The 114,971-nt window shown below is 37.7% G+C and overlaps 5 protein-coding genes, 2 long non-coding RNA genes and 2 pseudogenes across 12 annotated transcripts; 5 read left to right on the top strand and 4 right to left on the bottom strand.

Annotated features, from left to right (window-relative positions):
- Positions 1–6,399: 6,399 nt before the first annotated feature.
- Positions 6,400–11,023, top strand: SCPL31 (serine carboxypeptidase-like 31). Its single transcript, XM_010279995.3, has 10 exons — positions 6,400–6,805; positions 7,594–7,701; positions 7,881–7,976; positions 8,214–8,306; positions 8,418–8,500; positions 8,775–9,062; positions 9,392–9,522; positions 9,697–9,792; positions 9,887–9,992; positions 10,737–11,023. Exons 1-10 carry the CDS (start codon positions 6,520–6,522, stop codon positions 10,896–10,898), a joined length of 1,449 nt encoding a protein of 482 aa, XP_010278297.1. The 5' UTR covers positions 6,400–6,519; the 3' UTR covers positions 10,899–11,023.
- A 16,326-nt stretch (positions 11,024–27,349) lies between these two features.
- On the top strand, positions 27,350–29,667 carry LOC148803859 (S-linalool synthase-like). The gene is made up of 2 exons (XM_088898171.1): positions 27,350–27,697; positions 29,638–29,667. The coding sequence occupies exons 1-2, from the start codon at positions 27,350–27,352 to the stop codon at positions 29,665–29,667; spliced, it is 378 nt and encodes a 125-aa protein (XP_088754297.1).
- A 16,768-nt stretch (positions 29,668–46,435) lies between these two features.
- Positions 46,436–52,732, top strand: LOC104612557 (uncharacterized). Of its 2 annotated transcripts, none has more exons than XM_010279994.3 (7): positions 46,436–47,194; positions 48,004–48,144; positions 48,230–48,343; positions 48,431–48,604; positions 49,739–49,854; positions 52,285–52,366; positions 52,456–52,732. In XM_010279994.3, exons 1-7 carry the CDS (start codon positions 46,688–46,690, stop codon positions 52,459–52,461), a joined length of 1,140 nt encoding a protein of 379 aa, XP_010278296.1. In that variant the 5' UTR covers positions 46,436–46,687; the 3' UTR covers positions 52,462–52,732. The 2 variants fall into 2 exon arrangements, with proteins under 2 accessions (XP_010278296.1, XP_019055854.1); XM_019200309.2 differs by having other exon boundaries at positions 52,453–52,732.
- Positions 52,733–52,954: 222 nt separating this feature from the next.
- On the bottom strand, positions 52,955–55,348 carry LOC104612555 (pentatricopeptide repeat-containing protein At1g08070, chloroplastic pseudogene; annotated as a pseudogene). The gene has a single exon (XR_016080207.1). The product of XR_016080207.1 is annotated as a pentatricopeptide repeat-containing protein At1g08070, chloroplastic pseudogene (transcript).
- Positions 55,349–55,467: 119 nt separating this feature from the next.
- Positions 55,468–68,724, top strand: LOC104612556 (uncharacterized). The gene is made up of 3 exons (XR_737825.3): positions 55,468–55,789; positions 67,181–68,146; positions 68,234–68,724. It is a non-coding gene; the product is annotated as an uncharacterized LOC104612556 (long non-coding RNA).
- Positions 61,819–65,172, bottom strand: LOC104612613 (pentatricopeptide repeat-containing protein At5g27110 pseudogene; annotated as a pseudogene). The gene has a single exon (XR_016080208.1). The product of XR_016080208.1 is annotated as a pentatricopeptide repeat-containing protein At5g27110 pseudogene (transcript).
- Positions 68,725–79,355: 10,631 nt separating the features above from the next.
- LOC104612554 (putative protein phosphatase 2C 52) lies at positions 79,356–85,717 on the bottom strand. Of its 3 annotated transcripts, none has more exons than XM_010279992.3 (6): positions 85,395–85,717; positions 83,421–83,919; positions 82,990–83,337; positions 82,775–82,892; positions 82,469–82,692; positions 79,356–79,945 (listed from the first exon to the last, which is right to left on the bottom strand). In XM_010279992.3, exons 2-6 carry the CDS (start codon positions 83,682–83,684, stop codon positions 79,475–79,477), a joined length of 1,425 nt encoding a protein of 474 aa, XP_010278294.1. In that variant the 5' UTR covers positions 83,685–83,919; positions 85,395–85,717; the 3' UTR covers positions 79,356–79,474. The 3 variants fall into 3 exon arrangements, with proteins under 3 accessions (XP_010278294.1, XP_088750501.1, XP_088750500.1); XM_088894375.1 differs by lacking the exon at positions 85,395–85,717 and adding an exon at positions 84,283–84,808; XM_088894374.1 differs by lacking the exon at positions 85,395–85,717 and adding an exon at positions 84,532–84,801.
- A 16,792-nt stretch (positions 85,718–102,509) lies between these two features.
- Positions 102,510–104,026, top strand: LOC104612553 (uncharacterized). The gene is made up of 2 exons (XR_737824.2): positions 102,510–103,224; positions 103,548–104,026. It is a non-coding gene; the product is annotated as an uncharacterized LOC104612553 (long non-coding RNA).
- A 2,027-nt stretch (positions 104,027–106,053) lies between these two features.
- LOC104612552 (NAC transcription factor NAM-B2-like) lies at positions 106,054–108,055 on the bottom strand. Its single transcript, XM_010279991.3, has 3 exons — positions 107,670–108,055; positions 107,255–107,562; positions 106,054–107,126 (listed from the first exon to the last, which is right to left on the bottom strand). The coding sequence occupies exons 1-3, from the start codon at positions 107,866–107,868 to the stop codon at positions 106,554–106,556; spliced, it is 1,080 nt and encodes a 359-aa protein (XP_010278293.1). The 5' UTR covers positions 107,869–108,055; the 3' UTR covers positions 106,054–106,553.
- Between the last annotated feature and the right edge of the window lie 6,916 nt (positions 108,056–114,971).

Below are 114,971 nucleotides of genomic sequence, written 5' to 3'. Positions count from 1 at the left end.
TAGATTTTTTGAGAGAAAAAGTTATCTTAAGTTATGTAAAACCGCCGGCTGCCGCCATTGCAAAATCGTCGGCCACTGCTGCAAAATCGTTGATTGCCTCTGCTCCTTATTGCTCCTTATTGCTGCTGATTATAAGAGGAAGGAAATTCGCCGCTGCTCCTTGTTGCTCACCATTGTAAATGAAGCCCTTTTGAGGAAGGAAATCCAGACGACAGTCGCCGGTCGTCGTGATTTACCGTAGGTTGACGTCGGTCGTGGCTGCCACAAGTCGTCGGTCGTCGGTCGCACCGCAGGAGTATGAGAAGGAAGGCTAGAACTTGGAAGGGTTAGAACGAAAATGGAATTTCTTTTTGTTTTTTTTAAATCGAACAAAAGTGAAATTCGCTAACTGCAAACCGCTGCCCGGGTCGAATGGTTTAGCGGTTGGACCGCCCAGGTCAGCGGTTTTTCTGACTTTTTCAACGATTATTTACCAAATAACGATTTACAGTATAACCGGACCTGGGGGGCTGAACGGTTACTGGTTTTTCTAGTCCGACGGTTTTGAAAACCATGTTTAGGACAGAGTGGAATCAAGAGTTAGCGGCTGGAATAGATCCATAGTCCATACTATCCCAGGCTGGCCGAGATACCCTAATAAAAGCTACGGCTTCCTCCATTCCTTCCTACTCATCAATGGCGCATATGAAGCTTCCCAAATCCCTCTGTGAGAAGATAGATAGTCTTCCGAAATCCCTCTGTGAGAAGATAGATAGTCTGTTTGCAAACTTCTTCTTGGGGAAAAGAAAGACAAAAAGAAAATTCACTGGGTGGCTTGGAGCAAATTATGTAAGTCCAAATAAGAAGGGGGTGGGGCTTGGACTCAGAAATATTCAGAAAGATGGTGCTGTTCAATCAAGCTTTATTAGCCAAAAGCGCCTGGCGATTCATTCAAGAGGATGAAGCTCCTTGGGTTAGGATCTTGAGATCAAAGTATTGTAATTCTCTAACCCTGTCTAATGCTAAAGACAGATTTTCTTGGAGCTGGAAAAGTATCCTCCATGGTTTTGACTTTTGAGCTCCTTCAAGAAGGTATGCTACGGAGCCTGTGTGATTTTGGCTTAACTATCAGGGCGGTTTTCGGGAAGCTGTTAGTAAATTAGAGCGCTCCATAAGACTGGCTTTTGGAAAGATTGTCCTTGTCAGGTCCGTGCTTTGAGAGTATTTCAATCATGTCTGATGCCAAGGAGATAATTGAGCTTCTCCAGTGGAGAATGGAGATAGATACCTATGATCAGTTGCATACTGACCTGTCGTCCTTTCATTATTTGAGCAGAAATTACAACACTTACCAGTAGACCTGTTCATGGGCCGGGCCGGGCTTGGGCTGGGCTTTCACTTGTCACTAATGAAAATATACTAGGCCCGAGCCTAAGCCTGGCCCTGGTAAAAAGCCCGAAACCTGACCCGAGCCCAAAGTCTGACCTAATTGAAAAAAAAAAAAAAACAATTTTCCTTATTCAAATTAGAATTAAAAATTCAGATAGTATTTTTTTTTCTATTTAAATGAACAATGGGCCTACAAGATGGTATTTTTCCCTTTCTTTTATATTTTAAAACACAATTTTACATTTTTAAATCAAAAAATTTATTCAAATGGACATAATCACATAACTAATTTTAAGTTTAATATTAAGTCGGGCCGGGCCGGGCTATTTTGACAAAACCCGAACCCGACTCAAATTTATTGCGGGCCAAGCTTTTTGGCCCGAATTTAAGCCCGCAGGCCTATAAGCATGCTCAAGACCGTTTGGGAGTTGGGCCGGGCCGGGCCGGTCCATCGGGCCACCCGGCCCATGAACAGGTCTACTTACCAGGCGATCTTCCCGCCTTAATTTTGTATTGCTGAATGCTGGTATTCTGGCCTTAAGTGGCTCTGTTTTAATAAAATCCATTCTAGGTCCCTACTCCCTACCCAAAAAGAAAAAAAAAATGTCCCAAGTACCCAATTCAAAGGAACTAGTTTTGTCTTGTTGTGGGGTCATATCCCAATCTACTACATGGCCTGTCATCTAGTAATCAGATAGAAGAGATGATCATAAGCACTATTGGATGGGCCATATCCCTACTATTCAGCCCACTTCATAGCCCTAACTCTTCCTTATTGTATTGACCTCTCTCTAGTGATTGTTGGTTCATCTTTTATTTTTGGCCATCCAAATCTTACCTAGACAGTAGAAAATCCCTTTGGGTCACGGCACATCACACTCAAGTGATGGATGATGATCCACGAGTGCAAAGCAATAGATGGATGATGCCTCAACATCCCTTTGGCTTTGGAGCATTTGCGGTGGGCCATCCTTTATACCTCCATCACCATCATGAATCCGTTCATAAAAAGTCCAAGTTCAGAGACACATTAGTTTGAAGGCTGTCGGGTCAAATTGGATTTTTTTTTTTTTAATTTTTACACGTACAAAAAAAAAAAAAAAATGAAAAGGAACCTAAGGAAGGCTTTCACATAGATTTTTGGTTAGTTAGTCATACTGATGATAAAGTAAAAGAAAATAATCCAAAACCAATTTGTCATGCTTAAAAAGTCTATTTTGACCAGCCAAAAGCTTCTCTTCTCCCATTACTTGGGTATATAATAAGTATATATTCATCAATCTGTTATTTATGTGTATGCATAGTAGCATAGCATATGGTCTATGTCTTTTCTTGATTACCAATTAATTAGTATATATATCAGTCCTAGTTATCTTATCTTGACTATACCAAAAAAATATATCTACTCTGTTAAAACTAATGAAAAGTGAGCATTGTCAGATTTGGATGAGTCAGGAAAGGAGATCTGAAAATAACCCTTATAATTTTTAAAGATCATGTTTGAGGAGAAGGCAATAAGATGGTAGTGTTTCTTTCATTTTTTCCAAAAACTATGAGCATTATGCTTCTCTAAATAATGCCTTATGCTTCTAGCTAGCTGAAACTTTTCGCCCTACACTCGCTATCGTGGTGAGTGTTTTAATTGTATTTGATTTAGAGCATTGAAAATCAGAAGAAAAAAATCAGTTTGAAGAGAAGGAGATATGAAGATAACCCTTAATAATTTTTTAAGAGCATGTTTGAGGAGAAGGCAATAAGATGGCAGTGTTTATTTCATTTTCCCAAAAAAAATATGGGAAATATGATTCTCTAAGCAATGCTTTATTTTTCTAGCTGAAATTTTTCGCCCTACACTCACTATCATAGTGTTTGGTATTGTGGCCAGTGTTTTGATTGTGTTTGTACTTGATTTAAAGTATAGAAAATCAGAATAAAATCAGTTTGAGGAGATATGAAAATAATATTCCTTAATAACTTGTAGGAGCATGTTTGAGGAGAAGGCAATAAGGTGGTAGTTTTTTTACATTTTCCAAAACAAAAATGAATAATATAGGCTTCTCGATATGCTTTAATGCTTCTAGCTGAAACTTTTCACCCTTCACTCACTATCATGGTGTTTGGTATTGTGGCAAGTGTTTTGATTGTGTTTGTACTTAGGGCTGCGTTTGTTTGTAATGCAAATGCAAATAAGTACACTACATATTTGAGAAGGCATTAATTAGATGGCAGTGTTTCTTCCATTTACTCCAAAAGTATGAATAATATATGCTTCCTTAGACAATGCTTTATGCTTTTAGCTGAAACATTTTGCCCTACACTTACTATCATGGTGTTTGTTACTGTGGCGAGTGTTTTGATTGTGTTTGTACTTGATTTAGCACATTGAAAATGAGGAAAAAAAACACAGTTTATGGAGAAGAAAAATATGAAAATAACTCTTAGGGGGCATTCTTTTTTTTTGGATTTTGAGAGAGGGGAAAGTTGGTCAATGGTATTTTGGTTCCCATTGACCAAGAATCCCATGCTTTTTTTTTTCAGATTTATGTGGAGATTAGGGAAACTTTATTTTTCTGGGTACCACTTACTCGTATAATTGATACTAGACCTGTTCATGGGCCGGGCCAGGCCGGGCTCGGGCCGGGCTCGGGCCGGGCTTTTACTGTGTATTAACAAATTTTTTTAAGGCCCGAGCCTGAGCCTGGCTCGACCATCGGGCCTACAATTTGGGCCCGAGCCTGGCCCTCATAAAAAGCCCGAAGCCCGAGCCTGGGCCTGGGACCGAAATTTAGCCTATATTATTATTACTATTAATGTTGAAGCAGCTGAATAAAGAGAGAGATAGATTGAAATTATAAAGAAAAGAATAAAATATATATATTAAATTATAAATATATATATTTTATAAAATATATAATACTGAGTCGGGCTGGGCCGGGCTTGGGCCGGGCTTTTTTGACAAATCTCGAGCCCGGCCCGAAACACAGTCGGGCTTACTGTGTTAAGCCCGAGGTCAGGCCCGCGGGCCTAATTATATGACCAAGCTCGGCCGGGGTGCGGGCCGGGCCGGGCCGTCGGGCTACCCGGCCCATGAACAGGTCTAATTGATACCCATCTCCTAGGTGGCTAAATAACTTTCCCACATAGGGAGAAAGTTGCCAACACTTGAATGGGACAAAAATACCCCCTTTTAATAATTGATTTTTATGACTAAAATGATCATTGCCTTATTTACATGGGAAATGAAAGAACATCGGTAAATGCACTTGTCCAGGTAAATCTTTCCTAGGAAGCACTTACCCAGGTAAGTGCACTTACCAGGATAAATAATTTACCAAAAAGCGAACGTGCCTTAATGTATAATTTTTAAGAACATGTTTGAGTAGAAGGCAATAAGATGGCAGTGTTTCTTTCATTTTCCCCCAAAATAAGAACAATATATGCTTCTTTAAACAATGCATGCTTTATGCTTCTAGCTGAAACTTCTCACCCTACACTCACTGTCATTGTGTTTGGTACTGTAAGGAGTTTGGTTGTGTTTGTACTTGATTTAGAACATTTAAAATCAAGAAAAAAAGCACTATTAGTCACCGCATAAGATAGAGAAAGTGGAAACGCCCCTGGATGCGAAATGGCTCTGCATCGTTTGCACAATTAATGTCACAATACCAAACGCCACCTACATGATCTTTCATAGGTCCAACATTGTCTAAAGAGCAATGATCAATAGGTAATGGATGATATAGCGTTTCTTACTGGTATCTCTTAATTTGTATGTTGGTCTATGGAGGACGGCTTTACAAACTTCATACAAAAATGGCGAGAAGGAATTATCATTCACAGATCCTGGAAAGATAGGGTTTTATATAGGGAAAAGAGTCCAGTTATGAGAGGTTCATCCTTACACCTAAAAAGCATTATTTGTTTGACAACTTCAACCCCTAATGAATGTAAACAGCTTAAATGGCTGAACTGCATGACTTGTTGCTTTGTCTTTCAATGGAATAGAGAGAGGTAATTGAGCTCATTGAAAGTAGGGGTTTCATTAATGGATCTGGTTTGGGTTTGACCCGTTCGAATTAAAATTAATTTGAATAGATTGAACGGACCAGTAAGACATATCGAATTAGACCTGTACAGACTTGGCTTAATAGTCCAAAATCATTATTGGATTTGATTGAACATGTTCCATTTATAACCGATTTATATTAAACTTATAGGTCAGATTGAACCAATATATATCTGGTCCGTTAACACATAAGATATGAGTATGAGTGTCAATGGACCAGATTGGGTTGGATCCAATCTAAATTAAAACCAATCAATTTGAACAGTTTGGACGGTCCAGACATTGGATTGGACCAGTCCAGAATGGTTGAATGGTCCAAAATTAAGTATTCCATGGATTGGATTGGACCTGATCCATTTGTAATGGACTCATACTGAACATGATTGGATTAATTGGACCAATATCCGGTCCATTGACCAGCCCTACTTGGAAGGTGAAGTTGTGGATGATTAGGATACCATTGGATATTTATTTTATCATTTAATTTAGTTATTTCTCCACCAAAAGACAAAGAAAAAAGTTATTCAGTTCAGCCATTTCAGTTTCAGCCGTTACAAAACGGCCCTAGTCCTCTCAAAGTGTTCCTCTCTCTTTCTGTAAAGATGGATGGTTGTTATATTAAGCATATAATGCGTGGACCAGGAAGCTGATTGTTAACCTTTTAGGGTTTTATTCCTGTAAGTCATGAATATGGGTTCGTATGAATATGATTTCAACAACCCACACTGAAAATGGAGGTTCCACTCACGCAACCTATTTATCAAAAAATTGTGATGAAGCGACTAAAATCCTCATCAGATGCCATAATACAATTTGCCTAGCCAATAAAAGCCAAGTTGCCACGCAGGATTCTTTGACCGTTAATGATTTTAATAATCCGCCGTCTAATCTGGAAACAAATTTTTTCATACACGGAAACAAATCATTTCTTTGTATTTTTATATTTATTTCCCTTTACCTTCCTCACTCACATACGTGGGTATATATAGACATGGAGATCTTGAATTTTGTGTGAGGGTTGTATGTAATTAGAAGCTTTTGAGTTCTCTCATCTCAGAGATATTGAATTGTACATTTTCATCAAGATGACGATGAGTTCTGTCACTGGGGTTCTTCTTCTTTCTGTGTTATTTGTTTTGGAACCTGTTTCTGGTTCTAGACATGGACCATGGTGGCATTCTACCGGCCAGGATTTATTGGCTAGCCAGGATCTCGTGACCGACTTGCCCGGCCAACCTGCCGATGTAGGGTTCCGGCACTACGCTGGGTATGTGACTGTTAACGAGAAGAATGGGAGGGCCCTCTTTTACTGGTTCTACGAGGCCTCGGTTCGTCCTGATGAGAAGCCATTAGTGCTGTGGCTTAATGGAGGTAAGTAATCCTATTAGCTCTGCAACCCAGACTCGAATAATGAACTCTACCCACATCTTCACCACTTACATTGGCTAGTCAAACAACTTGATTAAATGTCTCCACTCGTTAGAGGAATTTTCTCTGCAAGTTGGGACTTGGGAGATCGATCGATGCTGATCAAATAGATTTCACTCTGATAAGTAAAGAGACCGTAGTCACGTCTAACTCTATGAGCTGCAGGTTCTGAAGCCTAGTAGTACAGTTTGTATAGGCAAATTTCGACAAACCTCATGAGTCTTGACCAACTTTTGGTAGGCGAGTTTCAACTTTCAGGTTTTGGTTGTATATACTATATATATATAGCATAAACAGTACTACAGTCAGCATCACATTGAATGGGTAGTTTAATCATTCAAAACATAAAAAGAAAAAGGGTAAAGGACACACTCTGTAGCATAGAAAGGACATCAATAAAACTTAAAGAAGCCTCAGCATGGAAAAAGGGTATATTGATTGTCTGCAAATGGTAGGCTGAGGGAGAATATATCACTTATTTCCTGTTGGCCAGTCCATGGACAACCCCCTGTATCAAGCATATGAACTTTTGATATTTAATTAATAGAAGTTGATAGAAGAAAATAATATATATTACAACTTCATTTCTTTTCTTTCTGGTGGATGATACACCCTTTTTCATTTACAACTCCTGGTCAAGTTGTTTCATGGGATTATTGCATCATCTTGAGCTGAAACTGTTGCTCTTCTGTTAGGTGACATGCATTCATTTAACTTGTTTCATGTTTCAGGTCCAGGGTGTTCTTCTGTGGGATACGGAGCAACCCAAGAAATTGGTCCTTTCATTGTGGATACAGATGGACGTGGGATTAAACTCAATCCTTATTCATGGAACAAAGGTTCTGAAATCTACTTAAACATGTACAGAGATAGCAGATGCATATATAATAAATTAATAACATATATTATATATTTCCCACATTTGTTCATCCTTCCACTATGCATGATGCATGCACACTCACCATGCATACATAAGATTGACATGTCTAATTAATACTGAAATGGGTCCATAATGCAGAAGCAAATATGTTATTCTTGGAATCTCCAGTTGGAGTTGGCTTTTCATACTCAAACACAACTACTGATTATAAAATCCTGGGGGATGACTTTACAGGTGAGTACAGAGCTGCCTGCACATGTATGTGACATATACATTTTTATGGGTTCCCAGAAACAGTTCCCATCATCCATTACATATATACATGCTTGTAATTAAATTTGTGTACACATCGATCTGTTGTACATATAGAATTGTAGCAGTCTTATTCAGCCACTTTTGATCAATATGATTATGAATCTTATTTTTCTGAATCTTGATGCTTTGCCTTTTATATGGACCCACCATTATCAGCAAAAGATACTTTTGCTTTCCTGCACGAGTGGTTCTTAAAATTTCCATCATATAGAAGAAGAAGCTTTTATATTGCTGGGGAGAGCTATGCAGGTAATTTCCACCTTCATTTCCTAGTTCACTACTGAATCCATTTTATTTGAACCATATGTCCTTAGTCATAATTACCTATATACAGTTTCTTGGTATGGCTTGAATGAACAGGAAAATATGTCCCAGAGTTGGCCGAGCTCATTTATGATATGAACAAGGATCCTCATCTGTATATTGATCTCAAGGGTTTCTTGGTACGGCTTTACTTCACAACCAGAAACAAAACAATGAAATATCAAGAGCTAATAATATATTTTGCTGCCTTTTGATTAAATCATGAAACTTATATATATATATATATATATTCAGATGGGCATACCCTTCTGTAATATTATACTACTTCCATTTTCCTAACAACGATTTCACTTAAAATTATCAGTTTATCCTTCATTTCTTCTCTGTTATCATAGAGTTTGGTGGCTATGGTTTTTCATATATACTAATTAATTAATCATGACCGAATCACAGTTGGGTAATCCTGAAACATCTGATGCTGATGACTGGCGAGGATTAGTGGATTACGCTTGGAGTCATGCTGTGGTATCTGATGAAACCCACAAAATAATCAAAGAGACCTGCGACTTTGACAGCAACAATACTTGGAGCAATGATAATTGCTCCCAGGCTGTTGATGAAGTACTCAAGCAGTACAGGGAGATTGATATTTATAGCCTCTATACCTCTGTGTGCAAAAATATTTCGACAGGTTCAGATGATAATTCAGTGCAAGTCATGTTCAAACCCATGTCTAAGATGGTTAGTAGAATTTTTTTTTTTATTAATTTGAATTTTCTTATCCTTAGCCCATACAGAATACTTTTAGCATTATTTTATACTAAAGCAATGTTAGTTACATCTGCAATCTGCTCATCAACTGCTGTCTGTTGGAGTCATGGAGAGCAGCAGATTGTAGATTCATCGCTTTACACCTCATGCTACCAATTTTTCAGACCTGTTGTGTAAAAGTGATGCCCAAGACCTTAACTCACATAATCGACAGAGGCTGGGTTTTCTCATAAAATGTGGTTAGACTGTTGGGTATTTCTAAAATTTTAACACTATGATAATGAACTTGTTTTTAACAGATGCCAAGGATCATGGGTGGTTACGACCCTTGCCTTGACAAATATGCAGAAAATTTCTACAACAGACCCGATGTTCAGAAGGCTCTCCATGTCAGTGATGGCCATATCCTCAAGAACTGGAGCATCTGCAAGTTATTCTCTCTCTCTCTCTCTCTCTCTCTCTCTCTCTCTCTCTCATTTCTTGTTTGCGATTACTTCATGCATGTATCATGGAAAGTAGAGAGGCATTGACCTTTACAGTGACCCTAGAAATGTAGGATTCTCAGGAAGTTAAGTACTGAAACTGTTTATGGGTGCTGGTGCAGCAATGATATATTCATTGGATGGTCAGACTCGAAGCCTTCTGTTCTGCCTATATACAAGAAGCTCATTGGAGCAGGACTTAGAATATGGGTCTACAGGTACATTCTTCTCTTGCCACAATAAATAATCAGCTAGCTAGCTAGCGTCGTTTCAGGACTTACTTCTTCCCTCATCATCCTTGTTTTGGCACAGTGGAGACACGGACGGAAGAGTTCCTGTATTGTCCACAAGATACAGTTTGATATCTTTGGGACTACCCATCACTAGGGCATGGAGACCTTGGTACCACGAGAAGGAGGTAATCTCATGTGACGATGATGACAATTTGCACTAAAGAAGCTAGCTAGGCAGGCATGTGTATCAATATCAATTAATTTATTTCTATGGGTAGACCCCAAATTAAAAGATACCCAGTTGGTTTGGATGCATGGTTAATTATCACACCATTCATTCAGGTCAGTTTGTGTCGATGGGGATCATATATAGTTTTGGTTGGACCGGTTCACTAACCGGTTCAAGGACTATCAATCATCTCTTATAGGTAGGTCCAGTCCAAGGTACAATTGGGTAAAAAATTTGTTTTGGGCACAAAGTAGAATGCAGTGCCCGGCAGGAAATTAATGTCTTAAGTTGAACTAGTCCAACCAAACATGATTTTAACTCGATAAAACCAAAATGTCAATGTGGTGCTTAGGTAGGTACCTTTGGAGTTTGGACTGCTCTGCAAATACCAAACACCACCTTGTATATAACCATAGAAATTAAAAGGATTAATTAGCTAAATATATATGAAACTATATGTGAGAGTGGGACTAAACATTTTGCTCCACACCAGCCATAAATAAAGTGCATAATCACTTAATCTCTCATGACTTGCATGTATATGTATGGCTAGTGTGGAGCAAAATAATTGATGGCACTAGTAAGACAGAATTCATGAGCTAATCCTTTCTCTCGTTACTATTATACTATATGGGAATGGGAAGGATTCCTGATATAATAATATATTATATAGTTTCAACTTTATAATGCATGTGAGCAGGTCAGTGGTTGGTTCCAAGAATACAAGGGGCTTACATTTGCAACATTTAGAGGAGCTGGTCACGCCGTGCCGGTTTTCAAACCCAGCAATTCCTTGTCCTTTTTTGCGTCTTTTCTCGCCGGAGGTTCTCCACCGTCTGGACAACAAGTTGACAATAACTAGCCAGCTGGCCGGAGAACGTCTTCTTTCATTTTTGCTCTGAACTGATGATCCATCTTAGGATTTTGATTGTTAGATAATAAATGTAAACATGCTTAATTAGGAAATAATTTATAATAAGGAAGAAATGCTTTTGTACGGCTGGTTTATAGTTTAATTTGCTGAGTTATCTAATTATATTTTAGAGTTTTATAGTTCAGTCCACCCTTACATTGGAGCTAAGATGTCGTATCGATGCTAGTAGCAACCTACACAGGAAATATTTGAATCTTGTGTATTCTTCTTTCTTTTTTAACTTTTGATTTTTAACACAAAACACTTTTAGAATTTAGAAAGCCCTTAATAAAACCAAAGAATAATGAGACAGGCAGATAGGTGGGTTGTGTATAAGCTGCAACCCTATTAGTACAAACTATAATTGATGCTTCCAAAGCCAACGAATTGGGACACCTCGCTCGGTCCCAGACACAACTAAAGAGAAGTCAGGGCATATATTGAGTGATTCTTGGGTGACGATAGACAGCAGAAAAGTGGTCTCAATGAATTCACGCGAGGGGCCCTACCCCTAGGCCCTAGTACATAATAAAATGATAAAAGAAGGATCGAGTGTGCTTCTTCTGCTCCCAGATGAGATGAGAGCGACAAGATGGGCCCAGCTGGGATTCCAGAACCACTTCAAATATGAGTGGTGTACTAATGTTTGACAATATTTGTACTAGCTCTTAAATTACATTAATTGGGATGCCATTGAGACTCGACAATATTCAATTTAAATAGTCTTCTCTATACTAAAATGGCAAGTGAGTCATTCACCCTTAATTAAGGGGTCATGCTGAATTGATTGGAAAATCATCATATTACCCATTTGGCAATTATGGGTAATATGATCGGTCAAGATCTAACCAGCATTTCTTCCCCCCCCCCCTTCTTTCTAGGTCATAATTTCTTTGCATTCTTTTTCTTCTCTCGCTTTTTGCTCTCTTTTTTCTTCAAACTTTTGCTTAATTTTCTCCTTTGAATTCTCTAGCCCAAAGTCATGTATATATAATATAATATGAATCAAGCTTAGACAGCAAATGAGTGTTATTGAGCCATTTGGAGAGGAACAATCCACTCTAAAAAACATTCAGAACATGTTTTTAACGACATTGAAAGCTACTAAAAGAAAAAATAGCCGTTGAGCTTTTATACAGTTGAAAATTCTTTTTTTCGTGAAGTAGTCAACTATCACAACCAAGTAGTCAATTGCTTCATCTTGTTAAAAGTAGGTAGTTGAATAATAGGACAAGTAGTCAACAACTACTTGTAGGAGGGGATCTTTCTTCTTTGGTAGTTGACTACTACCTCTTGGTAGTCGATTACTAGTTTACTACTTATAACTCGGTCTCAATTGTCTTACTTGATTACTGTCTATTGGATAACCAGTTACTAGTTAAAACTAGTGTGACACCAGGCTTGACTATCATAGGTGGGTTGTTGACTACTAAGTGACACCGGTCTCGATTGTCATAGATAATTGACTATTGAGTATGTCATAACCTTAAAACATTAAGTAGGTGACTTCTATGGTTTTGGAGTCAATTTCTTATGTTTAAATACTTAGATTTTTCGTAGTTAAGTTTAGTATTGAGTCCAGAAAGAGCTTAAGAAAATTTTCTAACTTAACAATTGGTCTCTATGATTGTGGTAAAACCGAAATAGGTTTAGGTTTAGCCCATGTACGTAGTACATCTTGTCATTTGACTTACATCAAGTCCTAATAAAATCTAAATACATTGTAGACTCTAGATCTTAATTTCCTGTCAATAAGAGTCAATTTGCATTTCTTGGATAGTCCTTTTGAGGGAATCATTTGATATAGCTGCACATTTGTATAACAAAGCATTAGTATTGTCAATAAGTTTGTTATCATCAAAAACATATTTGTACTAAACATATTTGTATTTGTAGTCCTTCCAAACTGAGCCTTAGGTTGTGTTTGGTTGTAGTGCAATTTTATTTGCACTAGTAAAAATGCTTGGGAGTGCAAATGAAAATAATGCAAATTCTGGTTTAATTTTGTTTTAGGTTTCACTTTATTCTGTTTTAGGTCTTATTTTACTTCATTTGTACTACAATTAAAAAAATAAGGTAAATTTTAAAATAAAAATAAATCATAATTTGCATTAAAATCATTTGCACCATCATAGCTTTGCATCAGTGCAAATAAATTTGCTTTGCAACCAAACATAATCTTAGGAAATTGACCATTTGATGTCCATAGATCCATTATGGGCGTTGTGGGTATTGCAAAGTGGCGGTGCCTACTAGCTTGTTTGTTGGTAAGGTCTCTTGCTAGTTGTAGCAAGAACTTCGGGTTGAATCCCGCCTTTACCCCTGGTTGGGGGGTCTTGGGGGGGGGGGGGGGGGGTCAATTTCCTAAGTTAAGACTTGAGCTAGGATTGGGCCTCATCACAAAACGTAGACTCAAAGCCCTAGAGAGAGAGAGAGAGAGTTAATGCTAGAATGATGAGAAGAGATAATAAAAGGAGTTAATGAGAAAGAGAAGAGAGAGGTAATGGTGAATTAACGAGGAGAGATGAAAGTCTTAAGGATGATTGTCTACTTAAGTTATTTTGTTTAATTTTAAAAATTAAAATTAAAAAAAAAATTAAAATACACAAAATAGAAAAGATGCGGGGGAGAAAGGAGAGGCATGCTGACATGGCATGCCTTGTTTTAGTGAGGTGCTCTGAAATCCTCTCTCTGGCCTGCTCTAAAATGCATGTCAATTCAGACTCTACTCTCAAATTCAGACTCCAAGATTTATAGCCAAATCATCTATGGAGAAATTTCATAGTAGAATGGGTGCTTTTTTTTTATATTTTTTATTTTAGTTGTATTGGATTGGATCTAATCTGATCCGGTATTTATATTAAAGTGGATTGGATTGGATTTTTATTTTGTTATATTTGAGTCAGATTGGATCTGGATTGTTCATATAGATCGGACCGGCCGATTGGGTCAAAATTTTGACAGCCCTGTCTCTTGAAAATCAAATTCCAATCCAATGTGATGTACACACTATGGCGTCTTCCTTTTCCTCCTCCCAAGGATGCCTTATTGCTTAAATTGAAAATTTCCAGAAAGGTGTAACCATCTCACCTTGTGTTATTTTAGCACAAGGTTGTTCATATTAGGTTCTATTTGTTTGTAGTCCATTTTTTTTTCTTCGACTTTCACTTTATTTTTTTGAGGTTTTGTTTTATTTTATTTATACAACAAACAAACGAGATAAGATAAGAGTTAAAACAAGGAGAAATTAGAATTTTCTCTCAAATCATGTGCATTCACATATTTTTGCACCGATGCAAATTAATGAAATTACACCGCAAACAAGGTGCAAGGAACATTATCGAGATATTCGGTTATGGTAATAACCACCATTCATGAGTTAATGCCCGAGACAACATTGGAAACTTGATTTCATGTGATCATTTAAAGCCATATCTTTGTATTGATCATTCTATTGATGAAAGAGACTTTTTGTTTAAGAGGCATCTTAACATAGTTATATTTATGTTAAGATGACCTAGTTCCTTATGGACCTAAAGCATCTCAACCAACGGTAAGCATTGGAGAATCACTTATATGATTGATATATAGATGAAAAATGGTGTAGTGATATTTTAGCCACTATAGTAAGATTCCAAACTACCATGTAGGTGTGTAATAGAATGTACATTGATTTGATGCAAGTGAGTTGATTCATAAAACTCTATTTGGTTTGAAAATCCTATCTTTTCCTTCCTTTCTCTACCTTTTGTTTCAAAGTAAACACAGCCTAAAGGATTTATATCATCAGTGGGAGTGACTTTGTGACTCTGTGGAAGTTTAATAAGAAATTTAGGTGGTGTTTAAAACTGTGTCATCTTGTGGATGGTTCATTTCAGTCCACACCACGGGATGGCCACAGTGTTCGGTTGATTGTGGACAGAACTGGTCCACAATATATCATGGACTGTCCCCCTCTTCAACCCAAAATCTTGACAATGCATATATCTCATGGATAGGGGTGTTCATGGTCTGATTTAGTGCAATTTGGAGAAGATCTCAGGCCAAACCAATAAATACGGTTTGAGAAATTTTTAAACCAAACCAAACCATTTTGGTATAGAAAACAAACCAAACCAAACCAAAACGTTTTATTATGGTTTGGTGCGGTTTCTAATACGGTTTGAAGACTTTGGACCATTCTATGATTCTTTTGGGCTTAACCAATTAGAAAGCCCAAATATCTCCCCTAAAAATTAAAACTTAAAACTTTTATTTATTATTTTGTTATAAAATAAAGAGTTCATTATATATTTATAATTTTACAAATTCCATTTAGATATATTATATATAACATTTATATATCATGTATTCATATTATATATATAATTTCGATTTACGGTTTATGGTTTGGTTTGGTTTATAAAATTCAATAAACCAAACCGAAACTATAAACCATATTTTAGAAAATTCTCAAACCGAACCAAACCATTTATAGTTATAAACCAAACCAAACCGCAATTTCGGTTTGGTTTTGCGGTTTGAACCATATAATGAACACCCCTACTCGTGGATGTGGTCGGTCCACAACATTTTCACACTCTATTTTGATACAATACATTTCTTTTACATACTTTTCTTTCTTTTTAATTTTTAAATTTTAAAATAATAAATTTTAATGTTAATTTTAATGTTAGTTCTAGCACAAGCCCGGCGGTGCTCCTTCTCCACTTTTTTTTTCATTTATTTAAATATTATTTTTAATGTTTTTATCAATAAAATATTTTTTTTTATTTCTTAATTATTTTACTATTTTTTATTAAAATTAATATTTATTGATTAATATTAATTTATCGATGTCTTTTTCAATTTATTTATCATATAAAATGCCAAAATTAGACATTTATGATCTATTGTGTAGATCACTTTATAAATTGTATATGGGATATATGGAATCAAAGGGTATGGTGTGGAATATAGAACACTACTATTGGTCCCTGCCATAGTGGTTTGGTGTGGACTAGTCCACACCACCCGATTTCTCATCCACACTATAGAACACCCCCTTATGCTTTTAAAGAGGAGAATGTGTCATTGCAAGGAAGTTGGAGTTGAAGTAGGACACTTGTTAAGAAATCTAATTGAATTAGAACTCTAATAATGGAATCCTAATAAAACTAGGACTACTTATGCTTGGGTAACACTAAGATAAGTACCAGAAGATATTTTAACAAATTGGGACTTCTGGTGAAGAATCCTAGTTGCACTAGGACTCTTAATGTTCTGGTTCTATATGACTTAAGAATAGTGTAATTCTCAAAAAAGTATTTCTAGGATTTGTCCAGAGTGTTGAATAAACAAGGACTCTTAGGGTCCATTTGGTTCACATTCGGAACTGGAATCGAAAGCAAAATCCCTTGGAATTGGAATAGTCTATCCCATGGCTAGTTTGGTTCAGATGGGAAACATAATCAGAATCAGCTGGAATGAGATCTCATTCCAAAGGGAGAAGGAGACAATTACCATCCTCTCAGATGGAGGAATGCCATTCCACCAAGAATGGGAACATATATATAACCTTAGTTGGTCGAATTTGGTTGGTTGGGTTAGTTTGGTTCGATTTTGGTTGTTTTATAAATGTCCAAAGCAAAATTGATCCAATTTGGTCGAGTTGGGAAGTTATTGAACTAAAGCCGACTGAAAAAACTAGAAAACCGAGTTGGGCGGGTTGGTTGGTTTCATCAGTTTGATGACCAACCCTAGTTGAAATTAATTATTGTTATTTGTATTATAAAAAAATTATTAAAAGTAATATGGAATATAAATAATTATTAATTATTTAAAAAATAAAAAATATAAAACAATATACTTTTATGTATTTCTTTCTTAACAATCTCGTACATCACATTGAGTCCCCGCTAATAGGATTCTAATTCCGTCCAACCAAATGGTTAGAATGGAAATAGGTGATTCCAGACCCCTATTCCCACGAATCAAATGGTCCCTTAATTTCACTAGATGGGAAAGGCTTTGCTTGAGCATGAGTTGTTAGACTCCTAATATACATTGATCCAACAAATTCTAACAATATCTATCCCTTTTCCTCCTTTAGGCTATGTTTGGTTTGGAGGAAAAAGTAGGGAAAGGAAGGGAAAGGTAGAAAAACCTTTACAAATCTTGTATAAGTTTCCCTACCTTTCCCTACATTTTCCTTCAAACCAAACATAGCCTTAATTCCTTCATTTTCTCTATTTATTTTTTTTCTTTGATTTTTCTTTATCTATCATTTCACGGGTCCTACTTTGTCTATAAAATGGAGAAATTCAAAATTTAGCATTCTAAACCATTAAATTGTGTTTATCATGTATTATTTAAATACCAGGTGATCTGGTTCTCGAATAAGTCAACTTGAACCCAGCATTGCTGCAATCCTACCAAAGATCCAAACACAAGAATGGTAAATTGTTTCTCTTTATTTATAATTTAAATCATTATAATAAGATAGTCAGAATTCTAATTCAAATGACATTAATATATTGTGTTGTTAAGACTGAAACCTTGAACCAAAAACCTCATATTTCAGATGGAGTAATGAAACGATGGAAGTCTATCATGACGGATTAGATGTAAATCAGTCCTCTAATATCAAGTTTAAACTTAGTGATTAGCAGAATAAAACAGGTCTGAATAACTGTACAAGAGAAGAAAATGGCGAAGAGAAGAGATAAGAGAAGGAGTCGAATGATTCTCCATTCTCCTCTAACCCTATTTTATTAAGATCTAAAATTTAATGATGACAATAATGCCCTTAAGTGGGCGACTAGCTTGGCAGTTACATAAAGAAAATAAACAAGAATAAATAACAGGCCCATTAAGTGTGGCCCATCATAAAATAAAAGATATTACAAGAGAGGCTGTTAGGGCCCATTCGGCCCAGTCTCTTTACACTCCCCCTCAAGCTGAGCATAGATGTCAATCATGCCCAGCTTGCTTATATAGTGTGTCAATTTCCCCCTTGGAACTCCCTTGGTCAAGATATTAGTCCGTTGCTCTTCTGATGTGATGAATGGTAGCCAAACTTCTCCCGAAGAGACTCTTTCTCTTATGAAATGCCTATCAACCTCAATGTGCTTAGTTCTGTCATGTTGAACAGGATTATGTGCAATGTTGATAGCAGATTGGTTGTCACAATAGAGCATCATTGGTTTCTCATAGTCCACCCCCAATTCCTCTAGAAGGGATCATAGCCATAATAATTCTGACACACCATGAGCCATTGCCCTGTATTCTGCTTCAGCTAAGGATCTAGCAACTACTGATTGTTTCTTACTTCTCCAAGACACAATAGTCTCAGCAACCAAAGCACAATAACTAGAGGAGGACCTTCTATCATCAATACATCCTGTCCAATTTGCATCAATAAAGGCTTCCAACTTCATGTGACCATGCTTAGCAAACAGAATACTTTTTCCTAGAATACCTTTCAAGTAGCACATAACCCTTTCTGTAGCAGCTAGATGAGTATCTCTAGGAGAATGCATAAACTGACTAATAACACTTACTGCATAGGAAACATTTGGCCGAGTCATGCAAAGGTATAACAACTTCCCAAACAGTCTCTGAAACACTCCCTTATCAGACAAAGGTTCACCATCTGTGGCAGAAAGCTTATGATTAGGATCAATGGGAGTGGAGATGGGTTTAGCTCCAAGTTTACCAGTTTCAGCAAGAAGATCAATGACATATTTGCACTGAGATATGAAGATACCATCCTTAGATTGAGAAACTTCAATGCCCAAGAAATACCGAAGATCTCCTAAGTCTTTGATTTCAAATTCAGAGTTGAGAAATCCTTTTAGTTTGCTAGCCTCTTCAATGTCATTACCCATGACCACAATGTCATCAACATAAACAATCAAGAAGGTCACCAGAGAGTCATTTTTCTTCAAGAATAGTGTATGATCAGATTGCGTTTGAATGTAGCCAAAGGAGACAAGAGCAGCCCGAAATCTCTTAAACCAAGCCCAAGGAGATTGTTTGAGACCATAAATAGATTTGTGTACTTTACACACTTTGCCTTTCATTTCTTTCCCATACACTCCTGGAGGTAGAGACATATAGACCTCTTCATGCAGGTCTCCATTCAGGAAGGCATTTTTAACATTAAACTAGTGTAGGGGCCAGTCAAAAGTAGCTGTTAGAGAAAGTAAAACCCTGACTGAAGTCATCTTAGCAACAGGAGAGGCTGTTAGACCCTTAAGTGGGCGGCCAGCTTGGCAGTTACATAAAGAAAATAAACAAGAATAAATAACAGACCCATTAAGTGTGGCCCATCAACATAAAATAAAAGATATTACAAGAAAGGCTATTAGGGCCCATTCGGTCCAGTCTCTTTACAGGATTGAACCTTAACCATGGAAGTCTATTTCATTTATCTCCATAATTAGACGAAGTACACCTTAACTCAGTAGACCAAAGAAACTAATTAATTTCAGGACTTTATTATTTTTCACATGTTCTATTATTATTTTTTGTCTTGATTTGGTCAATTGTATTCAGTCCATTTGACAAGTGGGTTGCCATCATCTTGATGTTAAATCTAAACTAATCATAATTGAACTCTCACGGAGATTAAACCTAGCTCAGTGAATAAATTTACAAGAGATTGAACTCCATGGATTTAGAAATTGAAACCACAACTCCCATTTCTCAAATATTTCCAATTTTTTTATATTTTTCTACATAATAATTATAGTTTTATAATTCTAGTTAAGTGCTAAGTTGGGTCAGCCGAGTGACTTGATCAACTAAGCTTTCCGCTTTCCCAGTTTTAAAGGCTAAAGTCCATAGTTAAGGCACACTGGCTAAGATATCAGGCTTAAGCATGAAAATCTAAAAAAGAAACAAATATATAAATAAATAAGTTATATACTAGAACAAAAGGATAATTTCAACAGGCATACTCGGGGTGCAATTTGGGACAGGTTAGCCCAAACCGTGGGTTAGGTTGAATAGAATTGAGGCTTTTGGCAAACCCGGTTCAAGCCAGACATGAATGCCTTCATATTTGTGTGTATATATCGAATGCCTGGTCCTGGACCTAGACCAAGAGAAAGGAAGACTTTTTAAGTGGACAGATATTTTGGAATCAATCATGCATTTCGGTTAGTTATATTCTTGAAAGGCAACCGACATTTAGACAGAGAGAGAGACGTTACCCTATTGTTATTTGTCATTTCTTTTAATGTTCGGAATCCCACCTTTTTTTAATAAAAAAAAAACTTATTTTTAGTTTTCCAAAAAACCAAAATTTGAAAAAAAAAAACTAAAAAAAAAGAATTTGTGTGTTTCTAAGTACTAATACGATATTGTTGATATACGTATCGTATCGATACTTTGAACCTTGAATTTTGGTGAAAATTTTGAAAATTATTTTTCAAAGTACATGTATAAATGTGCTTAACCATTTAATTAATTAATCAAATACCCACGAAATTTAATCTATAATGATATATCCAATTAAACCTGAGCAAAGTGAGCCTGTAATTTTCTTTAATTTCTACAAGATGTTCTTCTGCAATCCTATGAGATCTTAAATCAGCATTGATTGGTAAGTGTATTTATAGAATTCTAGGGTTGTTGAAGTCTTGAAGATTAAAGATTTCCTAATGATGAAGTCATCCACCCTTATAAAGATGATATTTGGGAAACATCATTGTACTCTATACATGTTTTAAATAGAATGTCGTTTGGCAAGCTTAGATGGCAAAAAGATGTAATGAACTTTTGGGGTCTTGTTTTTAAAAATCTAGACCATTTAGTAAAAATTGCCGCGTTTTTCTACCGAAAAAGGACTAGGTATATAGACATACCTTGTTTCATAGACCACGGCCATCTCATTTCTAGTTCTATCTACAAAATATGTATATATGAAAATAACAAAACATTTCGGCAGCTCCAAAACAGAGATGCATAATCCAATGATAAAGAGATGCATTTCATTTGCTTTTTTTTGAATGATTATATGTTAGAATGATCTCTGTACAACTCATGTTTTCGGGGGTATTCGATAGCATAGATGAGAAATTGGGTGGTGTGTTTTCATCCACAGTGGTGAGGTGAAAACACACCACCCCCTAACAAAGTAGTTGTTCTGCACCGTGGACAAAGATGTGTGGATTGAACCACACCACACCACACCTCTGTATGCGTTCTACAAGGTTTGCTACATTTCAGTTCACACCTTGTGTTATGATTCCATGCATCTCAATTACAACATGGGTTAACACACGACATGACAGTAATAGGAAATTAGGAATGCTTCTCCCAAAATCTAGCTAATTTTATAATAGTAGGTGCATAAATTCTTACCAGTGGAGACCAAGGTTCAAAATATCGATACGCCCAAAACGCCAATAGGGGCGTATCGAGCGATATCGATACTTTTTTTTACTTTTTTTTTAATTTTTTTTCAAAACCGATTTAGGGGGTCCAGTTTAAGGCTCTTCCACCCCTTGAACCGGTCAAAACCCCGATACACCCTCTGTAGGGACGTATTGAGGAGCTCCCTGAACGATACATATCGGCCGATATGTGTCGATACTTTGAACCTTGGTGGTGACGATAGTTGTTGTAGCGATAGATAATGAGGGTAGGGTGGCAAATGGGTTGGATCATGATCCGATTTGATTCGAGATCTGATCATATTTGGTCGAATTCAGATCACCCCTGTTTGGATCTTTGAGTCGGATAATAGGATCTGATAAAAATTCGGATCGGATTCGGATCACCCCTATATGATCAAAGAAGATTCGGTCGGATATATGTTATATATTTTTTATATAAATATATAATACATATATATATGTTATTTATTTATTTATAAATATTATTTATATTGTATTTTTGTAAATTTGTTTTATTATTTATTTTTTTTTCTAAAAACATGTATATATATGATGAAAATAATTATAAAAATACTTGTATTTTTTGTTTTTCTTTATTTAAATTGGTATATTTTATTTTTCTTTTAATAATTTATTATTTTTTAAAGAAAGCAAATCGGATCGGATTAGATTCGAATATTCGACTTCCCGATCGGATTTGAATTCAAATCCTTGCCTATTAGATCCGATCGGATCGAATCTATAATGAACAATTCGGATAGGATTTGGATATACCCTGGTTTGAATTTGATTTGATCCGTTTGCATCCCTAACGGCGGGAAATGGTGAACGATGGCAAGCTTCTACCTAGCAACAAATTAGCAGCGGAAAGCCTTGTAATGACCAATGAAACCAAACGGTAAGAGGGAAATATTGCACAAAAAAATAAAAACAAAGCGACAATGGAAAACGGAGATGAATCACTTCCATTTGATGGTCCAATGATATAGTGGTGTTCCAAAAAGCAATAGTGCTCGACACGAGATAGAAAAGTAGCAAACACAAGTTTCATAGTGATGAGCCCTAAATGCAACGATAGGATATTTTGTCTTGTGGTATAGGCCAATCCACAATATAATATGATTTGATCTACCCACGGTGAAACCAAACTAATAATTTTGGGTGACGTGTTTGAAAACACAATATCTCATGGTGCATCTATACCACATAACACCACCATTTTTTTGTAAGGTTTTCTAACCGTGGTTGGTGAAAACAAATCACTTCTAAAATTGTTGTACTCTTGTTTATTCTTGTTTATTCTCATTTCATTATTTTCTATCAATTTTCATCTATTTTGGTAGAGAGAACATTGTTTGTTGTCAACAACAGAGGAAGGTGAGTTGGCATTTGGAGGCTTCCAGAGTTTCTATTAACGAGTTACCGTATTTTGGATAAACAAGAGTAACTCTGATAGAAATCCAAACATTAATGAGACGATTTTGAATAAAGAAGAAAAGAGATGGAGCACGGGCGAGGGCAGAAATCTGAACTGATCGTTGGGGCGGCAGTTGCCAGTTTGTCATGGGGGTAATTGTTGGGGCCCAGTGCGGCACTCAAAATGGGCGAGTAAGCCTACGAAACAAAGCAAACACACACAAAAAGGCAACAAGATGGCACACGAATTAGCAAAAGGCTATTTGTATTGCATTAATCAGTGGTAAGCACAAGCACACAGTACAGTGTCGAGGGGATCTCGTGCTTAACCTTTACACGCTTATGAGCTCACTCGACTACCTACCTCCCCTCAAAGAGTACGTTAAGCTTTTGGGGGAGTGACAAAAGGAAACATCAAAAGGACGGAAAAACATACTAAGTAATTACAATAACGCCATTGGCGGTCCCCCTTACAAAATACAAGCATAGCCCACCCATGATACACATGTTGACACCATGAAGGCACGCAGTTGGCACTCTGATGGCTCACTGTAGGTGCTTGATGGCGCGGCGAAGGAGTCACCTGTGACATTCTCCCCCACTCAATTCGATCTACGTCCTCGGAGATCGGCTTCGGCTGGTCCCTTAGAGTCACTGTTGCGGAAGGAGGGTTCTTCTGCTGCTCCCCGAACTGGCTGTTGTCCAAGGCCGAGGTGTATATTTTGGTGGCAGGGTTGGCTTGGCTCATTCTGTTGGGGTTTCCTATGGATAAGTCCTTTCCTGGCAGCCTCAATGTATGTTAGTGGCTGGTTCAGTTTGGCTAAGGGGTAGGTTTGGGCCAAGTAATGATCAAAATGGTGTTTTGGATTATTAAGGTGTGGATTCCCATGCATTTTCCCCCAAGGGTAACTCACAGGGCTACTACGAGAGCTAGCCTTAGGGATGATGTGAATGTGGTCCCTAGATGGCTTGGGTGGCACTCGCTCTCCCCGGTGGTTGTGGTAGTAGACGTGGGCAAGGTTTGACACGGCCTTAGGTCTTCTTCTGTTGGGCCCACCAATTGCGGGCGCTTGTGGCTTTTGCTGCGAAGTCGACTTCTGCTGATGTGGTTGGTGTTGAAGCTGATGCTGCTGCTGGTGTTGACTTGGGCGTTGGCATTGGCGTTGGCGCTGGAAATGGAATTGTCTTGGGGGTGACTTCTTCCTGGTGACAACTTCCCAACCAGTTCCAGTGTCGATGTGAGGTACTTGACAGGGGTTCTTCCTTGTTGACACAACGCTGTCTTCGTGGTTGCTGGTTTCTTGGTACAACTGCAAGGCTGAAAGCTGCTTCCCAAGTATTTGCAAGGCCAATGAGACAGGAACCATGCAAGGGGAGTGTTCGTCCAGAATAAGCAAACTGTTGATGTGTGGCATAAGTGCTGCTTCCGCCTGCTTGAGGAACTCCACTCCAAGAACAACCTGAAAATCATCCAAGGGAACCACAGATAGATTGATGGGTCCTTTCCATGGTCCAACTCGGAGTTCTACTCCACGGGCCGTGCCCTCTACTGCTTTGGCCCTGGAGTTGACAGCCTTGACCCACCCAGTTTGTTTGGTGGTGGTCAAGCCGAGTCGCTTTGCCTCCGCAAGCGAAATGAAGTTGTGGGTGGCCCCAATGTCCACCAAGGCTTGGGTCGGCCTCCCGCCGAGGGTGATGCCTACATAATTCAGCCCCTTGTGGGTTTTGGTGGGCCGCTTTGATGTGGCCTCTTTCTTGACCATGGCGTTGATGAGTTGGAGGGCGCCTACTCTTGGCGCCACTGTGGGTTTCTCCTCATCGCTCTCTTCACTATCGCTGAGTTTGGCGATGAGGGCAGTTATTTTCTTTCGGGTTGGACAGTCACTCGTCCAATGCTTCCCGTTGCAAAGGTAACAAGGCACTGGAGGAGGTCTCCTAGTGGATTGGTGGCCCTGATAGCTTGGGCCTCCTTGTGGCTTCTTCCCTTGTTGGTAATTGTAGGGCTTGTTCGCGGGCACTGGCTTCTCCCTTGTAGAGGTTGATTGTGGATCTCCCCCACTCAGACTCATGGTACCTGGGCTGGATGGTCTTTGCACATTTTCCTTAGGTGTTCTCAGATCAACAACCTGCTCAGCTACGGCCATGGTGGTGGCGAGGTCCTCAACCCCGCGTCGCTGGAGTTCGAGCTGGGCCCATGGCTTGAGACCGTCCATAAAATTGAACAGAAGATCCTTGTCTGACATGTCAGTGATCTCCAGCGTCAAGGCCGAAAACTCCTTGACATTGTCATGTAGTGATTCTTGATGTTTGAGATTCTTCATTCTTTGGCGTGCCAAGTACTCCACATTTTCTGTGTAGAACTGCTGCTTGATCTCACGCTTGAATCCAACCCAAGTGTCGATGGTGCGGGTTCCACGTTGAATGTCTTGGCAACACCTACGCCACCATAACATTGCGATATCAGTCAAATACATAGCAGTTGTACGTACCTGAGTTTGGTTTTCAATGATGCCAGTGGCGGAGAAATATTGCTCCAATTGCCACAAGAAGTTGTCATGCTCCCTAGCATCCCGAGCACCCGAGTAAGGTGTTGGCTCTCGGATCTTGATGTTCATGGAAGCTAGGGTGGAGGGAGTGCTAGGTGCGTTGGCCACTGCCCTCTTTAGGAGAGTCATCTCATCTTTCATCTCATCCAATTGTGCTTGAAATCTGTCTAGCAAGCCCTGTAGGCTGCTTTGGAAAGGCCCAGCTCCCGAATTCTATATGGTGGTGTGCATGTCTCTGAAGGCGCCATTGAAACGTCCTTCTAGTTCCACCACTGCATTCTCAACCGTCTCTAGGTTGAGGTGGAATTCATCAACCCGATTTCGGGTTTCTCCCACTGTCACCTCGCAACGTAGGAGGCGCATGTCCACGGCAGCTAGTTGGTCGACTGATTTGTCGTGCTTGCTAGCTTTAGTTGTACGCCCCTTTGGGGCTTGTGTCTTGGTAGGTTCGTCAAGTGGAGTGTCATCAGTGTCGTGGGCTTGAAGCCGGCAATGCCCCGATTGCTCTTCATTGTGTTGATGTAGGGACGAAGACAAGGTCCATAGTGTGTGTAGGAGCTCCTGCTCTGATATCAACTGTCACGGGGGTAATCGTTGGGGCCCCGTGCGGCACTCGAAATGGGCGAGTAAGCCTACGAAACAAAGCAAACACACACAAAAAGGCTATTTGTATTGCATTAATTAGTGGTAAACACAAGCACACAGTACAGTGTCGAGGGGATCTCGTGCTTAACCTTTACACGCTTATGAGCTCACTCAACTACCTACCTCTCCTCAAAGAGTACATTAAGCTTTTAGGGGAGTGACGAAAGGAAACATCAAAAGGACGGAAAAACATACTAAGTAATTACAATAACACCATTGGCGGTCTCCCTTACAAAATACAAGCAAAGCCCACCCATGACACACATGTTGACATCATGAAGGCACGCGGTTGGCACTCTAATGGCTCACTGTAGGTGCTTGATGGCACGGCGAAGGAGTCACCTATGACAAGTTGGCAATCCTCATGCAGTTGTTGTTTTTGTCCATTCAATGAATACTGTCGATGTTTGTCCAATTGTCTTTTCAAACAAAGCTAAACACTAACACCTTTCAATGCGACATGATCACGTCAAGGTTCGTCCAGTTGATGTGGTAGTTTCTGGTTCCTATAATTAATGGAACCAGATCAATCTGGGCTGATCAGTCATTCTTGTTATGATAAATTAGGGATTCTACTCATGTAGAAGACCTTCATGGTTGATAGTTTCGAATCAGTTGTTTTTACGAGGCAATTTTTTCTTTTCTTTTTGGGGTTTTTGGACTGCACTTCTTCTCAAAAATCTTAACTCCATGTACAGTTGGAGATAGGTGTCAGCTTGGAATTGATGCCAATTTACATATTGATACGAGTGTTATTCGTGAACTGTTTATAATTTTGAATCATTGTAAGTCTGCAGTTCAACTCAGATTTGTGAGGTGAAGTGCAATCTAAAAATCCCTTTCTTTTTTACATAAATTAGAAATACCCCCTTACACTATATATGCCTAGTGACAATAAATATCCCCTCGTCATTGAGAGATCATATAACAGAATGTATGAAATTATCAAAATCCCCACTTAATTTTTCTTTTTTTTTCTCTTAAATCTAAGGGATAAGTAGACTGCAATCCACCTCAGAAATCTAAAATTGCAGCCCCCTCCTAATCTACTAGTAGCCCCTCCTATAAACTGCATCCTCTCGTGAATTTGACCATTTTAGGTTTTTATTAGCTTTTTGGCTATCTTTATCCCTTCCTTCTTCATTACTAAGCTTTCTCCTGCAAAACGTCTAATACTTCCATATTTTCAGAACTCTACGAAAATCCAGAAAGAAAAAAAAAACATGATGAGTGGGTAAGAAAAGTAAGAAATCTGGACTCATCCCATAAACCGTGGGTTGCTCAAATAATATCTACACGTCATCTATGCATGATAATACATGATAATGAACCCCACCTGACGGTGAACCACAAATTATTACTATAAGTAGTCCGTTGGGGGTGGTGATTTGCATCACAAAAAGTATCCATGGAGGCGGCAAAATCAAAATCCTCGATTGAGGAACTGGTTGAGAAGATTAAGGATGAAATATTCTCTTCATCCCTTGATCTTTACACTCTCATATCCCCGTGTGCTTATGATACTGCGTGGCTAGCTATGATCCCTCATCCTGATCAACATCTCGATCGGCCCACGTTCCAACAGTGTTTGGATTGGATACTCAGTAATCAAAATGATGCTCGATTCTGGGGTGACTCCAATGGCCGTGACAATATTCCCTCCATCGATTGCTTGCCTGCAACTCTCGCTTGTATGGTTTCTCTAGTTGCTTGGAATGTTGGAGCTAATAATGTAGAGAAAGGCATAGTTATCAAGGTTTTAAAAACTGACTTAAAATGAAATCGCTGTAACTATTGGTTTTCGAGTCAGCTGTTCATTTGGGTCAAACAGTTCGGATGGTTTACATTATTAGGGCAAATGTTGGTTTTAGTCTTTTAGATTTTTAGTTTTTATGAGAAAGAGGCTGTGGTTGTGGGCTGAGAAAGAATGAAAGGAAGAAGAAGAAAAGAAGGAAAGAAAGAAAGGAAAAAGAAAAAAGAAAAAAAAAAGGAAAGTAAGGAGAGAAAGAGAAGAAAGAAAGGAAGGAAGGAAGGAGGGAAAAAAGAAGAGTAACGGTGATAATGATGGCAACTGCAGTGGCAATAGAAACGCAGAGATCCGAGATCTTTCTCTCCAGTCTCCAACCTCTGCAATATTTTTCTTCTTCTTCTCTATACTGTGTACTTGGATCTCAGATCTGATATGTTCTTCTTTTTTCTGTTGTACCCGCAAACTTCTGTTTGGGTCGAATGGGTTAATGGTTCAACTGTTCAGGTCGATGGTTCTTCGACCAAGTCAACGGAGTTTTGCCCAAGAATGGGTTAAAGGGTGAAACAAAACCGATTGCCTGAATAGTTTCTAGGCCGAATGGTCTTACTGTCTGGGTAAACAAGGGTTCAAATATACTGATAATAACCCTTCCTTTTTTTTTTCTTAGTACCATTGAGACGGCATATAGGCTAGCTGAATGCAATAGCCAAGGGCAGAGCCTGGGGACCCAGGGGAGCCATGGCCCCTCCTATAGTTCATAAAATCCCCATTGTAATACAACTTTTCATGTAAATTTTCCCCTTCTCCCACTCTCCATCTCGTTGGTTGCCCCCCCCTCCTCCCTCCTATGGGCCCACCATATATTTTATTTATGTTTTGGCACCCCTTATAACAATTTCCTGGCTCCCCGGGGCAATAGCTATTTATCAGGTTATGGTCGAGGTCAATAATAACAATCCATGCCCTTGCCCGTCATAAATTCATAAAGCCCACAACCATTCAATCTCTCACTCTTGATTCCACAATCCCCTAAACAGCCCTAAAATTCAATAAGATACACCAAGTAAATGGTTTTTGGGGATAAAACGTTTCCTCCCACCAGGGTTGCAGATAATTCAACGACCCGCCGGTGATTTTTGAACATGCCAGTATTTTAAGAGTAATTCGGATTATTGACATGGTATTTTGTTTGTTTCATCAAAACATTGTCGTGTTAAACATATCACCAAAACATGATATTTTGTTCTGCCACCCTGGTCACAGACAGGTAATAATTTGTGTGTATTAGCTAGGTGCTTTGATGCTTTAAACAGGATCGGGGAGGAAATCGTTTGGATCCGATTTTTGGGTTGAACGGTCTGATTGTCTGGTTCAAATAGACGGTCTGTTCTGATAAAAAAAAATTTAATAAAACAAGAAAAAATTAAAAACTTGTTGATCGATTATTGACGTCCTCTTGTCATTGATTTGTACTTGACTAGAGCTTAATTAGCTTCCCCTTGCCGGGTGCAGTGAGAAACTTGTTGATGACGAATTTCATCATCACCATCCTTCACTAATATCATATTTGAAAGCGTTGCCTCCAACGTATATATGAATATGATATTAAGCAAGAAGAAATAGTCAAACATTTGAGCGAGGACGGTTCCAAATTTCAATCGCCCTCTGCCACAGCACAAGCGTTTATGGCTACAGGACATGCAAAACCCTGCCCCACCCCGCCCTGTTCCCATTCCCAGTAACGATGGGCTTTAGGCTAGTGTTTTCAACATGTGGGTGAACCAGTTAGTCCATTATATATATGGTTACATTTCATCCATAAACTGTTAGTCCATCCTGTCAGTGTTTTATTTATGATGCCATGGATTCATCAATTTGACCTTATGAAATCACTACTGGAAATTAATTGTATTTATGGATGATTTTGACATTGACATTGCTTTCAGGCTCTGGCCATTACGCCAACTGAATCGTAGTTTTTCTGTACAGTTCCTCCAATGTATCCCATGGATGAAGATCTAACTTATAAAGCTTTGCGTTGTCAATCAAGTGGAACAATTGGGGTTGGCTGAACATTTCCTTGAAGAGATTGAAAATACACTGGCTCAAGTATATAGGTAATGCAATATTGATAACTTATACAAAGATGTGCCATGCTTGCTTACAAAGCCCCCTTCGGTTAATTCGATTCATTAAATTTGTGAATGAAACATTCAGGAGTTACATGGATCGACATCATCAATATGTGCAAGTACTGAAAGTTACACCAACACAAGTTTACAAGGACGCATTGGCTTTCCAACTATTTACAATGCATGGGTACCCTGTATCTCCAGGTAAGGTAATAAGGTTTCTCTCTTAATTTGTCTCTCTTCACTCTAGTTAGCTAGATAATGATTTATTGAATTAATTACACAGGGAGCTTCCTTTCGTTCTTGAGGCGTCAGGATAATATACTAGCTCATCATGTGGAAGAAAAGTAGGAGTACTTACTGGATGCAATGCGTAATGTTTACAAAGCAACAGATCTAATATTGTTTCTGGGTGAAGATGAACTTGAGGAGGCAAGATCACTCTCGAGGAAATTACTAGAGAAAGCAATATCTTTCAAGGCTACAAAGAATAATGACACCATTTTGCTCCCACCACGTTTCTGGAGACTGGTAACTCGATGATCTCCTTGCAAAATCAAACCCCCTCAAGGCTTTCCTGTTAGGCAATACTCAATAGGGCTTAATTTGGTTCAGAATGTATTATACTACTTAGCTAGGCCGGCCTGCAAGTCATTTACTTTTGTTAGTAGGATATTAACGGATCCAATCAAATGGTTCAGATGTAAATCCGACACACATCATATTGGAAGTGTGTTGGGACAGTTTTTGTTGTGACCAGATCCTAACTCGAATGGGATCTTATCCATTAATTGGATTTGAGCCGAATTTGGATTGCAATGGAATATTGAATAGTACACATATATAAATTAAACTATTAATACATTTTATTAGAAATGAATTTCATATTGTGTTTCATTAACAAAATGTATGGCAGATTACTGGATGTGTTAGAAAATTAATACAATATATATTAGAGTTTGTTGACCAAGTGATTTGGTGTTTAATCTTCGTCGCCCATTATGAATGGGCCTATATTTGACTACTCTTCAAGCTTGACAGAATTTAGGACAAGGGGGTATGTTAGACAATAAATACCTATTTAGGGGCCTCATTTAACACCTTAAGCTTTTCGGTTTTCAAGATGTAGACTTGAAAGGGATAATTGAAATGATTTGGATTGCATTGGTGTTGATTACATGCATGTGATATAATATAGGTTGAGCATGAGTTGAGGCTTCAGTGGTGTGCTCGAATGGATCATCTAGAGCATAGGATGTGCATTGAAGTAAATAAAACGACCTCTCCTTTGATGGGAAAATCTTCCTTGTACAGGTAAGAAGTAAGAACCTCATCAGTTCTTGTAATAACCTTAATTTAGATTAATTTTTCATCTACAACTTAAAGTGTCAATTAATTACACGTACTATATATCAGGCAGTCATTCCTTCATATTGATAATGTCCTACTGCAACTGGCTTGGAAGAACTACTTATTTCGGCAATCTATCTATAGAAGCGAACTAGATGAGCTGAAAAGGTACACAAAATCTAAATAGAATTGGCCCCATTTGATTCGTCGGAATAGGGTCCGAAATAGGAATTGGAATGGGCTATTTTGATTCCAATTGTTTGATTGAAGGGATTTCTGCTGGAATGATATTCCCCCATTTGAAGAAATAGCTATTCCATGCCTCTCTTTTGGAGATTGGCTTCAGTCAGTGCAAATCCCGTTCGAACAGTCTATGGCTTTGCATTGGAATATCTCCCTATGAAATAAAGTACATTGGTACAGAGATATGTTCCCAATGCAAGGCTGTTCGAACAGGCCTTACATTGACTTAAGCCAAATTCCTCCCTTGGGAATGAAATCCCATTCCTGTTGATTCTAATTCTCATTCTCGTTCCTATCTCAATCAAACAGACTATGGGAATAGATCCTTCCAATTTCAATTCGAAAGGATTTCGATTCAACCCTTACACCATTGACTGTATACCAAATTAGAGATTACTTCCGCTTAATTTGAAGGCTTATTAATTTATGGTAACCAAACAGTTGGTCCAAGGAATCAGGTCTAGCTAGCACGGGATTTGGTCGAGAGAAAACTACCTATTGTTACTATGCTATTTCCAGTTGCTCCTCCATTCCTTTAAACTCTGATGTACGAATGACAGTCGCAAAGAGTGCAATAATAGTCACAGTAGCCGATGATTTCTATGATATGGAAGGTTCTTTCATGTTTTATTTATTTACATGATGGAGGAAGGAGAGAGAGAGACCATGTTTGAGTACATTTACATGATATAAAGCAAACTTTGCTAATTTGTGGGTAGCTCCATTAGCTTCTCTCTTAATGTGAGAAACAAAGTGAGATGGAAGGTGTGGAATGATATTTTTGCAATCAGTGATTTGCATATGAATACACCAAGGAGGCTTTAGGTGCCCTTTCAATAGAAGCGAACAGACAAATTTTGAGTCACTTTTGATATAAACACGCGGTAGAAAAGCCTATATCGCTAGTGAATTTTAAGCCCTCTCACATCGCACATGGCTGTTATTCTTCTTCCAACGCCATCATTGCTTATAAGGGTCTAAAACTAGAATTGAAATGATCCAGCTATTTGATTGGATAGAATAATCAAAATTCCATTCCTATTTCTGGTGGAATGACATGCCCTCATTAGAATAGTCATTAATTCCTTCTCTTTTTCTTGAGAATGAGAACTCATTCGCATCTGAACTATACAAGCAGGAGAAATAAATCATTCTGATTCCAATTCCATTTGTGAACCAAAAAAATCCTAAGTAGAATGGCCGGAGTAAAGACAATAGATCCAACATAGTTACTGACCAGGAAGCCAGCATCAGCATATATATTGGTGTGACTTACAGCGCCATTGATATTTAGTTTGATCCCATCATCTAGAGGCTTTCCTCCATTACTGCACCTGAGCGGCATCAATGTAAGTTGCAAGGATGCCTCATACTGTGGCTCTCCTCCAAATGGAACCCAGATTTCCTACTCATTTTCTCTACCTGTAATTATCACAGTAATGCAACCAAACATCTTACAATACAAGATGGCAATGTGTGGCTGCAATTCAAGACTGGTAGAAAGTAGTGGATAGGAAATAGGATTTACTCCAAATGAGAGAGCATAAAATCATAATATGAATGTGCAGCAACCAACACTCAGCTTGGATCAAAGGTCTTATAATTAAAGTATGAGTCATTTCGATTCCTCCAAATTCTCCACAATACACATACATGAAAAGGTGATAAGCCTATATTTGTACATATTTTCATACCTCTAATTTGAGGATTTTGGGTAATAATGTTTTTGGAATTAGCATGGTATTGCATTAATTATGATGAATTTGTCTTGCAAGATGATTTGGAGCTTAATTGTGCAATTTTAAGGAGGAGTTCGATTTAATTGATCAAGATAATCATAGAGGAAGGACCATGCAGTAATGATACTCCATGATGTAGCCATGAAGGAGAGAATCCATTGAAATCGGATTTGATATGTATGCACAAAAATCGGGAAATTTTCTGTTTTGATATAGTTCCCATATTTTGGGCATAACTTTCTGACTACAACTCGGATTGAGATGATTCAAACGGATAATTAAAGCTAAGAGATAGGGCTACAATTCTTGTGTTTATAACTCAACCTAGTTCCGCCGACAACCAAGTGAAATTCGATATACAAGTTTCGGGTTTGGCAGTTGGCAGTGTAGAAGAGATAGGAATTCAACTGAGATAAAGACTAAGAGACCTAATTTGTGTTGAATTAGGAGTCTGCATTGAAAAGCAATTGAGGGGAGGCTGCACTATAAAAAGGACCATAGACTCAAGGCAAAGGGGCACATCCTTAGAGAGAATTCAGTAGAGAAGAGAAGAGGAAGTAGTCTCAGCACATCAAAAGAGAAGAAAAAGCAATTTCAGCACGCCAGAGAATGAGAGGAAGAATCCAAATTCAAGAGGGAGAAATGCTTAGTTGCTGCACTTGTCTTCTACCTTCAAAGGCTAAAGTTTTCTTGTTATTCTATTCATTCTTTGATGTATTCTTGTTGTGTTTTCCCTTTAATTTTCTTGAGTATGTTGAATTTAATGATGTCTAGCTAAATTCTCTTAGCTAGGGTTTAGATGGATTGTGATCTTAAGATTATATAGTTATTTGTTTAATTCAATTCAAGAACTTTATTATTTGCATAGAGAATTTTTATTGCTATGCTTAATGCTTTAAAAGAATTGGCCAATCTTTTAATGGTTTGATGATTCATGCATGACTGACCAAATGATTGTTATGAATTAAATCCCTAGGCAATAAAAATCGCATGCTAGACTATGATATCGAAAGATGATTAGCTAATGTGTGAGAATCAAGGAAGCTTAGTGAGTCAAATCCCCCTTCTAGGATTAGAGGTTTCCAAAGAAATTAATGCTTATTTTTCCTTTTGACAACCACTTAGAAATTTGATGGTAGAATTGAATTAATAAAGGGATTAATCAGGTCATGCTCTCTTATACAAATTGCCATTTCCGAGTCTTATTCAAATACAATATCATTAGGCATTTTTACATTATAAAAATCAGTAAGAATTTGTTTATGAGAAATACAACTTTCTAACATAGCATAGGTGGAATTCCATCTATGTTTATCATCTAATATAAAATGTTTATATTTTAAACCATAATTTTGACATAAATATTTAAATTTTTGTTTTCCTTCTCTAGAACTTTTAATATATAAAATATAATTTCTAATTTTAGAAATATGAGTAGAAATAATATTTAAAGCATCCTGAATATAAGATGTAACATGCAAAGCTTTATAAGGTTTGTAAAGGTTTCCCTACCTTTCCTTATTTTTTCCTTCAAAGCAAACAGGGGCCTAAGTTAAATTATCAAGCTAAGTGCTTCTCATCTCTCAAGTATAAATGGGTCTCATTAGGTTAGACCAGTCGCACCACACAAGGCTAATTAATATTTTGATTTTGATTCAACTAAAATCTGGGATATCTAAGTTCAATTCAAAATCCAATAGAATCTTAAAACTTATATTCGAATTTGATTCAATAAAAACTTCAATAAATCAACTGATATCCTCTTAGACAGTGTATTCCCATAGCTCCAATCAGCTTGATGTACATTATGACATTTATTGTAAATAAAAAAAGTACATATTTGATTCAGGTTATATTGGTGTGTTTTTGTATAATACCCTTAAACTAGACACTTATGAGACTTGCATTAGTTTAGAATCTTCACAGCCGTTGGATAGATCTGGGGAGATTTATCCTGCCAAGGCTGACACTGATGTGCCGCCAAGTTGGTAGGGGTGGCTTGTCTCAGCTGACAGGGTGAGACCCGAGGTACATGTAGTGTAGGTTTACTTAAAACCTTGAACCAGACCAGAATTCCAGTATTGCCCTGGACCTTGGTGATTAGTGGGCAAGACTGGAATGTTACACCTGACCCTTAGACTCGATTATGATACTGCACTAGGTGTCGGATTGGGCTGTCTTTGATATGCCAATCAATGAGATCTTTAGAGGGGGTCAAAACCTGGGTATGTTGGGACAATCAAAGAATTCATCTGAGTAGGTGATCATAGTGACAGGATCAGCCCCTTTATCGGACAAAGTGAATGATCGGGGAATGCACTATCTCTAATGGAAACCTAAACTATCGGCAGTTGATTTCAAATTGTTGAGATTTGTTTTTGCAAAATATATTTATATAGAGATATACATATATATTATGGTTTCACAAAATATTTGCAAAAGAGTTTTAATTCCCGAGATCCATGTGAGCAGAGAGTGCAACACTGTACCTTGTAGTCGAGGGAGAGGTCCTCTCTTGTCGAGTAGTGTTTGATCACTATGGGTTGAGAGGTTAAGTGTAAGACTATTTAGGGATAATAAATCTGATGGGTTAATCTCACATCTACCCACAGTCTTTGGGCCTTCATAAGATGGTTGGACCCAATGATCATTTAGTGTAATTGTTGGGCCCATTAAGAGCCCATACTGATGGACTCAGGGGTTCACTATATTCAATAGTGAATTCGGTCAGGCCTTGTAATAGAGGTTGGGCTGAACTCATGTGGCTGATGTAGAGATCAATGATGGGGTCCCATGCCTTACAAAGAAAACCAAACTATCAAGCACTTAAAGGAAAATGAGCCTGAAAGCTTAATAGGCCTAAAGCCCAATTCGAAGTAGGCTTAATATGATTAATTAAATAGGGAGCGAATCTGGGTATGGATCAACAAAAAAGGATAGGAGGATAACTCTTATCCACTTAGAGAGTCCAAATCTAAATAGATATTTGGATTAGGAAACTTCTAATTTGATTATGAGTAGCTAATCTTGATCTGTAGATAAGATAATGGATAAACCTTATGACTTAATGAGTTCAGATCCAAATAAAGATTTGGATCAAGAAACTCCTAATTAGATTAGGAGGTTAACTCTTTAAGGGTTATATAAAAGGAGGAGGGCGAACTGGAAAAATGTTACACAGTTTTACTGCTTTCTGCATTCAGTCCTCTCTCCCTCTACTCTTGCCGCCCTACCATGTTCGATCTCCACCTCTTGGAGTGATCAAGATTGGATTTTGATATTGTTTTTTGGTGGAAGGAACAATCTTGAAGCTGTGCTCACAATCCTATTCGATTATTACTAAAGAATCTAAGGTTTTTGCTGAAGAACCCTTGTTGATTCTTCCTCACCCTAAGCTATGTCATTTTCAGCGGATGAAGGATTTGGCGACCTCTTTGGGCGTGAACACTTACATTGGGAAGAGCTTTTGCATGGATTCAGTATCAGGTATATCTCACCCTAATCATGGTACAGATTTGGCATGGTTTGTTTCAAGAACGAACCTTGAAAAAGGTAGTTTTTTGAAATCAATAGGATTCTCGGAAGGGAAAATGAAATTTTTGAAAATTCGCCCAACCACCCTGCATGGTTTGGCCATCCATATGATGGATCTCCCTTCCCTTCAGGGATATCAGAGCTAGGTTCAAGTCTTGAACCAAATCTGCACCAGAGCTAAACCTGCACAAATGGACGAAAATTGTTCTACCCGATTTGCACAAGTTTACTATTTTTCTGAGAAATTTGTTCTCAGTAATGGGTGTATAGATCTGAAATTAATTCTTTAATATTCTTTAATGATTATGGAATGGTTCTGTAATTGTTTCTTAAATTCTTGGGTTGTCGTGTGGAGGTCGAATTCTTTAAAGGTGGCAAAATTTGCATACCCTACACATTTTATTCTATTCGTTTTGGTCTGTAAATATATATATTTTTAATTTTAGACAAATTATATAGGATTTAATGTGATGTAATTAATTGAAAAATAGGTTTTTCTATTTTTTTTTCACGTCTGAAGACTTATTGGATTGCTTGGAGGAAGAGCAGACCTTTTGTAGTTTGAGAAACTACAATCTGTGATTTGCAGATAACGATTTCACTATCTGCGGTTAACCCTTTGGTTTGTAGGTGCGAAATCACACGTACAACCCTCTGATTTGTTTTCTTGCTGATTCTTGATTGTCTTTAATCGGCTGTAATTAATTTTAGATCACAATCTTGAATTGGATCTTGCAATGGACACTAAACCTTAGGCAGGTTTGACCCAAGATTGGTCCAAACTAGTTGGACCGAACCTATGATTTAATAAGGGTCTATTCACAGCCCCAAATTCTGATTTGGGCCAGGGTTTTATGACCCATTACAAGATGCAATTCGGCCCACCTTGTAAAACCTAGTTTCATTAAGTTAAAACTGCATTAGCTCTAATTTAGCATAAATGCTATATGGGTCGAACTCCATTTTGCAGTTCGGCCCATATACCTAGATAATGTTATATGATAATATTATGGGCTTTAATGGGCTGATATTGATTTAACTTAATTAATTTAGGGTTTTACAGTTGATTTAATTGATTGGATTAATTATGTGATGCATGTGATGTATGTATGTGTGATGTGCTACGTACATGGGCCATATGCTTATGGCCCATGTTCATTCGTTTAGTGGCTCTTTATGCACACTATGGCTGAATTCACATCATTGCCATGGTGTCCATAAGATCATTGGATGATCTCCCTTCTTGATGGGCCCCACATCAGGAATCGTGCCATGGTGTCCACAAGAGGAATCGTGAGGAACCCTAGCCTGTTCAAGGCCCATCTGAATATGACTTTAAGAAAATCAGTGGGAGCCACTTTGGTTTGACCTAAATCAGAACTAGGGCATAATACTTGTTCCCTCCAAGAAAATATAAGTGCATGTGATAGGGAGATTCATATGATGAATTCTCTCAAGATCTTCCATCATTAGCATGAAAATGAGCTTATTAGTAATTAAGAGATGCACCATAAAATTGGGTTATCCATTTGCTGGTGAGTATATTGGATTGTTTCATAAGATGATAGGGGTGTCATAGACCGATGTGGGAAGGGCCTATTCTAAAATAAAAGACTCTCTCACGGTACCTTGGCGTTCACAAATATGATGGGTAAGCACTTACTGGACATAAAAATTTAACCTAAAATGGCAATGAACCTTGTGTGGCAGAGGCCAAAGGGAAAGCTCATAAGATGAGTGGATATGATCCTTCACAGAAGAAGGTGGGGTTATGTAGCTGAAATAGTTGGCTCCATGCACTCTATGTGATTTCCCACATTTCCAGAGACATACATCGCAATCTTCGTCATTGAGAAAAGAAGTGAAATCTCACAGATGAACAAATGGAAATGGAACATAGATTAAAAGCCATTTCTATATAGATAACATGAATCAAATCAGATTGTGGATTAATAATTTGCTTTGCCCAAACTATGCTGACTAGTTCCATAACCTTATGCTGGTTTTGACGTCCAAAAAACTGGACAAGGTTGCTAAAAACCCTATTCCAGATCGTCCGGATCATATGGCTTCTGAGGCCCATAGGAAGGAATATCAAGAATGGGAAGATAAGAATTCTCTTGCTCGGTTTTACATCATAGCCTCCCTCGACAATCAAATACAAAGACAATTCGATTAGATCGAAGTGTCCAAGGATATTCTGGATAGTCTGAAAATGATGTATGAAGAGCAGAATCGTTCTACTCGACAGAAGGTCCTAAAGTTGTTTATGACCGCTAAAATGACTGAGAGCCAAATGGTTCATGACCATTGTCTAAAGAAGATGGGCTACATCAATGAACTGGAGGCTCTCGGGTTAGAGCTTGATCATGTCACCAAGATTGATGCCGTCCTAAATGTTAGCCTTCAAGAACTCAGTAGTATGTTACAGAGGGCTGAAGAACTAATTAAGAAGGACAAATCGATAGCCATGCTTGTTGAAGGTGTCAATTCGGGTAAGAAAAAGAGGAGGGCAAAGAAGAAACCTCATAAGAAGGTTAGCAAGCCTAAAAGAAAAAAGAAGGACAAGACATCGAATGCTTGTCACTTTTGTAAGCAAATCGACCACCGGAAGAGGAATTGTCCTCAATATCTGGAGACTAAGAAGCAATGTAGTTTGAATCTTTTGTCATAGAGACCAATTTGTTAGTTACTTCTACTTTTTGGTGTATTGACTCTACGGCTTCTACTCATACATGTAGCACATTGCAGGGGTTCAAGACAAGCAGAAGACTAAGTGACGGAGAAGTTACGCTCTACTTGGGGACTTTTGCAGCAGTTGCAGCTATAGCTATAGGAATTGTAGAATTAGTTTTTAGAGAATGAATTATTATACTTAAAGATTGTCTTTATGTACCTACACTTAGAAGAAATTTGATTTCAGTTTCAAAATTATGCATGGATGGTTATTCTATTTTGTTTAGTAATGTGATTACTATTAAACAGAATAACAAATTCCTCGCATATGGAGAACATGAGAATGGTTTCTATATTCTCCATCCTTCTCTAGAAACAAACTTAATCGAAACTACGTCAGAACTAATCCCTAAGAAGAGAACTCGTGATACATTTAATCCCATATACCTGTGTCATTACCGATTTGGCCACATTAATATATATCATATCACAAGGTTGGTAAATGATGGTCCTTTGGATTTTCTAACTGTAAAAGATCTCTTAACCTATAAGCCTTGCTTTCAGGGTAAGATGACGAAATGGCCATGTACAGGTAAACTTTGAAAGATTTACACGCACGCTTGACCTTATACATACTGATCTATGTGGTCCCATGAATGTTAGGACACGTAATCAGCATGTTTATTTTATAACATTCACCGATGACTTCTCACGGTATGGTTATGTGTACCTAATGAGACACAAGTTTGAACCATTTAAAAAGTTTAAAGAGTTTAGTCAAGAGGTTGAGAAACAGTTGAGGAGAAAAACTAAGGCCCTTCGATCAGATCGATGAGGCGAATATCTCTCCTACAACACCACAATTAAACGGTGTATTGGAGAGGAGAAATCAGACTCTATTAGATATGGTCCGTTCACTACTTGTCCACTCAGAGTTGCCTATATCCTTTTAGGATTTCGCATTAGAGATTGCGATTTATGTGTTGAACTGGGTTCCAACCAAATTCATTACTAAAACTCCATATGAGCTATGGACCGGTAAGAAACCAAGTGCTAGACATTTGAAGATTTGGGGGTGTTCGGCACATGTTAAAAGAACAAGTGCTGACAAATTAGAACCCAAAACCAGTCATTGCCTATGTGTAAGTTACCCCAAAATCTTTGTAGGTTACTTATTCTATAATCCAAAAGAGCAAAAGGTGTTTTGTAGTCGAAATGCCTACTTCTTAGAGGAAGATTACATCTTAGACAATCTTCATCAGGAAGTTTTTAATGAGGAGAGCCCAGGGGTAATGGGAGATGTCCCACAAGATCTAGATAATAACCAACCTAGAAGGTCTACCTGGGTATCCGGGCCTCTAGTTCGTTACAGTTATGATCAAGAAAGTTATTTGATGGAAGCCACGATTAGTGAGGAAGATCCCATGACTTATATAGAAGCTATGTTGCACATAGATTCTTTGAAGTGGGAAGATGCCATGAGAGCTGAGATGGACTCAATGGAGTCTAGACTCTAGTAGATTCACCCCTTGGGGTGAAAGCAATTGGTTGCAAAAGGATCTATAAGAGGAAGAAGGGCCCCGATGGTAAGACTGAGACCACAAGGCTCGTCTTGTTGCAAAAGGGTACACTCAGAAAGAGGGAATCAACTATAAGGAAAAATTTTCGCTAGTGGCCATGCTTAAGTCTATTAGGATCCTACTAGCTGTATTAACATACTATGATTATGAGATTTGACAAATGGATGTCAAAACCGTATTCCTGAATTGAGATCTTACTGAAGATATCTAAATGCAACAACCGCAAGAATTCATTGCTGCAGGTCAGGAACACATGGTGTGTAAACTTAATTGATCCATATATGGACTTAAGTAAGCTTTTAGAAGCTGGAACATTTGGTTTGACTCTACCATCAAACAGTTTGACTTTGAGCAAAATCCGGATGAGCCCTGTGTTTATAGGAAGACAGTGAGAGATAAGATTACATTCTTGGTTCTGTATGTAGATAACATTATATTCATTGGGAATGATGTAGGAATATTAACTACAGTGAAAGTATGGCTTTCACAACAATTCTCTATGAAAGATCTTGGAGAAGTCTCTTACATCTTGGAACTTCGATTCTATAGAGATAGATCGAAGAGGATAATAGGATTATCCTAATCTGCTTACATTAACAAGATTGTTAAAAGATACAACATGAACAACTCCAAGAAAAAAAATGTTCCTTTCAGGCACGGAGTCACTCTCTCCAATGGTATGTCTCCAAAGACTCCCAAGGAGATTGAGAGCATGAGAGAGGTTTCCTATGCCTCAGTTGTAGGGAGCATCATGTATGTCATGTTGTGCACTCGGCCAGACATTGCTCAGGCCGTAAGTATGGTAAGCAGATACCAAGTCTAAACCGGGACAACAGCATTAGACTGTTGTATAGAACATACTCAAATACCTTTGAAGGACAAAAGAGTTTTGTCTAGTATTCGATAGTAATTCACTACAGATCCTAGGGCATACGGATGCCGATTTGCAGTCATATCCAGATGATAGAAAGTCTACATCTAGTTACATCTTTACGATTAGGGTCCTGTGCAGTTAGCTGGAGCAAACAGGGGTCTACAGTAGATTCCACAACCGAGGCCGAGTACATTGTCACAAGTGAAACTGCCAAGGAAGCCATTTGGATGAAGAAGTTTATTCAAGAATTAGGAGTAGTTCCGTTCAACACATCACCCATTCCACTGTTGTGTGACAACATTGGAGCCATGGCTCAGGCTAAGGAGCCACGAGCCCATTCGAAGTCGAAGCACTTCGAGAGGAAGTACCACGTACTACGGGAGATTGTTAGTGGAGGGGACGTTTAGATTCAAAAGGTAGCATCAGCGAAAAATGTATCAGACCCATTGACTAAGACACTAACACAGAAAGTGTTTGAGAAACACGTGGAAAGTATAGGACTCCGGCTTGTACCCGATTAGACCTAAGTACAAGTGGGAGTTGTTAGATAGTATATGCCCTTAACTCCAATCAACTTGATGTACATTATGATATTTATTGTAAATGAATAAAGTACATATTTGATTCATGTTATATTTGTGTGTTTTTGTGTAATACCCTTAAACTTGACACTTATGAGACTCATGTTAGTTTAGAATCTTCACAACCGTTAGATAGATTTGAGGAGATTTATCCTATCAAGACTAACACTGATGTGCTGCCAAGTTGGGTAGGGTGGCTTGTCTCAGTTGCTAGAATGAGACCTAAGGCACATGTAGTGTGGGTTTTTTTGAAACCCTGAATCGAACCAAATTCTAGTATCGCCCTGAACCTTGGAGATAATGGGCAAAACTGGAATGTTACACTTGACCCCTAGACTCGATTATGGTACTACATTAAGTGTTGGATTGGGTTGTCTTTGATATGCCAATCAATGAGATCCTTAGGAGGGTCAAAACCTGGGTATGTTGGGGCAGTCTGAGAATTCACCTGAGTGGGTGATTATAGTGACAGGATCAGCCCCTTTGTCAGACAAAGTGAATAATCGATGAATGCACTCTCTCTGATGGAAACCTAAACTACCGACAGTTGATTTCAAATTGTTGAGATTTGTTTTTGCAAAATATATTTGTATAAAAATATACATATATATTATGGTTTCACAAAATGTTTGCAAAAGAGTTTTAATTCCCGGGATCCATGTGAGTAGAGAGTGCAACATTGTACCTTGCAGCCGAGAGAGATATCCTCTCTTGTTGGGTAGTGTTTGATCATTATGGGCTGAGAGGTTAAGTGTAAGACCATTTAGGGATGTTTGCAATATTGTACCTTGCAGCCGAGGGAGATGTCATCTCTTGTTGGGTAGTGTTTGATCATTATGGGCTGAGAGGTTAAGTGTAAGACTATTTAGGGATAATAAACTTGATGGGCTAATCTCACATCTGCCCACAGTTCTTAGGCCTTCATAAGATGGTTGGACCCAAGGGCCATTTAGTCTAAATGTTGGGCCCATTAAGAGCCCATACTAATGGCCTTAGGGGTTCACTATATTCAATAGTGAATTCGGCTAGGCCTTGTAACAAAGGTTGGGCTGAACTCATGTGGCTGATGTGAAGATCAATGATGGGGTCCCACGCCATACAAAGAGAACCAAACTAGCAAGCACTTAAAGGGAAATGAGCCTGAAAGCTTAATGGGCCTAAAGCCCAATTCGAACTAGGCTTAATATGATTAATTAAATAGGGGGCGAACCTGGGTATGGATCAACAAAAAAGGATAGGAGGATAACTCTTATCCACTTAGAGAGTCCAGATCCGAATAGAGATTTGGATTAGGAAACTTCTAATTTGATTAGGAGTAGTTGATCTTGATATGTAGATAAGATAAGGGATAAGCCTTATCACTTAAAGAGTTCAAATCCAAATAAAGATTTGGATCAAAATCAAGAAATTCCTAATCAGATTAGGAGGTTAACTCTTTAATGGTTATATAAAAGGAGGAGGGCGAACTAGAAAATGGTTACATAGTTCTACTACTTTCTGCATTCAGTTCTCTCTCCCTCTACTCTTGCCACCCTACCTTATTCGATCTCCACCTCTTGGAGTGATCAAGATTGGATTTTGATAGTTTCTTGGTAGAAGGAACAATCTTGAAGCTGTGTTTACAACCCTATTTGATTATTGCTGAAGAATCTGAGGTTTTTGCTGAAGAACCCCTTGCTGATTCTTCCTCACCCTAAGCTATGTCATTTTCAGTGGTGGAAGGATTTGGTAACCTTTTTAGGCGTGAACACCTACATTGGGAGGAATTTTTGTGTGGATTCCATATCAGGTATACCTCTCCCTAATCTTGGTACATATTTGGTCTGATTTGTTTCAAGAATGAACCTTAAAAAAAGTAGTTTTTTTAAATCAAGGAATATGATTCCTAGAAGGGAGAAAGAAATTTTTGAAATTTCGCCCAACCACCCTGCATGGTTCGGCCATCCATATGATGGATCTCCCTTCCCTTTACAATTCAAAACCAATTCTAAGTAAAAGTGGAATTAGATGAAAACAAGGCACAAATTATTGTTTTGTTTATAATTGAAACAACAATGCCTTAAAAACGAATTTGTGGGGAAACTATTTGGAAAAGCATCAAATTATAGTTTTGGGTAGAAACAACAATTTCTTAACCTGGATTTTATTTGTTTTATAACAGAAGACATTTAAGATATCAATCAAAATAGGTTAACAGATTCGAGCCTGGATCTGTTTCTCATGACGCTGGCTGTAAAATGCTATGTAACCCATCAGTGTTTTGTTTTTGCATATTAAGTGTGGCCCCATGTGTCTTCTATGTTGAGTGTTGGTCCCATGATTGATTATGTAGAGTTTTAAGCACAACAAATTGGGATCTGCTCTCACACAATGCTCCTCACACCGATCTCACAAGCAGATCCCCTCATGTATCGGGAGCATTCTCATACTTGTGTGTTATTATATTCATGATAGATATTCCCAATGTATGGTAGGATTTTCCTGTGATGTATGCTCTGTGAGGAGTAGATTTGAACAACAGATCTCAAGGTTTCTAAAACCCATGGAACCGTTCTGAGGACCGGTTCCTGGGTCAAACAGTCTGATTGTCCGTCTGATTTGAATGGATGGCCCATTCTAACTTTAAAAAATAAAAAATAAAAAATGACAAAAAGTGGTTTGATCACCTGCATCAATATATCGCTGACCAAATCAACGATTTTTAGCCAAAAGTGGTTTTAGGATGAAATAAAACCGATTACCTGATCTGTTCCTGGTTTTTCCAGATCCAGTCCGATTTTGAAAACCATAACAGATCCTGAGTAAACTTGTAATCCCTGCCCTAGGAGGAGGGGAGGGGGGGGGGGGTGAGGTAGATTGAAGCCCATGGGCTATGGAATGTATATTAGAGCGTTCAAAGCTCGGACACAGTGGGCCTTGTGTTATGTCAGTTATGGTAACATCCTGCCTTGCTGACTCCCGCCACAGGTTTTATATTACGTGACAAAATCAATCACTACAATCCTGCAGGGAAGTTCTAGGACTTCCATTTCTGTGGTTTCAGAGCCAACCTCTAGATTCCCACAATTTGAGTGGCTCATATAATTTGAGCGGAAACATTCGTGTAGCAACTAATAAATCAAAGAAAATTTATCTGGAATCTAGAAGATGAAATATTTCTACAAAGTAGTTTTCACGGTCCAATTCACTAAGTTATGGGCCCATGACAAGTGAATATTCAATGGGCTGTGACAAACTTTTGTCAGCACAGGGATCCACGATATGTTCTCTTTAAATTTACACCCATCTGACGGACGCCATGATCCAGAATCCATGGGCTTGAATCATGGTTTTAAAAAACGATTCAGAAATGGAATTATTCTGGTCACTAGTTTCTGGGTTGATAGTTCGATCATCTGATTTGAATAAATGATTTATTTCAACAAAAAAAATTAAAAAGATAAAAATAATTAAAAATAAAAAATAGCTACAAACTGTTAAATGAGTTACAAGATCAATGGTTCAACTGCTTAAATTAATAAATCATTGATTAATTTAACGATTTTTAATAAAAGACCAAATTTAGAAACCGATTACTTAAACGATTCACAAACCAAACGGTCTGACCATTCACATCAACGACAGTTCGAAAACCATAACCTGAATCTACTCAAATCCAAATCGCTTGTGATGTGCCAGAATCAACTTCTTACTCGGATCCTATCCCAATAATAGCTTGAATGCACCCTTTAAACCTAGATGGATCCTTGCTAATAACCATAGTAAATTCGACCCTTATTTATTATTTAGGCTGCATTTTGGTAAGAATGGAAAAAAAAAAGAAAAAATGGATACAAATTGGAAACCGATCCAACCAGATCCAAGTTAGGCTTTTTCTCTTTGGTCAAAATTTCAAGATTCAAGATTTCTTCTGGTTCCCAATTTGTTGAATGGGCGGCCCACTTTAGTTTTTTTTTTTCTTTTTTTTTCCATTTTAGTTGAAGATCTCAACCACCAATAATCATTAATCACATCTCAAATGAATCTTTTCTTTTTGTGGACTACATAGCTCAGTCCTCAGTTCCTCACGTAAATTAGACCCCTCAGATAGATCCGTAAGTTAATCAACGATCAACGGTCCTAAATAACAACTTATGTTTCTAAGATGTTCCGCGTGTCATCCATTATCTCCGGTTAATCAACTACGTATTAAAGCTTCTCACTTTGTCATCTTCAACTCGGAGAGAAACCAGATCGATTGATTTCTATCTTTTTCAATCGCTTTGTTCTTCCCAACTAAATCCAGTCATGGCTTCTGTAAATAGTGTTGCAGCCCCAAGATTTTTTGCCGTCGCAAAACCCGTCAGAGAATCGAAGTCCAGATTATTTAATTTCGGTGTAAAAGGTGCCTCTGGTTCGTCTTTGCAGAGTTCTCCATCGAATTCGAGTTTCTTGAGAGTAAAGAGTAGAGGACGGGTTGTGCGATCCGTAGTAGAAGAGTTCGACGTCATTCCAGTTCGGAGTAGTGATTCGACAGACCTGCAGAACGGAGTGGTAGCTCGAATTGAAATAGAACAGGAAGGTGGGAGCTCGAATCAGGTCGGTGGGTTCGCAAACGAGGGTAGGTTATCGCTCGAGGGAGCTGGAGAGTTTCAAGGGTTCTCTTCGTCTTCTTCGTCTGTTCTTTCGGATGGGAAGGGAGAAGAGGATGATATTGATAAGTTAATCGACAGAGCAATTAACGCTGCAATCGTTCTCGTTGCTGGTACCTTCGCTATCACTAAATTGCTCACCATTGACCATGACTACTGGCATGTAAGTAATTCCATTTCGCGATTTGAATTGTAATTACCATACGGGTTTTCGTAATTATAGTTACAAGAACTTAGGCAACCAAAAATGGTTTTCTTTTAGCTCGTTTTTCCCCCAACCCCAAGAAGAAAAAAAAAAAAAACCTTTTGGTTGGGTTTGTTTCAACGTAAAATGGACGAAAAATTTATCAGGTTGAAACGTGTGAGCTATATTTTCATCCCTTTAAAGGACATCAAAAGAAATTAGAAGGGAATGAAAGCTGTAAAAGGGGTGGAAATAATAGCTGAATTTTTCAGTCTGAAAAACTTTACGTCCATTTTATGGAGAAATAAACGGAGCCATGATTCTCACATGAACAATAACAATGGAATTCAGCAATTAATTTCCTTTTTCTATTTGTGGAGCAATCTTTCTGTTTTTTCGGTCAGTTGAGGGTCTTTACTTCTTTCTTGTAATTCCTACACATTTCTATTTTTATTCATACTTTTACCTGATGTTTTACATCAAATACGTCTGAGCCTTATGTTTTTTTTTTTTTTTATTCAAGGAAACTTCATTACTGATTAACTAAAATATTTACCATGCACAATTTTCTTCTGTGCAAAAGTTTTGCAGTAAAACATGCATGGTATGCTAACTTGTGAGTATTTTTCTCAATTTGGTCTTCGTTCTACTAAAACTGTATGTGAGGAGTTTGACCTTGTTTGTTTCCACCCTTCCTGAAAACGACATAAGAATTATAACTGAAATCAGAATGAACAATTTCTTACTTGATTTTGAACATCAGAACTCATATTTTCTTTATTTCTTAGGGATGGACTCTTTATGAGATACTAAGATATGCGCCCCAACACAACTGGAGTGCTTATGAGGAAGCTCTTAAAACAAACCCCGTTTTAGCTAAAATGATGATCAGTGGGGTTGTCTACTCTCTAGGAGATTGGATTGCACAGGTAAGCCTGTATCTTACAGGAAACTCCTTTTCTTGTTCATTTGTTTATTTATTTACCTTCTGATAATGGTCTTATAAATTTGCAGTGCTATGAAGGGAAACCTCTTTTTGAGTTTGACAGAGCACGCATGTTCAGATCAGGCCTTGTTGGATTCTGTCTTCATGGCTCCCTTTCTCATTATTATTACCAGTTCTGTGAGGTGAGTACTCATAGATGTGTTTCTTAGAGCTGTTTGTTCAACTTATTAGTTGACTTTTTGCTTAAACCTAACAGAGTCTTTTTTCAGGCACTTTTTCCTTTCCAGGAATGGTGGGTGGTCCCTGCTAAAGTTGCATTTGACCAGACTGCATGGTCGGCAGTTTGGAATAGCATCTACTATGTAATATTGGGATTCTTGCGATTAGAATCACCTGCCAATATTTTTAGTGAACTCAAAGCAACATTTTGGCCCATGCTAACTGTAAGAAAATTATTTGCTATCCCTGCTTCCTTTCTCTATTGATTTGTTTTCTATGGGAAATGTTAGACGAAGAAACCTGGTTGTAAATTTTCTTTTTGCACACTTCTATTATCAAAACCATAATTTTTTGGACATTGTTTATATATATTTTTATTCTTTTCTTCATTGTTCAAAAGAATGACAGCTTTGACGCTGCAACCTACCATCACCCAAAAAGATCAAATTTTTATTAAAAGCAATGGTAACAATAATTTTGTTGTAGAATTATTACTTAGAATGGATTCCTAGCATCTGAGCCATCTAAAAATGCATTGAGCTGATAAAAAAGGATGGTCCTCAGGAGTCAGGACTGTCCCAACACTGCTCTTCTTTGTAGGCATTGGTGCTTTGTGCGGTTTCTTATCCATCACTACTTGAGTTATCAGTGCAATAGATGGAATCATGGGATAATGAGCCCAGCATTCCAGAAGTTAGTAAATATCAGATTAATGTTTAAAGGCTTCATGAATAATATAGTATTTTATACCAATCAAGCAATATATGTATATTTATGTATGTATGTATGTATGTATGTATGTATAGAAGTTTTATTTTGAGTCGATTCAATTGAATCTAGGTTTGGGTATGGTAGGTAGTTGATCTCTTATTTTACCCAAGAAATCTAAATGCATATCCTGAATACTCAGTTAAGTTGGTCAAGTACTTCGAACATGGCTATGTATCAGGATATAAGTCCCATATGCTTGACAGATGTTCAGTCAGGAACTTTCTGAATCCAAGTAGAATTTTGAACTTAAAGACTTACTATTTAGACAAGATTAAAGATGGTAAATGTGAACTTATTAGTTAGGGTAGTTTCAAGAAAAGATTCCAATAGCTTTGCCAATGTGCTGACAATAATTGCATTTGGTTCTTTAGTTTAAGAACACTAGTGCATGTATGGGAAGTTATGCAACTCAAATCTAACATATAGCTCTGATATGGTTGGTTTCCCAACTATTGTCTCTGTGAACATGGGCTAAATAATCACATAATGTTATATAAGGCATATATTGCACTTTCTATATGTGTTTCTATGTATGCAGGCATGTACTTGTACATAGTTAACATTCTTTATGGTCATTTCCTTGACAGGCTGGTTGGAAGCTTTGGCCTTTTGCTCACCTGATCACCTATGGTGTGATCCCAGTTGAACAAAGGCTTCTTTGGGTGGACTGTGTGGAGCTCATTTGGGTGACCATACTTTCAACGTAAGTATCTAACAGATTCACTAGGACTGTTGAAGATCAATCAAAAGAAATCTAACTGGGGCATCCCGATTTCTCATAAAAAGATGGTATTAAGTTAGGATAATTAGAAGCACACTTACCTATCTATTAGAAGATTCTATTTATCATTTATTGTTCTTGGTCTGATCCATTCCTGTTTATCAATGTTCATGGATTCAGAGATTATAAGCTTTCCCATCAGGTAGATACAGTCTGGTAATCTATGCCCTCATGCTTTCAATGTGGGGGCCCCACTGCGGCATATTAGTAATTTTCACTATCAGTCTAGGATATACATCACTGATTAAGAAACCATCATCATCATATTCTTTGGTGGTCAGAAGTTATATAGCATTGAGGTTGTTAAGTAGGAGATCTATCATTGCACAATCACAACCTAACTGGAAATATTCTGCTGAAGAGTGAAGAGATCCATCATTGATGGCTAGAAGATGTACAATGGGTAATCCACAAAATAATGTTTCAATTATCTGACTGCAAATTGGGAATATTCTGCTGAAGAGATCATAGTGGGAATGATTAAGGGGGTCTTCTCCAACATGAATCATTTTAGTTGTTCTCATTTCAAGAATGGGCTCTACAAATGGTTTGAATAAACAATATTTTCTTAAAACTAGAAGATATCAGATTTGTTCTTGGTTGCGTAGTGTTTTACTTTTTTTCTAATCCCAACTATATGGTTTGGCTACATAAATCCTGTTTCACCATTCCATTCTATTTAATGCCATGTCCAGTCCACTGTTAAATTATGAGCACTTAAATCATTTCTTACTATTTCGACCCATGTTCTTTTTCATCTGCTCCTACTTCTAGCCCCCTCAACTTGCAACAGATCACTTCTTATGGGTGCTTTCGATGGTCTTCTATGCATGTCACTGAACTATCTTAGTTTACTTTCTCATTTTACCACCTATTGGAGCTACTCGTAGGTTCCTTCGAATGACTTCAGTTCCAATCCTATCTTTTCTAGTTTTTCCACTAATCAATTTTAGCATAGCATTTCTGTCACACTCATTTTTTTGGATATGTTGCTTTGTGATTGCCCAACATTATGCTCCATAAAGTATATCTGGCCTTACAACTGTTAGAATTTTCCTTTTGATTTGTATGGTATTTGCCTACAACATAAGACTCTAGATGACCACCTCCATTTTACCCATCCTGCTCTAATTCTATGGGCATTATCTTCCTCAATCTCTTCCTTGTTATGAATTATTGAACCAAGACACCGGAAAAGGTCACTTGAGTTATCTCTTGGTCTCCAATCCTAAGTGTACCATGATTTTACTCCTCTTATTATTAAATTTTCATAGCATATATTCTATTTTCTCCTACTTATTTTAAAATTTATAATTCTAAGGTATCTGTGCATAAACTTAATTTTGCATTTATCCTTCATTAGTTTCATTGATTAAAACAGTCATGGAGAACAACAAGCACCATGGACCTCCTGAATATGTTTAGTCAATTCATCTATGATTAGTGCAAATTAATAAGGGTTAAGTGTTGAACCCTGGTGAAGAATCATAGTAACTGTAAAATCTGGTGTTTCTCCTACAAGTGTTCTAAAATTGGTTGTTGCATCCTTGTACATATTCTTAATTAGGTCTATGTATTTATTTGGGATTCCTTTCTTTTCCAAGACCTATCATATTGTCTCTCTAGGGACACTATCATATTTCTTTTTGTGTCCTTTGTTTATACTTCATACCCAACTCCATTCATGTGTGAATTGGAAATATCCATATGAGCTTTAAAGCAGATTTGTAAGAGGATCTATGGGAGATTTTGGTGTGTGTGCTACACACAAACAGTAAGCCGTATCAACTATGGAAATGCAAACATGTTTTCATTGCTTTCAGAAACAAGTCGTTTTTCTTAAATCAAATTGGAAATATTCACTTTATTTTGAGAAAACAAATGTCCAATAACACATTTTTGTTTTATTGGTTGATGTGGCATTTTCTAGAAAGAAGAAAAAAACATTCATGTTAGAGAATAACTCCTAAATTGTTGACCTCCTAATTATGTGACATGTTAGAACAAAATATAATTGGTTCCTTTGGCATGTGCAAGTAGGAGATATCCCCGTAAAGTTTATCAGCAGTATTTGTTGATGTCTGATAGAAATTGGTGATTTGGGTGGTCACCACTCTCAGGCTGGGGAAACCGTGGGTATTTTGGATCTCCTTGGTTGGACCTATTGCATTATGGGTGCTTTGCCCCTTCATTCCTTTATGTGCGTTATGTCAATGTCCATGCTATTTTCTATTAACTGAAGGATAAAGAAAAAGGAAATGGATATTAGTTGGATAACATCTCCGCCAACTATACTGATGCATTATCTTCTTGGATATATGCCTAATTTCATGACCTTTTTCAATTTGTTAGTTATTCAAATGAGAAATCAGAAGCAAGGAATTCCGAGGCTTCCTTAGAAACAAAATCCATTTCTCCATTACCGGGTGCTGAGGTACCGTATTGGATCTTTCTTACTCTTTCCAGGTAAAACATGTAGGACAGAAAGCTAACATGCTCATTTTTCTGGCTTTTAATTAGCAGGAATAAATAACAAGGGGAACATAGTGGATCGTAAATAGTAGCTGAAAGAGTGATCTTCAAGTCCATTTGGTAGACTCTAGCTCAAATTCAAATTCTCAGTGGTGAGGTGATGCAGCCGGAGGAATTACTATTGTTCATCCACCTATAAGACATGTCATCTGTATGTGATGTAAAGCTATATCCCATTTTTATCCCCATGTATGAAGGACAATTTTGTCCCAACTTAAGTGATCAAATGTAACAAGGTCATGATAATGGAGAGAAATTTCTTTCAGAATTATGTTTCTGCTTTGGTAAATAGAACCCTTACTTTTCTTTGCTGCATCATTACATGGTCTCTTTTCTTCAGAACGTGATACAACTTTGAAAGTATTAGTTCTCCAGCTTAAATGTATTTTGACTATTTTCTAAAGTTCTTTTCATCTTTACCCCAGCATCCAATCACTTAACTGCCAATTGGGTGAACCACCGTGCGTCTGCTCCCATGTCCTTAGGCCATTCGGTAGTATGTACAGCAAATGAATTTAATTTCCAGTAACATTTTTTACTAAAATTTGAAATAACATTCAAAAGAAAAGGATCAAATGCAATGGTATATGGTCGTTTGTTGGAAGATATCAGAGCACAAGGAAAGATTGATCACCTCATTACCAATAATCCATGCATGAACACCTTCCACTCCTAAAATGATGAAACCGGCGCTGATCTCTAACAACAATTTCACGATTATATATCTTGGATACCATTTTCATGAAAACATGACAGTCACTGCACATACGAAGGTTCTTAACCACATGAAGAGGAGTTCCATGTAAACTGTTAATAAGACCAAATGCAATGGCCAATTTTTCACTGTGGTGATAAATTGCCACTTCCTTCTCTTCATCATCCATGTCGAACAGCACCAGCTTTTTCTGGGGCACATATCCCATTGACTTCAGCTTGTCAGCAATTTCATTTAACATGTTATGGATCTCTTCCATCCTTGGATGTGATCTATCTCCTACAAGGAACTCATGAACTGTGCCCCCCAACTCAATGAAACTGAAACCAGGTTCTTTCCTTACTTTGCCATCGTTCATCATCTTCCTGATCATGACTGCATCCCTGGACCGACCTACTGCATCATATATGCTTGACATCAAGACATACGTGCTACTGTCGTTTGGGTTAATTTCGATTAGTTTGCGAGCTGCAAACTCACCAATCTCTACATGACCATGTATTTTGCAGGCTCCAAGCAGTGATTTCCAGATTACATCATCAGGTTTTATGTCCATATCACTGCATATTACCTTCTTTGCTTCTTCCAGTCGTCCAGCTCGGCCAAGAAGATCAACAATGCAACCATAGTGTTGCAGTTTTGGTGTCATCCCGTATACATCCTTCATGGCAGCATAAAAGCCAAGACCTTCATCAATTAGGCCTGAATGGCTGCAAGCGTTAAGGACAGATGCAAGTGTAATGTCATCGAACTCTAAATTTTCTGCTTGCATTTGAGAAAATAGCTTTATGGCATCCTTTCCCCGGCCATTGATAGCCAGCCCAGCTATCATGGCATTCCATAACTCAACGGTTTTATCTTCAGCCATAGTGAAAACTTGCTGAGCGAGCTCTATACATCCACATTTTGAATACATGTCTATGAGTGCGGAATTAAGGGTAGCATTCATCCCAATCTTTCTTCTTTTCGCATACGTGTGAATCCATTTTCCAAGACCAATAGCTCCCAAATCTGCGATTGCAGGAAGCACTGTCACAATAGTAACATAATCAGGTTCAACGTTCTCTGACTGCATCGTTCGAAATAAATCTAAGGCATCTTCAAATATGCTCTTTCGGACCAATCCTGCGAACAGGGGATTCCAAGAAGCCACGTTTGCTCGAGATGGGTTACTTTCAAAAACATGTACAGCTTGCTCTAAGCAATCACATTTCGAATACATATCTACGAGAGCTGAAGACAACAGACCATCCACCTCTATCCCTGCTTTGAGAATAAAGGAATGAACACATCTACCCAGTAATGCGCAACCCAAATCTGCAATTGCCGGAAGGATGCTCAGAAAAGTCACTTTGTTGGGTATTAACGCAGTTTGATTTAGTGCATCTATAAAGGTCTCGAGTGCCTTCTCAGAGAAACCATTACGTGTGTAGGAAGTAATCAAGGAATTCCAAGAGACAATATCGCGTTCAGGCATCTCATTAAACTGCCCCACTGCAGCCTCGACATCCCCTTGTTTTCCATATCCAGAAATCATAACATTCCAAGAAACTACATTTCTCATTGGCATGGAGTCAAATAACTCTTTGGCATCATGCATCTTTCCAAATTTTGCGTACCCATCAACCAAGGTGGTCCAAGAAACAACATCCCGATGAGGTGTTTCATCGAACAATTTACGTGCATCTCCTAAAGCACCGTTAATAGCATAAACATGTATAAGAGAATTGATAAAATAGATATTAGAAGAACCCAATTTAACAATGTAGCTATGCAGCTGTTTTGCTTCTTGAACTGTATACCGATTTGAACGACCCTCGACAAAAAACGAAGTGGCTGGGTGTGGTTCCTCAACCACTAACGGTGGTCTACCAGAGGCAAATGGAGGAAGATTATTTACCACTGAGCGAGTATGGAGGTTACCACCTGGACACGTCGGGCGTATGTTTGAATTTGAAACATGAGAAGGAGCGATGGTCAAATGGCGAATGTTTAGGAGGGTATTGAAGATGAGTAACATGAGATGCAGTGGCGGGAAATTACGGAGAGGATATGCAACCACAAAAGCTTTACTAAGAGGAGGACGGACAACTCTGCGACTACGAGGCTGCGATCAGTTGCTGGAAATCCATTTTGATTTATTTTGGACCGTCTGATCCCAATCAAAAGTGGGTCCCAACGAATTACAGGAAGAATCCAGGTTCTGGGCCGTCATTACTTGTCTCGTGTCGTGTGTCAAGCAGGTATAGTAAAACCACAAAAACCAGGATGAATGAGGGCCCAGATCTACGATTCTGCCGTTCTGCGTATAAAGGGTTCTGAGAAGGAAAGCCCGAATCTTCGAAAGCGCATTAGATATCTGGGATCTGAGATATAGATTTTAATGGCAAAACTAGAACTGTTAGAGGAGAGTAGGAAGAAGAAGAATCATGGATCTACAAAGTTCTTCATTTTTATTGACTATCTGTTCCTCTTCATTTTCTTCGGGTTCCTGGGTTTCTTCCTCTTTAAGATGGCCGGGTTCTGATCTCACCAGAAAAGAACACGAGATACAGGGAGAGAGTGCGAATTTTCTTTAGCATTTTCTTCTGGATCTGATGATGGAACAAGGTAATTGATTTTCTTCCTCGTTTTTCTGCTTCTGATTGTTATGTACTACAGCGAATTCATGTTTCTGACTAGTTATGACTGATTCAGTTTACCGATCCTAGAAGTTAAGGCATATATTTGCATTGTCGTAATATGCTTCTGGATATCAGCTTCTTGTTTTGTGATTGATGTATATAGACTATAGAGCTTCTTGTTATAATAGCTTTTAGAGCCGGATGTTTCATTTTCAAAGGAGCCCTTGATATTTAGATCTGCATTTGTTAACGTTCAGAACTTTTAGTCTTTACGCTGAAAGTGCTGGACCTCCAGATTGCCTTCGCTCAATGCCCACTATGCAGTCAGCTGTCCCTGTTTGTTTATTTGTGGGTGAGACTTGAGAGTAATAAGCCAAAGACTGGTTATGAACTTCGGGAGGGCTTTCACTCTGCGGCTTTTAGCTTTGCAAGGTGGGGCGCCCCCTGAAAGCCTATAAGAAATGCTTGGTAAAAGAAATTTTAAAAGCCAGTTTTGGCCATCATACAGCTATTTACACTGCTCTCCGTACAAGCCTCTCTCAGTGGCTTCTTCAAAGCAACTGATCCAAATAAGCATCTTCAACTCATAATAAGCATTATTCACCAAGAAGCCCCAATACATGACCTATTTTATTTCTGTAACATTGATGAATGATGTGGTGAATGCAACCATCCCAGTAGGGGACCCTCTGAATTAATGGCATTATTAATCCTTCAGTTTACATCATCCTTGTATGCCACCATGCGTTGGTAGTTTTTTCGAATTAAAGTTAGGCAGTTCAGTTAGCTGTTTAAACTTTTAATTTTTAATACAGGACTTGCTCTGATGAAATTGACTTGTTTTGAACACCTGGGAAGTGGGAGGGTAAGTTGAACCAAAATTTGTTTCGAACATATAGGGTGAATACAGGAGTCCTATTGGGCTCCAAAGTCCAAGCAATTTTGCCATGTAGAAGATTCCTGGCTCCAAAGTCGAAACAATTTAATTTCCACTGCTGGTGCACCCATGTTTCTTTGGGGGTTGCAATGGTTGCAGCAGATGTGAGCTCTCAAACTGGTTTCTGATCAGGTGAGGCATGAAGCTTGCCTATATGACCTACGGTCCTATGCTGTTCTATCCATGTGGAAGATTCATGCAATTAATCCAGTGCATTCATCAGACGGGATCATCTAGATTGGCCATGCATTGAATCCTTCAGTCCATGTCAGGTCTATTCCAACCTGGAATGGAGTTTTGTTTGATTAATAATAACCCTCTATTATTTTAATTTCTAATTTAAAAGTTGCCATAAAAGGCAACTTATCCAAAACACATTTGCCATGGACCTAGGATGATGAGAGGAATTCAAGAATTTCCTTTTGAGATCCAAACTAACTTTCCATGTGGAAGATTCATTAGTTATTTAGTTATGTAGGAAAATCACTAAACAATATAAAAGGCTACCTAATAAGCCTATGGTTAGAAGTATATGAGGCCATAGTTGTCAAGGTGTCGCCTAGGTGACTAGGCGCCCTTGGCTGGGCACCTTGCTCAAACACCTTGACTTATAGCAACTAGGCACCCACCTTGGCAACTAAGCACCCACCTAGGTGACAAAAATGACAAGGCAGGTGCCTTATATAATATTATTTATATTGTTGTATCTTATTAGTATGTGTGTTAATACATTTTATTATATGCTATATCTATTATTTATGCTTTGTTTTAATGTTTTACTATTGAAATTTAAAAGATAAAAGGGTTTTGAGGAGAGAAAAAGAAAGAAAAAAAGAATAGAAGTATAAAGAGGTTCTTTTTTTCTATTCTCTCTTCTCTCTAATTAAATAAAACAGAAATTCCATCCTTGTTTTGTTTTTTTTTTTTTTTTTTTTTTACTTTCCATCTTGAATATTTATCATATAGTCCCATTTCAGTAAGTTACTTACCCAGGTAATTGTTTCCCAGGAAAGATTTACCCGGGTAAGTGCATTTACCATGTTCTTTTATTTCCCATGTAAATAAGGCAATGACCATTTTATCCATAAAAATCCATTATTACAAGTGGCATTTTTGTCCCTTTCAAGTGTTGGCAACTTTCCTCCAAGGTGGAAAAGTTATTTATCCACCTAGGAAATGGGTATCACTTACCCGGGTAAGTGATACCCAAGAAAATAAACTTTCCCTGGTTCCCACATAGATCTGAAAAAAGAACATGGGATTTTTGGTCAATGGGAATCAAAATCCCATTGACCAACTTTCCCCCTCTCAAAATCCAGAAAAAAAACACCCCCATAAAGTTAAATAACCTTCTTTAGCTGCTTATTGATATGAAATTTCTCTGTTAAATACTTTTTTTTTTTGAAAAGGTACAGTAAAGTATTGTATTGATTATTTAACAGTATAAAGTTCTGTACAAGAGGCTGTACAAAATCCACATTAAAGCCCCCCAAAAAAAATTCACCCTCAAAAAAGAACCTGAACAAAACACATCTTTAAAAACATTAGAAATAGACAACCAACTCCTCAGCTCTATTAAATACTTGTTATAGTAGTATTATTTTTGAAAATAATGAAATTAATATATGTAAAAGATTTTTTATCTTTTAGATGTAATGATTTGTCAGATTTTTAGTGGAAATTTAATGTTCTTAATAAAGAGAATTGCTAATTTTCAATTAATATACATGCTGAACTAATTTAAAAGTTAGTTCTTTATATTATAACATTCTTTTTGCCTAGGCGTCTTCTAAGCGCCTCAGTGTTTCCCAGAATCACCTAAACGGCTTGAAAGGTGCCTCTGGGGCCAAGTTGGTTGACTCTTTGGTGGAATTCAGATGTGGTGCTATTCCAAGAGTCAAAGTTGGAGGTGGTTGATCGTTTGGTGGTTAGAATTGTCTAGGGCCAAGGTCAAGTGCGGTGGGTGAGTAAGCTGGTGCAAGGGAGGGTAGGGGGTTCCTGATCATGTGAGATTGCTTGAAGTGCAAGCTGTTGTCATCACACTTAAGTAAGTTTTTAGTGTTTTTGGTACTAGAGGTCGAAGGGGAGTGGTTTCCCAAGTCACAAATGTCTATGTGCCGACGGAAAATGAGCATAGAGCAAGGCTTTGGGAAGATTTAGCAAAGGCAAGAGGTTCCTGTGTTTGTCTGTGGGTGATAGGGAGTAACTTTAATGTTGTTAGATTTGTTGAAGAGAGAAGTGGGGGAAGCAGAAGGTTGAGAGCGATGAAATTGTTTGCAGTTCATCAGTCAATTTATGCTAATAGATTTACCTGAATTCAGATTAGCTGAAGTGCTGAACGCTTTAGCTGTTCAGCAGGCTGTGGAACCATAGATGAGGTTCCACGCCAATAATAAATTCATGGGCTCCACTGTAAAAGATGCGAGCCCCATGTATTTAATCCTGGCATGGAGCCTTATCATTGGTTCCACAGCCCTTTGAACAGCTAAAGTGTTCAGCTAAACCTTGCCCGATTTAACTTCAATGAGAGCTCAATTTACCTAGACAAATAATCAGGAAAATCCTATTTTGGTGAAGTTGGATATATTTTTAATTTCCCCAGGGTGGGAGGATCTCTTCCCGGATCTGAAGTAGGTGGCCCTTCCCTGGCCTGTTTCAGACCATCATCCCATCCTTTCAAATTGAAGAATGCCTGGTTTGAATAATACGACTTCCTCCCTCTTCTGGGGGGAAGTGGCTAGAGCTGCAACTGGAAGTATCAAGCTCTTTTATAATTGACTACGATGTGTTTCTTCATAAAACCATTAAAATATATTAATTTAATATATGTACACCTCATTGAGGCGTTATATTTAGTGTTATAGATGTAATTTTTATGATTTATTAAAGTATTTATTATGTTTCCATGCATATCTATGTGTATCTTAATTTTTCTCCGATACACATATGTATCCAAGGTGTATCCCGATACGTCTCTTAAAATTGCCTTTTCGATACACTTGGCGTTTCCGATGCTTTGAACCTTGGGGTGGGGGTTTGCAGATTAGTGACTTTTGTCAATAAGGATCAAAAGATAGATTAAGAATACAGGAAAGGAGCTCCAACCTCTGCTACACTGGGAAGATGTAAGATTGATTTTATTCTACTCTCCAATATGATCTGATATTTGTATGTCTAGTCTACATTCAGGTCAAGTGTAGACTTGGTGAAAGATACTCTGAATATGTATTAGTAGGAGTTAGTGTTATACGGTATGACATTGATATTTTAAGTTTTAATTTGATGCAAATTAGATTTAAATGATATTAATTTTATATTATCATATTTTTTTTTATATTGAATGAATCAAGCTGTCAAATAGGAGAGTCAGACCATTCGATCTGTTTCCCAGTGACCAACATGGTTTTGCATATGGTCTGAGTCCTAAATCACTGGTTTTTTGTCAAAGATAGTCCTTAATTTCATTATATATAGCTGATTAACTTCCCTTTCTCTTTGAATTTTTTTTTTTATTACAATTCAATAACTTTGTAAAATTTTATTGAAACCCCTTCTCTGAAAAGACAATTATACATATGATCTTAGGATCAATAATGAGGTTCACTGGTATCAGTCCTAAGAGATCCTTAATGAGGTGAGATCTATTTTGTTTGTGGCTTCCTTGTGATTGTGGCACTGTTAGGTTGCTGGCACCATCTTGCCCTGTCATTGATCTCCATTGCGATTATTGGAGGAGGGGGGAATGCAGGTCCTGTCATTGATCTCTGCCAGAGGCATTACCTAAGGCATAAGCAATGACCAATTAGAACCAAAATTTGGAAGAGCAAGTCAACTTCCACTAGCTATGTTGTTCTTTACTACTCAACTGGTGGAAGAAGTAGAAGGGCAGGTTGGTACAGAGCAATTCGTTGAAGTTGTTGTTCTCTTAAGAGCTTCCACAAGTTGTGCCATATAACAAATTATTAAAAGAACCAACCTTTCTTTCTTCCTCTTCATCACCTTTAGTTTTCTTTGGAAAACAAATCTCTGCCACAGAAGCAGGCAAAAGTCTTGGGAAAAATTTTACCACCACCCTAACAGATTATACAAAAGTGCTTCATAAGGACACATATATAAGTTATAAATTTTGATCTTGCAAAGTATATGTCCATGTAGTCAGGCAAATATCATGTCCAACACTGCCAAGCTTGGCTTGTAAGCTAAAGCAGAAATAATAATTTCCAACCGATAGAATTGATTCATGTAGAATCTAGGGATGAACCATGAAATCTAGGAAGTTAGCTACTGAACTTGTTCTTCATTGCTTAGAAACAGATCTAAAAGTGACATTTGTACTTAAATTTCCAGTTTTGAAAACAAATACAGGTCAAGTTTAAAGAAACAGATTTGAAACACATTTTTGCCAATAAAGGGAAGGAGTTTAGGAAGATCCACTAAGCACATTTTTTTTTACTGAAATTTATTTTCAGTTTAGGAACCCTAACCCAAGAATGTAACAAACTTCATTGTTTACTCCAGCAATGCTGATGTACTAGGACTAGATGAGACTAATAAATCCAAGGAGACTTGCAATCATAAAGCATGAAAGATACTGATTCTGAATCATGATGCAACCAAAATGTATGAAGGCCATTACCCAATGTTTGACCCAGCCATTGCTGGTCTTGGAAGGGGTGGACTGGATACAGACCTAACAATTGTGAAATGACTGAACTTCACTACTTAATCAAAATAGACTGCTAATAAGACAGTTGGGATGATAGGCTGACTTCATAAAGAATCCTTGGCTCCTTATTGTGAACTTGTGATATGGTTTTTGTTCACCAACCCACAAACAAATTATCCACTTCTTCTTGAGAAATGGAATTAAAAACCACAAGAGCATATGAAAAGCATGCAGACTATTAGAAACAAATCTACAAGCAATTGACTCAGTACAATTTCTATAATTATTTAGTAATTGTTTTCAGCTCTGACCTATACCTATATAGTTGGTAGGAGACTTGGAGATTTGCAACTTTAACTTGGTCAGCATTTTTCATGGGGAGATTGCAGATGAAGCAAAAAACAGTAATATAAAAAACCTCTTAACACCTAAACAAAGTGCAGATGATGGTGTGCCACCACTCAGACTTCTAATTGATCCAAGATTCAATCATGTAGAAGTGTCAGGTCTGGAGAAGTGCATCTTCATCCATGTTCCCTCAGATTCCTAATCTAATGGTATTTCATCCTTTTCATTTTCTAGACATACATAGAGCATATCTGCCCTTGGGTGTGATTTATCATCAACAAACAAAGGGTGGATTGTCTTATCAATCTCAATCCAGCTGCATCCTAGGCTTTTCTTCAATCCTAACTCTTTCATCTTTAACCTTACCTTGTGTACCTCATTCCTTTTTCCAATAAATGCATCATACATGTTGGAAAGAGTGACATAGGTTGATGGGTCATTAGGATCCTCCTCAATGAGCAATCTTGCAATTTTCTCCCCCAATTCTAGATCACCATGCATGTTGTATGCAGAAAATAATGTGCTTAACAAATCAACATTTGTTTGTATACTTGGTGTGTTTTGGATGATGCTATAAGATTCATGCAGTCTACCAGCACGTCCAAGAAGATCAATTAAGTATAAGTAATGTTCCAATGTAGGTTTAATCCCATGGCTAGCTGTCATTTGATTGAAAAAATAACACCTTTCATCAATCAGCCCTGCATGACTACAAGCAGACACTATTGCAAGGAAAGTTACTTTGTCTGGTTTTGCATTGGAATCCTGCATTCTACTATAAAGCTCCAATGCCTTGAAGGCTTGCCCATGAGACCCATAAGCTGTATTCATGGAGGTCCATGAGACAAAGTTTCTCACTGGTAGCCTATCAAAGACTTGGCATGTTTCTTCCGCAGTGCCACATTTTGCATACATGTCTAAGAGAGCACCCATGACATTCTCATCAGATTCAGAATCATTCTCCTTGACATATTTGTGGATCTCCTTTCCCTGTTCTAGAGCTGCTAGTTGTGAATATGCAGGTAAGATACTAGTGAATGTAACAGAATCTGGTTTCACACCAGCATCTCTTATGTCAAAGAAGATGCGAATGGCCTCAAAGACATGTTTAACAGAATCTGGTTTCACACCAGCATCTCTTACATATCCTGAGATCATCACATTCCAAGAGACCATATGTGTCTTTGCCATCTCCTTGAAGACATGTTTAGCTGAAATAACACTTCCACATTTGAAGTAAAGATCAACAAGTGAGATCTAAATGAATATATCAGCTTTTATCTCATTTCTTGTTATACAACCATGAATAAGGGCTCGTTTGGCATGTCTTTTTGGGAAGATCTTCTGGTATCTCTGACAGTCAAAAGACGCATTGAGCTTTTGCATGAAAATCTGAGCAGCCCGAAGCACGTTTGGCAGATGTAGTCTTTCCGTGTCTTTCCACACGAGAATAAAACCCGGAAGACGCGAAAAGCTTCATTTGGAGCTTTCCGAAATCAGCCCAAAAGGGGCTTTTTGTGTCTTTTCGGCGCTCCAGCTTTTGGCGTTTAGGTCTTCTGCGAGCCAAATGGAAATAGACCGAAAATCAGTCTGTCCGACTTGTAAACAGCCGAAAGACTGCACGGAAAGACGTGCCAAACGGGCCTTAAATTTCCCCTTGTGTAGCTTAGCTGATTTGGAACAAGCTATCAAGATGCTAGTTAAAGTAGTTGAAGTAGGTTTCACTCCTTATTCATCCTCCAGAAAAGCTCCAGGCATGAGTGATTATTACCAGTTAGACTGTATGCAGCAATCATCAAGTTCCAAGAGACCACACTCTTCGTTGGAACATGGTTGGGGGTGAGATTCATAAGAAACAGGACTACTTGGTTCTGGATCTGGACTTATCTTCTGGATTTGGAACTTGGGTCCTTGTGGTCGACTTGGGGAATTGAGGGATTCTGATCGAATATACAGTGGTGGGCATGCAGATGCACAGTTAGCATCCATTAATTCTTGGCCTGTTGATTTTGATTCAGTACTGAATATATTATGAACTGGGGAATAGGTGTGAGTCCCTCCTCTAGAAGATTCTCTGTTTTACAGTAACAATACCGGTTCATGGTATTTAAATAAGAGGCAAATAGTTATCCACTACATCAAATTTGAAAAATGAAATCTGTGAATTCGTTAGGCGACTTCTGCAATAGATGTTTTCTGAATCAGAAAAGGTATGGAAGCATAAAAAATAACTACATATAATGCCAGAATTTTAGTTCTTTTGTGGTACAATTCACAGGAATTAAGATTTCAATAACAAACATAATTTTACTTCTTTCTAAAGTCAAACACCGTGGTGAACAATAACATTCATCCATTTTTGAAATATGGATCTTCTCAAGAAGGATTCCCACTGAATTTAATATCAAAGAATAACTAAGCTGAAAATTTACTTAATAAACTAAGAGATGTATCAATTGCACTGACATTGTACAGTCTCCTTCTAATAGACACTATTTGCTTATGTTACTATGTTCTCTCAAAACTATTCTTTCTCGTATTTTTTTTTTCTTTTTGCTTTCATCGATAACACTTTACTATTTACAATAAAAATAAAAAGAATAAAAAGGAAATGAAGGCTTCACATTGAAATCAAACCTTCATATCCGTCATTTCATGGCAACAAGGATAGACAGCAAATTTGTGTATAACAAACAATGTAGACAAACAATGCATAAGATAGAATCAGTTTGCTAACTTACAGAAATATAATACGACATTTGTGTATGACAAATATTTTGGTGCTGATAAATATTTCCTAGAGTAGCAAAGCATCAATATCCAGTGGCTGCACTCTTGAATCTTCTTCTAGTTATTAACTTGTTATTGCTTTTCTTCTTCTAGTCATTAATTAGTTAATGGTTATTTCTGAAACTTTTTTAAATATTTTTCTTCTGTATGATCTTTTATCAACATTGTTTTGATGAGGTCTTAATTTATAGACCCATTTCTTCGTTTAGGACATAACCAACACTCCAGCATTTTCAAGGTCATAATCAGCATTGTTTGTGTTGAACTATTTGTTAGAAAGAAGTATTCATGTTAAGTTAATTGCATATATTAAAATATTACTTGTCATGTAGTGATCTATGTGAGTCCCACATTGATTATTTTGTATAGGTGAGTCCATGGGTGGAGCCCATAGATGATAACTGCATATGTCAATGTGTAAATAAGGGATTACATTGTTTTCTTGTATAAGGAAATGCATGAGTGAGCCCCATTTTAATATTTTGTGTAGGTAAATGTGTAAGTGGAACCCACAAGTAATATTTACATGTTTGAATGTGTTATTGGGTCCTGCACATAACACTTAACATGTATGTAAGAGGGACTAACAAGTAGGCTTGCCAAACAGCCTTTCAGACTTTCTAGCTTTTGAAAAGATCTTAAAAAAATTGCAACCAAATGGTATTTGGTCTTTGAAAATCTACCTATGAAAGATCATCAGTCTTTTGAGGTCTTGAGCTTTTGGAAGATCTTCCTAAAAAGACTTGCCAAACGCCTCTTTATTTTTTGTCTCTGTTTCCAATCCTTGTGAAGGTGGCCCAAAGACTAGAAAATATGTAGGGGATTTTCTTTGGAGGTATTAATAAAAAAAAAAAAAGGATTTTCTTTGGATGGGGTGGGAGGAGGAAAAAAAGGTTCACTTGGTAAGCTGGGATCAGGTTTTTTTTCCTCTGGAGAAAGGGGGGTCTGGGGATTAGGAGGTTAAAGGTGTGCAATCAGGCTTTAGTGCTTTACTGGCTAAATGGCTCTGGATTCTTCCCACAGCTTTCAGCTAGTCGTGGGCCAAGATGATTTAGTGGCTGATTACTATGAATGTTTGGGAAATGCCGTTGGATATGGTCTCTAGATGGGCTTTTCTTTTTTTTTTCTGTCAAATCCTTTGCTCTCAAGTTGTCTGATTGTAGTTTTTGCCCAGTCCCTGCCTCTGAGATCTGGAACCCTACCTTGCCTTCCAAGATCAGTGCTTTGGTGTGGGCTGCGGCTCTGGACAGGTGTCTTTCTAAGGCAAACCTGAAAAGAAGGGGATTGCAGATTCACGATTAGTGGTGTACTCTTTGTGGACATGTATCTAAGGGTGCTAGTCATCTATTCATACACTGTCCTTTTGTCTCTCATATCTGGTGACAGTGACGCTACCTTTCTGCAATGCGAGTGGCTTGGGTTATGCCTGGGACTGTTTTGGACCTCTTGTGAGGTTGCAATATTCAAGGCCTCTCCAAGCTAGCGAGATGTGTCTGGGATTCTGTTCCGGCTGCAGTGATAAGTACTGTTTGGGCTGAAAGAAATAGAAGGATTTTCCACCAAACCTCTAAGGAAGTGAAGGAGCTTCATTCTTTTCTTTTGGGAAGGTGGTGTCCTTGGTCTCAGCTGTTAAGGGCCTTCAGCAACATAGACAGGCAGTTTTGCTGAGATCTAGAAGCTCGTGGGACTTGTAATCTTGTTGTGTTGTTTTTTTGTCTGGCCAGGGGCTGGTGGTTCCTTGGAGGTATTCTAGTTGGTTCTGATTTAATAAATTTTAGTGTACCTCCTTTCAAAAAAAAAATATTGCAAACTCATCTATTGTTACATGCACCAAGAAAGTAGCCACTATGAGATGGCTGGTAGGTTTATCCTAGCATGACAATGGTTGGATCCCAGGTAACCCATCCAATGAAGGACATATTTGACTGAGATGAGATGCATATGATGAACTCATATGCATTTGATGAACTCATCACATAAAATTAGAATTATGTTTTTCTTCTCAATTGCATTTAAATGGTTCCACAGTGTCTAACACTGTTTATTTATTTAATTGTTAAAACTTGATTCTTTCTACCTTTAGAATAGCTCTGAACCACATGAGTTGAAAGAACTCCAGAACTTTCACATACATTACAAAGAAAAACTGATGTTTGCTTTTGTCTTTTCCCTGAAAATTCTCTGCTTATGAAATAGGTCAAAAGAGTTTAATTAGCTAATTATCTTAAAGGAAAAATCAGATTTACATTCATGTACAATATAAATTTCATGTACTTCCAGTGTATTCTTTGATCACCTGGACTGCGTCTTTTTTTTTACTTCTCCATAATTCCTTGTGGTAAAATATTATTGTTGCAGTACATATTGGAAGATATACAGCATTTACTTGTCTCTATTTATCTATAAGACTAGTGGCCTAGAAATGTTGAATGTGTATATAAGAAACTTTCTTGGTTGTATCATGAAATGTGATTTTTTGAGTAATTTTTTAAAGTTTTTTTATCTTAATTTGTTTTTCTTAGTTATTTTATTTGATAGGATTTTATTCTTTTCTATTTATAGCGTTCAATTTGGTTTTTTCAATTGCTACTTTTCTAGCTTTCCTATAAATCATCTTCATTCTTTTTCTTATACAGGCCTCCTTGATATTTTCCATGAAAAATCCTTTTGCCAGCTTTGGACTCACTCGATGCTTTTAAGGGAATTACTGGGATTCATTCGTTCTATTACTGATAATGTAATGATAAAGTCAATCAATCTTAGACATTTTTAGTAAAGATCATGTTGCATTAGGTTTCTGATGTATGATGAGTTTACCTAAAATTGAAGAATATTCCGTATCTTCATGATTACTATGGATGAACATTCATTATCAACGAATCTAAGTTTTTGATCATTGATTATTATATATTGATGAGAGCTTATTATATATTGATGAGAGCGGATTTGGCCCTTCAGTGAAATTATGACACCTGGCACCTGATGCCAATTAAGTGCAGCTTCTTGACAATTAGGCAGTTTGCCACTTAGGGGAAGCTCGGCATAAATAGTTCCCCACTTAGGGGCAGCTCGGCACTTACAAGCAGTTCGGCATAGGCAACTCGCCACTTAGGGGCAGCTCGGCATAGGTAGCTCCTCACTTAGGGGTAGCTCGGCACTTACGGGCAGTTCGGCATAGGCAGCTCGCCACTTACAGGTAGCTCGCCTCCTATTAGGCCACAAAGACCTGCTTCGGATAGAAACACCTTGGCATATTACTGGTAGCTTGGTGAAAAGTAGCTCGGTAAAAAGTAGCTCGGTGCAAGGTAGCTCATTGCAGAGTAGCTCGGCGTATCGCAGGAAGATTTCCTACCTCACAATCGTACCTGCCAGATCTGGAGACTGCACCCACGTCTCTGGCCAGGCGGCGTCATGCTTGCTAACTCTGACAACGCCTCGTGTCTGACAGGGCCGTACCCTGCAACGGTTACCTGCCCTCACCAGCTCAGCCCTGGCAAGTAACGGCTGCGGCAGAGAATGAGAGGCGGTTGCGCCAGATCTGTCAGGACACCACTATATAAAAGCTCTGAGCCCCCAGAGGGGGGAGGAGAGAAAAAATGGAGGTAATCCCTGCTCTTTAGATCTCTCATTTCTCTAATATCATCTTCAAACTCTCTACTATCGGAGTGCTAACTTAGTCATCGGAGTAGCTCCGTTGGGTAAACACCCCCGGGTCCTCTGATTCAGTTCTCGTAGGTCCCTCAGTTCCTACCGTCCACAAAGATTAGCAGATCATCTCTCGCAGGGAGGATGGGACATTCAGCTCCTGCCGTCAGCAAAGAGGAGCATATCATCTCATGCAGAGGGCAGTCGGGTTGCACTACACTAGGAGGCTCGCCACCAAGGCAGCGCACCTAGCAGCTCATCAAAGTAGCTCACCACCAGGGAGCTTGTCACCAAGTAGCTCACCACCAGGGAGCTTGCTACCAAGTAGCTCACCACCAGGCAGTTCGCTACCAGGGAGCTCCATCATCCTCTGAGTCAAGCCACCTGGGAGCAGGTCAAATGATAAAGTACTTGGCCAATAATTAGTACATCACAAAAAAAAAAAAAAAAAAAATTAGTACGTGAACAGAAACGGTTACATCATATATGATTTATATTTAGATGTTTTTGTTAATTAATCAGGGATCCTCTTCTATGTTTTTGTTTCGAGTGATTTTGGAGGCAATCCATGTCCCACTTCCACCTTATTGTGGGAGCAGTTAAACTGGGGAAGTAAATGAATTAATTTCCCTATGTGAACCAAAAATAATTTGCAACTACGTAAACTTACTGTCGCAATTTGGGTTCGAGTCGGCAGATTATCATATTTGTAAGAGAGACATTTCTAGGTTTCTAAATTAGAGGATGGTTAATGGTCAAAAAAAAAAAAAAGTATTACAGATTACAACCCTTACTCAAAACATGCTTTTATCATTTGATGAAAGGTCGGTGGTTATTTATTTTCGGAGGAAGCAAGGCCAGCCTATGGTTCAATTTACTACATTTGTTACAAATACAGATGTGCATGGATCCATCAAGGTTCAGTAATTTGGATATGCATGAATATAGTCGAAAAATACAGATAAGCTTTGATATACTTGGGGAATCTTTTATCAACCGCACAAATACATTAATAATAATAAATTTAAGGTTGAAACAATCATGAATAAGGTATAAATATATAAGAAAATGCGCATTTTTAATAGTTTATATGAAGAACTATATCACAATCAATGATATAGGGAGTCTAGAACATGTATATATCAGACAATACATTTACCAAAATTACTTCGAACAATGTTTGAATGTTTAATCTACTCAAAATTCATTACAAGATATGTCAAATTGGTGTTAGATCAATGAGTTTGATAGAGTTTTGATGGAGATATATTATAGTTCTTACCATGAAACTCATTTGGAATATATAGAACAAATTATTTTTTAATAATTTTTTTATTCTTTCTAAAAATAAGAAAAATATCATTTTTGACATAAATTACTCCTTAGATTGACCATCGGACCATTCCCCAAACCCATAACCCTCTAACCCTAGTGTAGGTAGGATTTGATAAATGACAAATTATCATTGTCACAGTTAGGGGTGTTCATTATATGGTTCAGATTGCCAAGCAAAACTGTAATTTGAATTTTAGAAACTAAACCAAACTGTAAATTGTAAACTAAAGAATACTTATATATATATAATATTTTATATAATATATTAATATTAATATTATAATATATAATAAAATAAACTCTGAAAATACTCTGGTTCTAACTGAATTAATACTTGCATAGCATACTAATTACAATGATTCAATGATTTATGGAGATTAAATGACTATTTATTATTTATGCAAGCATATATGTTGTTTGGGGCCTTTGGGCTTTCTAATTTGGATTAAGCTCAATAAAATGGCCCATTGAGACATTCAATTCAATTCACTAGAAAGCTTTTCACAATTTAAGGGTCTGTTTGGTTTGTAGTTGGAATCAAAATCAAAATCCTCCAGAAATGGAATCGGAATGGTCCATTCCCATAGTCTGTTTGTTTGAGACAGGAATGGGAATGAGAATTAAAATCAGCAGGAATGGAATTTCATTCCCAAGGGAGTGACAGGGAATGGTCATTCCCTCAAATGGAAAAATGTCATTCCAACAGAAATGGGAATGGAATTTTGATTCCGCCCAACCAAATAGTTGGAATCGGAATAGCCCATTCTGGTTCTAATTCCAGACCCCTATTCCTGCAAACCAAATGATTCCTACGAAAGTAACAACTCAATTCAGTAAAAAAGTGTAAATCTAACATGTAAGAATTCAACAAAGTTCATCAAGAACTTGCGGCCGATACATCATCAAGAAGTTTACGCTAATCATCAAGAATTTGTTATCACGAAGAATTTACCACCAATCAAAGAATTTCCTCCATTGCATCATTCTTCTCCAATTGGTTACAACTAAACCTAGAAAGAACGTCCCTAATTATATCTTTGTGAAACTTCAAAATTCTTTTCAGTTTGTAAATTGAAACCCTCTTTAGTAATGGTTTCGTCAGGGAATGGATGTTGTTGATATTCTACTAACTTATGATGGTGTTCTTCCAAAAAAATTTTCAGCCTTTGGACACATTATCCACATAAACATTAAAGATTTTTACCATCAAAGATTATACAATCGTTCCGTTAACAATGGACTGAGACATCCTCTCATTTTTTTTCTAAACACTAAGACCTCCCCTCATTTTTATCATCAAAGATTTTACATAAACTTTTCAGCCTTAAATCTCGCCTCATTTTTTTCTAAATATTAAGACCTCCCCTTTGGCGTGACATTATCGGACAAAATTCTCCCTTCCGTAAACAATCCGTCAAATTTTTGTTGTATGTGACTTCACATACTATTAAACTTTTTCAAAAAGTTCAATATTACCCCTTTACGATGGTATTTGTTTTCAACAAAAGACAATTATTCAGGGCCTTTTTGGCATGTCTTTCCTTGCAGTCTTTTGGCTGTTAATAAATCAGGAAGACCGATTTTCGGTCTATTCCTGTTTGGCTCGCAAAAGATCTAGCCGCTAAAAGACTTGAGTGCCCAAAAGAGCAAGAAGCCCATTTCGGGCTGATTTTAGAAAGCTTCAAATGAATCTTTCTGCGTCTTTCATGTTTTATTCTCATGCGGAAAGATACGGAAAGACGCACAGAAAAATGTGCTTCGGGCTGTTCAGATCTTCATACAAAAGTTCAATACGTCTTTTGCATGTCAGAATTACCAGAAGATCTTCCCAAAAAGATATGCCAAATGGGCACTCAATTTCTAAGAAAGACGGAGAAGAGAGTGCATGGACGCAGTGCCGTCGAGATCAAAGACCACCGGTAGAGAGAATCAGAAAGGCTCAAGAATTAGATCAGACATTTGGGAAGAAAGATAAGTTTCTAGAAAAGGAAACCAGATACCTAGGAACCAAGAAATGCAAATATAGAGCGTCATAAGCACTAGCTCTAACAACAGAGGCTCTAATTTTGATAAGCAACTAGAAGTTCAGCTTCATTAGAGATGGAAAAATGATAGAGAGCATCACTAGAGCAGTGGTGAGATCAAGTGTCTAGTCTGCTTCAAGGATCCGAACTGCTCACAAGGATTTTGATTGCAAAAAAGCTTTTCACTCCTGATATCAGTATCACGATTTCCCACCACAATGAAGAGGTAGCTGAAGACAACGATGAGGTGATTTTCTTTAAGAAACCTCAAATCATGGTTTTCAAAATGGGACCGGATCAGAAAAATCGGGAACAGTTTTCCCCAAAACCAGAAATTTGTCCAAAATCGTTGATTTTGGTCAGCAAACCACTGACCTAGGTGGTTAACCATTTGAATGGTTTTGACCGTTTTTTATTTTTTATTATTTTTTTAATTTTTAACTTTTTTGTCAGAATGAGTCCGTTTGGACCCAGTAACCAAACCCCTGACTGGTTCTGTCTCCAGGTTAGTTTTAAAAACCATGCCTCAAATTGTTAAGAAGGTGGTTTTGGAGTTAAGATCCACTACTTCCAAAGTGATTGATTTGCAGGGTTAGGTTGGTCACAACTGATTTATAAGAGTGATATCAAAGACTCTTGTTGGGGAATAGAGGTTCATTTTTCTCACAAAAAAGAATTAAGGCCCTGTTTGGTTCATGGGAATAGGGGTTTGGAATGGAATATTCTGATTTCAACTGTTTGGTTGGGCAGAATTGGAATTTCATTCCCATTCCTGCGGAATGGAATTCCTCCATTTGAGGGAATGATCATTCCCTGTCCCTCCCTTGGGAACGAAATTTCATTCCTGTTGATTCTAATTCCCATTCTCATTCTTGTCTGAATCAAACTGACTATGTGAATAGACCATTCCAATTCCAATTCCAAAGAATTTTGATTTCAATTCGGATTCCAACTATGAACCAAATGGACCCTAAGGATGGGGACCCAATAGGGAACCCATTCAGACAAATTTGACAAATTCTGAAATTAATTTTGTATAATTACAATAATGTCACCGATATTAAAATGAACCCAGGTCAAGGATGGGGAGTTGCTTAGAAATTGGTGACAAGGATGGGAAGTATGTTTTCTGGATCCTAAACTATGTCATGTCAATATATTAAATTAATAAAAAATTAGATATGTACCAGTAATAAAAAATTAATTATTAATAGTATACAATAGTAAACAAGTGAACAAGTATTAGTATGTATGCGTAATATTTTATTAGATGTTTTAAATTAGTCATTTAATTTGAAATTATTTGTATGGTGTATTTATATTTAAGTTCCATTTAAAATAAATGAAAATGAACAAAGTCTAATGAAAATTAGTAAAAATCAAAATGAATCTATCTAACGAAAAAAGTAATAAAAAGCAAAATTCATTTAAATTCAATTTAGAATAATAAAAATTAATACCAATTTATCTAACCATGATAAAAATTAAAATAAACGTTAATAGAAAAATTAACACAATAAGTTTATATAACGATACATAACCCAGAATTAATGATTCAGTTGGAATCAATTTCACTTTCCCCAATTGTAAAAGTCACAGGGCCCTTACTAGTTCACTTACAAAAAAGTAAATATCTATTTGTAAAACCTTGGAAAATCAAAATACACTTTAATTGAGCTATTAAATTCACTTTCTTGTGAAGCTAGTTTCAGTAGCTTCTTCAATGTGGTTCAGTGACCCTCCCAAATGGGCTCTAAGACAGATGGAAGCTTGATAGAGAAGGTTATGCCCTGAGCCTGTATAGACCATTAAGATGGATGAATTACTTTTCTTGTTGCAAGTTCCTAAAAACAAAACAAAAAAGAAAAAAAATGAATTGGTTCTTAAAATTGAAACAAAGAAAACATGTTCTTGGTTATTTTTGTTTTCAAACTAAAACCATGTCTTTTGATGTTTTTTTCTTTATTAAAGAATATGTTTACCTATGGTTATTTAATATCATGTTTCACAAGTTATATAATTTAATTTCTGTACTATAAAATTTGTTTTCTATCAGTCTTAATGGTTTCAAAAACATGTATTACTTTTTAAAAGTTAAAACAAAACCAACTTATTTTTGCTATCAAAACGAAAATACAGTTCAAGAGCATATTTATGTTCTCTACTAATGTGACAATTTCAGAAACAAATATAGACATTTTAGAATACCCCCTTATTTGCAAACTTTCTACTGTTGTGTAATTGGAGTGAGAGGGTACTTACCTTATCTACCCTGTTTGTTACCTCACCAATTTTTTATCTACGCTGGGAAGTAAACATGAATGGCTGAGAAATATACTTTGTCATAAGGTATGAATCAATAGAACCCACAACAATTATAAGATTATTATTTTCCCATAAGTGATGCTCACTTAAAAAAATATCCGGTATCATCTCTTTCCGGCATCATAGTGAACCTATTGGAAAAATCAATGATACCCAAAAGTCTTTGACCAATCAAAACCCCCCAATCCACATGATTGTTTACCATTTTCATGATGTCCATCGATTAGTTACAAGTTTTTTTGGAGAAGTAAGGATAGGCCCAATGTAGATTTTTGATTTCCATTGTAGAGTTATAAACATTCAAAAGGTCAAAAAACCTATATTTTATGTACTTATACTTGCCTGCGAATTGGTATTAATTCCAAGCTGGCACCTACCCCAAATGTACTTTGAGCCTATAAATTCTCACCCTGAGCTGAACCATCATTCTCCCTAAATTTTTCCGGTATGCAAACAATCTCATCCTTGTTTGTGAGTGCCCACACGGAGCAAGGTTCAAAATATCGACACATATTGACTAATATGTATCGTTCCAACACCCCACCAGTACGCCCCTACAGTGGGTGTATCAGTGGTCTGACCAATTCAGAGTGTAGTGAAGACCTAAATCGACTCTCCTGAATAAATTGGCGAAAAAAAAAAAACCACGAAAAGAAGCGTATCGATGTCACGGAGCATGTCAGAGGGGAAAAAAAAGAGATGGAAGCATCCATCCAAACAAGTTGCACTAAAATTCAATCTACATGAACACATGTAGAATTTGACTTTACCCAATTTTCTTCCTAGAATCCTAATACTTCCAGTCCTCCCCTATCAATCTTTCCATTTTGAAATTCACCTAAGCTATTTCCTTAAATTCCTCGGTATCCCCGTTTAACTTGTACCTCCTATCCTATTCTTTCTTTTTCTTTTATTTTGGATTTCATGTTCTACTCTTCTGTCCTTCAAAGTTCAAACACAGGGCAACAGGTTTCTGACAAGCTTAGGTAGCAAACAAAATTCCATGTCATCTTATCTTCCTTTTAGGTTGTTTTTGATCTTTTGTCCAGGTGGATAAGGAGAGAGCTGACGGTATGACGGAAAGTGTATGGTTTTGCATTTTGGTCCCTTCTGTAAGGAATTAAATGCTGCCTTCTTCTTTTTCTATTTTTCAGGTTCATATTATCTGTGGTTTGAGTTATGGACAGAAGCTACCCTCAATGCACACCCCAGATTTTTTTCCAACCATGCATTGGAAACATAACCCATGATAAGTATATGAGAGCTTACAGAATGCACGGTTTGGATTGCACTCTATGGGGGAGTCCTTGCTGTCTACACTGGCCGTTCTTCATCCAACACCCAAAATAACCACCCCATCTAAAAAAGCAAGGGAATAGGAAAGGGAAGAATGTCATGAACAACGGAACTGAGATAATTCTTTCATGGAAAATTCTTATGAGATACCTGCATCTTTTTTTTTCTAGATTTTGGTATTATGGAGTGTGGGTTTTTAATTTTTATATATATATTTTTTTTGGTAGAAGTGGTTTTCTATTTTATATTCCATTCAAATTCAGATTCAATTCCTTAAAGAGAAATCTTGGATTTATATCTATATTAGAAGAGGAAAAGTAGGTGAGGGGTCATCTCATCACAGAACTGTTAAACAGTGTATGCCATTAGCTTCAATCAAATTGATATACAAATACATTTATTCTAAATGAACAAAAGTGCATTATTGTTTCATGTTGATATTAGTATGTTTCTGTGTAATTACTCTTTTAAACTGGACACTTGTGATACTCATGTTAGTTTAGAATGTTTTCAACCAATTGATAGACTTGGAGAGTTTATTTTGCCAAGACTAACACTGATGTATTGTTAAAGAAATTATGACAACTTGTCTTAGCTTCTAGGGTTAGATCCAAAGCATATGTAGTGTGTGTTTGGATGAAACACTAAATTTGGACCATTTTTCAGTTATGCCCTAGACCTTGGAGATTGATGGGCAAAACTGAAAAGTTACACATAATCCCTAGACTTGATTATGGTACTACACTAGGTATTGGATTTGATTGTTTTTTATATACCAATCAGTGAGATCCATCAATGGTCAAAACCTAGGTATGTTGGGGCAATATGAGAATTCACCTATGTGGGTGATCATAATGATAGGATCGGTCCCTTTATCGGACAAAGTAAATGATAGAATTTACACTCTCTCTGATGGAAACCTAAACTATTGGCAGTAAATTTCAACTATGTTTGAAATTTGGTTTTACAAAAGGTTTGAATTCCCGGGATCCATCCGAGTAGAGAATGTGACACTGTACCTTACAGCCAAGGGAGAGGTCATTCATTGTTGAGCAGTGTTGTGATCATTATGGGCTGAGAGGTTAAGTGTAAGAGACCATTACAGGGCTGATTATCTGATAGGTTTTATCTTACTTAAGTTTATTAACTTTGAGTCTTCATAGGATGGGTGATTTAAAGATCATTTAAATGTAAATGTTGGGCCCATATTGAGCCCATAGTGATATGCTTAGGGATTCACTACGTTTAATAGTAAATTCGGCTAAACCTTTTCATAAAGGCTGGGTTGAACCCATGTGGACTTATGTGAGTTTATTATGGGGTCCCATGCCATACAAATCAGGCATAAGTTGGCCATGCGACATCTTGGATCGTGAGCATTTGAATGAAATGGGCCTAAGGTCCATAATTAATAAAATTAAGTAAGCTGTTACATGTAGGGGTGGCAATGAGTTACTTTTCATGAGTTACTCGAGTTTGGCTTGGCTCAGCTTCAATCGAGCTCGAGCCCAATTCATTGGCTCAATTATTAAACAAGCCGAGCTTGAGCCTACTAGAGCTTGGCTTATGAGACTCGCAAGCTGGCTCGAATATATATATATATATAATAAAAATATTATAATTCTTAATTTTTTAAATATCAAATAAAAAATATTTTATATATAGTTTTTTATTTTTATAAAATATATTTTCTCAAAATCGAGCTCGAGCCGAATTGAGCTCGAGCTTATGAATTTTTGACTCGAGTTAAGCTCAAGCTTAAGGTTCTGGCTTAAACCAAGCTCGAGCTCGAGCCTTGTAGAACAGTCTCGAGTTGAGCTCGAGCCTCGTACTATTCGGCTTCGCTCAGCTCAAATCCACCACCCCTAGTTACATGACAATTTAACTTTGGGTCAAATCTGAGTGTGGAAATGGGTATGAAGCACCCATCCTCTTAAGATGATAAGCCTTATCTCTTAATAGAGTCTAGATCCAAATTAGACTTGGATAAACTCCTAATTTGATTAGGAGAGTGCTCTGTGCTCTATAAGTAGATAAAAGAAGAAGAGGGTGAATTAGACTATAAGACTCGCTCTCTCTTGTTCTCTATTTTTCTCTTTTGTCTTCTAAGAAACACAACCTAGGCTTTCAAGGACTGATAGAGATAAGTTTTCTATTGATTTTTGCAAGAAAAATTTAAAGGAATTTTAGGCTCACCTTCCACAGTTCAATCCAAGCAATTGGATTGCAGTTTTGTTGAAAACTGTGTTGCTGAATCAGCTTTACCTAAACACTGCACCATCTTCAGTGGAGGCTGGTTTTAAGATTGGTTTGGGCGTGAACTTTCACCTTGGGATTTGCGTTTGTGGTATACGTATCAGGTATAAATCTCCCTTTTTGTTTGATTTCAAATCTGGAACGGTTCAGTGCAATACCGATCCTGAAAAATATAGTTTTTTAAAACATAGGAAATTTGATTCCTAAAAGGATTAGAAAAATTTTGAAATTTCATCCAGCCATTTAGCATGGTTCAGTCATCTATATGATGGATTCTGACCCTTCCAACAAGAGTTCATATGCACCTTATACTTCTCTCATTTTTTGAAACATGTGGTTATTTATTTTTAAATTAAATTATAAACTCCCATCCAATAATTTATATTTGTAACATCTTCCCTCTCCGTTAAATCCCTTCTTTCCTCTTAAATGATTCCTTTTAACTCTCTTAATAAAGGGGTATGAATTAAATGGGGTCATCTCACCACAAAGATCCTCCTCTCATTTTTCACCCACACGGTTATCTATTTTTAAATTGAATTATTATAAAATATAAATGGCCACAACAAAATCTATTTATGTCTTAGTTTTCTCTAATAAAATCCATCATTTATTCTTATCTAATAAGATCATTCTTAAAACTTTCTCCCCTTAGGTGCAGGTGCTATGGGCCCTTACCACTTTGGAGCCAGATTTATACTTCGTGTTTGCTCATGTTATTCCGTTAGGTCCTCTATCTCCTTTAGAGGCTGAAGCGACAGATATGTTTGAAGCTATCCACTTTAGTATGGACATGGGTCTCCCCTCAATAGTTTTTGAAGGCAATTCTCAATTGATCTGTACTCTTTCTGTTGGATGGGAATCTCTCCGCTCTTGGGCATATATACATATGCTCATTTGTAATTGCAAAAGTATACTCTCTTGCTGAAAGGGATTTCTCATACTAAAAGGGAGTCAAATGCAGCTGCTTACCCAATTTGTTTTGTCATGAACCAAAAATTCAAACTTCCATATTTCCTTCACATTTTCACAATGTAACCATGTCAACGTGGAATGATGAATGAATTTGCCTGCCTTTGGACTTTTGAAACCCCCCCCCCCCCTTTCCATTAAATCTCTTCTTTCCTCTTAAATATAAATTAGATCAAGTTAAAAACTAAGCCAAGATTAACACTAGACATGACCCTATCCTAATCTAAACTGATGTCAAAACTCAAATTTGTCAACCAAACCCAAGTAAATTACTTGTTAGTAGTTATTTATGTTTTGATTATAATCAAAGCGGTTACACGTCAGGACAAATACAATTAGAAAATTCTAGTGGATTAACTTTAATAAATGAACAATTTGGGCTCCCACACTAGAAGAACAATCTAAGAACACACTCTCCACCAGATCATTATAAAAGTAAACATGCTTAGTGCCCATGACGACACCGACCAAAATGAGAAGAGGGATCTTCACTCACCAGTCCAATTTGTTCCTCAGATTAAATCATATACACAGACCACGGCAATTGCAGTTTCTGGGCTTCAAGGTTTTATCAAATTTTGAAACGCAGATGTTCCTCAGAGCTAAATTTCAACTTATCATGGTTGGTAAGAAATCAACGGGTTTGCCTATACAGAAACACCAGAGTCTGCGACCCCTTTATCATCATTATTCACCTGGCCCCCTGGTATACGTTTAAGCGAGTTGACTCCGCCCGACTGATTCAATTTTAACCCTAAAGTCAAATCTCTATCCCTGATATGTGATTGTGGACACTAGATCTGCTAGAAACAAGATGTTGAAACCAGGCTAGGAACACCAAGCAGAAGCAAACACGTCACTGTTCCATACTGTTACCGGATGTACCATAACTGATCGTGTGCCTCCTCCCCAGACCAACGCCCCTAATAACAAATTAAGTGTAGCCACTTGTCAAAAGTTTTCGACCCAATTACAGCGCCCTGGGAAGACTTTTCTAATTTGATTGCATTTCTGAGGATCCTAAGCCATTGAATTACAAGAAATACATAACAGATGCACCATTCAGAAATGCACGAATCAAGCATTCGGCTTCTCTGTGGAGAATCTTGGAAGTTGAACAAGCGAGTTGACTCGTGTCACACCTTCCAAACCTGACCAGTTTTGGTCATCAACTATTACAGTTCCATCCTCTCCCTCAACTTCAACAGGTATTCTGTCGTTTTGGTTGCTCTCTTCTGCTGTTCTCACTGTAAAATTCCTCTGTAGAGATGGTTCCGAGTTTTGGCCATCATCTGACTCAGTTGCAGCAGAAGGCTGATGGCCACAATAACTGGCAGTACATATACCTTGCTCTTCTGCCTCTGATTCAGAGTCCATCTTGCCATCCAGAAATAAGCACACTACTGCACAATCATCCATTTTTGAAGTGGGATATTTTAGTTTCCACTCGCGAGCAGCTGACTCTACTAGGATCCGTGCAGCTGATGATCGGGTTGGAGCTGAAGAAATAATCTCAACCACTTCTTCATTGCTCAAGACATCCCAAACCTGCAACAGGGAGATCCATGAGACAACTTAAAAAACCCTGTAATGATGACAACTTCCTAGAAGATAAATACAATCAAGTTATGCGCATGCATGGATATCGTTTTTCTATGCTATTTCCCCGCACTATCCTGTGAGCAATCTAAGCATCACCCTTTTTTTTATGCACTACTAACTTTGTGGGGTCCTATGAAGTATGGAAACTTGTTAGATGTCTCTGGAGGTGCAGAAGATTGGTGCAACTACACTAAAGAAAGAGAGCAAAAACATTAACAGGGATAGCAATCTCATCAAAATAGGAAACAGAAGTATAACAATGACTTCCTAGTTACATCTTTCTTCTCCACATCTGGCATTACAGACTTGAAGGAAGAAAAGGTCTAATAGTTGTCTCACTGCTTTGGCAATTCCATTAATCAAGTAAATTTAAGTTAATTGAAAGAAAATGTCACAAAAGTAAAATAGTTCAACAAAAATTAAAAGCTGCAGCAATATAACTAATCGTGTAAGTTGATTTGTAAGAATAAACATGAGTTGGTAGAAGATAAGAAATATCTACTGTATTTGACACTCTTCAATACTTTCAATGGATGAGGTGTTAGAACAATGATCTTTCTTATGTTTTACAACCCCTGTAGTACTAGGATACGACTTAAGAGTAAGTTAAATGGTATATGAACGATATGAGCAAATGGGGCATGTTAGAGAGGCTAAATTTAGTGAGTCAAAAAATAGGATAAATTATCATGCTTTGTTGAATTTCAAGTTCACTCAGTAGATGAATGCCTTGTTTACAACAAAATTGAGAAATGTAGACTATTCCCGCCTTCTCTTGATGTTCAAGTTCAAAATTTTCTAACTTCAGAGGCATAGCCCACTTTTACCAATTCTATACTTTGCTAGTTGTGGTAGTAGAACACTGTTAATTTGAACCAGGATTAATGCAACTAAGCGAACATATCACCATGAAGAATAGTACTATATATCAATGTTTTAAAAAGCATTTGAGGCATATGCCTAGGGATGCACCTCTACGCAAGAAGCACTCAAAATGCCCTCAGGTTAATGTTGGAGGTGTGGGCGTATACCTTATCAGAGAAAGGAGAAAGAGATCCTCCTCTCGAAGAGGCTTACTCCTCCTTGCTCTCAGAAGGCTTACACCTCTTGCATTCTTAACCATGCCTCATGCCTCCAGGTAGTGGAACATTGCCATATATATTTTTCTCTCTCCATGCAAAAATTCCACAAATAGCTAATGTTGGACTAGCACATGGAGGTTGGACTAATCAAGTGGCATTTAAGTGTAAGGATATTACTAAAATGATTGAGGCTTGCTCCATTGTGACCTGGGTGACTAGGGTTCCAATCTTGGAAACAGCCTCTCTGTATGTGCAGGGGTAAGGCTGTGTACATCTGTGCCTCCCCAGACCCTGCATTGGTGGGAGACTCGTGCACTGGGCTGCCCTTTTGACATTACTAAAAAGATTCCTAACCAGCAACACTGCATAAGGAAGAAATTAACAGCACATTCATACAACATGGAAAATGTTTTGATTTGCAGATGATTATTTTCTTCTAACAATTTCCATATGTTAAACACATTTTCAGGATTTGTCTATATTATAACTTAAAATAACACCCTCCAAACTTCATTCCTTTTCATCTTGGTTCTACTTGGGAAAATTTGTAGTTTATGTATTTCAATCTACAAAGAGATGTCCTTTCATCTGTTTTATTGCTATTGATATTGTTATACAACTTCATAAATATGATCTGTAACAGTCTAACAGAACCACAGTATGTGATGCTCTGTGCACCATAGCTAACAACTCAAGTCCAACTATTGACAAGTCTCTATGCCCAAGTTACAGAAGTCATTAAACCACATGCCTCAGAACTAAGAAAACCACTAGAAATAACATGGTTAAGCTTCAAACTTGATGTTAAGAAAAACTCAAAACTCAAGTAGAGCTTCATAAAAGAAAACATGAAGCTGAATTTGCAACTCTATTAAGTGACTTCTAGTTTTCCTCCTTTTTTATAATTAATTCAGAATTGTATTAAATATAAAAAGAAAATGTCCTTAAAATTCCTTTGGGAAGGGTAGGATATCTAGCACTTCCACAAATAGATTTTTTACTTTACAACTTGCCAACTTGGCCCAATAGATTTCCTCCCTAGTAGCCCCTTGTTTGGGTAATGCATCAATGACATCATTAGCCAATGTGCACAAAGGAATATCTTAAAACCTACAGTTTAACAAGCCTAGATAAAATGAATTTTGGATGACCGACCCCAAGTATTAGGAATAAGGCTTCATTGCAATAATGGGTAACAAAAGTTATTGTTTATTTTCTTCTTTTTCACTTTCTAAGTTAATTGAGTCATCTTCTAATCAGCAATACAAATCATTTCAAACAAAAAAAAAGAAAAACAAAGTTGCCTCTTTCTCATTGTAGCTTGCAAATTTTGTTATGAAAAAGGAAACAGAAAATTCACATGCCCTACAAAAGAGAATATACTTACTCCATCTGAGGCAAGAACAATAAATTGATCTCTCTCTGTAAGTATTCTATGAGAGAATTCAGGTATAGATATCACTCCATAGTCCTTCAGACAGAAATCCCCAAATGCCCTAGCCATTGCTAATCCAGGAGCATCATCAAATGGCAACCAAACTCTAGGAACTTCAGGCTCATCTTGCAGAGCAAAGACCCTTCCTTTACACCGTTTAATCCTCTCGGCTTCCTCTATAATGAGCAAATCAAATAAACAGGTTTATGTTTTGATAACATGCAAATCAGAAAATAAATTGATTAATAAAAAGCGTACTTGGTAAATCAGGCTTTAGATCAACTGTCAACTGTACTGCAACCATGGAACCATTGCTGTCCCTGGAACCCAGGATTGCACGGGAATCACCAATGTATCCCATGAAGAGATTCAACCCCTTCAAATCAGAAGGAAGAGAAAAAAAAAAAAAAGATAAGAAAGCAGAAAGGAGAAAAGTAGAAAAGAAAGATCAAAGCAGTGTTTTCGTAATGGACCTGTTTAACTATAGTGACGGCAGTGCTACCACTGCAAAAGCAGTCCAGAGTAGGATGGGACCTTAGCTCCTTGTCCATGGATTTGTATGACTTGAGGAAAGCTTCTCTCCACAAAGATCCCAGGTCCTCAGTTGGATCATCCTTCTCAGACTCCTTATCCATGGAATCTGGTTTTGCTTTTCTACTAAAACAATTATTGCCCAAGCCATTTTGCCTTGATTCTTGAGATTGAAGGAAAGAGAGTAGCTTCAATGGCAGGGTATCCCTCACTTTGCGGGCAACAAGATGACCATGCGGGCCATGACCATCAAAGACCCCACAAAAGATTGCATCTTCTGACATGAAATCCTGCATGAAACAAAGGTACATGTCTCATTTTAGCAAGAAAACCATACCAAATAACTTGGTAAGGTTGGAAGAACAGAACATACTTCCCAAACAACCATGGCATCCTGGTTAATGCCCTTGCGCCCTTGTTGGGTGAATATGCAAGAAGTTCTGCTGTTTCCATTTGCAAAGATTCGGTTGGAAATAGAAGGCAAACGCTGCAATGTAGTGACATGCTCAGACAATGATTTCTTCAGTCTCTTGGTCCTGCATGATCTGAATCCCAGGCAAGAGGAGGAAATTGCCTCTTCATTGTTCCTGCTACTACTGCTACTGCAACCACTACTTACCGATACACAACACCCCATCTGCTCAGCTCCAAAACATAGGCATCCGAAGGAAACGAAGGACAGAATCCTACTTTTGCCGGATACAGATGTCACTAGAAATCCCGGGATTGGTCCAGTGGTCAACCAGCAAAATTATTCATATTTAGAAAGATTATCGCGCATAGAGTTGCAACCAAAGGCACTTGAAACCTCAAGTAAGCCCGGACAGAAACTTCAACTAGGGTTTGATTATTTTTAGTCAAACGTGGATCCACTGCAAGGAAACGTGAATCAATGTGAGAACCAGCTGAGTAAAACGAGATTGAGTTAATTAATTGAATTATTTAATCCACAATTGCATACAAGGTAAAATACCGCATTTAGACCAAATGAGAAGTTAACCAAAAAAAAGACCGAATGAGAAGATTTGAATCCTCTAGTTGCAGAAAAGAAAAAGAAAATGATCCTCAGACAAGGGAATAGAATATACAAAAAGGTGTCCTGTTTCTTTCGGTCATCAGGAAATACAAAAAAACAGTAGGAAAAAAATCGCAAAGAAATATTAAAGAAAGAGAAGTTTATCTGGTTAAGACAGACAAACAGGAGAATCTGAAATAGAAAACTTCCAAGGACATACCAGAAAACGAGAAACCTGTCGATCTTCAGACTTCAGAGAGAAGTTAAGAGGAAAGAGATTAAAGATTTAATTTCTTCATGGACAAAGCAAAAGATGCCAAGTGGAAAACTCGAAAAGGGTAGAAGTAAACAAATCCATATCCTGTTTATCCAAGGAAAACAACAGAAGAAAGGCCATGGAAATTTCGAACAATGCAGCAAGATCGATGGATCTTCAGCAAATGTTAAAGGAAAAAGAAAATTTGCTCACCGAATTCAGAGTGATTTGGCACAAACTAAGAAAAGCATAAAGGAAACCACACAGCACGCACAAATAGAACGAGAATTGGCAAAAATCTCGGCTTCCATAATCTACTTCAAGTCCTAATGGAAACTGGGAAGGATAGAAGTCCCAAGACATCCAACATAGCTCCACAGAATCCTAAAAGAAAATGAAACCAACCGAGAAAGCAATAACATTGAAGCAAAACGGATGAAGGACGGCAACAATGTAAACAAGAAAAGAATACCAATTGGATCTGGACTTCTCATAATAAGCACGAAACAAAAATAATTAAGGAAAAAAAGAAAAAAGGGAAAGGCAAGTCACTGTAGATTTTTGAATTTCTCTTCTTCAGGGCAAACCAGAAGAGAAAGTGGGGGGAAAAGCAACCGATAAAGTAGAAAAGACGAAAGAGAGTCATGATTTTGCCGATCTATGAAAAAAGAACTGGAAAGGGAAAAAAAGACCACAAAAACTTACGTAATATTTTTTGAAGAAAAACAAAAAAGTAGAAAATAAAAACAAAGCGAGAAATGACTCAAGATTATACAGAGAATCCGAACAAGTTGCTTCATAGATCTTCAATTTATTTACGTATTTCAGGAGAGAAGACTGATAACTTGCCGCCAAACTTAAAATTTCCTTATGCAACAAAACCAAAATAAAAATGAAATCAGCCTATCGTAGTAGAAAACAGATATCTGGATCTCATATGCAAGATTACCTTCTGCCTTTTGGTTTGAAGACGCTAACTCCTATGTTCTATAACAGAACCTAAAAACAAAGAAAGTAGACTCTGCTGCAACTATGATTCAACCTGAAAGAAAATGAGAGAGAGAGAGAGAGAGTACAGGATTCAGAGGTCTTCTAGAGCAAATTTGTCCCAGGTGCCAGACGGAGCTCGTTCAACGGAAAAGAGAAATTTGATCGGAAGTGGAGAGAATTAGTTCACAGTCATACGAGTTCAGGAGCTTTCCATGACGAGTGGTACCTGCTCTGTCTGAAATGGAGGGAGAAAGAGAGATTATTAAGGAAAGGTGGTGGTGCAGAGAAATTGCATTTAATGCGAAGGCAAGCCAGAGACGCTCTGTGAGAGAAAGAGAGAGAGGAAGTGGCTATGGATTAGAAGAAGGTTTACAGAGACCAGAGAGTGAAGAATGATGATTATTACTCTACTGACTGATTGAGAGAACAGAGAAGAAGGTTTAATTATTTGGCGGGCACGGGCCACGGGCAAGGCAATTCTCGTGTGCCTGCCCGACTGCCCTTAAGCTCCCAGTAAAAAAATAGAAAAATAATTATAGAGATAAATAAGCAATTAACAAAAGCACGCCCCACATCACAGCTGGCCGATCGTGCCACGTGGCATAGGCATTTATTTGGCACGAGAAAAAAAGCTGACCTAGTAACCTAACTCGTAACTCCAAAAGACCAAAACCCTCTCTCTAGTCTCTCCCTTTCAAGTTTCAACCGTGCCGTGTAACGTGTTGTGTGCCTTCCTCTGATCAGATTTGATTCTTTCCTTGGGAGGCCGGGTCCATCGGACGTTGAAGGGCTTTTCTGGTAATCGCGAAACCCAGGCTCCAGGCCCCAAATGAGCTGATGACACAGCTATCGTGCCACCATGGTGCTCAGTTGGAAATCCTGGGACTGCATGCTTCTGCTTCTGCAGAGGAGAGGAATTGTAGATAGGACAGAGAAAGAGAATAGAATGTTTCTCGATGGGCTCAAATACTCATTGTACTTCAATCAGCATCATATCAATCTACCGTTATCCTATCCAATCAACGGCATAGAAATCCTTAATCCAACGACTGCTGAGTGGTGGACGACATACTTATTTTTCCTATAAAGCTCAAGCTCTCCACTCTGAGAAAATTCAATTTAAGAAATCGCCCACTCCCTCTGCCTTGATCACAGTTGAGTTTTCTAAAACCCAATTTTAAAATTTTAATAGCGGACCGTTCACCGTTGTTTGGGGTCCACATTCCACATTCAATTTTTTCACAGTTTTCTCAGAGCTAAGGTCGAAGAAATGGAATGATGAAAGAGACCAAGATCGTCTTACTTTTCTGTTAACAAATCCACCGAGAACCCCATCTTGTCGAAGAAAAAGGTAAGATACTTCGTGATTAAAGCTGCGGGCATTTAAATAACAGAGTGCATTATTGAAAAAATCGATCGCTTCATAGGTTAAACCGTTTTTTTCTGGGTCAAATGGATTAATAGTTAATCACCTGGACCAAATTAATAGTTTTTCAGTTGTTGGTGGATTTGAGGTTGAAATGGCGGTTTTATCTGTTCGATCGATTGGGTCAACGATGATTTACAAACACTGACACAGTGATGCATATATTACAAAAGCTGGCCCCTCTCCCTCTTAATTGAAATGGCTAAATGCCTCTAGGCTGCATTTGGCATTCCTTTTTTTAAGGTTAAAAGTCCTTATCTCATTTGAAAATTTGAACGAGTTAGATGAAGGTTAAAAAAACAACCTGATCTCATTAATAACCTATATGGATTCATTCATACTTCATAGCGAGAGAGAGAGGTACTTAAAACTACCTGCTATATTTAAACTCAGCCCAATTAACCCATTACATGAAGTTGGCTAGATGGTTTAACCTGATGGATTAAATGGGTTGGGTCAAACAAGATTCAAAATAAAGGAGTGTATTGGTACCTTGAACGCAACACCTTTTTTTAACTTTTTTTTTTTTTAATTTGAGAGGTGTGTAAATAATGTCAATCAACATTTAAAACAAACATAAAAAGACTTATAAGCAATGCATGGATGATATGATGACATGAACCAATACATTGGGAAACTTTGTTCCTTGGGGTCAGACTCAAATTTCCTCCCCTAATATAAGATGAGGAAGGGAAAATGAATAAGAGCAATGATAAGATAAGACCTCATAGAAATTAAAAATGAACAGGATCAAATTAAAAGCAAGAGATCATAGCTCACAATCTCACTTAGTTAGGGACTCATGATGAACTAAAGCTTTAAATTTTTTTCTTATATTTATTTTAAAAATTGGGGGTGATTTGGTTATATTCCACCTTTGATAATAGCATAAAAAAAGAATACATAAAAGCACAAATCCCTATTTTCATAAGTCTACCACATCCTCGGGAAAATAATGAGAGATGCCAATCAATACATGGAAGTGCTTTTTCTTTTAAAACATGTACTTTCTCAGTAAAGGATCAACGGCATGCCCCCTTTGATGTGCCCAAACCACTCTAAACTCTAAACTATGAGGCTTCTCTGCCTATAATAAGTTCAGCACTTCAGCCCAGCTTAAGATTCAGCAATCTAGCTTTTGGACGAGACGGGATCTGCTCCTCACATTGATTTCACAGACACATTCAACTATATATTTGGAACATCTCCCGTATTTATGTATTATTATTTATGAGAAATATTTTCAATGCATAGTGAGATATGCCTGCCAGAGTGAAAAGCAGATCCCAATTTCTCTCGGGCGTGATCAGGCCAATCAAAAGTTTAAGCTTATACATGGGTAGTTGGTGGGTGCTCCAGCTACTTTGGCCCATTAGAAAGAGCTAGTTACAACAAAGAAATAGAAGTATTGGATCACTTTATACATGGCTGACTCATTTAATAGAAATTTAATTGGGCTCTGCCAAGAAGAGTTGGATGTCAGTTATGCAACCGTATACTTAGACAACCTCATGTAATTGGTCGAGTGGTTTTGGTTGTCTACTTTTTGCCCAAACCTGAATTCTGACTTTGCAGGGCAACGCCCATTCCAGCTCCGCATATATATATATATATATATATATATATATATTGTGGGTAAATTACATATTATCATCCTATAGTCTGGATAGTGACACTTAACCTCCCAAACATTTATATGCCATAAAGACCCCTTGAACTTTCATACTCCAACACTTTACCCCCTTCTTTAACATTCCATCAATTAATTTAGTAAAAGATTCTTATATGATTGTTATCTCCTTATTAAATATCTCTAGATCTCCAAACTGCTCTTTCATTAATTTGTGGGATGATTTTGCCCTTTCTTTTATATATTTGTACATACGTTTATGTTTCTTTTCTTTCTTTTTCTAGTGAGGGTTTTGTTTAATTAGGGTTTAGAAGCAAGATGGACAAAAGAAGAGATAATGTACTTTGCCATGCCCATTTTCAATAAGTTAATAAAGAATGGGAAAAGTATTAGAATCTAAAAATTGAAGGGAGCTAAGTGTAACTACCAAAGTTCAGGATGGTAATAAAAATAAATAAAGAAAAGAGGAAACTCTAACTGGCATGGAACTTTCTGGATCAAAGGAGGCCATTGTCAAGTGTCAACCTACTGAATCTGATATGCCGAGTGGGTTGGACTGGATATTGTTTACTTTTTTGACTTTGACTTGAATTCACTCAGACCATACCCAAGCCATTGCCCATTGCATTGTATTATCCTGCTTCCTCTTTCTAAGCTGTTTCATTTTTCAAAACATGGGCTTGGTCTTCGAGGACTCTGGATTTAAGATCGGCAGCGCATACATGGAAATGTGATGAATGGGTCATGGGTGGAGTGGAACCGGGGCCCGAGGGTCGTCGTCCTCCTGAGGCTGTGGCCTGTGGGCTTCAAACTTTTTGAAAATCCGTAGACGCATCCTGGTGGGAAAGCAGAGAAGGAAGGTTCACTTTTTGACGTTAGGCCATCATTTTATTCTGGTTTCCCGCCGAAAGACAAGCCAGATAATTTTCAGTTTTCTAAAGCATGTGAAGGAGTGAAGGGCATTGGCAATGGCAATTGGCAAAGCAACCCTTCTTTATTGTTTGGACTTTGGGATTCCGAAGAAATTAAAAAAAAAAAAATCATCTAAAGGGATGTATGGTTAGGTTAGAGCTTGGAGGGAGGGTTCAGGGTAGTTATCTACATCATGGACGCGTGGGGTGCGGATCTAATCTGGCCCCCTTTGGGCCCATCCACCTCCGTTTTGTCTACCGGTCCACCTTTAATTTAATTCTTCTATTTTTATTCATTTATTTACTTTTGTTAGGCATCATGCTTCTGTTTCCTTTTTTTTTTTTTTTTTTTTTAATACAAGAACGAACGGCAGTTGTAAATTGTAAAGTTAAATAACGGCATTACAAGAACGAGGCTTTGACCTTTACATCACCTCCACGTCGATATTGCCCTTTAACTACTTTCCTACAATGACAAAATTTTTGGGCGTGGAAATTCTTATTTGCCACGTGGCAAATGAGAAGCGGGTATGCTAATTGTAAATATGCCGCTGGAGCAGATTTTATTATGTGCAAGGGTGTCAATGGATTGGTTTTGGGTTGGATTCCGTCTAAATCAAAATTCATTTGGATTGATTGGACGAATCAATAAGGCATATTGAATTTGGAGGGATTGGACGGACCAATATGACATATTAGATTGGACCTAATCCATCCATAATGAATTTATATAGGATTGAGCCAATATCTGATCCATTGATAGAAGATAAGAACATAAGTGTCAATGGACCCTTTGAGTTAAAACCAATCTAAAGTAACAGGAATTTAAATAGATTGGAGAGTCTCTAGACTGGTCTAAAATATTCATTGAATTGGATTAGATCAGGTCTATTTGTAATGGATTCACACTGGACTGGACCGAATTGGACCAAATCCAATTCAATTGGCACCCCTAATTATGTGTATGGAGTTGCCACTAGTCAAATGACACGCCAGGACAAAAGTGGTTAGGAATTAGGATATAAGAGAGTGAGAGTGCGCCTGTGCTCAACCGGAAAGGGTAGGTGATGCCGCGTTGCTAATATTTTTACCACATGGTATTGCGTGATTGCTCGTGATTTTTTCCTTTTCTCTCTTTCTGTGAATGAAGTAAGTTTATCAAAGTTAGTTCCCCAAGACTGTAGAGAGAGAAAGAGAGAGAGAGGGGGGGGGGGGGGGGGGGGGGACGATACTATTAAAGGTGAGGTAGTGGTAGAACAACCCCACCAGAGCCCAATAAATGTGCTCATCCTACCTTTTTCAACCGTCGTCCAGCATGTTGAGGAAGTTGGTGGACCAGTCGAACAACTGGACCAGGTTAAAAAGAGTAATGAGGTGTGGTCCAGTGCTAATTAAGCCAATTCTGAGCGCAAGCCTTTCAGAAATGTTATTACCAGCTGGGTAGGTTCTAAATATTGAAATGTATTGGATGAGGGGTATATGGGACTTAAACCGAGCCCCCTGAATCTGTTAGAAAAAGATGTAAAAATAAAAATTATATAAGGCACAACTCGATACCTCTATCAATATTTAGAACCTCGGTGGTCATATGACCCACAACCCATAAGGCCGCCATAACCCAAATTATACTTCCATTTCAATTTCAAATTCCCGTGAGCCTGGGAATGCTTTCATGAAAGCATGGGTATTTCAGTTTGGTATTGGGAATTAAGCCATAAGCCAGCTAACCGCCTTCTGTATTTCACAATATCACGGGTACACTAGTAATTGGCTTTTTCTTTGATCCACTCCGAAGGGAAGCCAGAAGGAAAATGGGGTTATCACGCATCACTTTCATACGAGGAAGGGGTTGTAGACTTGTAGTCCAAGAGTCTGGACATGGGTGGTTTCATATGGATTTGGACATCTCATTCGTAGTATAATTCAGAAAGAGATTAAGTTCACTGTTTGGACAAATCAGCCCCATACTGTTGTTTGTGCTCAATTCTTTGCAGCACCCAAGGTGGCAACTTTTGTTACCAATAACACTTCTTCACAGAGATCTATCGGATAGAAAATCTTTGGCTGTATGTTGGGACCAACAGTCTATACTGTTGAGAGCGATTTTAGGAATGCCACGTTACAATGAGAGTGGGTAATAGATTAGTAATTATCCCTACTTTATTTTGAATAAAAGAAAGACATGGACGTCAATAGGTGAAAAAACACTCCCAACAGCCTATGATGTTGGCTCGCAACAGCCAAAGTTATTCATTAACGGATTACTTCTTCATGGAAAGTGGATTAGCTGCTGTATAGCATGCTGTAGAACTAATGCTATCGCCCCGCCCACCCTAGTCATTAAATGCATATGATCCACAACCACTCACTCTCATTTGGCATTTATGGCTGGTATGGACATTGTCATTGGTTCAACAACTACTTTCTCTTGCTCTAGGCATGGTCCAACTATCTATTGATTTATAAATAAAAACTTTCTTTTTCACATTTTGAATCTTATACACTAAACCCTAAATTTTTAAACCATTAAACCCATAACTTAAGTCCTATAACTTTAAATCCTAAATTCTAAAATTAATCGTAAAAATCACTTGTGGGAAGGAAAAGTACAATCGACCAATATTGAGAGTGCCCCCACATGACTGATTGCTGCTCTTGATTAGAGCCCACAAAGGCGAAATATATATATTTCTGCCATTTAAGAAAAAAGTTGTGTTTGTAGGCTGTTTCCACCGCGTAAAATGGAGTAATGATACTGTATCGTGATTTTACTTGAGTCATGTCATGAGAAATCACATGCCCCATGAATTGGCCATAGTTGACTGATTAATAATCCATGTGAACTCTATATGTATACCACACTCTCTAAAAGTTGTTGGAAGATTCAGATTTTTTTTTTTTTGTTTCAGAAAATAAAAGCAGGAAAAAAAAAAAGGTTTTTGTTTGCCATGTGGGAAATGGGTCCTTGTCTCATGAGGTGGGGTGGGAGCCCTTTGGAACCACCCTTAAAATTCAGCATGGAAGATTCCTGGGTCACTTAAATCTCTTAACTTGGTGACAAATTCTAATATGACTAAAGTTGGGTCTGGGGACACAGAACCCGTACCGGTTCCTACTTGGAAAGTCATTGCACAAATAAAATAAATTTGTGCATAAGTTATCAATCCTTTGATATTACTGCACTTAAATAATAGGTGAGGGTGATGAATTTTTCATACAGTTAAAGAAAAGTGGCTCTACAGCAAAAATGTTGCTCAAATCAGATTATTAAAATTCATCTTGTTAGACTGATATATGATACAGGAATAGTTTTAGTGTTAAGACTCATTAAATGGTTGGCCCCGATTCTTGATAATTTTGGCAGGTGGCAAGTTATGGAAGGGCCCAGATGTGTAGATCTTAAGTTCGACTTTTTAATTTCTTCTTTTCTTGTCTTAATTAATAAATTCTGAAAATAGAAGGGTATGCCAAAGTGGACTGCTGTAGAAGTTAAAGTTAGTATCCAATTGTGTCTAAAAAATAAATACATGAAAAAAAAACCAGTTGTTGATAGCTTTCTAAATAAAACATTACATAATGGGCCATACATTGCTTTTTGGAAATTTCTTTCTTCTTGCTCAAATTTCTGTTATGCTGTTTTAATTTGGAGAAGTACTATTTTATATATTTTCTCCCTTTACTCAAAGTGGTGTTGTTAACTCATCTGATTTGGATGTAAATTACCCTAGATTCACCTTTGACTTGATTGCATATTAAACAATATCTAAATACAATTACTAGTATCTATATTGAACTCCGATCATGCTCTAATATTATAAATTTATTAACAAAATCAACTATAATGGTTTTCATCTGATCCATTCAATCCATTGATGAACTTTGATATTTAGTCTTGTCATTCAGACCAATCTTTCAGGAATAAACATGTTAGGAGGAATTCTAATGTTTAAATTAATAGAACCCCCTAACTCCATGTATTCAGGGTTTCAATGACCCCAAAAACTGATCGATACATGTCATTTGATATGATACCGATACTTTGAACCATGGATCTTATTGGCATGTTATAGTGTCTCATAGCTTATTCTTTTCCTTCTATTTTAAAGAGTAATAAATTGTATACCATGAATATCCGCACCCAATGGTAAAGAGTCAACATCCAGATGCTTTTTCTTTGAGCATTTATGATAAATTTTCCTAATGTTCTATTTCTTGTAAACATTTATAATATGTAGGGAATTGTCTCTGCTTTTAAATTTGACATAAGTTTATGGAATGCTGAATGGCTATGACCCAGATAGAGGGGAGCTCAGACCCACCACTGAAGTTATTTAAGCTGCGTTTGTTTGCGGTGTAAACTCCGGTTAGTGTAGTTTTACACTTGGGATCACTTTTATACATGTTTGGTTGGGATGTAAATTAAGAACGATCAGCGATATAAATGACCATTTAAATGTATTTTTACATCGAGAATTGATGAAAAAACTACATTGAAAAAAATTGATGTAAAACTCTATTAAGCTTTCCAATCGGTGTAAAACTAATGTCTTTCTTCCTCCTCTCGAGAAACTGCTCCGTCAACGTTGGTTTCAATCTTCGCCAGTGCCCTATTGTTTCGTCATGGTTTCAAACTCTGTGTGACCTTCTTCACCGATGTCCTCCAGTTAGAGGTAGTACTTCTTCCCTCACTTCCCTCTTTCTCTCTCTTCTATCTCTTCCTTTCCCTCTCCCTCTCTGCTGCTGGTCCTTTCATGTAATGCTCAAACTTGTTTACTACACTCTTCGGAACAGACACCAGAACCCTCACATTGTTTATGTTGTTGATTGATGGTGCGCGATCTAACTATTCCTAGCTAGATAGCGATCCGAACTCCAATTGGACGGTGAATTGAATCAATCTGCAAAACAATAGATCAGAGAACTTGGGTAGCTAACCCGGCGAGGTCGTTCCGATACTTAAGTCAGTACTTATTATGTGAATGCGACCCGAATACTTGAGAGCTTGAGTGCTAGTGAGTAGAGTAATCACGCGTGCCTTTGCCTTGAGGTTTCATGTCTTTATATACTAGATTAGTTGTGGGCATTACGAAAGAGCTTCAGGATCTTCAGGCTGTGGAGATAAAGCTTGTTCTGTTTTTGAATGAGAATAATATGTTGATAAGGTTTATCATTTACCTCTGATTCAAGCGGAGCCTGGACGAGTTCTCATCATGGTCTCGAGAAATTCGGGATCTGTTGGAGAAGCCTTTGGAGTTGGTTATGTGGCGTTTCAGCTCATTAGCTCCGAGCTGGAACTTAGATTCTTTAGTCTCGAACTGGATTGGGTGTCGAGGTGCCTCTACACCGAGGTAATTTTTTGGGCCAAGGTGGCTGAATACCCGAGCTCCGAATGTCTCGAACTGGGTTCACTTGGCTGAATTGTCACTCCTCAATCAGATCGCGCTTACATGTACCCTTCTTGCTAGGTCGTGCCAAATCACCCTTCATCACTGATAACCGAAAAACACAGGCAATATATTTCACTCACCAGATATCCCATGTGCAGTGGCTTCCCTTCTCTGAAATCCAAGGTTTCTAACTCTAATCTAGACCACTGAGAGATGACCAAACTCGTCCACAGGTTGGGCTGGGCTTTGGTTGCCGTTCCTCCAACAGATCCACCATTGGCCTTACGTAGTCGTTGATCAGAAATGCCTTAGCCCCCTACACCAGTTCACCCCATTGTTCACTCCAAACGCGTATAAAATATCCACCGATGTTTGACACCGTTCTTCCAAATGTAGAAGAGTGTAAAAGGTGCATTCAGCCGATTCGCCTTTTACACCGACACATTTGACCGTTCTGGATTTACATCGATGGACTTTTGTATTTACTAGGCTTCCAAATGCAGCCTTATAGCCAAAATCGAGCTCATCTTGTGATGTTTGGTGGCCTTTATTGTTGTCCAAGTTTTTTAGCATCTGAACGAAGATCATAAAGGTTGATAATCAAAACTTTTCAATCCCTTTTAATCGAGAGAGTTGGATATGATCAAGGCATGAAAGCATTATTATTCCATGAGAAAGAGAGAGAGATTTCTGCTGAACTAGGGCACAAAGAAATGCTTGACGTCCTGTCATGTACAAGGGATTTACGTTAAGGAGAAGCATTTCTAAAACTGTAAGGGCATTAACTCAAATCCCCTAAATATTGCTTGAGTTTTTGAGATGATTTATGCTCCAAATTTGTTTTCACATGACTGGGTATGGTTGGTGGGCTAAGCCCAAAGATGGATGTCTAGCAGGCCTAATGGGCATGCGGTTTGAACTTCTAAGTTCTAACCCATTTCAAGTTTGGGTTATCACAAATACATTGATGGTGAGGCTAGTCCTACAATTATTACCAATTGGGGTATCGTATATATACGAGCTTATCCTAGTCGCTAGACCTTTTCATGCAACATTATTGAGGTCTGGACCACGGTCATGGACAGGGCTTTGGCCTCAATTATTTTTGACCATGTTGGGCTGGGCCAGGCTTTTGTTTGGCCCCTTAGGTATAAAGGTTGGGCTCTTTCCAACGAAGCCTGATGAAACAGAGAGAAAGAAGCATTTGGACAACTAAGAAATTGAAGAACGATAGATACACTAAACAAACTGAAGGTGGTGCAAATAATAAAATGGAAAAGCTGGTACCAATAAACAGGCATGTAACACCAGAAAAGCAAAAACAAAGAAAAAAACCAGCGTACTTAGAAGCCCACCAACGTCGGACTCTCTTGGGACACTGATGTCTCAACTCTTAAAAAAAACCTTTGAGCACCAACTGGTGAAGGTGGTTCAGTTTGTAAGTTCTCTGGTATGGAGGCGGCCTAGAAGATGAAAAGGATAGAGGTCATGGGTATGGATCAACGAAGAAGATGAAAAGGATAGGGGTGCAAGTAGGGTACCCGGGAGTTGAAGAATCTACACTGAAGTGGGCCCAGTCTTTCAGAATGGGCCCATTTAAAGTTTTACAAATTCTCAACTCAAACCCACCCAAGTTGCACTCATAGAAAAGGAGAACTGCTGCCGGGAGGCAGGCAAATTACCCATTTGGCTCAGCTTGGAAGTAGAGGTGTCAATTGGACTGGATTTGGTCCAACTCGATCCAGTCCAATGCGAGTCCACTGTCCATTTACAAATGAACTGGACCCAATCCAGTTCAAATCTAATACAAACCAAATCTAACGAATCTATTAAAATGTAAATGGATTAGATTGGATCCAATCCAAACCGAATGAAATATAAAAAATTATATAAAAGCACTTTTGTAAAAGTGCTTTGATAATAAGTACTTTCATAAAAGTACTTTTATTGAAAATAGTTTGTAAAAGTGATTTTGTAAAATCACTTTTAGAAAAGCATTTCCATAGAAGTGCTTATAAAAGTATTTTCATAGAAGTGCTTTTATAAAAGTACTTTTATAGAAGTGCTTTTGTAAAAGTACTTTTATAAAATTATTTTTGTAAAAATGCTTTCATAAAAGTATTTTCACGGAAGTGTTTTATAAAACTACTTTCATAAAAGTAATTCTGAAAAAGTGCTTTCGTAAAAGTTCTTTCATAAAAGTGCTTTTATAAAAGTATTTCCATAAAAGTGCTTTTGTAAAAGTGCTTTTGTAAAAGTGCTTTTATAAAAGTATTTCCATAAAAGTTCTTTTGTAAAATTGATTTCATAAAAGTGCTTTTGTAAAAGTACTTTTGCAAAAGTGCTTTTATTAAAATGCTTTTGTAAAAGTGCTTTTATAAAACTGCTTTTGTAAAAGTGATTTCATAAAAGTACTTTTGTAAAAATGCTTTCATAAAAGTATTTTTATAAAAGTGCTTTCGTAAAAATACTTTTCATAAAATTACTTTTATAAAAGTGCTTTTGTAAAAATGTTTTCGTAAAAGTACTTTCATAAAAGTGATTTTATGTTGGCTTCAGCTTTGATTGATTTCAAATTGGACAAGGGTTTGGCCTCATTATCGGATTATTGGAAATTTGGTTTAGGTCCAATAGGGGTGAGCAAAAAAAAAAAAACCGAATTGCCCGAAACTGAACCGAAAAATCAGTTAACCGAACCAATTGGTTCGGTGTTTTTAAAAAACCGAAGGTACTGGTTCGGTTTCGGTTAACCAATATAGAAAATCGGTAGTTAACTGAACCAACCGGTATACATATATTTCTATATTATATATATGTATATTATATATATTATATATTATATATTATTTAAAATATAATTTTTTATTATATATCAATATATTTTTTACAATATATATTGTAAAAATTAAAAAACCAAAAAAACGACGAACCAAACCGATAGTTAACTGAACTGGCCAACTGGTTAACCAACTGATATTGGTTCAGTTCCGATAACCGATTTTCCAAAAACCGGTAGTACCGGTTCGGTTCCAAAAAATGCCCCATGGTTCGGTTAACTAAACCTAAACACCCCTAAGGTCCAATTCAAACCAATAAGAATATGGACCAATTTTATTTTGGATTGGCCCAATTTAATAATTATAATGGACTATCCAAATCTAGTTTGATAAGATTTGGATCGGATTGGATCCAAACCAAAACAGGTCGATTGACACCCCTATTTGGAAGGAGTACAGATACAAATATGCAGAGTGCAAAACCTTATATTTTGTATTATTTTGCATGTATTTATACTATACATATTTATATTTGTACTCTTTCATAGAAGGAGTACGAATACAAATATGTAGAGTGCATTACCTTCTAATTTTGTACTGTACATATTTGTATTTATACTCCTTCCAAAGTGAGTTGAAATTGACGATGAAGGAGCTACCTATGGATGTAGTACTAGATTTTCATCCCATTTCAGTTAGCTAGTCATGGGCTGTGTCTGGTAACAAATCCTTTTTCTGTTCCTGAAATAATTAATAATTTTGAAATTCTTTATCAGTAAAAACAGAAGAAAATGTTAGATAGTGTATGCCCTTATCTCCAATAAGATTGATGTACATTATGACATTTATTGTAAATGAATAAAGTACATATTTGATTCATGTTATAGTGGTGTGTTTCTATGTAATACCCTTAAACTGGGCACTTATGAGACTCGTGTTAGTTTAGAATGTTCACAGTCGTTGGATAAGTCTGGGGAGATTTGTCCTGCTAAGGCTAACACTGATGTGCCGCCAAGTGTTGGGGTGGCCTGTCTCAGCTGCTAGGGTGAGACCCGAGGTACATGTAGTGTAGGTTTACTTGAAACCCTGAACCGGACCAGAATTCCAATATTGCCCTGGACCTTGGTGATTACTGGGCAAAACTGGAATGTTACACCTGACCCCTAAACTCGATTATGATACTACACTAGGTGTCGGATTGGGTTGTCATTGATATGCCAATCAGTGAGATCCTTAGCGGGGGTCAAAACCTGGGTATGTTGGGACAGTCCGAGAATTCATTTGAGTGGGTAATCATAGTGACAGGATCAGCCCATTTGTTGGACGAAGGTAATGATCGGGGATGCACTCTCTCTGATGGAAACCAAGACTGCCAACAACCGATTTCAATCGTTGAAATTTGTTTTACAAAACATATTTATATACGGATGTATATATATTATGGTTTTGAAATATTTGCAAAAGGTTTTAATTCCCGGGATCCATGTGAGCAGAGAGTGCAACACTATTCCTTGCAGTCGAGGGAGAGCTCCTCTCTTGTCGGGCAGTATTTGATCATTATGGGCTGAGAGGTTAAGTGTAAGACCATTGAGGGTAATACCTGATGGGCTAATCTTGCATCTGCCCACAGTCTCTGGGTTTTTATAAGGTGGCTTGGCCCAGGGACCATTTAGTGTAAGTGTTGGGCCCATTAGGAGCCCATGTGATGGGCTTCAGGGGGTGCACTGTCTTTTCAGTGAATTCAGTCAAGCCTTGTAATAGAGGCTGGGCTGAACCCATGAAGCTGACCTGTAGATCAATGTTTGGGTCCCACGCCATACAAAGAAACCCAACTAGGCAGCAGTTTGGAAGGTTAATCAACACACAGACTTATTGGGCCTAAAGCCCATTTCGAACTGGTTTAGTTAGACTAATTAAAGAGGGGCGGATCTGGGATTTGGTCAACAGATAGGATAGGGTCTTACCCTATCCACTCATAGAGTCTAGATCTGAATACAGATTTGGATCTAGAAACCTCATAATGAGATTTGGAGAGAGCTGATCTAATCTACAGATAAGATAAGGTCTTATCCTTATCTCTTAAAGAGAACTCCTTATCCAAATACATATTTGGATTAGGAAACTCCTAATGAGATTATGAGCTCTCTTTAAGGCTATAAAAGGAGGAGGGGGCGAACCATTCAACCCATCCCAGCATCCAGAGATCAGATCTCAGATCACTCAGAGAGAAGACAACAACAGTGTGGTTGCGCCATCTTCCCCCTGCATTCTTCTCCAGTTGCCACCATAGCCAATTCGACCTCCACTGATATAGGAGCAATCAAGAAGCATTCTTGATATCAGGTTTTAGTGAAAACTGATTGGGAGTCGTGCTCACCTACCCTCCAACGAATTCTTGGTGAAGGATTTGGTTCTTTGGAAGAACATTGCTGATTCTGCTCCACCCTACACTGTGTCATCTTTAGTGAGAGTAGTCTTTGGATCCTTCTTTGGGTGTGAACACCTCCATTGAAAGATATTATTTCTTCGTATCAGGTATATCCCTCTCCTACTGTTTTGGTTCAGATCTTGATTCAAGATTGATCCTTGAAAAATACAGTTTTTCTAAAACAGGGAATGTGATTCCCACATGGGAGAGAGAGAAATTTTTGAAAATTCACCCTACCTTCCTACAGGGTTCGGCCATCCTTATGGACCTCTCATCCCTTCAGAAAAGGTGTTTACGCACTCAAACAGGTGATGAATTGAGCGCTTAGTAATGGCACAGTCATTAGGGTTTGAGTTGGGCTAGGATTAACCTCAATCCAACCTAACCCGACCCAAGTTACACCCTTTAGGCCTCTACCCTAAGCTTGCCGGTGTCATGTAAGATTCTCAACAAAAGAAAAATTATATAGTGTCTAACTGTCTATCAAAGCCTCTTATATATGATATGATGGCAGAAGAGTATGATATATTGATACCGGGAGAACTTTGCCTTTTCGGTAATGGCCCATAAAAGACCCAGTCCGTACAATCGGTTGGTTCAGGAAAATCGACAAGTTTGGTCATGCCATCATGCATGGTGTTTGGAAGTGTGGGCGTTTTTTGGGACCGATTTTCAAGAAAAAATGTTCATGCTTCCAAGATATGATTTTTCACAAAAAAACGTTTTTGCCATGTAGGCAGTGAGCAACAGTATGTTGTTTGGTAATTATCACTGTTTTTCATGTATGTGCTGACAGGTAAGCACCACATAGGATACACATCAGTCAACCGTTGGGGGAAACGGTTCACTAATGCATGAAACGTCAAAATTGGCATTTCATGCATCGGTGGGGTCCCGATTTTTGAGGCATGCCCGATTTTTTAATAATCGGCTAAACCAAACAATGAGATACATGGGTATTTGTTGAAACACCTATGTGGATCCGATGTGACACTACTTTTTTTTTTTGAAAAACAACTACGGTTCCAAACATCCCCATGGATGCTTACTTTAAACACTAATACTGCACTGTCTCGTGTATCAAGCCCTATTTTGGGCAAGAATGTAAATGACGTAAACGTATAATAATCTCAGGTAGGGGTGTCAATTGAACTGGATTTGGTCCAATCCGATCTAGTCCAATATGAGTCTATTATAAATGGACCAGGTCCAATCCAATCCAATAAATATTTTGGTCCATTCTGGACCAGTCCAATTCAATGTCTGGACCATCCAATCTATTCAAATTCATTTTGATTTAGATTGGTTCAACCGAAATCCGATCCATTGACACATATATTCTTATCTTATATCAATGGACCACCAGATATTGCCTTAATCCAACCCAATCCAATATAAATTTGTCACGGACAGACTAGGTCCAATCCAATCTAATAAATATTTTGGATGGAATTGGTCCAATCCAATATATCTTGTTGGTCTGTCCTATCCGTCCAAATTGATTTTGGACTGAACGGGGTCTAATCCAAAACCGGTCCATTGACATCCTTAATCTCAGGTTTTGTTGAGACAAATTAAACTAGTTAATGGATCTACTTTGAATTAAAACTCATAAGATAGTCAATGTAACTATTTTGAACAGATTAATTTTACCTTTCTTTATTCTCATTATGATGCATTTACAATGAAGTGGATAATCAATGGAATTGGCTGTCAGATGAAGAAGTGGATAATCCATCCATGCATTTATATGATCAACGGGAGCAGGTTTGCTAATTGGATCATTTATTGAACTTGCCTAAAGGATAAGAAATGTTGTTTAGATATGGCAAACTAGCTTGTAGTTTAAAGGTGTTTGGCATCGGAGCGTTTTACAAGCGTTTCATTTTTATCACTCATGCCACATCAGCAATTAAATGGAATTGGGAGAGAAAATTGCATTTGGCAATCTTTTTTTTTTTTAAATGTTTTTACAATGGTTAACTCTGAGATTTGGGAAATTAGGGTTTTCTTGAATTGTTAAATTGACGGTTCTTGAATCACCTTGATGATCTTGAATCACTAAGGTGATTTGGCACATTGAATTTTGAAAAAAACTGACTTCTTTCTGAGATGTCATGATAATAATAATAATAATAATAATAATAATAATAATAATAATAATAATAATAATAATAATAATAATAATAATAATAATAATAATAATAATAATAATAATAATAATCACTTTAAATGCCCAATCAACTTGCATCTCTACTAAATACGGTTTCTTTTTGTGTTTTTCAAGGAAAAAAAAGGTGAAACAAAACGCTTTAAATCGAAAAAACAAAACACTTGTGAAACTCTATGGTGCCAAACACCCACTAATTTAGCCTTCAATTAAAAAGTTAAAACCTGGAAATGACTAATATATTTAATTGTGAAAATCAATACCTAGTAAGCATATGATTGATATTGAACATATGATGAATCTAGTAGGTCCCATATATAACGGATCGTGCGGATCACTTAGAAAATTCCTCAATGTGTTGGAAATAGGGCTGGCTATATGGGAAAATTCCCAACTCTGGACAAGTGAACCATTTATGTATCTGTATATATATATATATATATATATATATGTATATTTTGTGCCACGGGTGAGTGTGGAGAGTTTGGATCTCCTGCCCACGCCTACCACAATACACTACCCCCTGTGATTGGGAACATCTCCCCCTGCATAATACTATGCAGAGGATTAGATGTTATTCATGTGTGGCTGCAATAAACGTGGGCAGAGTTCTCGTGGGCAGGAGATCCGGACTCGAGTGTGGACATGTGCATAGATAAACACATGCATGTGAATTGGTAAATATAAAAAGGGAAAATTCCCGATAAGTACCTTGTACTTTAGGTTTAGTGCCAATTCGTCCCCGAACTTTAAAACACAATAATCTAGTCCCCAAACTTTCAAAATGCGATAATCCAGTACCTGGCATTCATTCATCGTCAGTCAGAATGCAAAAAAACATAACTACCCTTCGCGGTTTCAACAGCTGTATGAATTCTTTTTTGAAATAATGAAAATGACCTCCACTATAACATCTTTTCTCTGCGAGTGGAACCACTGTTCATCCACTCTATGCCCTAAAGTTATGAAGAAACCAGTTCTCCTTGCCAGTGATGGTAAGCGGAATACGATGCCGAAAAAGTTGAAATCGACGAATCTCACACCAGAGAGCATTGTACGAAGATCTTCTCCATTTATTTTGGAAGAAATCATTGGAACAAATTGCATCTGCTGCTGGTACAAGTGTTTTTAACTCAACCATTTCGGAGAAGACGACCTCTTGTTGCTAGCGTCAGAAGACAACCAGGGTATGTTTTTTTTTTTGCTATTTTTCTATCATTTTCTATGATTCTTTACTGTCATTATAATACATCGACTTCTGTTTGATTTTGATGCATGATTTATAGGGTTGTTTATTCGCTTATATGGTTTGATATGATCGAGATGGATGAATGGTTGATTTTGATGCAAGATTTTTTAGCGGATACAACTTCTGGTTGATTTCAACTTTACTAACTTTGCTTGCATGTTCTTCTTTAAATATTAGACATTTGTTATGATCTTAGTGCTATCTTAAGTCTCTACATTGAGGCCGATCTTTTTTCTTCTTTGGTTATTCTTTATTCTATAGGTTCGGCTTCTATCTAAGCTTGAAGAAGAAACTCCAAGTACAACTAATTGCAGAAGAAACTTCAAGAAGTCTGACTTTTTACAAAATCAGAGGAAACTCCAAGGACAACTAATTGCAGAACATGGTGAACTCTCATTTCTTATCTTTGTGCTATGTGATCTCATTGGATGGAGCAATGTTGTTATCTGGTCTCACCGGGGGCAAGTAATTATGAAGACAGGAGATTTGTGTTTTTTGTATGAAGATGTGATATGAAGGTGGGATATCTGTGTTAATATGCTAAAGAGAGGAGTTGGATGGAAGGTCAGAGAACTGTGTTTTTTTTTTTTTCTTTTCTATTCTTGTAAATGATGATGGGGTGACTGTGTATATAAGGATATGTATTTGTGAACTTTTAACAAATGCTACAGTGATAATTGAATATGTGTGGTTGATCATTTTAATAAATGCTACATCTGAAGGCAGTGTCAAGTTTTAATCATCACCCCAGCAAAAACCCCTTCTGCTCTGTTGCAGTATCAACACATATGTGTTGGTTCAATACAGTTGTTGGACACATATCCTGAACAAATGCTTTTCTGAATTAAGCAAAGGTGGCAAAACCTTGGAATGAGATGCAGGAGTGTTGATTCCCCTGGTTCAATAGCAATACCTTTACAAGACCAGTCCCTGGTCAAATCCCATGTGTGTTTAGGCAAATGACTCTTTGCCATTAACTGAGAACCAATGGAACTAGTCTCATGCTAGGGAGTCCCAACCTGAACCATTAAGTCCTCAACATATGTTCATTATTGGACACTTACCATTGAGTCCTCAATTCTGTCGCCATTAATTGGTACTTCATAGATTAGATGATTAACTTGAATACAATGGCAAATTGAACAACATGGTTCAATAATGGAGCCTTGCGGGTGTTCAGAATGAAGAAACCAGCCTTGTGCCTTCAACCCACGTTTAATGGGCCCTTGCGGGTGGTTCGGAAAAGTTTCCCTTCTTTTAACATATAAAGGAAAAGGGTGAAATGGTCTGAATAATGTCATAAAGGATATTTTTGTCATATTAAAAATATTCAAACCGCACATGCTGCCACGTGATGGCTCTGACTGACGGTGTCGCATTTTAAAAATTTGGATACTAAATAGTCACATTTTAAAGTTTGGGGACCAAATTGACACTAGGATAAAATTATCGGAAATTTCCCATATAAAAATTACTGAAAATAATGCATGTGAATTGGTAAATATAAAAATTACTGAAAATTTATAGGTGAAGTGATATCATCCTCCACAGAAGATGAGGATAATAATGCCTTTCATTGCTTTGATGTCTATTCCAAAACTAACCATTAATGATATGAAATCTTTTAAAGTCCTTTTGTTCTCTTTACCAGGAAAGGAAAGTGATTAGAGGTATTATTTCATAGAGTTTAAGATATGATTCCTTTTTGATGGTGAAATGGTCCCATAGTCAACAAAGGACACCATCGTGAGCCCGCTCTTGTTGTCAACTTGTGTGACCTGGGTCATGGAATATACTTGGTAATGTCTAATCACCCCATGAAAGATAATGACACCCCCCCACATCTCCTCCACAAATCTCTGGAATTTGGAGATAAAATCAAGGTGGTTGTGAGGGGTGATTAAACAAATTAATTAACTTTCAATTTCAAACCCATGTGATTTTTCTACAACCATGACATCTCCTTAGCCATCCCCTAGATTGTGAATTACCAAAAACAAACATTGTAAGCAACAGATTAACAAAAAGGATGCCATTGAGTCTTATTTTCAGATTATAACATTTAATTTATTGGTGTGAATAAAGAGATTTTTATTTATATCAACAAGAAATTAAATGAATGAAGTGGATGGATATATACTCAATATTCTTGTACAATAGCATCTATTTCTAGCTTCTTTTTTAACCAAATTTTGGCTTAAAATTCATTAATATATAATACCCGGCCTATGCTTAATTTTCTTTTTTTTTTTTTAAAAAAAAAATTCATTACTACATGGTAGTTTTGGCTTAAAATTGATTTGATTTAATAATCAATTTACAGTATTGTTAGTGAATTTAATAATCAATTAATAAATCCAGCAACAACCCTATTCTACAAACAACTAATTAAATAAAGCTCTGTAAATCAATGTGTGTGTACTAAGTGAAAGAAACAGCACACCATCCGTTTGTTATTATGCAAACCAGTATATTCTAGATTCATGTATGAATTGTTTATAGGGTAGAGCTGCATAGAAAACAATAAAGTACCAACAACTAGAAGCTCATTAGAAGGCTGTGCGTTAACAAACAAAAACCAATTATGCTGATAAGAAGACAGGACAGGCGTGGTGACGATATATCCTCGTATTACAGCTAAGCATCACCGTTGGACTGAAAGGGCGAAGATCGGGACCCATACTAACAACATTATTTAGATAAATCGTCTTCGTGCATGCTTATCTTCAACAGAAAGAAATAAAAAGTGTAATTTGACATCACCGACTTCTATACAATAACTACTGCATACTGTAAATTCTCTCTCAGAAGAACTGTACTGTAGTCTTAATCTCTGTAACAAACTATAATTAACCAGTGCAACTCTTCTTAATTAATTTCCTCTTCTCTAAACCCTAAACAGATCTCTCTCTCTCTCTTCTACAATAATAATAGTAACATCAGTTACAATATTAATAATTAATAAATACTCATCAAATACGTATAAACCAGAATATAATGAACTGACATTTACGACCTCACCTGAAATTTGTTGCAAAGTATAGTTACACTCACAGAAGCCTCAGGGCCTACAATTACTTTTTATCTGACAGACAGAATCTGTGACACCCAATCCAACGGTATGTAACTAACAGGCTGATCAATTGTTTGATACCTATTGTCAGTTTATGGAACTGACATATGGCAAAATCCCCCCGCTTCGGTTGTCTTGATTCGAGCCCTGCATATCAAACCCAAACCCACCAGCGTAAAGTAAATTAACCAAAGCTAAGGGTTCCAATTGATGCCGGAGAGCTGGTATGGTTGCCGGAGAACACCCTCACCAAGAGACCCAAGAAGCGTGTGGTTGTGGAATGGAGTGGCTGCCTGTGGGAGCTGATTGAGTAGGGTTGCAATGGGGTTGTTTGCGTTGGTGCTGCCGCTGCCACTGCTGTTGTGATCAGGGTGGAATTTCTTGGTTGATGATGAAGGTCCAATGGCTGCCACCTCGTTGAAGTAGGGTGATGGGAAGGGGCGTTTCAGAGGGAGTTGGGTTGCTGTGGCAGCTGGAAACATTGAGAGTTCTGTCGTTGAAATCGACGATGAACCGAACTGAGGCAAGGAGCTGCTGTTGACGCCATCCTCCGACAATAGACCTTCAAAGAAGTTGTCGTCGCTCTCAAGCAACATGCCACCATAGTTTGTTGTTCTTTGAGCCGGTGGCTGTTTGGAACTCTGTTGCCCTTCGACTGTCGAAGTTGGCAGCGCCATCATGTCAGTCATTGAATCTTCCTTGTCCCGCTCCATGAGTCTATTCGAATTGTTCTTCTTGTAGATCCGGCATAACACCCAATCGTCAAGCTATATCAAGAATTAATTACATATATAATAATCAGAATGAAAAGTGAAAACTCCTCGAAATTAATAGATCATCAGTCTGGTTATTCCTTAATTGAGACAACAAAGTAATTAATTAATTAATTAATTACCCGTAAGGAGGACTTCTTGTTGGAAACATCGACACCAGGAGGCTTCGAGCTGGTACTGTTATCGGCTAGTCTGTACTCATGCATGATCCAATTGGTTTTGACCCCTTTTGGTGGCCTTCCCCCATAGAAGACGAGGGCCTTCTTCACTCCCACCTTCTGAGTTCCGCCGGAGGTTAATATGGGCTTATCGGTTCCGGTAGCTTTCCAGTAGCCGGACGTAGCCGCTCGGTTAGGCCGGGCCCCGTTTGGATATTTCCGGTCTCTGGGGCTGAAGAAGTACCACTCCTGTTCACCGAAAGTTGCCTTACCTGAAAATTATTGTCATTTCAAGATCAACACTAGTATTCAGATGTTGATCCCAAAAAAGTTGATAGAGATTATATTCATACGGAGAATTTCATCGTGGAGGGCCTACCAGGGAGTTCCCATGGATCGAACTTGTAGAGGTCAACTTCAGCGATGATCGTAACGGGGAGGGGTGCAGAGGAGGCCTTCTTCTTAAGGTAGTGAACCACGAGTTCTTCGTCCGTTGGGTGGAAACGGAAGCCCGGTGGGAGCCGAGGCTGCTGCTGCTGATGTTGCTGCGAGCCCGATGAAGAATCGGTGCTCTCCATGAATCCCGCAGATACTGAACTCAGAGTTGTAGTACTGGTTTTGGGTTTCCCAAAGCTTGAGAAGTTATCATGGAGAGGAAGAGAAAATGCTGTGGGCGGGTGGAGAAGAGAGAGAGGTCTTCAATTTAGCAGAGAGATAATACGGCTCTGGACGGACCTATGGACTAATGGTATGTTTTTTAATAAATAAATAAGAAACGGTTTTGAGGAAGGAAGAAGAGAGGAGAGAGAAAGGAAGCTGACGTAGCCACGTAGAGAAAGCCGGAGATACCGCCCAAGTACCAAACTGGCATGGTTGATCTTTGCCACGTGTAATTTCCAACGAGAAAAGATGTGACAAGTGTCAAGGAAGGTGTGGGGACCGCATAAAGGACCAAGGTTTAAGGGTCGGAACGGCCTGGATGCTTTTTGGTGTCACGCATTTTTTATGCGACGACATCGCATTCCTCCCCAATGCGGCGACCACCTTTCCCAGTTTTCCCTTTCCCTCTCGAGTCTCATCTCAGTTATTATTTATTTATTAATTAGTAAAAAGAACGAGCATCGCACGTGCGCGCATCTATCACTTTGGAAATGAGAATTGGGAAGGCCGTTTCGCGTCTACATCTAATAATAATGGTTTTTATGGGAAGCACCTCCAACTGCAGCTCCTGTTTGTTGAAAGCTGCTTTTTTAAAGCTGAAGCTTTCAATAGCAGTGAATGACCTTGGTGGTCGCATCTGCCATCTAGTATTTAGGCCCAACTTATTTTACTTTTTACACGGTACCAAAAGGGGGAAGTTGGTCAACGAGGAATATCAATTTTTCCATGTTTTTTTTTTATACGGGGAAATGTAGAGTGTTGTTTGTTGTAGAAGTTCAGTTTGGAAGGAGTATAAATACAATTATGTACAGTGTAAAACCTCCGGACTCCGGAGGAAAAATATTGATCAAACTATTGTGGGCCTAAAATGCCCCTATCAGTATACAAAGGAAGTAATATGTTCTCACGAAAACAAAGGTGCCTCACTACCCCACCCATGGTGGTTGCAAGATCAACAACCTCGTCTTTATCGATGTCATTTCAATGGCAGTTTGGCCATTTTCATATCACTATAAACACCCTGCATCACCAAGGGTGGTGTGTTTGGTATTATGAAATATGGATCATTTGGTTCCAATCCACAGCATGATATTCATGTGTTCTTAAATTATGAGGGTTTTATAAAAGTTTTAGTGTTGGTTGCTAATCTGACATAACCCTCAACCCTTCTCCTTTATCTAGGTTTGAGACTGATAAGTATGGCAATCTCACATTGGTGGAGTTAAATAGAACAGATTCACAACCCATATAGTTGGGATAAGGTTTGGATGATGATGATCTTTGATTAAATCTTAATACAATACATTTAATCATTTTAATAAAAAGTTTTACAATAAATAACATAAATATTTTGTTAAAATTTTTGCTAATAATATATCCACACCTATCCATACCATAGAAAATATGCATTATATGATTTGTGGGGTTCAATGAATTCAAACACACCTCTTGCCCACATTAACAAACACACTCAAAAGCTCATCCCCCTCCCCCCCCACCCTTCTTTTTTCTTCGTGGGTGCTAAGGGGGTAGTCCATCCCCCTCCCGTAACCCACCCTGATGGTAGTGGGATTTGATCCTAGGTCTCTACTCCAACAAGCCAGAAATCTTACTAACTAAGCCACCATCAATTAGTAAGTCAAGTGCAATAAGAAGACTTCCGAGGAGGTCATCCTCCCCACTTTCTTTTTTTCTCTATTAGTTAAAGGTCCCTTACTTTTAGAAACTCGTTGAATCGACTTGATTGTATTGTCCAACCGTGGATCGATACCAAATCCACGGGCAGGATGCGATTTATAGGAGAGGCTATAATTTCATATTTGTGGGGTGGAGTGCAGTTTACTTCACCGTTTTAATTTTTTAATTTTCCCTATTAGTTGGATTTGAGGCAGAGTCCAAATCAAGTACCCCTACAACTCCTAGAAAAGTACTATCTTTTTACCAAAATCCACGGTTATTACTCGAGAGATGTTGCAAAGAGATGGCCTCAACAAACTTGTTTTATTCAAATTTCAAGGCCATTAGGCTTAGTTTGAAAGGAGTACAAATACAAATATATAGAGTGCAAAACCTTATATTTATATTATTTTGTATGTATTTGCACTCTACATATTTGTATTAATACTCTTATCAAATTGAGCCTTAGTAACGGAACTGGGTTCAGCCTTCACCCAAACCCAATTCCCTAAAACAAACTGCTCTCTCTCTCTCTTTCTTGATCCCCTCTTATCCAGCACCCTATGATGAGGGTGGATTCAGTCCTCACAAAATTGCGTTCACACAAATTTCACAGCCATTTTCAGTCGTGCTTTTAAAAACATTTTTTATAATTTTTTTTATTTACGGGAAATTGTTCCTATTGCATCGCTGAAAAGGACTGTAAGAATAGTGTGCACACAATTTTGTGAGCACCAAATCTGATTTTCTCTTTGACATTATTGCTACCACCCATCAATCAAAAGTCAGGTACTCTCCAGTACAAAATTAAATTTACGAAGATGTTGTCAATGCACACTTGCACAGCTAGAAGTGCTGTGTGGATGATGTCTTAATGTCGGTACACAGTGAGGAGCAAATCTGGATTCCTCAAGCATACAAAATTGTCTATTCCCTCTAGACTTGGTCATTCAAGAGCTCTTCCTTAACTAAAATAGGCAGAATTTGTGCATCAAAGTTGCCAGATCAACGCTGAGGTAGATTCAAAGGGATACTTAACAACGTGCCATGCGATTCATATAGCATTGGCCAGCATGGCTACACTACTAGAATCCAAATCTGCTCCTCACAAAGCGTTCCTGACTCCAACCTTACAGCATGTCCTAGCCACATACATCAAGAATATTTCTCTTGCTTATATGTTATTATTCACAGGAAAATATTCCCAACACATGATAGGATGTGACTGTGAGGTCGGTGTGAGGAATTCCCGGTTAGGAGCAAATTAATCCCAATTCACTCTATACATGTGAAGTGAAAAATAAAGGTGGTGGACTGGTGGTTAAATGCAATGAATAGTGGGTTGAAGTTACCTTCTCATAGGCATGATAGGACAAGATGGAGTTCAAATCTCCACCCCATAACGTCCCACAGCACATCTCCACCGTGTATTAGGAACATCTCCCAATAATAATATCATCGATTCTGGTACTATCATCAGGAGATATTCTCAATACACGACAGGGGTGTGCTGTGGGACATTGTGAGGCAGAGATGTGAATTCGACAAAACGAGAGCAGAAATGCCTACACTCCCAATAATGAATCAGTGATGATGCCACATGGAACTCAGTATCAGGCTGATGTGGCATATCATGATTGGCCCAATTGCAACAAATGACATTCACGTGTAAAACTGTGGGACCCGTCGATGTATGAGTGGTGTGAGATAATGTTGGTAGAGGGTTGGGACATGTCTTGTTGGCGGGTGATCCAAACTCCTTCCAGCAAGGTCCAAAGTATGGGTCACTCAATAATGTGGACAGTTATTTAATCTGATCATGTGACTTGCATCAATGGAGTCAAAAGGCTTGATACAATAATATCTGTGGAGTATGGTATTAGTCTATTTCCAATTCAAAGGTTCTGTGGTAAACCTAACTTGTGCTTTATACTTATGCTGAAATGTGAAGGAGTAAATGATGCATATGCTTGTACTTTTTTCTTTCATTTATTCTAAATAGAGTCCTAAACACATAATAGTCCCTTAGGGTTTTGAAGGAATTTATGTCTATTTATATACTTAATCAAATTTGTAATTCCTAAGTACCTTTTGTCTTAAAAGAGAAAAAAAAAGTAGAATGTTAATTTACAAATACATACTTAATTAAAGATTGGGTAAGATAGAGATAGGGGCCATTATGATATAAAATCTTGGACCGGCAAGTGTGATTGCTTTGTGTGAAAAAATGCCAAAGGTTAAGACAGTATTTAATCTATACCCCTCCCAGTTCCCCAAGCCTTTGATAGCAACTAGCAAAGACTAACATTGGGTAATGGCCTTTATAGAGTAAGATAAAACCTATCACCATGATACAACCTTGGATACATAGGCAGCTAAGTGTACAAACCACTGAAACATCACAACAGAAGTTTACACTTTTTTGCTCAGACAAAAAATGAACATTTTTAAAACATGCAAGTAATGCACAAACCATTTAAAATAAGTTTCTAAGGACCTCTTTCTTTTCTTGCTTCTCAAGCTACAAAACTGAACTCTGAAGGCCGCATTCCTTCCCATGTAAAACCAGTGGAAAACAAGGTTTTAGCCATAAAGTGGGCACACATATAACTAAAATTTCATAGAATGAATGAAAAATTTTCTACCTCTTTTACAGTAGAATAAATAATTTTCACTAAGTACAATCAAGAGCCCATTTGTTTTTTTAGATTTTGAGGGGGAAAGTTGGTCAATGGGATTTTGGTTCCTATTGATTTTTTTTTTTTTCAGATTTATGTAGGGTCTACAAAGAATTTAACTTTTTTAGAGGAAAGTTGCTAACACTTGAATGGAACAAAATTACCTCTTTTAACAATAAATTTTTATGATTAAAATAATCATTATCTTATTTATCGGAGAAACAAAAGAACGTAAATAAATAACTTCCCAGAAAAACAAACAAACTCCAATAGTAAATCCAGAAATATTGGTTTTAAGAAGGGAATTTACAAAGCTAGGTGCTGAGTTTCCACTTCACTAAAATGTAAAAATGAAAACTATGAAATAGAGTAAGTAGATATATGCATGTCTGGAATTTTGGGCAGCGAAGAGTGAGCACAATTTCTGATAGGGCATGCAACCAAAAGTAATTTCCAATTGCAAATTTAATACTAGTTGACTTTGGAATAGGTCAGTAGGTGTAGATCCTCCTTTTTCAATTATCATATCCAATAGCCCAGTTGTTTACGACCCTTGTAGCTGCTGCACATGGCCATGCCAATTCGGTTCAAATCAGTCATATTTGACTATTCATCAATCTGTTGAATTTCTTTGTCCACTTCCTTGATGAGGGGGAGATATCTGAAAGATCAAACAGAGAAAGATATGAGTGTGTGGATAAACAAAAGAAGAAAAGGAAAAATTAAAGAAATCTGCGTGTGTGGATAAAATATATGTTTGGATGAATTGAGTTGAGTCACCAAAAGGGGGATGTACAGTACTTACACCCTAACAAACACTATTGGCTTTATTCGAGATCCTCTCAAGTTGTTTGGAGACTTTAGACTTGAGATCCCGTAACCTTCCCACAATTGTTGACCAATTCTTACCCAAATGTTGTTGGATCGTATCTTCGTCAATACAGACCAGACCACTATTATGTAAATAAAATAATAACCCACGTGTGGATAAATCGTGGCTGTTCTGTTTTACATAAACTTTCCCTGAACCTGAAAGCTCCACTCTAGCTCCTTCTGGATTTTGAGTAAGAACCCATCAATGTTTCTTTGAGTTAGCTCATCTCCACATTAATATAATTAACCCTCACTTTATTCCTTTTCTTGTTATTAGTTTTCAAACCAAATTAATTAAAGACACAAACCCTGAAAGTACGCCAGCGCCACCCAGAAGGGCCAATGACTTCCGGGTCTAACAGAAATTGGGTCAATCACAAAATGCATGACCCATCATCCACACGTAACAGAGGGCTCCTGGTCAGTTGAACGTTATTTTCCTAAGTGTACTCGCAATCATTAGTTCGGTACAGTACTATGATATCCGGTGTGGGGCCTCTGTGGCACTTGTGAAAACCCTAAATTAAACCTAGCTATGATCATCAATTAACTTGCAGTCATCCACCCCTTCTCATCATCAAACCGTCCCAATCAGTTCAACACACAAGCAAAATAAGAGACTTTTTAGGGTTACGTCTCTAAGAAGAAGACCACAACTCCAATACATGGATGGATGGACATAGTCTCTCCCAAAACAAGATTCTTTGACATCCACATCATACACCCCCCTCAACACCCTCTATATAGCTATTTGATGACCTGGGCTAACCACTTATTGACACCCTTGTGAAATGAAGATGCTGACGTGGTATCCTACATCGACACCCATCCACGTGGTGATTATTCGTTGCTTGGATCCCTGTGATCTGGTTTTGTCTTTATATAAACCTTTTGTAATTGAAACAATTACGCAAAGCTAAACATGTGCTTCCGATTGCAGTAGCCTACTGGCCTTGGTTAAGGTCAATGAAATGGTTGATGCCAATAATAACAAAATCTCAGTATGCACTCTTCTTGAAGATGGCCTCGCATTGAAAAGCTTTCCTTGGTCCTTTACACGTTGATCTTATTGTTAAAACTGAAAACAAGTAATTAATTAATCCTGCAAAGAGACTAGGAACTAGGAATTATATATATATATATATATATGGATGTATGTATGTATGTAAAGATCATTAAACAAGCAAGCTTTTAACACCACATATATCATACTTAGGAGCTACAACAATTATAGCCAAATAATTAAGATATATTTGTTATAATTATTCAATTCTCACAAATTGGTCAGTTTCTCATGTTTTTTTCCTCATTAAGACCCCTGCTCAATTAAGAGGAAAATGAAAATTGAAAAATCACCTCGGATAATGTTTTTATATATGAGAAATCATGGTTCTAATATTGTATCTAGGAAGGCATCAGTAGCAAATACGATTTTTTAAGCAGCTTGTATTCGATATATATTGATTGACATTACCATTAATTAATATATTCTCCTTATTGGTGATTTATTGCACACTAGTTTACATCTATATACCTGTCTAGTTACAAACAACTAAAAGATAACAAAAAGCTGTATGTCATATGTAGTCATCATCAGAAATTTAAAATTGTGGAAGTTTCTTCACAGATGAATATGTATAGTTTTTTTTTTTTAACGCCTAAAGCAAAGTTCATTCATAAATACTCAAGTTACAATGTAAAAAATTAACAGTAATGAAAAATACAACCAAAAAAGCATGTTAAGCGTGCTGAGACAAAAACAGGTGACCACAAGCATTGAGAGAAAAACGATT

This window comes from Nelumbo nucifera, chromosome 1 (genome assembly GCF_055504915.1).
Source record: "Nelumbo nucifera cultivar China Antique chromosome 1, China Antique-T2T, whole genome shotgun sequence".
NCBI lineage: Eukaryota > Viridiplantae > Streptophyta > Magnoliopsida > Proteales > Nelumbonaceae > Nelumbo > Nelumbo nucifera.
The sequence above is the reverse complement of the archived record's forward strand: the minus strand, read 5'-3'. Positions and strand labels throughout refer to the sequence as shown.

Bases quoted from the DNA above. Each gene is read 5' to 3' on its own strand.
- SCPL31 (XM_010279995.3), top strand. From the start codon at position 6,520: ATGACGATGAGTTCTGTCACTGGGGTTCTTCTTCTTTCTGTGTTATTT. The intron at 9,793-9,886 runs GTACATTCTTCT...GTTTTGGCACAG, and splicing joins CTTAGAATATGGGTCTACAG to TGGAGACACGGACGGAAGAG. The intron at 9,993-10,736 runs GTAATCTCATGT...GCATGTGAGCAG, and splicing joins CTTGGTACCACGAGAAGGAG to GTCAGTGGTTGGTTCCAAGA.
- LOC148803859 (XM_088898171.1), top strand. From the start codon at position 27,350: ATGGAGGCGGCAAAATCAAAATCCTCGATTGAGGAACTGGTTGAGAAG. The intron at 27,698-29,637 runs GTTTTAAAAACT...CATTGCTTTCAG, and splicing joins AGAAAGGCATAGTTATCAAG to GCTCTGGCCATTACGCCAAC.
- LOC104612557 (XM_019200309.2), top strand. From the start codon at position 46,688: ATGGCTTCTGTAAATAGTGTTGCAGCCCCAAGATTTTTTGCCGTCGCA. The intron at 47,195-48,003 runs GTAAGTAATTCC...TTTATTTCTTAG, and splicing joins TTGACCATGACTACTGGCAT to GGATGGACTCTTTATGAGAT. The intron at 49,855-52,284 runs GTAAGTATCTAA...TCAATTTGTTAG, and splicing joins TGGGTGACCATACTTTCAAC to TTATTCAAATGAGAAATCAG.
- LOC104612554 (XM_010279992.3), bottom strand. From the start codon at position 83,684: ATGGGGTGTTGTGTATCGGTAAGTAGTGGTTGCAGTAGCAGTAGTAGC. The intron at 83,338-83,420 runs GTATGTTCTGTT...TGTTTCATGCAG, and splicing joins ATGCCATGGTTGTTTGGGAA to GATTTCATGTCAGAAGATGC. The intron at 82,693-82,774 runs GTACGCTTTTTA...TGCTCATTATAG, and splicing joins TCTAAAGCCTGATTTACCAA to AGGAAGCCGAGAGGATTAAA.
- LOC104612552 (XM_010279991.3), bottom strand. From the start codon at position 107,868: ATGGAGAGCACCGATTCTTCATCGGGCTCGCAGCAACATCAGCAGCAG. The intron at 107,563-107,669 runs GTAGGCCCTCCA...AATAATTTTCAG, and splicing joins CGATCCATGGGAACTCCCTG to GTAAGGCAACTTTCGGTGAA. The intron at 107,127-107,254 runs GTAATTAATTAA...TTCTTGATATAG, and splicing joins ACAAGAAGTCCTCCTTACGG to CTTGACGATTGGGTGTTATG.